General features: G+C 35.1%; 1 protein-coding gene and 1 non-coding gene across 3 annotated transcripts; one reads left to right on the forward strand and one right to left on the reverse strand.

Annotated features, from left to right (window-relative positions):
- The first annotated feature begins 20099 nt into the window (after nt 1-20099).
- CDH19 (cadherin 19) lies at nt 20100-115012 on the forward strand. Of its 2 annotated transcripts, XM_047698319.1 has the most exons (13): nt 20100-20244; nt 44282-44583; nt 47804-48098; nt 61930-62049; nt 63395-63559; nt 70051-70232; nt 70795-71048; nt 75422-75543; nt 82184-82219; nt 82437-82558; nt 106157-106274; nt 108253-108504; nt 111373-115012. In XM_047698319.1, exons 2-13 carry the CDS (start codon nt 44389-44391, stop codon nt 111861-111863), a joined length of 2352 nt encoding a protein of 783 aa, XP_047554275.1. In that variant the 5' UTR covers nt 20100-20244; nt 44282-44388; the 3' UTR covers nt 111864-115012. The 2 variants fall into 2 exon arrangements, with proteins under 2 accessions (XP_047554275.1, XP_047554276.1); XM_047698320.1 differs by lacking the exon at nt 82184-82219.
- Nucleotides 27167-27302, reverse strand: LOC125082725 (U4 spliceosomal RNA). Its single transcript, XR_007122054.1, has one exon. It is a non-coding gene; the product is annotated as a U4 spliceosomal RNA (small nuclear RNA).
- Nucleotides 115013-144179: the final 29167 nt, after the last annotated feature.

Below are 144179 nucleotides of genomic sequence, written 5' to 3' on the forward strand. Positions count from 1 at the left end.
ACTCTTTAAAAAAAATAGTTTTCTTTAACTGAGTTGAATGGTTTTTTATGCAGAAAAGTAACTGGAAGACAAGGGTAATATTTCCTGTTTCCTACTTCCTGTGTTCAGTGCACCAGAAGAGAATGAATAGAAGTTAGTAGTTAAAAGAGTTATTTTCCCCTACTATCCCTGGTGGGTGTTGTTTGCAGTGGTAAATAGAAATGGAAAAGCAAGGACACTTTTGTACTTTGAGAAATTCATACAACCCTCTAAAATACAATCTGGGGCGCCTGGGTGGCTCAGTGGGTTAAAGCCTCTGCCTTCAGCTCAGGTCATGATCCCAGGGTCCTGGGATCGAGCCCCACATGGGGCTCTCTGCTCAGCAGGGAGCCTGCTTCCTCCTCTCTCTGACTGCCTCTCTGCCTACTTGTAATCTCTGTCTGTCAAATAAATAAATAGAATCTTAAAAAAAAAAAAAAGAAAGAAATGAGAAGGTTTAGGAAAAAAAAAAAGACTTATTAAAAAAAATAAAAATAAAAATAAAATACAATCTGAAAAAAGGGAAGGCCCCATTGGGCCAATGCATGTTGTTTTCCATCAGTGCTAATTAGGGCATTATTAATACAGTCAACATAGTTAATTCAGGCAATGAGTGACAGGGCATCATGTCCTGGCTGGTTTCATATGAACTCTGACATCTGAGGCAGGGCACGCAAACTGAGACACTGAAGAGTGGCAGGAATCAGGCAGCTGCAGGGAAGAACAGTTTTTGCTCAAGAACAACATCTTATTTTTCAGAGTCCTGAAAATATTGAAGATGAGTAAAGTAATTTACATGGCTTCTCACTATTATGGACATTATGAACTTAAAAGAAGAGAAGAACAGAGGGTGGGTGTAGGCTAGACACAGGTGAACTGCACACATCATGGCCCTCGTAGGGAGAGATTTCACTTCCATAACGCTCTGCACGTGAATAGGGAACTTCCATGTGACTACACAAAACAGGAAGTTCATGAGTGCGAGAGTGATCTTATTAGAAGGAGAGACGTCAAGCTCCACGGGGCTGGTTTCCACCTACCTCTTAGCGATATAATTCAGACACTCTAAGTCAGAACTATGTTAAATGACAGTTTTGAAGAAGATACTGAACCTTGGTGGATATGTCTCTCTTCAACTCAGAAGCCACTTTCCTGGACGTAGAGCATATATTTAAAAGAAAGCCCTTTTTAAACTGCCAGTAAGTGGCACCCAGTGATTTAACATATAGTGAATCTCAGACATTTCCATTTTAAGTATATTTTACTGATGCCAAAAACTATGAGGAGTCCAGTCTATTCTGTTCTTTCACTCTTCTCAGTTAATTGACCCCCTTCCCATTCCCTTCAGGCTACCAACCCATTTCTTCACTCTGTAAGCAAAATTCCTCAAAAATGTATTTGTATTTACTCTTTTATTCAGTGTGGCTGGGCTGTCAGCCCCACTATTCCATGGAACTATCTCTCAACAGCATCAGGAATGCTTCTGATACACATAGTCTGTCAATAGCATGTGACACACTGTTTTGTTAGTCATTTTATACCCACGACCCCCCTCTTTTTTTAACTTCTTAAAAACCCAGTGAACACTTGCCTTCAGTATTCTTTGCTAGTTCTACGTATCATAAACTATATTGTCGAAGAGCCCCAAATCCCTTGGATCTCTTTTCTTCTCTACATTAATTTAAAAATATATCTAAAGCTAAAGAAACAGATCAAGTCAGAATAGGTTGAAAGTGGAGTAGAATGATCATGCTGTTTGAATCATGGTTTACAATATTCGTAAGTCATGTTCTTTTTCTCTCCCATGTCAGCTGTCTTCCTGGCAATGTAGTTATATGAATTGGATTTGAGGACCAAGCAAGGTGACTCAAATAATGGACAGTATCTGGGACTAATACACACTCTTTATATCAGGGAACTTCAGGAACATGCAAACCTGGCCTCAGTGGAAGGTGCCAATTAGCTTGTATTTTTGTGTGTTTCTTTAGTAGAAGACAGTTCTAGAAAAGAAAAAAAAAAAAAAAGATTCCCCTAATGGATGGCAGATTGAAAACATCAGGCATTTGGAGAGTCTCATATACCTCATATATAATGAGTACATCATGAATATTGAGGTCTCTAGTGTCTCCAGACACTTAGGATATTATTAATACCAGGCGTGTATTGGTCTTTACATCTCTTTATATCTATGGTCAGTACATACTCATCTTCGCATCACCTGCTAGATCTCAGAAGTTACTATTTTCTTATATTTTAAGTCCTCTATAAATTATTCCAGTGACTCATAAGCAACTTGCTGTATTTACTTTCATGCCTGCCCTTATTTTTTTGCCTTCTAAAGAAATGGGTATTTTCATATAAGGCAGTAATTATATATTAAATCTTTACTACAAAATTTTTCAGATACAAACAATATACAATTTTGAAATGATGTTCTCTCTTTTTGACTCTTCTATTAGATAAAGCTTTCTAAACTGGAGGCAATCATTCTTAAGAATAAATGTTTCAGACTATGGGTTTGGCTAAGTGAACATAAATGATAAGATTTTCAGGATTCTTCAGGGAATTTAGCCCTCTAAATTCATTGAATCATCCATTCAACAAATATTGACTTAAGTCTTACAATCCAAAGATGTGGCTGAGGTAATAAGAAATGGAAAGAAAGTGCATTGGATATATTCTCTACCTTCAAGTTTGGCAGAGGTTAATGTACTGTAAATCAATCACATTGTTTCCTCTTCCCAGGAGTACATGGAGGCTGTGCTTCCCAACCTCTCCAGTTATGCTGGGACCAAGAGACCAAGTACTTAATGACGAATCGTGAGTGAAAGTTGTATGACATTTCCAAGCCTTTACCTTAAAAATATTCTGTAAAACCTGTATTTTCTCTTCCTCTTCTGCTATACATTTAAGTTATTTAAAAATTTCCAGAAAGCAAAGATGCAAGATGGAAGCAACTTGGATTCTTGAGTCAGTGCTTGGAGAAGAGCTGCTTAGGAGAGCTGTGTGAGATCACAAAATAAGTCCCCCAATATTCAGAAGATCCTAGTATTAAATACAATTACCAATAGATATTCTAATGCAGTGAAGACATTGAAGTGCAACAATTCTGTGTAGAAACAATGTTGGCAAATGGAGAGCAGGGAGATTGCTCTTTAAGATAGGACTCAAATAAGAATAAATGGAGAAGATGCCATTTAGGAGTGTGTTTGACACACTTGGACAATAGAAATGGGGTAAAAAGCAATGCAGACAGGTAACAGTTTAAATAAAAACAGCACATTGGAAAACATGAAGCTTGTATTGAAGCTTCCAGGAGTCAGTTAGGCAATTTTAAGGAGATATGTGTAGAAGTTGCAAGTGTAGTATTGAGTCCCAGAGTATACTTTGCTTTGGATTTTCTTTTTTTTTTTTTTTAAGATTTTATTTATTTATTTGACAGATAGAGATCACAAGTAGTCAGAGAGGCAAGCAGAGAGAGAGGAGGAAGCAGGCTCCCTGCTGAGCAGAGAGCCAGATGCGGGGCTCAATCCCAGGACCCTGAGATCATGACCTGAGCCGAAGGCAGAGGCTTTAATCCACTGAGCCACCCAGGCGCCCCTGCTTTGGATTTTCTAAACATGATTAGGGTGGTATTAGGAATGCTTGAGCAAGAGAATGAAGTTATCAGAATTATGGTTGGTAAAAATAATCTAATACTCTCAGGATGAATGACACAATTTGTCAGACCCAGTGAAAAAGGAAAATACAGATCTCCTTGTTCAAAAGTTACTTGTAATTTAAAGATGGTTACAGCAGAACATTGCACCGAGTTTGGGGTCTTTCGAAGAAAAGGCCCTTATGGGAGTGCACAGGTCACACATGCCGTGTGTGCGTGCTTCCGTTACCAGCTGTGGCGGGAAGGAGAGTCTGATGTGCTCAGATGGAACTGCAGCCAACACAGAAGAACATACGTAGAAACTTTTTACAAGTCTCTAGGAAGTAACAGTATTTATTAATAAAAATTATTTGACAAGCCACTAGGCACGGAAGGCGCGTAAATAATTTGAAAGCCAATGTCTAAATATGAATGCTTATTACCAGTGCAAAAAACAAAACAAAACAAAACATTTTGATCCATACATATATGTTCTCCCTACAGTGGAAATAAAATCCATGGTTTTAATATGGAACTAACTGTCTGCCACAGATATAAAATAGAACCTCTAGTTTTGGTGTATTTGGATGTTTATATTGAATTACCTCGTTGATTAACTGACTACTGAAATCCATTTCACTCCTGTTTCCCATGATTGTCTCAACTGTGTTCTAGTAAATAGGAAATTCTGTAACATGTATAAGCTGGTCAGCACTGATGAGAGTTCCTTTGATCCTGTGGGATGTGCTAAAGACAACCTGCGGATGCCTGGAAGGAAAGCTTCTGTGCTTATCCCTTCTATTATTATTATCCCAGATTAAGCTTTGGGGCTAATCGTTCCAGCATATAAAATCTAGCTCCACTATGAAAAGAAAGGGTTGAGAGGTTAACTTACATATCCGTAAGAGTTTCCTTTGTGCTTTACTAGAGAAAATTTATTTTGTTGTTGTTGTTGTTGTTGTTTCTTTCTGTATCAGTCTTGCAAAATTGTATTAGGTGTGAATAATGCAAGAACTTAAAAATATAACTTGAGGTAAAATAAACATAATTTCTCCATATGTCCTCAATCCATCATAAAAACAAATATAAGGCTGATCATATACATTGTTAAAGGAACAAATCAATTCAGAGGAAGCATGCTTTGGGCAGAGAAAAACATTATAAATATTAATATTTTATATTGCCACATCAAAAAGTCTTACATTAGCATAAGGTCCCTTATTTTTACATTTTAACTCAAAATATACTTAGAATACTTCTGTTGTTGTCATGACATCTTTCATTCCTGTCTCAATCACTAATACACTATCATTCTTTGATAGTATTATAGCATATAAAAAATACAGAAGCCAAAGGGCCAAGTGATTTCCATTTTTCCCCCAATGCAAAACTTCGTGACATGTAAAAATAAAAGTTCCAGAAGCCTCTCATTTCCTTAGGATAGATCTAGTGGAACAATGATAGTGACATTTTTCTCAACATCTATCAACATTTCTGAATACGACTTGATGAAATTGCCGTAATAGGCACAATGGTAGCCTTTTTAGTCCTTTTATTCCAAAGTACAAGTCGTTTTACCTACAAAATTACTTCTGGTGACGTGTTTGTCTATTCTTCAACAGACTCTGACACCGCACATTTATTTCATCAAGATGGGCAGCATAGCGTTTTGGTTTGGTCAATGATATTGAGTATTTCTCTTTTTTCTTTAAATACTTTTTTAAGAGCAGTTTTAGTTTCACAGCAAAATTGGGAGGAAGGTACAGAGATTTCCTATATAACCTGTATTCTTGTACATGCACAGCTTCCTGTCTTATCAGCATCCCCCACCAGAATGGTAGTTTGTTACAATATGCACCTGCATGGATAACATCATGATTACCCAATATCCACGTTTTATGGTGGAGCTCACGTTGGTGTTGTATAGTCTACGAGTTTAGACAAATGTATAATGACATGTATCTATTGTTAGATTATCATACAGAGTTTTTTCACTGTCCTAAAATTTTGTTTGCTTTCTTAATGTGAGTTAGAAGAAATTCTGAAACAGAGGACTATTTTCTTCCTTATTTAGGGTTTTCTTCATTTCTATTTTCAAGAATACTGTCATTTTTACTTTCAGTGTTAATTAGGAAACAACATTGTTTTCTGTCCCTCCTCCACTCAGTTTTATTTAGTTAAATTTTTAGGATATTGGTTTTTGTTTCATTCTTTTTACCAATATTTAAAATTTGTGATGGTAGTATGTTATCCTTTGCAATATTTGGAATAACTGAGACTAGTTTCTTATAGTCAGCATATCCTCTCTGCTTATGGAGTCCTCCTTTTGTAGTAAATTTTAAAACCACAAATGCTCCAGGGAGGACTAATAAAAAAGTGAATGAGTTTATTAAAAAAAAAAAAGTTTTTTTAGATGATGGAGATTATATTAAAATCTAAGCAAAGTGTTGGAGAGGATGTGGAGAATGGGGAACCCTCTTACACTGTTGGTGGGAATGCAAGCTGGTGCAGCCACTTTGGAAAATAGTGTGGAGATTCCTTAAGAAATTAAAAATAGAGCTACCCTATGACCCTGCACTTGCACTACTGGGTATTTACCCCAGAGATACAGATGTAATGAAAAGAAGGGCCATCTGTACCCCAATGTTCATAGCAGCAATGGCCACATTCGCGAAACTGTGGAAAGAGCCAAGATACCCTTCAGCAGATGAAGGGATAAAGAAGATGTGGTCCATATATACAATGGAGTATTATGCCTCCATCACAAAGGATGAATACCCAACTTTTGTATCAACATGGATGGAACTAGAAGAGATTATGCTGAGTGAAATAAGTCAAGCAGAGAGAGTCAATTATCATATGGTTTCACTTACTTGTGGAGCATAAGGAATAACACAGAGGACATTGGGAGAAGGAAAGAAGAAGTGAGTTGGGGTAAATTGGAGAGAGATACAAACCATGAGAGACTGTGGACTCTGAGAAACAAACTGAGGATTTTGGAGGGGAGGGGAGTGGCGGGTTGGGTGAGCCTGGCGGGGGGCATTATGTAGGGCATGTATTGCATGGAGCACTAGGTGTGGTGCATAAACAATGAATTTTGGAACACACACAAAAAACTAAATTAAATTAAATTTTTAAAAAATCTAAGCAAATGCTCAAAAAGGAAGTTAGAAAGAGAACCAGTGGCATCTGATGATTACACAGGACTTGGACCAAACAGCACGTCCGCACTCTTGTGCCGGATAGATTAGAACTGGGATTTGTACTTTCAAATTAAAAAATAAATCCAGACTTGGATTCGGGGAGACTTTATTAAGAAGTAGGATTATGGTAGTAGAGAGCAGGCTCTGAGTTCAGAAATGTGCCAGTGTCTCAAAATCAAAAAGAAAAAGGCCAGGGCACCTGGGTGGCTCAGTGGGTTAAAGCCTCTGCCTTCGGCTCAGGTCATGGTCCCAGGGTCCTGGGATCAAGCCCCGCATCGGGCTCCATGCTCAGTGGGGAGCCTGCTTCCTCCTCTCTCTCTCTCTCTCTCTCTCTCTGCCTGCCTCTCTGCCTACTTGTAATCTGTCAAACAAATAAATAAAATTAAAAAAAAAAAGAAAGAAAGAAAAAGGCCTTTAAAAGAGAAAAAAAGAATAAGAAGGGGTAAGCAAAGATTAACAGGTATTTTTCTGGGGAAGTTTACCATCCAAGGGGTAATGACCTGTAGGGTGTGACATGAAAAGCATCTTGCTGTGGTCAGTGGATAGTAGAGAAAAACTGATAAAGTTGTATGATCCACATTTTAGGCTTAGGGGTGAAGAGAGTCAGGGACACTTAGGTAGGAGATAAGTCCAACTGAAGTTTGGTCAGGGCAAAGTAGAGGGCAATAAATGAGCAATTGTGAACATTTGGTCAATTTTTTTTTAATTATTTTAATAAAATTATTATATAATATATATTATATATTATAATATATATAATATACATAATATATATTATTATATAATTAATTATTTTAATAAAATCATTGTTTTTGAGGAAGGGAAATGGAAACTTTATGAGTTGAAGAGCTATTCCTGCCTGGACACTGTTCAGGTATCCACCCTGAACCATATATCCAGGCCTTTTAATCTGTAGGCCTAAAAAGGGGGACTGTGGTTTTGAGATTCCTTGGAAATTTTTTACATACTATACTGTGATGTCTTCATCTGTTCTTCTTTCTTTTCTGATTTTGGCTTAGTACATAACCCAGTCTTTCAAAATAAGCACATTCAATGTGTTTTTTAGAGGAAAGTGCTAAAAACACAATCCAAATCATGTTTTTTTTTTTAAGATTTTATTTATTTATTTGACAGACAGAGATCACAAGTAGACAGAGAGGCAGGCAGAGAGAGAGAGAGAGAGGGAAGCAGGCTCCCTGCTGAGCAGAGAGCCCGACGCGGGACTCGATCCCAGGACCCTGAGATCATGACCTGAGCCGAAGGCAGCGGCTTAACCCACTGAGCCACCCAGGCGCCCCCAAATCATGTTTTGATAGTTATAATAAGATATGGCTTTGGGATTTGACAGGACAATACTGTACAGAGTACTCACAATACACACCCCAAGAGATATTCAGAGAATGTTAGTGTGAGAGTGCCCCCAAAGTATTTATTACACAATCTGAAAATCTGTATGCAGTAGCCTAGCTCGAATCATAGATACATCAGAGGGAATCTGTGTTTAAAGCAACAAAATTAATTTTAGATGTATGTAAATGGTACTTAAAAGGTGTTTGATATCACTGTTATGAGTATTCTACAATTTACATGTTATTCGTCTCTATATCCAGATTTGTCTTCTATCTGATAATTTAGTTGAGTCATTTGAAAGCAAACCAGCTATGTCTGTCCTATTCACTCTTGCCTACACATGTGCATTTCTAACTCCTTAGTCACCCTTCACAGAATCTCCAAAGATTTTGATTACCAGTTCTAGTATCATGCTGCTTGAATTTTGATTCTGTCATTTATTCAGTGTTTAACTTCGAGGAAGTGATTTGACCTGCAGTCTACTCAACCCTAACATGGGAAAATTGTCTACCTAATGGGGATGTCATGATAATTAATTAAAATAATTACATGGAAGGAACACGTAAGAGCTGTTGAGGTAAAATAAATATTAATTTATATCCTCCCTGTCTATAGGCTCATAAAATTTAGTATATAAATACAGGCAAATTTCAAGTGCCAGGCTTCTAGTAATTCAATCCAAGATTAAATGGTTGGGCAAAATCTCCTGCAGATAACAACTATTAATTCTAAAATTAGAATAAGTATATAGAAAATCAAATAAGAGATGTGAATCCAAAAATGAATGACAATAGATTATAGATGGATAATACAGCAGTAAATGTTCATATTGAAAAAGAATGAAGAGGGCACCTGGGTGGCTCAGTCAGTTAAGCGTCTGCCTTTGGCTCAGGTCATGATCCCAGAGTTTTGGGATGGAGCCCCAAATCGGACCTTCTGCTCCCCAGGGAGTCTGCTTCTCTCTCTCCCTCTGCTTGCTGCTCTTCCTGCTTGTGCTCTCTCTTCAAATAAATAAAGCCTTAAAAAGAAAAAAAAGAAAGAGAAAAAGGAAAAGGAAAAGAAAAAGAAGGAAGGACTAAAATTAATGGTGTAAGTGACCTATTTTAAGAAACCTCTCCAGGGACTCCTGGGTGTTTGAGTCAGTTAAGCTTCCAAATCCTGATTTCAGCTCAGGTCTTTATCTCAAGGTTGTGAGATTGAGCCCTGCCTTGGGCTCACCACTGGGCATAGAGCCTGCTTAAGATTCTGTCTCTCCTTCCTCTCTCTCAGAAATAAATAAAAATTTAAAAAAATTTTAAAAAACCCTTTCAAAAAATGGCAAGCCAAGCCCAAAGTAAGTAGACAATGGAACAATAAAGATAAGAATGAAAATAGGGTGCTTGGGTGGCTCAGTTGGTTAAGTGTCTGACTCAGGTTATGATCTTAGGGTTGTGAGATGGAGCCCCACTCTGGGCTCCCTGCTGAGCATGGATCCTGCTTAAGATTCTCTCTCTCCCTCACCCCTCCACTCCATGTGTGTGTGCTCTCCCTGTCTATAAATATATAAATAAATAAATAAATAAATAAATAAAATGTTAAAAGAAAGATAAGCATTAAAATCAATGAAATAGAAGCAATAGGAAAAATCAAGAGAAACAAAAGGGTTTTTTTCATAATATTGGTAATATTGGTAAACTTCTATTCATGATGAGAGAAAGTAATAGAGAGCATAATTTATATTACACTGCAGAAGAAAAAGATGTGTCCTTAGAGATTCTATAAATAGTAAATAGATAATGAGTGTATTATGAAAAACAGAATGCCAATAAACTTGGCATCTTAAAGGGAAAACTTTAATGATCTCCTCACAATACACAAATTATCCAACCTGGGTTCAAAGGAAATAGAAAATGTTTATATCTTTATATCCACCCTTAAAACTTAAAACACCCACAGAATAATTTCACACTTACATGGTCACCAAATGATTGGTAATTTTTATCAGACATTTAGGAATAAATTGTATGGCGTATGGACAAGGTCTTTCATGAACTAGAGAAGGAATAGTCAATTGCCAACTCCTTTTCTTGAGATCAGAATTACAGCAAAACATGAAAAAAAAAATCACAAGAAAACTAAATAACATTATCATAGATAAAATCTTTAACAGAATGTTACCAAATCAAATCTCTCAGTATAAAAAAAAAAAAAACAACTCACCTTATAATGAACAAATGGAATTTGTCCTTGGTCTGCAGTTTGTTTTACATTGTAAAATTAATCAATGTAGCTGATCACATTGAAGGAATAAAGTAGGTCAAATATTTGATAAATTTCAATAGGTGCAGAAAAATCATGTGACAAATTACACCATCCATTATGGTAAAAAAAAATCTCAACACATTAGGAATTAAAGGGTGTATTTACAACTTAATCATGAAAAACTTAATATTTTTCCCTTAAACTACAAATTGGCAAGAGTGTCCACTCTCAGAATTTGTATTCTACAATATACTGGCTGTCCGACTCAGTGCAATAAGGCATGAAAAGAAATAAAGTAGTCAAAGATTTGAAAGGAAAAAGTACACATTTATTCACAAATCAATCATTTATGTAGGAAATTTTAAGACATCTACAAAAAAAGCTACCAGATCCAATGTCAGAACTACATAACCAGTATAGACAGATTTAACAAAATATATTCAAGACCGATTTACAAAACATTGCTGAGATAAATTAAAGAAATCCAAATAAATGGAAACTTGGACTGTGTTCTCAGGTGGGGATATTCATTGCTGTTATATTTTCAGTTATTCCCATATTGATTATAAATTCAATGACATCCCTTCCTTAAAACATCATTCTCTTCTCTTCCTGCCTCTTCTACATTAGTCTCTCCCCATCCCCAAAATGTATTACCCCCACCTGTCCTACTTCATTCCATGTTTTTTGTACTCTTCTCACGACTGGCCAAACTAGAAACCTGCAGGAAAACAGTCTACCTCTTTCTCTTACTTATCTGGGATTAGCAAATCCCCAGTGCATAAATGATAAATATCTTCACAAGTCATTTTCATCTCTTTTACTAGTGAATTAGCACTTATCTTTATGTTTTATCCATCTTATGTGAGACATACTACAAAGTCTCATAAATGGGTATCCTGCCCTCACTCTTGAACATCATTCCTTCTTACTGTTGTCTAAATCACTTTCCAAAAATTCAGATCTAGTCAAATTATCCTTTCCCAAAAAAATTTTAACATACTTAGAGCTAAATCAAACACCTCCATGTTCTTCCTCTGCTTGTATTTTCATGCTTAACTCATAACCTTTTCAACATCCACCTTAAAAATCCAAGTATGCCAGGTTTTTTTTTAGACATTCCATTAAGATGTTTTTCTTTGTTATGATATTTCATTTATGGTTACCTTTCTTTTTTTTTTTTTAAAGATTTTATTTATTTATTTGAGAGAGAGACAGTGAGAGAGAGCATGAGCGAGAAGGTCAGAGGGAGAAGCAGACTCCCCATGGAGCTGGGAGCCCGATGCGGGACTCTATCCTGGGACTCCGGGGTCATGACCTGAGCTGAAGGCAGTCGTCCAACCAACTGAGCCACCCAGGCGTCCCTATGGTTACCTTTCTTAATGTAAATAGACCTACTTGTTCATCAAGCTCAATATGATCATTATCACTTTTGGAAAGCTTTCCTGACTGCCTCCATAGTATATCTGAAAAAAATATATATATTAGTAGATTAATCCATATCTTTGTTGCTTTTGTAGTATTCTATGATAAACCTATCACAGCACTTATCAGAGTATAAGGAATGAAGGACCCTTAACTAATAGATGCCATGAATCTTTCTAAATTATTTTAACATATGATGTTTTATTAGTTTCAGCTGTACAGTATAGTTATTCAACCATTCCATATGCCTCCCAGTGCTTACCACAAGTGCACTCCTTAATCCCCATCACCTATTTAATCCATCTCCCAAGCCCCCTCCCCTCTAGTAACCCTCAGTTTGTTTTCTATAATTAAGAGTCTGATGTATGGAACCTTTAGATCACTGTATTGTACACCTGACACTAAGTAACAGTGTATGTTAGCTAACTGGAATTAGAATAAAAACTTACATAAAAAGAGTCTGTTTCTTGATTTGTTGCTCTCACTACCCTCCCCCCTTTGCTCTTCTATTGTGTTTCTTAAAGTCCACATACACATGGTGTCTCTTTTTCTTCTGACTTATTTCGTTTAGCATTATGCTTTCTAGCTCTACCCATGTCATTGCAAATAGCACGATTTCATTGTTTTTGTGGATGAAAAATATTTCTCTGTGTGTGTGTGTGTGTGTGTGTGTATCACATCTTTATCCATTCATCAACTGACGGACACTTAGGTTGCTTCCATAATTTGGCTGTTGTAAATGAAGGGTGCATGTATCCCTTTGAATTAGTGGTTTTGTATTCTTTGGTTATATTTAACCACTAGTGCAATTACTAGATCATGGGGTAGTTCTATTTTTAACTTTTTTTTTTTTTAAAGATTTTATTTATTTATTTGACAGACAGAGATCACAAGTAGGCAGAGAGGCAGGCAGAGAGAGAGGAAGGGAAGCAGGCTCCCTGCTGAGCAGAGAGCCCGATGCGGGACTCGATCCCAGGACCCTGAGATCATGACCTGAGCCGAAGGCAGCGGCTTAACCCACTGAGCCACCCAGGCGCCCCATCTATTTTTAACTTTTTGAGGAACTTCCATACTGCTTTCCAGAGTGGCTGTACAGTTTACATTCCCACCAACGGTGCATGAGTGTTCCTTTTTTATCCACATTTTCGCCAACACCTGTTGTTTCTTGTGTTGATTTTTGCCATTCTGACAGGTGTGAGGTGATATCTCATTGTAGTGTTGATTTGTGTTTTTCTGATGATCATTGATGTTGAGCACTTTTTCATATATCTGTTGATGAAATGATTCTTGTATGAATGGCCATACAAGAGTATTTTGGTTTGTTTGTTTGTATCTACTTATAGCACAATGCATCATACATAGTAACACTCAATAAACATTCTTTCGATGAATGAATACTGTCTATTCACTTTCACTCAGAAATATAAAACAGTGTATTAAAGTAGAAACTATATCATTTCTGGCATCAGATAGACAAAAGTTTGAAATCTGGCTGCAAATCATTCTAACTGCATGACATTCTCTGAGTTTTAATTTCCTCATGCCTTATATGAAGATAAAAAGAATAGCAACCAGCATATATCATGATGCCTGACAGTTCCATGTCACCTAAAAGTGTCATAGCATCCTTTAACCCACTGCTGCTGGAAGGGGATGTTCTGAGAATTACCATTCATTGCATACAAGACCTTCTACTCATATTACCACAGAAAATTGTATAAGATAAGTTGAGTCCAAAGATAAGTGACTGTAGGATCTTTGATGATGTACATAGAATACTTTGTTCCCATGGAAATTTTAGAATTCAAATATTTTAAGTTTTCTTCAGTAAAGGGGGATTATTGTATTATAATAAGTACGACATAGACCTTGTGACCTTTCAAGACCTGGCTCTGCTATTTGTCTCATGTTTTCTCAGATGTAAAGAAGGGCTTACAACTACCTGGAAGGAATGTTTTAAGAATGAAGTAAGATAATATGTGTATTTCTACCATAGTACAGCTATCCCATATGTACTAGAAAATGGAGTAACTGGAGCTTTCTGTTTCTTTTGCATGATGTAACACCCTGCACCTGACACAACACCTTCTACTTTGTGAGCATATTTTTGCTCTTAACCACACAAAGGGCCAGCCACATTTGTTTGCAAAACTGTTTATGCCGGGGTTTCTTATTATCAAAAATACAGACCTACAAAATATAACAAATGAAATATGTCTGAAAGGTACAAGCCCTTATTTTTTCTATTAAATCTAAGAAAATTTTGTGGAAATGTTTATTAAAAGCAAGGTGTTAAAATGCTATTGAGGGTATGAATGAAAACACTTTAAAATAGATACTTTAAAAAAATCATTAAAATCAAATAGGAAAAATGTATGTCCATACAAAAACCTGTACATGTATGTTTATAGCAGCTATATTCACAATTGCTAAAACTTGGAAGCAGCCCAGAGGTCCCTCAAAAGGCGAAAGGATAAATTGGGGTGCATCCAGACAATGGAATACTATTTAAGGATAAAATGAAATGAGCTGTCAAAACATGAGAAGACACAGAAGAATCTTAAATCCATATTGGTAAGTAAAGGAAGCCAATTGAAGAGGCTTCATACCATGATTCCAACTATAGGACATTCTAGAAAAGGGAAAAATATGGAGACTTTATAAAGAGATCAGTGGTTTCCAGGGGTTTAGGGTGAGGGAGGGGTTTTGTAAAAGGGCACCGTGGAGGATTTGGTGGGCAGTGAAACTACTCCATATGATACTGTAATGGTGGACATGTGTCATTGTGTATTTGTCCAAACCCACAGCATGTACAATACCAAGAGTGAACCCTAATGTAAACCATGGACTTTGGATGATGATGATGCGTCAATGTAGTTTCATTGATTATAATACGTGTACCACTCTGGCCGGTGTTGTTGATAATGGGAAAGACTGTGCATGTGTGGGGACCAGAAGAATATGGGAACTCTCTGTACTATAAGTTCAGTTTTGCTTTGAAACAAAAATGCCTCTTAAAAATAGTCTATTATAAAAAGGTTTTTGCACATATATGACTCCATATTTTCTTTTTTTAAATTCTCTCTTGGTTCTTAAGATACAAACTGGAAAATAGACACATGATGAATGTGTTTTATGGGAAAATATGCAGAGACCCATTCTGAGGATAACATCTCTAAAGAAAATGCCTTGACACTCTACATTGCAATAAAGTATATTTAAACTATTTTAAAAAACTTTCATTCCACCATATTGATTCATTAACTCAGTGACAGACAAGATAATATAGAATAAGATGATTTCTTCTATATAGATTTTTATATGTGTTTTTACATACATTTATTGATTGATCAAGTATAAAATTTAATTCTTAAGTAAACTACAGTATAAACGTTTGAAGTCACTGTATCACATGAATATAAAGCAGGAGTTGGTAAAGTTTTCCTGTAAATGACTATATAGTAAATGTTTTAGGTCTTGTAGGTCAAGAGCCTCTGTTACAAATGCTCAACTCTGCCATTATAGCATGAAAGCAACCACAGACAATCTGAACAATTTGTAAACAAATGGGAATGGCTCTGCTCCAATAAAATGTTTTTTGTTTTTGTTTTAATGAAAACAGAAGGCTGGGTAGACTTGGCACATGGGCTTCTTAATTTGCAGATTCTGATGTGAAGAAAGCTTGTTGTTTAATATTAAAACATTGTTAATTTCCAATGAGCATGTTACATTTAGTTAATTTTTTAAAAAATTTATTTATTTACCTTAGATATTGAGAAAGAGCACGGATGATCATGCATACACAAGCAGGGGGAGGGGCAGAGGGAGAGAGAATCCTCAAGCAGACTCCCTGCTGACCCTGCACTGGATCCCAGGACCCTGAGATCATGACCTGAGCCAAAATCAAGAGTTGACCGCTCAGCTGACTGAGCCACCCGTGCACCACTAATTTAAGTATATATCATTGAAGCAGGATTTTTATGTTCATAGATATATGCAAAATCTTTCATAATGCAGAAATGTCTTAGAGATACTATTATATTTCATGGAACTTAAGCAATACAAGGACATCTAGTTGTACAGTAAAACTCAGGCTGCAAACAAGCTGTTAAGTTATTAAATTCTCTATGATCAGCTCCTGATAAAGTGACACATATTTCACATTTCATCACATATTCAGTGAAGATTGACATTCCTCTTTTCCCATGTGATTCTATTGGGTTTTCATTTTGGTTTACTCCTGTTTGATACTTTAAAAATTATTTGTGCTTTTTGTTTTCAGGAAATGGTTTGTTCAGAGTGTTATTTGTCTTTGTATAGCAATAACTTTAACACAATGTTTTGCAAAAATAAAAATAATAGATGATTGACTAATAAATCTAGAGCTAGGGGTCAAGGGTGATGATTCTACATTTCTGGGGTTATACTTCTGATTTCCAGTATTTTAAGTTGTTTATGTATTGCCAATTAAATACATTTTATAGAATGGGAACTTTCATTTTTTATGTATCTATTAATTTGCCAATTTCCTCTATGATGCAGTTTATGTTATAGTTTAACCAAACAAAGGTATTCCTTGGATGCAGATCTCCAAAGCAAGGTCTGCTCCCAGAAGAAAACAATAACAAAACAAAACAAAAGAAAAGAAAAATAAAAGAAGGAAATATGGGTATATATAAATAGATAAATTTAATTATATCAAACTAAGGGCTGCTGCAACTATAACTTCAAGGATAAATCTTTTAAGACACTATAACATGTTACCATATTCAATAAAATGTTTCTTTACCAGGAGCCAAGTTTTACTGAGCTTGACAAAAAAGAATTTGTTATTGTTTGAAGTATATGGATTAGCTAGTGTTTTCTCTTATTGTTGTTTTAATCATTATTTTAGTTTCTCCCATTTATCATTGTGATATATGCACACTCTTCAAACAAGAGAGACACTACAACAAATTAGACTATTAGTAAAGAATAACATCTATAAATCATATATAGCAGAAATTATTATTTTTATTTTCAACTTTTTAAACACATGTCTATAGTGAATACTGTTGGTTGCCAACTACCCCACCCTGAATTGGAGAAATCAATCCATTTCTCTACTAGGTAGTTCTTACTGCCTAAGTGCAGGAATGGATTAATGGTTCTCAGCATTTCTCTTTGGCATACTTTGTTCCGATATGGGGACAGATAATTATTTTAGCCAATAAGACAAAAGTAGAGTGTCTTAAGGGCTCTTGGGAAAAGATTATTTACTCTTAAGTACAAGAAGAGAACAAATGAACCTAGATAAATAATGGTGTGAAGCTATCAGATCAACTACACTTACTCTACTTTGTCTTTCTATGTATGTGTCACATTTCCTTTCTATTTAAGCCTTTTTGGACATTTTTGAATTTTTCTATCTTCATTTATCATGAGTTTTTTTTTTTTTTTTCCAAAACCATTCATGAATAAAATTTATCGAGAAGTAGTGTGCTCCAAGATTATGGTGATGAAGACATAGACCTTATATGCTATAGTCCTGGCCATAGCTGATTGGACTAAGCCTATGTGTCTAATTAGAGGCACCTGAGTAGGTTATGTTGTGAAGGAAGTAGATATGAAGTTTCTGATTAAAGTTTGATCTTCTAGCGACAGGTCAGAACCTGAATAATATGTGGCTTTTGTCTTCTGTCCACTGTAAGGTCTGACCTTCATTAGCTGGTCCAGTCTTCAGTTTGTCAGTGGGTTTACATTCCTTAATTGTTTGGTTTAAAAAACATTAGGAAAATGGAAGGAAGGAAGGAAGGAAGGAAGGAAGGAAGGAAGGAAGGAATCAGTGGCTCTTTAGGACATTGATGAATTATAATATCTTAATTCAAATCTTGATTTAGATTAACTCAATACAATCCTACCTAACAGCATTCGGAACACCAGGCTCTGTTCCTCAGCCTTCTGGCAGAAGACATTTGTAGAATCTACCCAGGTTGCATGGGGAAGCTGACGATTGTTTACCAGAATGTTTCTGTATATTTCTCAGAATGTTTCTCTATATATGAAATAGCATGAGTGTCTCAGGAATTATCCACCCTCCCTCATGCTTATTCAGTGGTGTGGAGACCTCCAGTAATGCTCGTGTTACAGCATTGACACTCATTTGTGTAATGGTGTACTTAATTCTGAGACTCTCCATTCTTACACAGTCATGTGCCATTCACTATTCACAATTTCTTGCTCTTTCTGTGTATGGGAAAGAAAAGATTTACTTTTCTTTCTGATGTGAGGAAAATGTTCTAGTAATCCCTGCATTTATATGATGACTAGTGCCATCAGTCCAGGTCAGTCTACGTTTTTGGTTATGGCATAGATATAAAGACTGCTCGATTCCAGCCAGTCTGATGTTAATCCCTCTTACCCTCCAGGGAGGACAAACATTTCTTAAGTAATGAAGAACTTTGTGTCTAATCCTCTCTCCCTCTCCCTCTGCTGCTTCTGTCAGCTCATGCTCACTCTTTCTCTCTCAAAAAATAAATAAATAAAAAAGAAAAGGAAGTACGTTGTGTCTATATTAAAAGCAAATCTAGTTGGCCACTTTGCATAGGTGTTTTATAACATATCTTCCATTTAATGAAATCACACCTTTCTGTAAATGGTATTCTACTTGACATACATTAGTTCCGACCCTGGGTTCTTTAGAAAACGTTATCCTGTCTCAGTATAACTTCTGCAGTTGTGACTGTCCTTTTCCTGATGCAATAATCAGCATAGCGAATGCTCACCTGGGCCCTCATGCCATAGAGCACAAGCCCTGAACCTGGTGTTGAACATACACGTGCGGTTGCACAGTTGCAACCCAGAGTGGAGCTTCATGTGGTATCGAGACGGGGGACAATATCCCGTAAAAAGTTAGATTCCTACATACACACTAGAACATAGATGAAACTAGTGGACATCGTGCAAATGACGTGTCACTCACAGAAGGATAAATACCGCATGATCCCGCCCACATGAGGTATCTAAAGTCATCAGAGAGTAGAGTGGTGGTTAACAGGGCCCGGACAGGGAGGTATGGGGAGTTGCTCAATGGGTGTAAAGTCTCAGCGTGTGCAAGACAAATAATTCTAGAGATCGGCTGTACAACATCCTGCCTGGCATTTACAAACTGTGTTATGTACTTTAGAATCTAAGAGGGTAGGTCTCATGTGTTCCTGACAAAATTTTTAAAAAATACTTAATGAAAAACGCTTATTTTTGGTTTTGACTCAGGTTATAGAGGCATCTAACATTTATTTAACAAATGGTAACAAATAAAGCTTGTTCTTTGTGAATTTAAATATGAAGTAAGCCTAAACTAGACATCACGTAGTCGATTTACTTCTCACTGACATTACTTGTAATTTCTTTCCTACTACCCTTCCCTGTTACGATGAAAAGCAATGAACATGCATACGGTCCCAACTCTGTATCTTTCTGATATTTGTGGTTGCTTCCTCACAATAATTGCATATGTAAACCTTAAAATATTAGTTTTTTAGACATCAGTCATAATTTTGGCACCGTTTTACCTTACACGCTGTTCATTATTTCTGAACCTCTCTAATTTGGTACAAAAAAAATTTTTAACTAAAAACAGCCTTAGTAATCAACACATAACTTAGGATTATGTAGCTCATAATAAATAATAGCTATAACAGAATCTAATTATAAATTTAATGAAATAAGTGTATTTAGGTAATAGATAAACCAAGGAGAAGAAAAGTTTAATTTAAACATTGCCCTCTCTTTCTGTGTTTTACTAGATTCCTGAGCAGAAAGACTGAATTAAGAAGCAGCCAGAAGGCATAGACGCTGAGTGGAAAAGCTCTTCTCTTTTTAGTAACTTTTGTGCCTGTTTTAAATTGATCATTTGTTTCTTCAGCTAATCCCCAAGTAGAGGGCATGTCCTTTCCACTTGTAGGATTCTCTTACAGAAGTTGAATTCCCTCCTTATCACCTCAAACCAATAAGTACTTTATTTTTCCTTTTGCTTGTTGTTAGGAAGAAGGAAAAAAAAAATGGCTCATACCACTTGCTGGAGCTGTCTGCATTTTAATCCAAGCCTATGAACGGACATCAGAGTGCCCTTATGATATTTTGCACAAAAGGCTCAGTGTTCATGGCTGTACTCAGAGAACCCAAAATAGCATTCTGTAAGCAGTGACATTCTGGTGGTGTGGTCCTAAACGAGCAAGTATCTCCAGCTCAGAGCACTGCGACACATGTTCATGTTTGAGGAGAAGCCTGGGAAGCAAAATAAGAACCATCTCTCCTCCTCTTCCTCATGTGTTTACCATGAATTTTGAATGTCAATGTTTGCAGAATTCCTAGAACTTGAAGATAACACAGGTAAGGATGTGAGAATTAGGCATATTTGAATTATATAAATTGTCTTATCATGAATATAGGGCCAGAAAGGACTTTAAAAGTGCTTTGCTAATTGGTGCTTCCAAAGAGAAAAAAATTCTAAAAAATTTAAAATCACAATGTATATATTGAACTTTCTCTAAAATAAATATTTGTGAGACCAGTTGGCCATCTCTACAATTCAGATTGAGGAAAATAAAAGTTGCTCATTCCAGAACATTTAAAATGTTAAATTTCTTAGGAAGAACGTATCACTATTATTTTTTTCCTTCCTCTAGGATTTTGTTTTTAATTTATCATGTATTTATCTTTGTTCTATCAGATGCTATGGACAATAAGGTCACCTTAAAGATGCAAGGAAAATATAGAGTAAATATTTTTAATTCAATTAATAACTTACTTCTTAGGAAACGATATTCGGTATGGAGCTTTCCGCATATCTGAATAAAATTAAGTGTTTCTTTGAAGGTCAGTCAATTCTCAAATTTGACATACAAATACTTTATTTTCTTCCTTTTTGTCAGTTGTTTGGACTTTGAAACTTTTATGAACTTTAGAAAAGTCTTAAGGCAAAAAAGCTTAAGTAATTAAGAATATAATAATATTAATGAAAAGTGAACAATTGGGCAAATTATCAATACAGATACCACATATTCAAACGTGCACGTATTAATGTGCAATAAATTATATCCATCACATGTAATAAAAAAGCTGATTCGTCAGATATGAAAGACACAATAATATGAAAGACATGAAAGTGTAAATTACAAAAATGCAAATTGTGAGATATTTAATATTGCTTCAGTTTTAATTTATTGCAAGTAATTTTAATAGAGTTTCTAATTTTAATAAAATATTTTAGTGTAAGTTTGCCAAAGGGATTTAGTAAGTCTGTAACTAGCATATAAAAAACACATGAAGAGGTAACAACAAAAATATCTAAATAGAATGGCAAATGTTTTCTTTATGTTAATTTATATTGTCGCTCAAAAGAATTCATTTTTTGAACTAATGTATCTATACAGAAGACATTATTTATGTAAAATATTTGCATATTTAGCAATATAAATTTATATTTTGGGTACATTTGCAATATCAAGTATTGTAATAAAATAATATGCATTCATATAATATCCTTTATTCCAAATTCTATATATGTTATATATATATGTGTTGTCTAAGTACACACATGTGCAAATAGATATGTACTTATAATTTTTAGTTTGAAAATATTTAAATTTTTATATAATGTGGACATTTCTGTTTACCAAATTTTGTAACCAATAAAGCTATTCCCCAAAAGGAATAAACATTATAAAATTGAAAGTCTAAAATATTTAATTTTTACAAATAACCAGTGTACAAAATCTAGAAATCATCTCTAGATGACTTATTCTCTTATTTTTTACATGCATTTTCTGCTTTACCAAGGCTTTTTAACAATGACTGAAATGTCTCAGAACATTATGTAAATTATATCTTCATTTTCCATTCTCAATTTTAGTTATTCTTTACTTGTGTCCTAATAAAATATTGAAATATTTATACTTCTATGCTTAAACCCACTGTCTCTCTACCTCTCTCTCACACACACACACACAAACACACACATACACAGACTGGAAATCTTAAAGGTTATTTCATCTCTTCATATATTTTGTTTTGTTTTGTTTTTCCCTTAGAATCTTTCCAATGTATTATTCCTGGGAACTTTAAAAAAATAATTCAATTAAATTATCGTAAATGAAGATGCTTTAAAATGATTTGCATAAATGTTTCCCAAGCATTCTTAAAAAATCTGACCCATCTTTCAGGAATTTGTCGTAATAGAGATACATATAATTAGATAGATGATAATGTATAACTAAATATAAACTGATATTGAATTTTTTGACATTCATGCTCTTAACGTGTACCCTTTAAATATTGTTCTTTTTTTAATATTTTATTTATTTATTTGACAGAGAGAGATCGCAAGTAGGCAGAGCAGCAAGCAGAGAGAGAAGGGGAAGCAGGCTCCCTGCTGAGCAGAGAGCCCGATGTGGGGCTCGATCCCAGGATCTGAGGGATCATGACCTGAGCTGAAGGCAGAGGCTTTAACCCCCTGGGTCATTTAGGCACTCCCCCCTTAAATATTGTTATATTCAGAGTTTTACAGAGTAGTATTTAACATGTTACTGAGTAGTAATAGAATAGAATTAAATGTATCACGTGATTTAAAAGTCTATATTGGTCTTTTCATATACCTCTTTTTAGACTGGGATTTATTGCTACTAACCTAATGTTTGAGACCCATGATAATAAATATGAGAAAATGGAACTTTTGTATTTTGTTGTCATGACAATTTCCTCTATTATTTATGATCTTCCAATACCTGTATCTTTACTTTGGCATAACAGATTGAGGATGAAAAATAAACATGAAACTTAATAACCCAACATGAATCCTTTCCTTCTAGCATTGCTTTTGAATTCTCCTGGATTTGAGAGATGAGTTACTTTTGCCAAAGTGACCAGAAAGATATTTGACACTTTAAAAAACCCATACTGTTAGAGTTTTCAACTTCCATCACTACTCACTAGAAAGAATCCACCTAAAATGCTCTAAAACCTGCCTTTTTACAACTTACAACAAATCAGTTTCTTTTTGAAATGATGCCTGTCCTCTTGAAAATGCTGATGTGATCCAGTAAGAGCATTTGTGTCTCACTTTAAAAAAACACTTTAGGGGGCACCTGGGTGGCTTAGTGGGTTAAAGCCTCTGCTCAGGTCATGATCCCAGGGTCCTGGGATGTAGCCACACATCCGGCTCTCTGCTCCTCGGGGAGCCTGCTTCCTCTTCTCTCTCTCTCTGCCTGCCTCTCTGCCTACTTTTGATCTCTGTCTGTCAAATAAATAAATAAAATCTTAAAAAAAAAAACACTTTAGGGACGCCTGGGTGGCTCAGTTGGTTAAGCGGCTGCCTTCGGCTCAGGTCATGATCCCAGCGTCCTGGGATCGAGTCCCACATCGGGCTCCTTGCTGGGCAGGAAACCTGCTTCTTCCTTTGCCTCTCTGTCTGCCTGTGCTCGCTCGCTCTCACTCCCTCTGTCCCTGACAAATAAATAAATAAAATCTTTAAAAAAAAAAAAAAAAACTTTAGAATTAGTAAAACAAATGTTTATTCAGAAATTCATTGCACTAATTACTCAATAAAAGACATCCAGAATCATCAAGGAATGTTTTAAAATGAAAGCAAAAAAATAAATAAATAAATAAATAAAAAATAAAAAATAAATAAAATAAAATGAAAGCAAAGCATTTAATTGTCTGAGACTTTGCTTTGACATACCAAGTCAGGTTTGAAATATTAGTATTGGACAGTGACTTATCAACATACAGGATCAATACATCTACATTTTATAAGAACTCACATGATAAATGAACTTGTAAATTTGTAGGATAGTATATTAAAGTGGGAAATAATTTTGGTGCATCAATTATGGCTTAAAATAACCTAGATAATTTTCTCTAAGTGCAAAATTTAGAACTGTCATTTCTGTGGAAATGAGCAAATTATACATAAATCATAAAAAAGGAAAATGCCACTATATTTTCTGTCTTTAATTTGGATTATAACTAAATTATTTCCAGGAGTTTGCCACCTATTTTATTTTTTTTAATATCTAGTGGAGACTTTTTAAATCTCTAGTGAAGTTTCTATGACTTTTTTTGATAAAGAGATAATACTATGAAAATCAGAGAAAAACATAAAATGTAACTAGAACATTAAAAAGATTTAAAAAAAGGATATACATGCATCTTTCTATAACTTCTTAATGGTATTGTTGTTTGTCATTAAGGAAATACTTCATGACAATGCTTGAATTTGCTTTTGAAATAGTAAAACAAAATATAACCATTTCCCTATATTAGGCGAAAAAAAAAAGGGGGGCCATAACATCACTTTTCAGATGGATATAATTCTCTTCCTTCTAAATAAGGCTTTTGTCTTTGTGTCTGTATAAGACATTGGTTTTTCTTTGATTATTTTCTTTCTTTTATCCAATATTTGTAAAATATACCAATTCTATAGACATACCAGGATTTGACCCCAAATTATTAGTTAATAATAAATGGGCATATGTGACAATGTAATATTACTCAGTCCTCAAAAACAATGAAATCTTGCTATTTGAGATGACCTGAGTGGATCTAGAGTGTATTATGCTAAATGAAGTACTTACTTCAAATGAAGTACTGACTTCAGTCAGATAAAGACTAATATCATATGATTTCACTCACCTGTGGAATTTAAGAAACAAAAGAGATGACTGTAGAGGAAGAGGTGGGGGAGAGAAAGGGAGAGAGGCAAGCCATAAGAGACCCTTCACTAATAGGGAAAAAAATGAAAGTTATTGGAGGGTCATGGACAGGAGATGGGATAAATGGATGATAGGTATTAAGGAGGGCACTTGTGATGAGCACTGGGTGTAGTATGTAAGTGATGAATCACTAAATTCTCTTACTCCTGAAGCTAACAACCAACCAAAGTTGCAGCTGAATTTTTGACCCAGTAAGTCTCTTTCCTGGGACTTTATCATACTTAAATAATCTAAAAGTAGATAAAGAAGAATATCTACGACAACGGGATTATAAATGATGAATTGAGTAACATAATGTGCTCTCTATCACAATAAAATCATATATAGCCATTAAAAATGACTGTCATAAAGACTATAAAAATGCGTATGTGTATTTGCATGCACACACATATGCATGTGCCTGTTTTTGTCTATGGACAGATTTCAGATTATATATATATATTTTCACTTGATAATATCAAGACCACATAAATTATTTACTAAAGTTCTATGCCATTTTATAATTTCCCATCCCTCATATTTTTAAAATTTTTTAAAGTTTCATTTTAATCCCACTTAGTTAACACACATGTTATATTAGTTTCAGGTGTATAATACAGTAATTTAACACATCCATACATCATCCTGTGCTCATCAAACAAGTGCACTCCTTAATCCCCATCACCTGTTTAACCCATTTCCACACCCATCTCTCCTTTGGTAACCATTAGTTTGTTCTTTATAGTTGAGAATCTGTTCCTCGTTTTGCCTCTCTCTCTTTTTTTTCCCCCTTCGCTGGTTTGTTCCTTAACAAAGCCACATATGAGTGAAATCAAATGTTACGTGTCTTTCTCTAACTTATTTTGCTTAGCATAATATTCTCTCGCTCCATCCCCATTATTGCATTAAAACTCAGTAATCTTTCAGTGTGTATGACTCTTCTTTATCCATCCAATAAGTGGACGTGGGCTATTTCCATAGTTTGGTTATTGCAGATCATCTGCTACAAATATTGGGATGCATATATACCTTTGAATTAGTATTTTTGTATTCTTTGAGTAAATATCTATTAGGGCAATTGACGGATTGTAGTGTAGTTCTGTTTTTCATTTTCTGAGGAACCTCCATTCCATTCTCCAGAGTGGCTGCGCCAGTTTACATTCCCACAACAATGCAAGAGGGTTCCCCTCACTCCACATCCTTGCCAAAACCTGTTGTTTCTTGTGTTGTATGCCATTTTATATAGAGGATGACATACATAAAGTTACTTCTATGAAATTTAAATTTAAACTGTTTTAAAGATATGAAGCAATGTTGTCATTGTGTGTGTGTATTAAACAAATGTTTAAAACACACAGCTCTTAAATCGTAAGTATAATTTTTATGAGATTATGTGACACTGTATTATAATTGAATACTTGCATTGTAGGGAAACAGGAATAAGCAATACACTTTTAACACTGTATATATGTAAGTTAAGTATCCAAATTTTAGTAAATTGTTAATTAGCTGCTTTCTACATATTAAGAAACAGAATGCTGCAAGGCTTACTGGATTAAAGAAATAACATGATGGATTATTTTATATAAGAACATCATCTCTTCACAGAACATATTAACTCTTTCTACACATTGATAAATGGAGTGGCTCATAGTCCACATGATGTAAATTCTAAGAGGAAGAAAAAGACATCTTTTCAGTCAAACAATTCACTCATTCACCAAACTATACTGAATGCTTTTACATTTAAGCACTGAAAGGAACATCTTTATCTTCTCTGGCATCAATTACGAAGGAATCAAAACCTTAAAGAATCTATTTCATCTTGCTTTTTAAATCCATTTGTTCCTCAAATTAATTATATTCATGATGGTTTCCCTTCCTGAAATTTATATGTATGTTTAACCCATTCCCATCTCTTGGAGGTACACTTTTACTGTCTTATAGATTTACAAATGTATCTCTTTTAATTTTTCCTATATACATTTTATTTAGAATTAATGTGATGTGGAGCACCTGGGTGGCTCAGTGGGTTAAGCCTCTGCCTTCAGCTCAGGTCGTGATCTCAGGGTCCTGGGATCAAGCCCCGCATCGGGCTCTCTGCTCAGCATGGAGCCTGCTTTTCCCCCTCTCTCTCTGCCTGCTTCTCTGCCTACTTGTGATTTCTCTCTCTCTCTCTGTCAAATAAATAAAATTTTTAAAAAAGAGAAAAAAAAAAGAATTAATGTGATGTACCCAAATTGCTTATTTTGGGAATTTTGGAGTAGGAGTTTACTTACTCTGTAAGCATGCCATTCATGTTAAAGAGATTTTAAAAATCTTCCTTGTGAGATGTTTCCAATATTATGTTTACTAAAATACATTACTTAGTCATTCTTTGTACATAGCTAATAGCATACAATCATGAGATGATAACCCCAAAATGTAAAATAGTTGTATTAAATACTCTGCTAAGCTAGTCCATCTGGTTTCAAGTTTTGTCTTCAAAATATATTTTTCATGATCACATACTCTAAATAAATTCAACAAGATGTACTTTAAAAGTGTGGACTAGTCAAAAATAATGTGGGCTAGTCACAAGTTATTTTAACCTGCATTCAGAAAACAAAAACATAAATGATATGGAATTTTTTCAATTAGCAATAATCGCACCTCAGATAAACCTCATTGGCTATGATACTGCCACTGCGCAAAGCTGGAATTTTTTATTTATATGTTTTATATAAAGAAACTAAGAAAGCATTGAGTTTTTTTATTTTATACTTTGAAACTAAACTAATTCTTTTTTCACAGAGGTGTTTGTGCAAAAATATTTTGTACTGAAATAATTATATATTCTCATTTATTTTTAAAAACCTCTCCTTTGAGGTAGACATTCCATATTAGGATCCAAAATTTATTATCATTTTACTCTAAAATTTTTGTGAATGACTACTGAAATACTAAATTAAACTCCTTATCAATTCATTTTTTCAGTTTTGAAATTGATTTCAGTATCATTTTAACACAGAATAATTTGAGAGATTAAAATTTAGAATTTCTTGAATTTATTTTTTAACTCTCAAGTCATGGGGAAGTGTAAGGAAAATGATATTATTGCTGTTTACTTATATATTATTCATAATAAACAGAATTTGTAGAGTGGTTACTTTGGTGCTTGGTTTATTTTTTCCTTGTAACATCTTTGCTTGTTATTGCCCATTTAATTGTCCTATAAACAGAATCCCAAAACTGCATTTTTTATCTTAAAACATTCTTTCTTAAATCCATACTCCCCAGTGAAGAGATCTCTGCTTTTCCTCTATTAGCATCTACTTTGAATGACTCATCTCTTCTTAGAATTCATCAGTTCTAGACTCTGATCACTCTTCAGTCCATTCTTTTCTGCTTCAGTCATTCCTAAAACTTCTCTTTAGTTATTCACCAAGATGTATTTTTTTGTTTGTTTTTCTTTTAATTGACAAATGGTATGAGAAACCAAATCTGGGCACTAAGGGTGCATGTTAGTTTTGGTGATAGGTAAATTGCCAATGATGTTGGTGTGACCTCTTTTGGTGACAAGTTAAGAAAGATACCTATTTTCATGTTCATTTGTTAACATTGATTTTTCCAATTAAATACAATTCACTATGGAACTTTACTTACCTGATACCATGAGTGTTGTCAACTACTAAATCTTTCTATTATACAACTATAATTGTCATAATCCTGTCCAATCTCTTTAAACATTAGTCAAAAATTAACTGTCTTCAAAAATTAGTTTTAGGGGCTCCTAGGTGGCTCAGTGGGTTAAGCCACTGCCTTCGGCTCAGGTCATGATCCCAGGTCCTGGGTTCAAGCCCCGCATCGGGCTTTCTGCTCGGCAGGGAGCCTGCTTCCTCCTCTCTCTCTGCCTGCCTCTCTGCCTACTTGTGATTTCTCTCTGTCAAATAAATAAATAAAATCTTTAAAAAAAATTAGTTTTATATTTTTATGCAATAAATAGTACATTTATAAACAGTGTTTTACACCACATTTTCTAAATTCTGATTTATTTCTTTAGGAGATAGACTTTCAGACATGAGTTCAGTAGATAAAATGGTGTAAAATCTTTAACGCTTCTGAAATATATTTTCTAATTTAAACATATCATTTCAATTTATTTTGTTGGTATGAGAAACAGCTCATGACAAGAAGTCATAGTTTAAGAGCTTTGAGGTTATAAGAAGTAAGTGCCCCTGGGGGAAATAATATATATTAATTAAAAAAGGAAGAAGTAAGTGCATATAGTTGAGAGATTTAAGAGGTACACTTGACCATAAATGAAGTTTGAATATGTATGGAAGGTAAAGTAAACATTGAAGGGGGGTTCCTTATTCAAGTTACAGTTTTTGAGTGGGTCCTGGTTCCATTCAATGAGAGAAAGAACAGTGATGAAGAGGAATGAGCAATAAAAGATAAGGGTTTCTCTGTGGGCCATGAGACTTTGAAATGCATCTTGGAAAATAGATCTATAGATAACGAAAGAGATAAATATGGACCGCTGAGAATCTTTGCGGTGCTTCGGTATATAGACATTAAGTGAAGCCATAAAATCTGCAGATATTATTGCACATAGAGAACGAGCAAAGCATTTCTGAAGAATGGATCTTTAGTATTTAAGGAAGAGAACAATAAAATGAAATAGAGATTTTGAGGTGACAAAGAAGCTTAAAGTGTGTAGAGCTTTGCAAGCCAAAAGAGAGAGAATTCTTTTTTTTTTTTTTTTTTTTTTTTTTTAATTTGACAGAGAGATCACAAGCAGGCAGAGAGGCAGGCAGAGAGAGAGGAGGAAGCAGGCTCCCCGAGAGAGCAGAGAGCCTGATGCGGGGCTCGATCCCAGGACTCCGAGATCATGACCTGAGCGGAAGGCAGCGGCTTAACCCACTGAGCCACCCAGGCGCCCCGAGAGAGAATTCTTAAAAAGGGAATTGCAATTATGGTGAAAGCAACAATGTGCTATGCCACTATAAAGTTAATTTCAAAAAATAAAGAAAAAAATGTATTGAATTTTGTTAAAGAAATCCCCCTCTTGACCTGGATGGATTGGTTGCATTGTAGTATTGGGGGGACAAGCCAGATTGCATTTTTCTGTAGATTGGATGAGAAAAATATGGAGTGAATGAACATTTATTCCATTTCCCTGAGATTTATTTTTTTTATGTTGTGTCTTTTAAATTAATACCCTAATCATCTTTTTATCTTATTTTCTATACCCATGCTTTCTTTTTCTGCTTTGATAAAGATTTTTCTTCAAATTTACCTTTCAAAATTTCCTCCTATACATAACTTTAAAAAATAGCCAGGAATTACAGTTCCTGTTCTCTAAACACTCTTATTAAAAGCAAGCTATACTCCTTTCATTGAGGAAGTCCCTTATTTATCTAAGGAGCTTTTGGGTTTCTTCCTTTCTGTTGTTGTTGTTGTTCTCTACCACTCCTGGCATTTGTTTATGCTTCTTTTCAGTTATATTTTTATGTTTTCTATTTGTTTTGGACTTTTTCTTTCAACTGACATCTTTCCCCAAAAGGAACCTCATGTATATATAAGAATAAGGAACATAAAAATTGTTTGGGAAGTCTTTTTGTATGAGTGGCAAATGGAGACTGAATACTATCGGAATTCATTAGATATTTTTCTGACAATGACCAAGGTGATTGATTTAGAGATCCTCAGATATTATAGTTTTTCTCTTGAGGATATATATTTCTCTATTAAAGAAAATTGATAGGCAGACAGGTAGGTAGAGAGAGAGAGAGAAAGAAAGAGACTTCAACTTATAAGTTGATGGAAATCAACTTTTCTATATTAAGATGTGACAACAGACCTATATAGTAATGGTTTATTCTTCTGATATTCTAAAATGTCTTAGGTCCCGTGACTACTTATACACAATTCTACTCCTTTCTCCTACCAGATCCTGACATTTCATATAATAGAAACTGTACACATTAGCCTTCGGTGTATTAACCTGAAGTTATTTGTAATATTTAGGAAATATTTCCCATTCCCAATTGCCTTGAATTGGACAGAGCTCTTACCTGAATGATTTAAAGTGTGTGTATTTACAGTCACTTCTTTTATTTTTATTCTTGTAGCAATGGGGACTTAGTAGTGGTTCTCTTTTGCACTTTAGGAAGAGATTAATTAGAATTTTCCAAAGAAATCTGGGATTAGAAATATTTAAATAAATGCCATGTTTTTGTGGTATAATAATAACTACCTTTATTGAATATTTGATATGCTTCAGGTCCAGCTTGTTATTTTTATGTGACTTATCACAGCATACCTAGAAGTTACGTATGCTATCTCATTTTGCAGTTGGAGAAACTCAATCTGAGTGTTTAAGTACTTAGACTAGTGTCATGCAGCTGTATTATTATAGAGACACAAATCTTTACATTTTATACAGATTCTCCTGAGTGGTCAACACTAATTTAATATTAATATTAAATGAAGATTTAACTAAGTACTATAATTAAGAAAAAGAACCAGATAGAAATTATACAGTTCATTTGACTTAATTCCTATTTTCAGTTTGTATTACTTATAAGAACCATCTATTGTAGGTATAATTTGGCAACCAGAAAGTTACTATTGCATAATCAGAACATAGAGTAAAAGTCTGAGAACCCATGCAAATTGTTCTCTTAAAGAGAGAGAAAAGCAGGATAAGGTGGGAGATATGGACTTGAAATACTCAAAATGGCCATGTTGTGCTCCTCCACCGTGCAGAGCAATCTCCAGACAAGTGACTCCCTTGTAGTCTCCTGTAGGTAATGTAGAGTGTGCCCAAGACCATCAGCTGAGCTGTGGCAAAATATAAAAAAAATCTATTTATATTGATGTTTTTTTACCTCATACTCTTATATTTCAATTTTGAGTATGTTTTTATGAAATATCTTTATGGTGGTAAAAGTTGTAGAAGTAAATGATTAGTATAAAATACGTATTATAATTTTGGAGTTTACCCTAAGCATTTTTTTCATAGGAGAATAAATATGAAAATTTGGAAACCACTGTCCTAGAAATAAACCCTGGACATTATTTACCCATATATTTCTTTTTTTCTTTCCAAAATGGCATCCATATCCTGGAAAATGGTTTCCTGCAAGGTTAAGGGAACCAGCTCTGAAGGAAGTAATCTGCTTGGATTTAATTCCAGCCTGACAAATTATTACATAGCTAAGCAAATCTAGTTAACTTCTGTGTGCTCACTATCTGCATTTATGAAATATCAATAATAATGGAGCATATACCATAGAACTGTTGTAAGAGAAATCAGTTAAAGAATGGCATACTCTTTGTACAGTAATAATCATAAAGTAAGCCCCCAATATATGTTATACGTAATGGTTGTGGTGGTGGTGTTATCCTTGGACCATTTGCCTTATAATCATCTTGGAGCTTGTTAAAATCTCCTAAATGGTGAATCAGAATCTGTGGAATATGGAATCTACATTTTACTTAGCTTTGCGGTTAACTCTAATGTGAATAAGGTGAATAAGTCATTTCCTAGAAATCGAGGGACTGAATTTACCAAGTTATTGATTACTTGACACTTATGTAAAGAAAAAGGGATTCTCTTCATGAGTAATGAAAATTTTAAAGAGGAAAAATGTAACCATCTCCAAAATAATAGTTTTGTCATGTTTGTTCATGTTTTAAAAAAATAATTACTACAATTATCAAAGTGTTTTTGCATGGCAGCTAAAATGCTTTAATATTTTAACCAGTTCATATGAATCAGGTACTATGTGGTTATAAACATTTTAAGTCTTGCATTGATTCTACACACACACACACACACACACACACACACACATAGAGTGTATGACTTTTTTTTAATTTTTTTTTAAGATTTTTATTTATTTATTTGACAGAGAGAAATCACAAATAGTCAGAGAGGCAGGCAGAGAGAGAGGAGGAAGCAGGCTCCCCGCCGAGCAGAAAGCCCGATGTGGGGCTTGAACCCAGGACCTGGGATCATGACCTGAGCTGAAGGCAGTGGCTTAACCCACTGAGCCACCCAGGCGCCCCAGAGTGTATGACTTTAAATTTTTTTTCCATTCACTAAGATTTAGGTCTTTAAAAAGTCATGTTTATATTATGCCTTTTTCAATACAAAATTATATTTTCCACACCATTTGGCAGTGATGCTTACTAAGTATTACTTTTGATGGTAGAATACATTTATAGCTATTATAGTTATAAAGAATATGTACTGAAAGCAATTGATAATTGGAGAAGGGAACATTTAGATGATATATTTGACTAGGTATTATGTAGCTACTAATACAACATCAGCAAAAAAAAATGTCAAATAGAGTGCAACTGTGTCTTTATTTACTGTAGTAAGCAGTAGCTAAAAAGATTTTCAACGAGTGAAAAACAAAATAATATATGCATAATGGAAATTGAAAACCAAATAAATAATTCTGAAATAAGCTCTTGGGACAGTAGGATGCGTTGTTGTGAGGAAGAAAAATATTTTTTCTTTTCTTGTTTCTATGGTGATATATAAATTTAATTTGTCAGATACCACTTATGTGATGAGAATAATTAGCTGGTAGGCTTTCATATTTATCCAAATAATGTTTTTGGATTGTGGAATGTGGAAGCAAAAAATGCTTCACTTTGCTATGATTGTGGAAATTCTCACTCTTTACATAGATGGTAACTGGTAATTTTGTCAAACTGCCATGATTTATTTCCCAGATCAAGAAATCTCCAAAAGTGGGGTGCTTGGGTGAATCAGTCATTTAAGCATCTGATTCTTGATTTTTGGGTGAGCTCATGATCTCAGAATCATGGGATTGTGCTCCATGTCAGGCTCTGTGCTTAGTGGGGAGTCTGCTTGAGATACTCTCTCCCTTCCCCTCTTCCTTTGCCCCTTCCCTCACTCACACTCTCTCTACAATAAACAAACATTTTTAAAAATAAAGAAATCTCCAAAAGTGCACCTTACTAATCATTCTTTGAAGTTTTTACTTTCCTAAATTTATTATTATTTTTAGCATTGAAAGTCATTACTTACTGGTTCTATATTATCTGAAAGCTGTGTAAGATTAAACTGATGATAAAGGAAATTTGTGATATATATTATATATTCTAATTGGTGGATCAGTGGTATATCTAAGTGAATTATAATTAAGTCTTCAATACATATAGAATTCACACACACACACACACACACACACAGAGCATGACCCTTGACATAAATGAAGTTTTCCTTCTGCTTGTTTTTGTTTTTGTTTTTTAAATTTTATTTATTTGAGAGAAAGAGAGAAAGAGCACAAGCAGGGGTAGAGGGAGAAGCAGGCTCCCGCTGAGCAGGGAGCCTAACACAGGGCTCTATCATGACCTGAGCTGAAGGCAGACACCCAACAGACTGAGCCGCCCACGCTCCCCTTTCTATTTGTTTAGACAAAATTTTTGTTGGTGTGTGTAATGCAACTTTGATTCCTTCTAGTCATAAAAATTAAAAATGAATCAGATTCAACTAATTATAAAAATAAAATATACTTGGAATCAATTAAAGCTAAATCTACTCTCATAAAACACAATACAGTAATCCAAATTATGACAATTCCTCAACTCAATTTATATAGATATAATATCCTAATGCCAAAAAAGACAGTGTAGGAAAGAAATAGTAGAATAATTTTGCATATGATATTAGCTAGAAATCACCATATGCTATATAGTCTATATTGTATAACTTAGAATTTATATTCTGTATAACATTTATACTACCAACAACATATATCATAGATAATATATAATATAGATTACACTTTATGTATTGTTTTTGTTATGTATTTTATACATACAAAGTGGTGTGCATACATTAGGAATGCAAGCATGTCTCAGTATTATTGAATCTATTCTCTCTATTCTGTACCTTATCAGACCAAAGAAAAAGAAAGTAACCATATGGTAATCTCAATTCATAGTCTCAATTTTAAATAAGCACATATTTATAACAAAAACTTTTTTTTTTCAAGATTTATTTATTTGAGAGAAAGAAAGAGAGAGCATGTGAGTGGGAGAGGGGCAGAGGGAGAGAGAGAATCCTCAAACATACTCCCCCACTGAGCGTGGAGCTGGATCCCAGGGCCCTAAGATAATAACCTGAGCTGAAATTATAAGTCAGAAGCTTTAACTGACTGAGTCACCCAGACATCTTAACAAAAACTCCTTAAAGCTAGAAATATTCACCAAAATCCTCTCCATGTGAAAATTTGGAAAAAAAGTGGGAATTTTGGAATTTTATGTGTGTATATATGCCTGCATGTAATGAACTTTTAAGTTACTTGTTACTTGGTGTTGTGAGATAAGAGAGCCTTTGGCTGTCGCCCACTACATCCCATGTGCATTTGACTTTTCAAAGTTTCCTCTATGGTACTCAACTCAAACACGTGGTTATAGGCTCTGGATTTGAATTGGGAGTAGAAATCTACAGGACTGAACATACAAGTGTCCACGATAGTAATTCAACTCAGTTTTCCTGAACTAAATAAGTTGAATTGAATCCATCAGTCAGGAAATTATTAGGAGGTTAGGATTTAACAGTTGGGTTAGTGGGCAGGAGAAGGAAGAAATATAATTATTAGTACTATTGGAGATTTAGGTATATCTATGTTTTAAAGTTTAAAATGTAAACATTAAAATACAACAAAGGGTTATTATTTGAAAAAGGGTATTATTTGAAATCACAAGGAAAAATTAAACTCAGTATGAAAGATTTTAAGTATTTGCTTTAAAATTCATGAGGGGGTTGCCTAGGTGGCCCAGTCGGTTAAGCATCCAACTCTTGAGTTCAGCTCAGGTCATGATCTCAGGGTTGTGAGATGAAGCCCCGTGTGAGCTCTGTGCTCAAAAGGGAGTCTACTTTCTCTCCCTCTCCCTCTGCCCCTCCTCCTACTCTCTCTTTCTGAAATAAATAAATAAAATCTTTTAAAAAATAAAAATAAATAATTAGTGAGCAAATGGCCAAATAATTTATTCATTACCTAAAACTGTGGAGCAAATACCCTAGAAATATCAAGACTGGGTTGAATTATAGAAACCAAGCCTTGACATATACACAGGAAGGAATAGATGAATTATATAGGCTATGGAGATTTCTACCCTATTTAACTAACCTTAATATCTTAACTTGGAAATGGCTTATCTTGGACTGTTGTTTGGAATAATGTTTTTGTCCCTGGGCACATCATATTTCTCCCCAACTCTGACCTTGTTCAACTTGTATTCTTTCAGGTTAGGTATTTTTATCTCTTTTATTACTCTGACAAGACTTTATTCCAGTTATTATCTATAGCTGGCCTTTGTGACTTCTTTTTTCCCATTAGTTTATATAAGCTCACTTTGATCTTCTTTCTTCTCTTTTTAAATGGAGGTTAATAATTAGTATCTCACAGAATTATAAAGAAAATTAACAAGAGAAAACATGAAGTACATATTATGTTTCAGGAATATAGTTGGGGATTTTATTAGGGTGCTAGGCTATGAAGCCAAGCAGCTACCACTTCTTAGTAACCTCATACCACAAATATTTAATGAAAGTCATGAGGGTACAATATTGAGTTCCATACACTTACCAGTGCCCTAAGCTTGATTGAGGCTCTGCTGTCTCATAGCTAGAATATTTGAGTGCCAAAAGAAGGGAGGGATAAAAACAAAGCCTTTCACTGCTCTATTTCTGAGGTGAAAGCCATCGCCATCAATTACTTATAGATAGGAAACTAATCACATAACCCTGCCAAATTATAGGAATGATATTGATGAACAATAGTATGTCTGCTACAGTGATTAAAAGATATTAGTTATTTTTATTACTCTCTGATGTCTCCTCCCTGCCACTTCAGTGCACTAATCATCCAGAGGTTAGGGATGGATTATGAAATCCTAACGAATTAAAGGTAGCCTTTGCTTAGAGCAATGGGGTGAAAGGGAAGATATCATGATAACAATGACATATCTGAGTATAGAATCCCCAAGGGCTCACTTAGAATTTCTGCCTGTAAGTTTTGCAGGTAGCTACCTCAGTATTTCTAAACCTACTTTTGACACTCCCTACACCATCTCTCTTGAAATCCAGTTGGCCATCACGTGTAGTCAGTGCTGGTTCTGTGTTATTTATTGATTCTCTTACTCGTACTATTTCACATTAGTCTGAGTGCTGGGAGATACATTGGCACCTTGAACCTCCGATACCAAGATCTAAATATGTGAAGCAAGCAAATTTTATAAAACATCAGTGTGGAACAAATGGTAAAATACAGCTCTTGGGACTGTGAGTGGTTAAACTCTTACAGAGGAAGTATTTAGAAATTGTCTTCTGGGGCGCCTGGGTGGCTCAGAGGATTAATAAGTCTCTGCCTTCAGCTCAGGTCATGGCCCCAGGGTCCCAGGGTCGGGCTCTCTGCTCAACGGGAGTCCACTTCTTTCTCACCCTCTGCCTGTCACTTCCTCTGTTTGTGCTCTGTCAAGTAAATAAATAAAATCTTAAAAAAAAAAAAAAGAAGAAGAAATTTTTTTCTCTCTTAATTCAAGGAGTTATATATTTATAGAAAGAAAAAAAATGGAGGCTTTGAAATGTGTATTAACACTCCTCTTTTATCCCTTAAGTCCCTTTATAATGTCTGGTAGAGCAGTAGCATGGGTGGTTGGTGAGAGGTTATAGACTATAGCTCCAAGTCGAATTTTTTTAATATTACAGACACAGATTCAATATCCATTCCAAAAAATTGGACTGTATATTTGTGTAAACCTATTTAAAACCTTGTCTATTTGCTTAAACACAAAAGTAAGTGTATTAATGCTGGGAAATGTGAGGTTGTTGAACTGTTTCAGCTGAACTATCTTGAGAAATCGGTATTGTCTGTTATGTTAATTCCCACCTTCATGTCTGCCTTTATATTTAATTTTATAGATCTATATATTTTTTTGCTTTAATCAGTTTTATTTTAATCATTTAATATGATGTTAGCTTTTAATTAAATATTTTGAATCTTTATCAGCGCTTGAAAACATCTGCAATTCCAGACATTGAAATTTTGCTTCTCTGGATCTATTGCGTTGGGCCCCTGCCTGTTTATCACTCACTTCAAGGTGCCTATGTATTCATAAGTTAGATGTGCTTATTTAAGCCGAGAACAAACTGAGGGTTGCTGGAGGGGAGATGGGTGCGGCATGGACTAGATGGGGGATGGACATTAAGGAGGGCCCTCGTGATAAGCACTGGGTGTTACTATAAAGTGATGAATCTCTAAATTCTACTCCTGAAACCAGTACTCCACTATATGTTAACTAACTAGAATTTAAGCAAAGACCTAAAAAAATAAATTGATGAAGAGAAATGTTTTATATTATTTTTAAACAGTTTTAGAAACCATAATTTTGAGAGTTTTCCTTTTTCCCCTAAGCTTTAGAACTTCCTGACCATTGCAGATTATTAGTCTTTTGATACATCATTTTGACCAAGCCACTCACAGTTTGCTAAAGATGGAGACATTATATTAATTGCCATCTGTTTTTCTCTATGAGAAGCTGACTTAGTTGAGCCTTGTTTTAGCTTTCCACAAGCCTTCCAGAATACATTATATTTTTATAAGTTTTCACAGATGGAATAATTATCTTTATGTAACCAAGAAGAGGTCATAGAAAAGACAATTCATAATTAGATTCAGTTACAAACTGTATAAGTGCATAGATTATAATATTTTTCATCCCTTAAGTCATAATTAGTCCTCTTTGAAAACATAATTGTTCTGAATCACACTGAGATCATTTTTAGCCTATATATGTCCATGCAATATCCCATATTATTTCAGGCATCATGATATTTATTTGTCATAGTCACATAGCCATGCTTAGAATAAAAAATGACATTCAAATCATTTGAAAATATATATAGAACATACACATTAAGAGCCATATATCTTAACTTTTTGCAGTAGACATTCATAAAGTCTTTTTTAATATGTGTATATTGTTTGAAGAAATAACAGTAGTTGAATATTTCAAACTTTAGAAATAAATCATTAGCTCTTTCCCACGCACTTATAGGTAGCTATTTTTGTGTAGTTAAAAACTCTTATAAAAACATTTAATGTTTGTCAGACAGTATCTAGGCACATTAACTCATTTAATCAAGATAACTCCATGGGATAGGCACTAGTGTTAAACTAATTTTCCAAATGAGATGAGTAGGTACCCAGAGGTTAAACCTTTGTCAAGTATTATAGCAGTGGGTGGCAAGACTGTGTATTCAATTCTTCCTAGACCCCTCACTCCACGAAGCTGCCTAGGGAGCATTTCATCTCAACAAATCTGGGAGAACAACCCCAGGGGCAGTCAGTGGTGCTCTCTTGATCTTCATGATGGCACTAAATAGACTTTTCTTATGTAATCATGTATAGACATGTACTAAATACCATCACAGGTAATACACATGAGGAAAATTTTAAGTCATTTATAATTTCTCAATGCAGACACAATTTCTGTCTACATTTGAGGTCATAGTCTTTCTGGCCTTCTTTTCAGCACTTGTCAACATACTTTTTTCCCTAAATTAATGGGATAATTTTCTTTGTATGTATTCCTTTCACCTAACAAAGTGTTACAGCCATATTTCTACATCATTAAATCACTTTAGAGCACCACATTTAATGGCCGAATAACATTATGTTAACACGAATTTTGAAATTTGTTTTTATTCACTTGTTCCTTGTTAACCGTGAGACCAATTTTCTGTATCTCTCCAAATGAATAGATTTAAAGTACTCAGGGAATTCCTGGTGTTTTTAAATTATGGAGTGAAACCAGAAGCATGGATAAATATACGTGGGTTTACCTCCTGGAATAATGAAGTGATATTAGAATACTTCTTTAGAAAGTATTTAGAAACAAAGTATTGCTTTATTTTTCTTTTTTTGTTTTTTTTCCTTTTATTTTTCTATGTTATATATTTTCACAAGAACATTAAGAGAAAAGGAGATTTCGCTAAAGAAAATATTTTACAGGTTTGACTGCAATCACACAAGAAAACTAAGTGTAAGAAAGAGTGTGGACATGCAGTGGCCAAATTAAAATCATTACTAATATGGCAAGATATAATGAAGCCCCATACTGATTAATTGCGTGGCATCATACAATGAAGGATATGCGTTTTACGCAAATCTTCAGTACAGCGGTATGTAGTGATTTAGCTTAGAAATAATGAGAAATCACGTTTTGGTAACTTGTAGAAGGTGGAAAAAGGTGGGATACCAGATTTTTTAAAGTGATATTTTGCCAATGGGTATTTCATCAATTGGAATATGCCTCTTCACGTTGGGGAATATTTTCACATTCAGGCTCAATTTTGTCAGTGCTTAGCACTGAGCACAGTGCTCATTAATCCACAGTCCTCTGCACCGCCGAAAACAAAGTTCACAGTAGCCAGCCCAGGGATGAAATGGCCCTTGTTCCCCATCCTAGGACATCATGCAGATAGTGAATAGGGAAGGCTGTAAAGCCAATGCGGGCTCGAGAAGCTCCTACACAGACACTCTGACCTTATATTGCTTTAGCTGTAGCACAGTGCTTTTATTTGTGCCAGTAAATATGTAAAATACGTTTAACAAATGCATATAAATGGGAGAGAAAGATGTTTTACATTCCACATCTATGGAGAAAGAGTTGGCCCATGGTTTATTATAAATCTTGGTCCGGAGGTACCGCTTCTTCTCACTTATGTATACGAGCTATAGCCACGAGCATTTATTTCTGTATTTCCTATTAGTGTTCTGAAAAAGGCATTTAATAGCCTTTATGTATGGTGTCATTCTATGAGGCTGCCAAGTTTCACTTGATTTTTAAAAAGATTGCAAATAGGATTAAGTTTTTCTATTTAACCCATCCACATTTTCTGAGCTACTTTTATCTTCTTCCATAGAGACACCAAATCCATCGTTCTGACTCATTCTTGCTTTTTTTTTTTTTTTTACCTCAAGAATCTTTAAAACAAGGGGGGAAAAGGTGTTCTAAACAGAGATAATAGAAAACATTTTATTATGTCTAATTTCAAGACTGGTCCAGACGTTCAAAAGCAATTTCTATATATTTAGTCAATTTAAATAAGGCGAACTATCAATGGCAAGTGCCATGCACTGCATTAGACATCTACATGTTTTCCTTCTTCAGTAAGACACAGTGAACACACCATGGCCTTACGATTAGATTTCCAGTCTTATTTCTACTGGTAAATAACTATGTGCTACTGGGCAGGTCACTTAAAATGTCTTGATATAAATGTCTTCATATGTGAATGTAATACATTAGAGAAAGTACAGATTTTGATATTAAAATTATGTGATCCTATTTGAACATAATATGTTGATATATTTTATAATAGTGCTATTGAAATATTAATATTATTTTATTTTGTAATTTTGTGCTAATGGCAATGTCACTTAATTTGTATACATTGTATATTTTGAAATATGTATTTTCAAGATATGTAAGGAAATGTAGTTCACACTACATTTTATTTAATATTTATAAATATGCCTAGTTATGAGCAATGAGATTAAATTTAAACAAATCAACATGAGACACAGTATTAGTGTTTTTTCCATATTGAAATATTATGCAAGTTTTCATCCATACATTCATCTGACAGGATTGGAGATGGAGGGTGGAAGTGCCACTGCTTGTTTCTCTAGGGCCCATTTCAGACATACTCATTGATAGCATTTTTCCTTATTAGCCCAGACCCTCCCTAAATATTTCTCAGCCTGGCACTGCTGACAGCTGTCAACACTCTTCAATCAGAAGTGGACGATTATTTGAAACATTTTCCCTTACCCTGAAATGTATGACCATTATAGACAATTTGGGATCTAGAAAAGTATAAACAAAGCCATAATATTTCATAATTCAGGAATACCTACTGCTACCATTTCATTCTTGTATCTTTATATTAAGAGGTTCAAATAAAAGGGTCTCCTATCTGTTTTATCATGTAGGATTATAAAATAATGATAGTTTAACATTTATTTTTAAATTTAATTGCAAAATATTTTAATCATGTACTTTATCTGAAAAAAAATCTAACATATGGTAGAAAAATCACCCAGATTTAATGAGTGTTATTATTTGACATATTTACTTGAGATTGTTTAGAGGGAGAAAAATGAGACATATTTCTAAACTTCAATCTTTAAACCAATTTCTCTTCCTCCTAGCTTGGTAATTACCATAATAAATATTGTGTATCACTTTTCTTTTTCTAGACGTCCTTTACACAATTTATGTATGACAACAGTCTCATATGGCATCATCATGTAATTTTGAAACACTTTGTAATTGGTATCATATAGTACTGTGATTTAAACTTATTTTTCTATATATATATTTCTGATTAACCCAATTTATATTTGCTTCACAGTGGAAAATTTTGAGAATATCTCTAGATATAAAGCAATAAAAAATAGCTGTTAGTTTATATATTCAACTAATTTTTAAATACAGTAGATTTGGCCAAACTATTCCTCAAAATGGCTGTCCAGTTTTTCAGGTTCATCAGCATTGTATAGGGGTTTTGTTTGTGTGTGTGTGTGTGTGTGTGTGTGTGTGTGTGAGTTCTCATTAGTAGCATCAATAATTAAATTATTTATTGGTTTTTGTCCACCATATTGATTTTAAAAATACAGAATAAATTGTTATTTTTGTTGTTGTTTTAATTTATAAATTTTAAACACAAGTGAAGAATAAAATAATAGCTATGCAATTGTTCATGACCTAATTTCAAGAATTATCAAGCCTTTGCCTCCATGATTTTACCTGAGCTCCTACTATTTCTGAAATGTTTTTAAAAAAAATTCTAGACACCAAAATGTTTCAGTATACATGATCAAAAGTAGGTTTATTTTTAATTTTTTTTTTATTCTTAACCACAAAGAAACTTCTATACCTAACAAAATCCACAATGTTTTCTGTCATCTCAAGGTACTGAATTATCATATTGGATTGCCACAAATTCATAAAAAATGTAAACATAAAAATATGTTTGTACAAATTAAGTTCTAAACAATGTCTTTATTTTACACTTGTTCTTGTGTGTTTTAAATAACTTTTAATCTAAAACAGTATCTTCCCTAGAACCTCTCACTTTTCTCCTAGATGAATGAAAATATCATAATATAAAATTGACACAAATGCATTTTCCCAACATTATCATTACACTTCACACCACTGTTAGTGATAGTTTTTTATATTTATACAAAATAACTTCCTCATTAAGAAACTGAACTTATTCTGAATATTTTCATTATTTACTGGCTATCAAAAGGTATATTTTAGCAATTTCTAAACAACAAACATTATTTAAGTTTCAAATATTCAACATAAGAATGAAATTCATCTTTAATTTTCACCTCAGTTGAATTTCTTCATGGCCTTCATTAAGTAAATATATAACAAAGAAAACATCTGCTTGAAGGAACTCAGAGGCACCACAATATCCCCATTTATGACAACCTGTTCTTTCTTAATTAGGTGTTTTTTAACGACTTTTTCTAACAAGAGTCAGAGACCTAAAATATCTCTCGGTGGTTATTCAAAAATGTGTGGAGAAGATTCAAAGTGAGATCATATAGAAAACTCCTAACAGACACAGGGACTCTGGCTTTTCTGTTGATCATGTAGTATTAAACTACATACCTGACAAAATTATTTTTCTTCGTGAGTCTCAAACAAACAAATCCAATTTGGTTATATGGAGGTGCTATGTCAATGTGGTAAATGCAAAGCTATTCAGTTTTCTTTAAGGGTAAGAATTACCAATCATTTCAAAGGAGTTGGTATAATAAGTATCAGTTAAATGGAAAGTTTTACATGTAAAATTCAGTAGTTGAAGTTTCTTTTTTAGTATTTTGATAATAGAAGCTATCTTTTATCTCTGTCTTATATATTATAAACAGCCATATTTACCCCGGCACTATATTTTGTATTTATTTTCTAAAAATAACATAATCTCTTTGTTAAATGAAAAATGTTTCTTTTCGTATCTTTCATAATATAAAATGGCAAATATCTTGCGTGGGTTTTCTATTCATGCAATATTTCTATTCAGAGTGTTTTATAACATCAATATAACTGATTTTTAAATCCCCCAGATTTCAAACTGAATTGTCATTTTGTTTATCTAATACTAGATAAAATACTGTAACTTGGGAAATTGGATTAGGAAACTTACTGCTATTTAGAAAAAGGAGAAAGATCACAGTTTTTCCCCTGGCTTGACTGTTGAATTTTACCAAGATAGAATAGAAGATGTAAGCAGGTTAAATTAAACCAGAAAAATCTATCTCAGTGTCACCTATCAATCAATGAGATTGCCAGACCAACTTTTCAACCTTCAGGCAGATTTATGGCTATAGCTTAAAATGGACCATGCTTGAGCAGAAGTTTTTAATTATACCTTTCAAATTATTGCTGAGATATAACCAAATATATATAACAAATATATAACAAAATATAACCAGCTTAGAAGATAAAGTGTGTATTGTTGTTTTGATTTATGAATGCAAAAGTTGTACCCTTACTGTAGCAATTATGTGAGAAAGTGTTATTTTTTAATTTAAATTTTGTTTCTTGTTCCTTAGGAATATGAAAGAAACCTAAGACTTGAAAAGATTATAAAGGAACATATGGTTTTTGTTTGCAACTACTTTTTCTTCTGAAGGACACCAGTTAGAATCAAAAGAGCAGAATGAATTGTTGCTTCTTGCTACCTTTTATCTTGGGAATTCCTCTCATATGGCCTTGCTTTACAGCAACAGAAATCTCTACAACGGAGGAAGTTGAGCACCCCGTGGGTTCTCACTTCCGAGTGAAGCGTGGTTGGATGTGGAACCAGTTTTTTGTACCAGAGGAAAGGAACGAGACTAATTATCACATTGGCCAGGTACTGGTTTTATGAAAGTGTTACAGGAAATAACATTACAGAACTCTAAGTGGATGGGTTGAGGAAGTTTTAAGTCATTTGATAATTCTACATCTTTTCTGTGGAACCCTTAGGAAGCTTCAGACATCAGTCTAATTAATTGTTTCAGATTTTCAAGCACCTAAAATATTTGCAAAACTTGAGGAAGAAGAAAAGCTCTGACTTTCAAATTTTACTTTTGTCTCCCTTATGAAAATACTGCCCTCATTTATCAACATCTGGAAATTTGATGGTGTTATTTTTGGTAATGGATCAAAGCAACCACACTGAGAATAATATCGTTTACCAACAGCATTTAGTCTGATTTTCTATTATGCTCAGTAGGTGTTGATTTACCCATCATTAATTTTTCGTGAAGCAGATTAATACCAAACCCTTTTACAGCTAAGTAGCTTCAAGAGCCTACACACTTCATTTGATTATGAAGTATAAAGAATAATTATTTTTTCTTTTTTATAAGAATATATATATATTTAAAATTCCCCTAATGAGATAGAACATTCCCTATTTATGTTTTTGGTTTTTATTATTATTCAATTTTCTTTAAACAGAGGTAATTACAATACCGTGTCCTTTTCTGTAAGGATCTTTGTCTAGATGAATGAACTGAAATAAGTTTAACTGCTAATTAACTGGCACTAAAATTTAATTGGGCCCAAAGGGTGAAACACTCAAAATTCATTAACTCCCTTTTCCTAGCCCTTTCAGGAGAGCTGCAGTGTTAGCATGATGTCCAGATTCCAAAGGACTTCATCTATCCCATCCAGCAAATGTATATGTGTATATTCAACCGAAGGCTCAGGTTAGGATCTTAGGCAAACAGATTTCAAACATTTGTGTATGTGTGTGTGCCTGCTTTGAGGCAATTTCACATCTTTTTATTCTCGAAGATGACTGCAGGTAAATCAGAGGCAGGATGGCAAAGATGAGGTCCTTGGTTAAGCGTGTGCTAGTTAACTGAGTCTCTGTAGCCACATTTACAGTGAACTCCACAGAGCCCCATATGCTCTCCCATCAATGAGCCGGGTGACAGACTAACAGAGGCTGGTGACTTTTAGTGAATAAGGCTCTACAGGAAAGTGCATCAGTACAATCAGAGCAGAGACTAGCTCCCTGGCTGACTGTCACATTTTCTAGTTTTTGTTTTCGTGCTCCGGGCACATCTCCTGTTGCCTCCTTTCACATCATGATTGATTTTGCTATTTTTTTCATTCTGTAAAAATACTTACAAAAGTATCCTAACAGATGCTTTCGCCTAAAACAATGTCATTAGGTTTAAATAACATACAGATAACTGGTTTAAAAGACAGTAATAATGAATATTTAGGTGTTGTAGTTAAAGAGCTAGTAAAAATAAAATGTAGCTGATGTGTCCAGATGCCTTTCTTTTTGAACTATTTGTTAACAGGGATTAAGTTTGGAAAGCACAATTAAGTAAAAAATTAAAGGCATATTGATTTGCCAAACCAATAGTAACTGCCTAATTGAAAAAAATATTTTTGAATAGAAATACAGAAAATATCATAATACGGAATTCATGAAATTAAAATGTGTTTAACTTGTGTATTTTGTGACATTAAGAGGCTGATGTTTAAAAAAATAAGTAAATATATATCTCCTAAAAAGATCAGGCTTACTGATCCATGAAAATTATACTGTACATATATACTTGGAATACATTTATTCATTACCTAATTTGATTTATCATCTCATTCTAATACTTAATCAAACTTTTGAACTGTATCAAAATGATACTTGAAAAACATAGCCATCCTTTACTTTCATTTGATATACTTATTGGAAAGGATATTTGTTTCCCTAAGTTTCTTATTAGTAAGTCATGGAAACTTCTGTTTTATCTTATGAGTAATGAAGAGCTATCAGATGAAAAGAGCTATAACTTTATTATCTCTTTATTATTATTCCCAATCTGTTTCTTTCAATAAATAGTAGTGTTATTCAACACATGATTAAAGTTATTAAAATTCATTGTTTTAGATATCTTCAGATATTCTACCCAATCACAGAGGAATATATTAATTAGTCCATTGTACCTTGAGCTATCAGAAAATTATGAATTGGTTTAAGATTTTATTTCTTTGGTTAGCTTTGTAAATTTTCAGCGAAGCTCTTACTTTGAAGAAGGACATATTCATAAATGATGAATCAAAACTATGGATTCACAATAATTAAGGGATTATGGCATACTTCTTCTCTTTAGTAAAAATAATTTAGGTATGAGAACCCAACCAACCAATGTTACCTGTATCATAATAACCCTTGTTTTTATATATAAAATTCAAAATTCCATTAACACCATGAATGAACAAATTTACTTTGCCTTTAAAAAATAAAAAATAATGAGGGCACAAGAAGAAAAGATGCATTTGAGAACTGAGTTGAATTTGTTGGAAAGCAATAGATCTAATTTAGCAAAACTCAGAACAGTGGAAGCTCTGAGGTCAGACAGACCTGTTGTCTAAATCATAAACCTATATAAAAACCATGACTCTGCGAAAGTTTGAAAAATTTTCAGTCTCTCTTTCTCTGTATAAATAATTATATCAATAATATATATCTCACGATGTTATGAGGATTTATTGGGAAATCATACATAAAGCAACTTGTAGATTTTATGGCATGTTATAAATGCCAACACGGAAGGGTGAGGCTCTCATTATCTTCTCAACATGCTTTCTTATTTTCCTGGTAATATTTTCAGTGTTTCCTATGTGTTTTTAGCCTAGAGATAAAACATCACTGTTCAGATTTACCTAGATTATTATTTTCCTATATGTCTCTACATCCCAATCTAATACAAATATTTGAGAGTACAGTTTTAGTAACCAAGAATATAGTCATAGAGTAAACTTGAACCAGTTTTATTGTGCAGAATTTATGGAAGGTACTTTGTTTTCCAATTACTATAGTTTCTAATTAGAATAATCTATTTAGAATAATAAAATTTATGTAGTGATTTACATTGAAATTTCAGACTTCTCTGACTGATGATAGAATTTAATCTTAAAATTAATATTTCACCTGATTTAATATACTGTGGAAATTACATGGAGTTATTAACTTGGGGAAAAATTAACAGACATGAAAATAAAATCATTAAAATTGATTTGTCCGTTTAAACCTGTCTTGGAAACTAAATTATCCCTCTTTGCACTTGCAGCTAAGATCTGATTTAGACAATGGAAACAACTCTTTCCAGTACAAGCTTTTGGGAGCTGGAGCTGGAAGTATTTTTGTCATTGATGAGAGAACAGGTGACATATATGCCGTCCAGAAGCTTGATAGAGAGGAACGATCCCTCTACACTCTAAGAGCCCAGGTAATAGACAGCACTACTGGAAGGGCTGTGGAACCTGAGTCTGAGTTTGTCATCAGAGTTTCGGATATCAATGACAATGAACCAAAATTCCTAGATGAACCTTATGAGGCCATTGTACCCGAGATGTCTCCAGAAGGTATTGCATATTAATTTACATCAAAGATATATTAACAATGACAACAGATTTAAAATCTTGAGCTAATGTTTTTGGAAGTGAATTATTTAAAGTTCAACACTTGTACTTCCTTCTACAAACATATTAAGTAAAATATTTATTAAAAATTAGATGATCATTTAAATTTTGTAAACAATAGTACTATATATTAATACATTATTTGTCTTGTTAAAATATCTCATTCCTCAAGGCAATAGAAAAAAGGGTTAAACATGTACATTTTAGGGATGCCTGAGGGCCTCAGTTGGTTAAGTGTTTGCCTTCAGCTCAGGTCATGATCCCAGAGTGCTGGGATTGAGTCCCGCATTGGGCTCCCTGCTCAGTGGGGAGCCTGCTTCTCCCTCTCTCTCTCTGCCTGACACCACCCCCTGCTCATGCTGTCTCTCCTCTCCCTCTGTCCTCTCTCTCGGACAAATAAATCTTAAAAAAAAATGTATGTTTTAGTGATTTATAAAATTCTTTAGCTTATTCACTTATTAGTTTCTCCATTCTAAAAATGCATTTTCCAAAACAGGATATAATCTTGTATCTTAAAAACACATAAGATCATCCTGAAAAATATGCATGTTTAAGTAGTAGAAGACCAATTTTTAAGACACAAATACTCTATGCATTAAAATCATGGAACATAAAGACTAAAAACAAAGTGGTTGAACACCTCTGTGCAACTGTATTTACCTTCAAAGTTCCTTTCAATTCCAATGTTATTTTTATAAATATTTTAAATATATTGCATATAGAAGCAAGTGCTTTCCATAAGCTATAAGAACTGAAGGCATTGAAAATCAGAAATGTCTTTCTAATAGAGAGGAAATTATGGTGTGGCTATGCAAAATTTGTTCACTCACTGAGTCAGAAAATTTTGATAGCACAATATATATTAAAATTAAGTTCATAAAATTTACTTAAGTGTGATAAATTCTGTTCCATAATGGCCATTTTAAATTATGCTAACATACTTCAAAATTGCTTTACCTAAATATTTAATTTATTAGCCACCAAATCTAAGATGTATATTCTGTTGTATATTTTCCTGATGCTTGTTTTTTAACATTCCAGGAAGCAATTTATTATTTTTTAATTTTTTTTATTAACATACAGTGTATTATTTGTGCCAGAGGTTCCAGGGAGCAATTTAAAGACTTCTTTCTACATGTGTTCAGAACATAGGTCTTTATAGCATAAACAAATTCAACTGTGAATATGTATCAGGACCAATTATCATTAGATGTATATGAACATTTTTATTGTTCTATTTGGTAGCTAAGCAATGAAACATTTCTTCTTCCCACTCCATCCTCCTTTTCCTCATTCACTTCCTCCTCCTACTCCTCTTCTTTCTTAAATAGCATACATTATGGGACCTAACATTTACTAGAATATTTTTTGAAATGTAATTTTGGAGGTAATTGCTTATATGAAACTTATGTTTTAGTTATACCACACAAGCAGTAACTATTTTTAAATAAGGTGATATTTGATACTGTGTGTATGAAAGTGTTAATTTTGGGTAAGGTATGATGCTAATTGACTGGAGGAAGTGGGACATTTTAGGAGATGATATTTGAAGTTGATTACAAAGAGTCCAATCATGTCATGTTCTAGGAAAATATTCCCATACCGTATGAAGAGGATTGCATATATTAATTATTAATATGGGAGTTATTGTCAAATAGCAAGCATTTAGGCATGGCCATGGATGAGATGCCTTGGCAGAGAATGTATGTAGAAAAGAGAAAAGCATACAGGATGAGTTGACTGTTAAGCAAAAGGGGGTTGACTTGTAATTTAGAATGATGAGATTGACCAGTGATGTAGGAAAAATAGAAAGACATGAAAAGAGATGTTGCAAAGGAAGAGGTCCGCCAGCTATGTGGAATGCTGCTGTGAGGTTGAATTAAATGAAGAAAGTATAGTGATTTTGATTTGGCAAGTTGAAGGCTCCTAGTGATTTTGGTAAGAGAAATTCAGTTGAATTAATGGGACTGCAATATTTTGGAGATTATTCTATTGCATGAATGGATGGAGAAGAGGAGGTTGCAGTGAATTTAGCCAACTTTGAAAGATACTATACTACAGAGAGAAAATAGAGATGTGGACACTAGGTAGAGAGAGATAAAGGTAAATAGGATTTTTTTTATTATTATCATTATTTAAGCACTTATTGGGATGGGAATTTTAAAAGCACAGTTATATACTATAGGCAATGATCCAAAAGAAGGGTATTTTTGAAGAAAATCAGGGGGCTATAACTGATGGAAAACTATTCTTGACAAGAAAAAGACCCATGGAATCTAGAGCAATAGTAGAGGAGACAGATTCAGGTTAGGTTAACACTTTGGTTGATAATCAACCAGTTAATAAGTGCTTGTTTCTATCCATTAGATATGAGACAAAGGCACTAACTGAGAGCAAAGGGGTGGACTTTTTGATAGGAGGAGGAGGTACTCTATTAGGAGATACTCTATTATGTAAAGTTGGAGAGTGGATCCACAAGGAGATTGCAGTATGTGGAATACAGTATTTGCATCATGGCATCAGTGTAGCCACAAGACTGTGGTTGATTCAGCAGACATCACAAAACCTTGGTTTGTTCTGTATGGTATTTGGCTAGCACAGATCTCTTTGCTGTGCAATTCAAGGTTCATGCATATATAAACCTAGTTAATCTGTGTATTTCAGTACATCCTGTGGGAGTGCCAGTCTGGGTTCAGGCATTATATGGAATCATACTAAAATCAATAAGCACTTTGTATTCCTTTCTGTGCAAGTTAAGTGACCAATAGTCAGCTATTGTCAGAAATGTTATTTATATGGAGATAGAGGAATATCCCATTGTTCTGTCAACTGAGTGTAGATGGTTTCCCTCTGAAGCATTCCTTGAATTATTAACTTTGCTTTGAAGAAATCAATCAATATTATATGTGATTTTTCTGTTTTCCTCAATCTCAATATTTAAATAATGAATAATATGAATTATTTTACCTGAATATATACCTAATCCTTCATGTTCTTTCCATATTAATGCCATTTTATAGGTTCTTGAATGTTAATCTTGCTTCCAAACACCCTACCCACCATTCTTATCCTTTACAAAGCAACAAATGCAAACATTTTATTCTCTGTTGTCTTAAATATTGTGTGTTGTATTATAGTCAACTACCAGTTATTTTATTTGAATCTGTACGTTGCATGTAGAATTTGGTAGAGTTCTGAAAGGAATCTCCATTTGAGGATGTCATCAGAAGAGGAAACCAAGAAAACTACAAACTACTTGTTGCTTATTAAACATATTTATATATAGTGGGCTTTTACTGATCAGATTTATATTTAAAATACAATTACTTCTAATACTAGAACTACCAAATAGAATTGAGATAAAACATTGTCTTTCCACTTGTTAGTCTGGAATTACAAAATTATTATCTCTCCCACACAAAAATATAAGATCTAATAAGCTAGGAGTCACACAGGACCTGAAGTTTTTGATGACTGAGCAAAAAAAATGAGTGCGTGGATGGGTAAAAAACTACATAAGGTTTATGTGTAAACCTTATAAATATAAGATTTATTTTTAAATGAGGTTTGGGAGATGAACAAAGGATATTGGTGGATATAAAACCCAGGGCGGCTTTGAGGGTGTCAGTTGAGCACACAGTTGACCTAAAGTGCTGCAGATAGTCTCTGAATAGTGATTCCTCAATTGTAAAATTTCCCAGTGCAGAACTTCTAGAAACATTTAAATTTCCAGAAATATATAACCCACTGAGACTGAATCATGAAGAAACAGAAAATCAGGGCAGACAGATTACTAGTAAGAGTGACTCAGTAACTAAAAACATCCCAACGAATAAAAGTCCAGGACCGATTGGCTTCACTGGTAAGTTCTACCAAAGATTTAAAAGAAGGATTAATATCAATCCTTCTCAAACTCTTCGAAAAATTTGAAGAGGATGGAACACTCCCAAAGTTAATTTTACAAAGTTAACATTACCCTGATACCAAAACCAGATAAGGACACCACAAGAAAACTAGGGGTCAGTATCTCTAGTGAACACAGATGCAAAAATTTTCAACAAAATTTTAGCAAGCCCAATTCAGCAGCACATTAAAAAGATCATATACCTTGATCAGGTGGGATTCGGCTCCAGGATTCAAGGATGGTTCAACAGAAGCAAATCAAACATGATATACGACTTTAGTCAAATAAAGCATAAAGATCATATAATAATAACATTACTCTATTACATATTGGAAAGTTACTAAAATAGTAGATCTTAACTGTTCTCACCACAACAAGGTAAAATTGTAATTATATGAGGTGATGGGGATGTTAACTAACCTTATTGTGGTAATCATTTCTCAATATATTTGTATCAACCATCATGTTGTATACCTTGAACTTACACAATGTTGTATATCAATTGTATCTCAGTAAAGCTTGAAGAAAAAGAAATTCACTTTAATAGTATTTACCATAAAAATAATATGTCACCTGTTATAAAAGAAGAGATTGAATTTGATTTATGTAAAGTACATGCAAATTTAGATGTCACTTTTTGAATTCATAAATTTAATAAGCATCAACACTCAGCAGAAATTTATCTGAAATATAAAAATCCTTATTTCTTAAAATACATCATATTTGAAAATTATATTCTATGAAACTTCTGTCTTTGGAGATATGACTTGAATGTGACTGAGTTTGGGATGGATTACTCTTTGTATTTTCTCTGAACATATTCTTTGCTTTCTTAAACACAGTCCATCTGTCTGATATAGATTCTCTCACATTATGAAAAGTAGAGGTGTTAAAAATACAACACAAGAATAAGAATGACCTAATTTTCAGGTGATGGTAGACAGAAAAAACAAAAAAAAAAATTGAAAAATATTTTGCACGTTTAAGATAACAAGTGGGAAAATATCATCTGTTTCTTGAGTTTTGCTTGGAGGTTCTAGGTTGTAAAATAATTGAATCTCAAATATAAACACCGGAGAGATGTGCTAATCAGTCCCTATAAATAAATAATGATCCTCACTAATAAAATAAGTGCCTGGTGTGAAAGAATGAGCATATCCACAGATTAAAACCTTATTTCTGTCATGAATTTGATTGCATAAAATTATAATTTACTAAATTATCTAATATATATATATATATGTTTTTTAAGATTTTATTTATTTGACAGACAGAGATCACAAGCAGGCAGAGAGGCAGTGTGGGGGGAGGGTGGGAAGCAGGCTCCCTGCTGAGCAGAGAGCCCAATGCGGGGCTTGATCCCAGGACCCTGGGATCATGACCTGAGCTGAAGGCAGAGGCTTTAACCCACTGAGCCACCCAGGTGCCCCTAAATTATCTAATATTTTATATCTGTTTTAATGTTACAAAAATCACAGATACAGAGTGTAGGTCAAAATAATATTTAATTTGGGCTTCTTTAAACTTGACCATTACACAATTCAACATCCTCTCAATAAATTTGCTTCAGCGTAGTCAAAACATACTTGTACTAAAACTGCATGTAAAAATAGCTAGCCTATTCACAATTTATATCTTCATTCTAAGAAAAGCCTGTTTAATATTTTTACCACTGAACTTAACACACAAAAAGTTACACACTAAAATAAATGAGTCATTTTGAAATCTACAGTTCAGATCTTGGCATTCAAACATATATTAAACTAGGACACACTGTTTATTTAGTATTCTATAATGAGTGGAAACTTTACATACAAAATGTCCTTGTCACAGGTTGCTGACTTCTCTATTGCCTGCAGGATATCTAAATTAGTCTGCATATCAAAATTTATCACTGTTTTACATTTTTATGGATATCTCTCATAATCACTAGAAAGAAGATAAAGCATTCAGTGTGAAATATGAGATATCATTTAATAAAGTTTTGTTACTAATATTAAACTTAACATTTAAGTGAGAATCATTCAGTCTTCTGTAATACTTGTGGTTAATACTAAAATCCATTCATAAATCAATATTGATGGAATTACACTATTCTTACATTAGATTTTACTTTTGGTTGCAGAATATGTCTAATGTGTAGGGAAATCATATTCATGCTGTCAGTAATGCTTTTGAGCTTTAAAAATTTCATGTTGTTTTCTAAGTTTTAGCACTTATTAACAATGCCACAGAAAGCATAGTTTATATGTAATTTCTCATATCCAATAAATATTTTATCTATATTAATATACCATTATCTTATAATGATTTCATAGCTTGTGTCAAAACAAATAAAGTATATCGGGAAACTGCAGTTCCCAGTTCCCATAGTTGGGGCTACTAAACTATGATTTTCCTCTCAAGAATTTGGTACAAGTTTACATCGTGTGGAACCTACATAATAATAAGTTTTCACCATATAGTATTGCTGACAAAAATGGGTAAATTCAAATATTGTCTTAAACTTTTCATAAAGTCCTTTTACAAAAACTAGTTTTAAAAATTCAGAATCTAACTAAAAGACAAAACTGATTTGAAATTTCCGTTTATGTAAGTCTTAGCAGTAATATAGCAAACAATATCAACCATCAATGTAATAATAGAACCCAGAATTATTGTATTAAATACTACGTTTGTATGTTTAATATTGGAACGAGTAAACTGAGAAATTCCTCTTATTAAAACATGATTCTGAGAGGCTCCTGACTGGCTCAGTCAGGAGAGCTCGCAACTCTTGATCTTCATGTTGTGAGTTTGAGCCCCATCTTGGGGGTAGACATTACTTCAAATTAAAATCTTAAAAAAAAAAAAAGAAAGAAAAAAATGTGATTCTGAGAGAATAATTTTTTGTAGTTAAACTTTTGTTCATTGCTAGAATAGATACAAATTGACTTAAGATGATCTTTAGACTATAAGAGTCTAATCATATGGTCTGTTTTCATTTCCACGCAATACAGCTGTCTCTGATCCCCAAGCTATAATGACTCAACTCAGAGACACATGCTGACTTTTGAACCCTTCAGTCACCAAAAGGCGGTCTAGCAGTGGATGCCCTATTTTGGGTATTCTCCCTAGCAAGTGACTTTAATAGTAGATACAGCAGATAAAAAGAGTGTCCACTTCAGGTAGGATGGCTTATTGCTAAGGAAGCTAGATTGTCCTTGAAAGACAGTGACTTGGCTAATACAGTAACAGCATGTCATGTGTGTTCTAAACATTGCCCAGGGCAACTGCCAAAGGAGTCTGGGGCCACCCAGTGGAGTTTCCAGTTGTTGACAGGTTCGCAAATTGATTATATTGGTCCCCTCCCTCGGAGTGAGAATTTTAAACATGCCTGGTTTTGTGTGGAAACATGCTTTCCCTTGTCATTATGTGAACCAGGCTGTCACTACTAGGAAATTAGGGAAACTGAGCGCTGTGTATGGATAGATTGTGATTAAGGGTCTCATTTCAAAGGTCATAATATGCAAGACTGGAAAAACAACATGATTTTGAATGGAGGTTCTGCACAAAAAGCAGGGTTGGTAAAAAGAAAAAAAAACAACAAAGAAATATAAAGCAGCAGATTAAATTACTAACAAGTACAACCACCTTGGCCAAGTGGACTAAAGTACTGTCCCAGGCTTTCATAGATTTGAATGACCAACCAGTAGAGAGTGTTGCTCCATATGCCCATCTGGGGACCCCTGCTGAGACACCAATACCCTAAAGGTGTAGAAGCCAGGGGAAACCACCATTGCCCCAAATTCTGCACTTCGAATTAACATACTACGCTTCTGAGAACGTCTGGGAAATCACGCCTGGGCAAAGTTATTTACCGGAATTTGCAATGAGATGTCCCACCAGGATGAGTGAGTTACTTCGCACCCTCTGGGTAAATGAAAACTATTTACTTCTCACTGGGATCCCGTTGTCCTGCTGTAACTGGACCCTGGAATAGAACACTGTCCGTTAAAAGAAGAAGAAAAAGAAAAAGAGAGAGTGAGGAAGGAAGGAAGGAAGGAAGGGGAAGGAAGAAAGGAAGGAGGTTTGGGATCTGATCTGCAATATGCCACCCCCAGATCATCTCCCTACACCTGATAGTGCTTCCTTCCCCCAGCAAACATGTGGTATGCTCAGCCAGGTCAAGTTCCTGAAGCTGCCGACCCCCCTCTCCTCAAGGCCAGGTGGGCATATTGTTTCCTACTAGTTTAATCATTTGGCTGCCTTATTTGTTCCTCCCATTGGCCTTGACCCAGAAGCCCTTACATTCACCCAGCAAGACTTGAATGATAGCAACCGAAGTCTGCCCCTAATTGAACGCTGACATGTCTCTGATGATAAAAGCTGCTCTCTAAAGTAAAACAGCCTTGGGCACTTAGAGCCTCACAAGGGGGTGCCTGTGACATTATTCAAACAAATGTTATATGTTCATACCTCATGACTCTGTTAGTGTGTCATCTTTATTAAATCACATGAAGATACAAGTGATCTGACCCCCCGCTTAGGGTCTTAGCAAATGAGTGGTACAGATCACAGGATTCTTGGTGTAAACAGTTGTCTCTGTTTGGGGAATTATTCTTAATCTGTATTTTTCTTGTATATGTCAGTATTACCTGCTTTCGGGGCAGCCTGATAGCTGACAAATGAGCTACCTCCGTTTTAATGAAGTCCCTTGCTGATGGCTCAGGCCACATCATGGAAGAGAGGAAGCATGTAAGATTGTAAGAACAGGTCACGAGGTTGTGGACGTTGGGGGTGGTCATTGAGAGGATGTGACTGCCAGTTGACCTGTGTGCTGGGCCTCAGAAATTAGAGGCTCCTCAGCCCCTCCCCTGTCCTTGGAATGTGGGTTCCACTAGCCTGGTTCCTCTCAGAAGTTGCCCCACGCATCCAGATCTGAGATAGAGATGTAGTGTTGAGTCAGGAAGGTATAAATAACAGAAGCTACATGAGGCTCTGTAACTTTCAAGCCCTTGTGGGCAGATCCAGAAAACTGCTGGTCTTACAGCCACCCAAAACAAGCCTCATAATAAGTTCTCTTGCACAATACAACTACTACCTACCAACCTAGAATGGTCTGCCTCTTTCTTTCTTTGGTTTCCTCCTGCCCTCCTTGGGAGGGGCCGGTTTCAGATTACAGCCGAGAAAATTAGGAAGATTTTGTGACAAATAGTGATCAGATCTCCAGTTTCACCTAGCATAGCCCTGCTTAATCCTATTGGGGGGGGTATTTTGTCCAAAAAGCATTTGGTCCTGATTTTTTATTTTTAAAAATAGTATTAGTAGGTGCATTATAGTAAGCCAGAGTGAATTTGGGGGACATCTACTTCGTACTTGTGGCTCTTCCATGGGGTGTGAGAAGTAGTGTATGAGACATATGGGCATTGAATTAAACATCTCCTTTTAAGACATGATTAAATCTAAAAGAGAGCTAGTGATAATCTAGGACACTGTTCATAAAAACAAAATTAAACTAAGAAACTGATTAAATAATGAAACTACATGTGAAAAATATCTATCCGGTGATATATTTAATGTTAAATTAATTTATATAAAGCATTTTCATAAATGTACACATGTATCATTTGTCCTTTAGAAATAACTTTATTCCTAACATAATTTAAAGGAACTTTTTTTTTTTTTTTTAATATTTTTTATTTGTTTATTTTGAGAGACAGAGAGACAGAGTGAGAGAGAGCATGAGAGGGGAGGTCAGAGGGAGAAGCAGACTCCCCATGGAGCTGGGAGCCTGATGTGGGACTCGATCCCAGGGCTCTGGGATCATGACCTGAGCCGAAGGCAGTTGCTTAACCAACTGAGCCACCCAGGCGCCCAGGAACTTTCATTTTTGATCCACTAATGTGGCTAAACCAACTTTGTCAGTTTTAGTGAGAGCACAATAAAACGTTGATGAAATGAATGAAGAGGCTAAGCAGGTTGGTTCATATGTGAGTCATGTACCAGGTTTCATACACCAACTGAGTAAATGCACCAGTGAGCATAAGACTCTACTGAATGACATTTCAGTAGAGTAAGAGCCACCAATCCAGGATGGGAAAAAGGAACAAATTAGTATATCTAATAACAACAGGGATTTGGGCATTGAGACAAATATCAAGTTATCAATCACCCGACCCTGATTGAGAAGTTTGGCATTTGTCTTTTTTCCCTGATGTTATACAAAAAAATTCGTATTTCGTTATTCTGTTATATTTGTATTGTGTACCTTTCACATGTATATCTATAATTTATTTTATTTTTTATTTATTTTTTAAAAGATTATTTATTTATTTATTTGGCAAGCAGAGATCACAAGTAGGCAGAGAGGCAGTAGAAAGAAGAGGAAGCAGGCTCCCTGCCGAGCAAAAAGCCCGATGTGGTGCTTGATCCCAGGACCCTGAGATCGTGACCTGAGCCAAAGGCAGAGGCTTAGCCCACTGAGCCACCCAGGCGCCCCTCTATAATTTATTTTAAACCAATTTTTGCGAATGGTGTGAAGCACGTGCCAAATCCTAGGTCAAAAGAGATATAACCAACACACAGATGTGTAGATGCATGGAGATATCCAGTTCACCCCGCAACATTCACTGAAATGATTCTCCAGTGCTCAGCTGTGCCACCATTGCATAAATGAGTTCTCACCACATATGTATTCTCTGGGTTCTGAGTCTCTAGGCAGTTTTATCGTATTTTTTTGCTCCAGGGACTGACACTATATTGTCTTCATTGATGTGGTTGTGTTCTAAGCCTTGCTGTTTGTAGGTACAAGTCCTCCAGATGTCGTTCACCAAAATCGTCTTGGCCCTGCTTGCTCCTTTGCATTTCCAGGCATATTTCATAATCATCTTTTTAATATATTCAGTAATACAACTTGCTTTGGTTTTGATTAGGATAGCATTTACACTGTGGATCAATTTGTTGATATTTCTATGAAGTCATCAAATTCATAAACCCACTATTTTTGTTCATTTTTGATCATTAATATCTCTTTAGTTTTTTTGTAGAGATCTTTAATAATTTTTGCTTAGATGTTCCTGGATATTTTTATTTGTTATGTATGTTATGCATTTAATTGAAATATTTTATAAATATGTATTTCTGGTGTACATGAAAATGGAGTTTTGTGCAACCTTGCTAATTTTATTAATATTCGCCTGTAAACTTTTCTTAGGTATATTCTGCTTGATTTTCTAACAAAAATACTGTCACCTTTGAATAATTGTTGTAATTTAAAAAAAAATGTTTCTGATATCCGTCTATCTATCTATCCATCTATCCATCCATCTATCACATATGAATCATTGGTCTGTCATCATCATCATCTTTAATTATTCATTTCGGTATACATGGCATTGTCTCACATTGTCTAGGAGGTTCAATACAATGCTTTAAAACATAGCAGTGATAATAAACTTCTTGCTTTTTAACTACTCCAGAAGGAAAAGTTCTAAATCTCCATAATTAAATATGATTGCTGTCAGAGTTTAAAAAAATGTCCTTTATCAGATTTAGAAGGCTGCATTTTTTCCCTAATTTTCTGAGTTTTTACTGAAAATAAAAATAGAATATTTTCAGATCTATTTTATATATCTAATAAGAATTTTTGTTTTACATTTTTCTTTTTTAAGCCATTAATGCCACAAATTATGTTCAATTTCTGATGTTAAAACATCCTTTAATTTAGTAATCAAAAATTCAAAATGTCTTCTCCTGTGAAAATAAACATTTAAAAATAGTTTGACAAGTATGCTTGAGATGGGCCTGTATGAATTATGTTCTTATGTAGAATAATACCCACAATATTTTATATTAGGTTTTCCATTTAGTAGAGAACAAGGGAGTGACACATTAAAACAGTGAAGGGGTATGTTCTGCTTAGAAGTAAATGAAGCATCAATTTAAAATGTGCTTGAAAAAATTGGGGGGAAAACCCCCTAATTTTGTAACTTGTTTTTCTATAAACGAGCATGGGGTGATCTGTGAGTCAATGAATTTTCATGATCTTCCTGGTACTCATTTGTATAGTACTAGGTAAAGAGGTCTAAAGTCTTAATTGTAAGAATTTCTTTTGGTCAAAAACTAACCATATAATAATTTTGACTTTTGCTCCTGAAGCTAGAGTAGACAGGTAGTCTAGTTCTGGAATCTAGGGATGGAGCACTCCTATAGAAAGAAATGAAATGGAGACATGGAGAGGAAATGTAGAAAAAGTAAATGAATGTGTGCACAGAGGGTAGTTAAAAGAACAACTCTTGCCCAATACAAACTGATTGAATTGAGGGTCCCTAAGAATCCTTTTCTTGGAGTATCTGTTTACAGTTACTGCAGAAATGCCTTTTATTATTTGCTGATTATTTATTCATTTATTATTTTATTGAGATATATTCAACATATAATGTTGTATAAGTTTAAGATCTACTATATGTTGATTTGGTACATTTATATATTGCAATATATAGTTACCACCTCGTATTAGCTAGCATCTTCAACACATTATCTTTTGTGTGGGGTGTTGGGGGGGGAGACAAATTAAGATAGACTCTCTTAGTAACTTTGAAATATACAATATAATACTGTTGACTATAATTATCATGCTGTACATAAGCTCTCCAGAACTTATTTATTTTCTAACTAGTTTTCTAGGCTTTGATCAGTATTTACTCAATTGTCCCACCCCAACCCCCTGTTAACCTCTGTTTCTATGAGCTCAGCTCTTTTAGATTCCACATGTAAGTGGTATCTTTGTCTTTCTCTGCCTTATCAGGCTTAGCATACTGCCCTTAAGGTCCATCCATGTTATCACAAATGGAAGTAATGTATTGTAAGACACTTGAAACTATGGTGTTTACACTTTGTGTGGTTGTACAGTATACAAGTGTTAAGTAACTAACAAAATACTGAGACAAAAGAGCAAATATCACATACATTTGAGGGCCACGGTAAAAATTTCAACAATTCTGTTATAGAAGAATAGAAGGGCTTCCTCTTAGAGTGTCTCAGTTTATAATTAGCTTGTAATTAAAATATTAATGATGCTAGTTGTAAAGAAAAGCACATAGGCTATTTAATTCTGTGATGCTCATGTTGCCATTCTTACTGACACAGAACATAATGTTTCAATAAATGCAGATTTCCAACAAGACCCATAATGCTATTCCACGTTTACATAAAGATGATTAAAAAGCTTAATATCTTTAAATAAATATGTTTAATTTAAGAATGGAGTTTAAATGCACAAATACTTACATTGTGTTTTATTGATTGTTACTGAATTTTCATGAGAACACTTTACGTTATCAGTATCTGGTAGATTTTGCTTTGTACTTTTAAAAAAAGAATTCTTCAAAGTAAGAAAGAATTTTATAGATGGGTATTAAACAGGGTAGATAATTATGGCCTTCCTAAACTTGATATTAATTCAAGCACATTTCAATAATTTTTATTAACATTTTATCAACATTCTGTGACTTTTTTGAGTTACAGGTCACAATATGATTTTTAAATTAAACTGCTTCCAATTCCGTTTTGATTCTTCCATTAATAATACAACTTTGAAACCTCCTGAATGGATCTTGTAATGGATCATTTAATGGTTATATTTCATTATAGCATAGATTTACATGTTTAAAATCTACATTGCATATAGGATTTAGGGCTATTTTGCATGAGTTTATATTATCTTGTTTATACAGAATGATACTAGTTTTATAATTCTGAATAAGGAGGGCTCGTCTTTCATGTGTATCATCATCTTGCTTGCTAAGGAGAGAATGCTTTATAGAACTGAATGCATTGTTCCATAATACCACAGTCTTAATTTCTTGTTACTATTTATATTTTCTTCAGGAACATTAGTCATCCAAGTGACAGCAAATGATGCTGATGATCCTTCAAGTGGCAATAATGCTCGTCTCCTATACAGTTTACTACAAGGCCAACCGTATTTCTCCATTGAACCAACAACAGGTATTTATGAATGAAATAAAGTGTAATTCAACAGGATTCTAAGTAAGCAGATGTCAGAACAAAAATCATCTGCGTATTATAAACATGTTGTACAGTAAACCTGATGTTTCAATAAATAAATGCGTTGTACTTTTAAACATTTAATTCTTTTTAGGCTTTTAGCTGATTTTTCTAACTTTCAGAGATTGAATTTCCCACATCTATACCACAAATCGTTTGTGTATAAGGTATAAAACATATGTAAAGATTATAACAAATCAACTGGAAAAAGAAAAAACCCAATTTAAAAATATGCTAAAGGCACTTAAAACAATTGACTAAAATTTGATATAGGAAAAGCCTGCAAGCATATTAAAAATGATTAACCTCAGCAGTCATCATGGAAATGCAAATTAAAACCACATGAGAAACGCAACACCTTTACACCCAATTCTCTCCAGAGTCAAACGTAGGTAGATTCTAGCAGTGTCTGTTTAATACATTCACCGTTTCCTATAGTGATTCATATGAAAGATTATACTTGTAAAACACTTTAATCCACAATTAAAATGCCATCACAATATGGTCCAATTCATCCCTTTTTGTTTTTATAGGTCTCACAATTTTTTAATGAACATTTTTCCCCAGCCTTATTTGAGGACTGGCCATTTTCTGTCTTTGTGTTAGTGTTCCCAAAATCTTTAGGCCAGCATCCCCTTGTCCTTTGTACCACCTTGAATTTTTCCTAGTTTTTTTTTTTTCAGTGATAATTAATTACTTTTTCAGTAAATAATTTTATAGAAAGTTGATATTTATTACATTTATTATGGTCCATCTTGAGTTTGAAAATCTGTGTATATATTTATCTCTATTGGTAGATTATGAATAACTGTTGGTCAAAAACAAACCTTTCTTCACATACCACGACTTAAAATAGACTTTAACATCACAGGTGCACAATATTTTTTGCATAAATTTGGTGTTATAATTTACACATTTATTCATAATTAACTTCTTTCAAACTTAAGGGAAAAGTTAATTGTAGCACACTAATATTATGTTAGCGAAGACAGCAGAAAATAACTTGAGGTAGAAATAAGATATTCCTCTTCTCTACCTGCAGATTATATTAACATAGGTATTTTATTAAGGGTCTGCTAGTATTCTTAGTATCCGATGACTGATGGCAGAGTTGGTGTTTATTATTATCATTATTATTTTTTCTTCGGGGCAGTGTCTACCGCATTGTAGTACTTCAAAATGTGTCAAAAGAATGATTATATGATTGAATTCTTAGGAATTTAACTAGGAGGATACCATGGTTAATAATGAAATAATAATTGATGTTTTTATTACATTTTTAAAGGAGTCATAAGAATATCTACTAAAATGGATAGAGAACTCCAAGATGAGTATTGGGTAATTATTCAAGCCAAAGATATGATTGGTCTGCCTGGAGCACTATCTGGAACAACAAGTGTATTAATTAAACTTTCTGATGTGAATGACAATAAACCTATATTTAAGGATCGTAAGTAGAAAACGTCTTGAATTTTCATTATAACATAATTATGCATATGTTAAATATATGCAGATGTCATTGCCTATTAGCACTGGAACAGCACTAGAATTGTATAAAATAATTTGTTAATTATTCTGTGTGATTATTTTTATTAGTGTGAAAAGTCAAATACAAATGAAACAGTAATGTGTTTTCTTTCAACTGCTTCTATAACAATTTCCACAAGCTTTATGCCTTAAATTATTATCCTAATGAAATGTCACAGGTGTCACCATATTAAGTTCAAGGTGTCTGCAGGGCTGTGTTCCCTTCTCAAGGATCCAGGGGAGAATCCATTTCTTTGGATTTGGTTGTTGGCAAAATTCAGTTCTTTACATTTGTAGGATTAAGGTCACTGTTTCCTTGATGGCTGTCAGGTTAAGGACACTGTTAGCTCCCTAAGGCTTCTTTCTGATTCTTGTATATAACTCACACACCTGAAACATAGCAAAAGGTGTCAGATCCTACACACACAGTCACCTCTCTGACCCACACTTTTGCCTCTTCTTCACTTTTAAGGACTAATGTGATTAGATCAGGTCCACTTGGAGGAACCAATACAATCTCCACATCTCAAGATCAGCTAATTAGCAATATGAATTCCACCTGCAACCTTAATTCCCTTTTGTCAATACGTTCATAGTTTCTGGGGTATTAGAACACATATATTTTGGGGATTCATTTTTCTACCTACCACAGTAATGATTTGAAATGATAATATTTTAAAATTTTTATTTATATTCAATTTATCAAAACTAAAAACAGAAATAAACACAATTCACCTGTTTTTGTGTTCACCTATGATTTACATATATGAAAAAATCATATATAATATTTCACATATAAGAGAGATCATACCGTCTTTTTCTTTTTCTGACTTATTTCACTTAGCATAATGCCCTTGAGGTCCATCCATGTTGTTGCAAATAACAAGATTTCATTCTTTTTATGGCTAAGTAATATTTGTGTGTGTATGTATCATAATTTCTTCATCCATTCATCCACTAATGGACACTTAGTTGTTTCCGTATGTTGGCTGTTGTGAGTAATAATGCAATGAGCATGCGAGTGCGGATATGTTTTCTAATAGGTGTTTTTATTTTCTTTGGTTGAATACCCAGAAGTGGAATTGCTGGATCATAAGGTAGTTCTGTATTTAGTTTTTCAAAACACCACCACACTGCTCTCCATAGTGGCCGCACCAATTTATGTTCCCACTAAGAGTGCACAGGGTTCCCTTTTCTACATGTCCTCACCAACACTTGTTCTTTCTGGTCTTTTGAATAATAGCTGTTCTAACAGGTGTGAGGTAATATTTCATTGTGGTTTTGATTTGCATTTCCCTGATGATAAATGATATAGAGCATTTTCTCATGTACCTGTTAGCCATCTGTGTGCCTTTTTTGGAAAAATGTCTATTCAGATCTTAGGTCAATTATTAATATTATTATTAGATATTGAGTTCTATGAGTTCCTATATATTTTGGATATTAGTACATTATCAGATATATGATTTGCAAATATTTCTTCCCATTCAGTAAGTTGCCTTCTCATTCTTTTGATGGTTTCCTTTGCTGTGCAGAAGCTTTTTAGTTTGATAGAGTCCACTCATTTTTTCTTTTGTTGCTTTTATTTTTGGTGTCAGATTAAAAAGATCATCACCAAGATCTAGGTCAAGGAGCTTACTCCCTGTATTTTCTTCTAAGAGTTTTATGGCTTCAGGTGTTAGTTCAAGTCTTTAATCCATTTGAGTGAATTTTTGTGTATGATGTAAGATAATGGTTCTGTTGCATTATTTTGCATTTGGTTGTCCATTTTTTTCAACAGCACTTATTAAAGAAGCTGACATTTTCATATTGCATATTTTTGGCTCTTTTGTCATAAATTAATTGACCATATATGTGTGGGTATCTTTTACTTTTGTAGCATGAATAGCCCCCAACTGCTCTCATAATTTAAGATATAATACAAGTTAAATCACTTGGTGAGCTTCAGAAGGAATTTCTTGTAAAATTCTTAGGAGAAATTGTTTTTTTCTTAGGACTCCCTCCCCCACCAAAGGATTGTCTTAACTACAGAAATACATTTACAAGCAATTTTAGAAATCATGAGCAATTATCATGATAGGAGGAATATATAAGCATGTATCAAAGAGAAAAGTGGATCTCTCTCTCTCTGTTTCTCTCTCTCTCTCTCTCTCTCTCACACACACACACACACACACACACCTTTGATACAGACAAGATTCAGTTCAGCTTATTTGTGCCAGAACCAAAGTTATCAGATCTTTTGACTTTTCAAAAAATATTAGAAATCTGGATGTTTATTTCTGTGCTATTGTCAAATTTTAAAATTTTCAGTTTAATGTGGTCATTTTAAAAAAATAAAAATTGTAGGGCGCCTGGGTGGCTCAGTGGGTTGGGCCGCTGCCTTTGGCTCAGGTCATGATCTCAGGGTCCTGGGATCAAGTCCCACATCGGGCTCTCTGCTTAGCGGGGAGACTGCTTCCCTTCCTCTCTCTCTGCCTGCCTCTCTGCCTACTTGTGACCTCTCTCTGTCAAATAAATAAATAAAATCTTTAAAAAATAAAAAAATAAATTGTATATGTTTAAGGTATACAACATGATGTTTTGCTATCATATACATTGTGAAATCATTACTACAGTCAAACTAATTAACATATCCATCTCCTCACATTGTTACTTTGTGGGGGGGTGGTGAGAGCACCCGAGATGTTCTCTCAGAAAATTCCCTATACAATGTAGTATTATGAACTATAGTCACCAAGCTATACACTAGATTTCTAAATGTATTCATCCTACATCATTGCACCTTTGTACCATTTGAGCCATGTCTCCTCATTTCTTTATGAGTCAATGAAACAGCTCCTCTTTGGATGGAATTTAGGCAACAAAGCAGCAGTCTGTGACCTTCATCACCAGAGTATTAAATGCATTATATATGTGACAATCTCTACAAAGTGTGTGTCCTAGAGACAAGAAGATGATGTGTAATTAAGTCTGAAATACCCAGGATTTCATAAAATGACTGCTATATAATAAATGTAGAAAAATAGTAGGTGAATATATTGAATAACTCTAGTCTATGTTTTATTCAGATGGATGTGAAATAATAATTGAAGACTCTCAAAGGCAGTACCCCCAAGATATGTTTGTTGACACAAAAATGTCCTTGCAGCTTCTGCTGTCATCCTTATTTCTTTTAATTTTTTCCGACTTTAACATTGTTTTATATATATATAAACTTCGGTGTGCATATATAATTTATAACAATGTGTGAATATAATATATAACTATATATCTATGAACATTGATAAACAATCTATAATTATAAATAACAATGTATACATATGTATATATTGATATATATATCTGAATAAATTAGAATATTTAAAATACTTTCTAAAATTCTTATAGCTACCCAGACTCCACATGTAAGATGACAGCATTACTACTTTCAAATTTGAGTGTGGATGAACATGATTCTAGCACCATAAAGTTGCCTCACTCTAAAATAGTTCTATTTCTGTCCCACACCATAATCATGTGAAAATGTGTGTATTGACTGTTCTTCCAGAACAGAAGCATGCTGACCTCTTTACTCTTGTTCAAACTACTTTCCCTTTTATAATCCCATTGTCCTCCTCTCATGTTAAATATTTAATGCATATCTCCTCTGATATGCACACCCTCCCCTCACCTTACAGTCAAGGGTTATCCACTCTGCCTGCTAATTACTATTAACATTCAAACATTCAAACATCTTGTTTTCATCTTAAAAACAAAATAAAATACATTATTGACTCCACTTCCTCATCTAGCTAGTCATGCTTTTTTCTTTTTTTTTTTTAGAGAAAAGAATTTTTACAGTGTTGTCAAACTCATCAACCTGTTCACAGTCTTTTAAAATTTCTGGAGCCCACTCCAGTTTGGTTTGTGCATATTACTTGACCAAACTGATCTGGTCCGTTCTATCATGTGCGGCGAAATCCAGTCAATTCTCTGTCCTAATATAGTGTGATTTTTCAGCAGGATCTGACAGGATTACTCTATTCTTATGTACTTTATCTTCTATCTCACTGGTCACTTTTTAATAGTCTTCCTTGCTTTGTCTTCACCTCTGCATACTGTAAAGTCTGGTGTATTTCTGCTATCAGGCCTTAGGACGTCATTTTTCTTCCTTTTGCCTTCACTCTTTGATGTTCTCATCTGGCCACAAGACTTGAAATACCATCTCTATGCTGACAACTCCCAGATATATACCTCCAGGATGAACCTCTCTAATGAAGCCCACACGTGGCTATCCAGCTGTCTACTAGGTGTCTTCATTAAATGTCACATACATTTAAACTTGACATATATTTAAGTTCCTGATCATGCCTGACTCCTCCTCTAAACCTTTTTTTGTCTTTTTACAGCTTTTCCCATCTCAATGACTATCAGATCCAGGTTACACATTGCTGAGGGCAAAATCTCACCCATTCAATGCAAATTCAGTTCAACTCAAACAATCCGGTTTGGATTACTCTGGGTTAAATCTAGGTCAATTCTAATTCCCTAACTCGGACTGAAGTGATGATCAATTCTGCACAATTCCTGCTAGTCCCTGATTTTCAGTATTCTGTGCATACACACACACACACACACACACGCACACGTACACGCACACAATCTCTCCTGATAATAGAAACATACTTTGTTTAAAGATTTTGAAGTCAGCTTCCCCTCTGTTCTTTCTCTCATATCCAAAACTCAATCCTCTGTGGATCCTGTTGGCTCTACCTTTTAAAAATATCCATAATCTGAACATTTCTCACCAATGTTATTTGCAACCTTGGGTCATGCTACCCTCTTAATTTGTCTCCACTATTGCCATAGGCTCCCATCTAGTCTCTCTGCTTCCACCTTTGCTCTCTGGTCTACTTCCAACACTTTAATGATCTTACTGAAATGCAGATCAGATCAGATCACTTAAATGTCTACCATGTCACTCAGAGAAAAAAGTCACAGGCCTTAATATAACTTCCATTGTCCTAAATAATTTGCCATCATTCAGTCCTTTTCCATTACCTCTTGATGTTAATTACTAGCATTCTACCCCTTGTTCATGGACAAACCAACACCAGGCAATTGACCTACTCTCTGTCACTGGAAAACTTCAGCCCCTGGTTTTGTGGCCTTTTGACTTGCTCTTCCTGAAATCCTGTTTTCTCAAGTATACATTTTCCCACAATGAAAAAAAAATTAAACAACTTGAAACAGAGTTAAGCTGTTACTTCCTGAAAATAATAAAAATATTAATAACTTTTAAGTAACATTTCTCCCATGTTAAAAAGAAAGGACATCTCACAAGGCAGTCTGTGAGGTAACTTGCTATATTCTAAGAAAATAAATAATCTCGTTAAAGAAAAATTTTATTATGTGCTCCTTTTTAAAATTCTACGAAGTTTCTTTTTTTTTAAAGATTTTATTTATTTGAGAGAGAAAGTATGGGTGCGAGAGCATGAGTGGGGGGAGGGGCAGAGGCAGAGGAGGGAGCAGGCCCTGCCTGAGCAGGGAGCCCCACATGGGACTAGGTCAGGCTCCGTCCCAGGACCCTGAGATCAGGACCTGACCCACATTCAAACGCTGAAACTAAATGAGCCATCCAGGGCGCCAAATTTCATTCTTTAGAATATTGATATATATGATTATTCCCACATTTTAACATAAACCACAAATAATAATTTACAAATGTCTAACTCTTTATCAGTTTTAGGCAAGTTACTTCTGAAAAATAAAGGAAGCAGAGCTTGTTTATTTTTATTTACATCTATGTATTTCAAATATAACTTCCCTTGTTTTCACGTGACCAGAACAGTGGGGTCATCTGACTCCATCATGGTTTTCCTACTTTGTTCACTCATTGACTCCTGTGGATCCTTTCCCCTCCCCCTCATTTCCATTATGGCTCCTGCACTCAGCTCAGAAGCTAAAACTCAAACTGTTACACTTAAAACTCACTTATTTGCTTTATTCTCTCTCATCTCTAATCCACATTTACATTTACTAGTAACTTTAGATTTAAGAGATTGCTTAAGTGAAATTGAAAATTATTTTTATCAAATTTAATTGGGATGGTTGGAGTATGTAATAAAAAAAAATCCAAAAATATCAACAAAGTATACATATGAATAAAAATTTGGAAATTATATTTACTGGTGCTAAGACTCACTAAGTTATATTTGAGAGACATTAATGGATGCTCAGGTAGGATATTAGGGAAATACTAAATACAGATTATAATAAAAATAAAGAAGTAATAGATACTGATTTAGAAGAAGTAACTGGTAGAAGGTAAGAGTATGGGTTTTCCCATAGTCCACAAAAAAAAGGGTGCTAAAATTGGGAATTTCTTACGTTTATTATTTATGTGAAATATCTTGAATTTTGTTTTTAAAGGGTTATACCGCTTCACTGTTTCTGAATTGGCACCTGCTGGGACTTCAGTAGGAAAAATCATGGCATATGATAATGACATTGGAGAGAATGCAGAAATGGATTACAGCATTGAAGATGATTCACAAACATTTGACATAATTACTAATAATAAGACGCAAGAAGGAATAGTTATATTAAAAAGGGTAGATATATTTTCATATTTACTTTGCAGAAGAATACAAAATCAAATCAGAAATGCATATAATTATTTTGTTTAGCCAGTTAGTTATTGCTTCATTAAGTAATTGAATTGAGAATCTGTGATTTATGACTTAGGAAGCAGAGGAACTCAGAGATTAGACAGAATTATTACAGAGTCTCAAATTATTTGTAGAACAGTTTTTTTTTATTTTATTGTTTTTAAAGATTTTTAGAGGATGTTTTGGAAAGATCTTAAATAAAAGGAAATTAATTCTCAATTCCATAGGATATTAATGCCAAGAGAAGTATAATTTCAATCCTAAAAAAATGCAGTTACTATTCCAAAACATTTTATAACAGAAATAAGTAACAAAACACTTACAGGGATTCGCTCTGCAGCTGCTTAATGATAATATAAGAGGGATCCAACCCAAGTACATAAGAAGGGAAACCTGACTGAAAAGCGACTGAGACTTAATAACCCAAACTTTTTTTTTTTTTTTCTAAATAGTGCCTTGGGTTACTGAAGCCATTTCTTCTTCTGTACATTGTATTTCTTTGTAGAGGGTGGATTTTGAGCACCAGAACCAATATCGTTTTAGAGCAAATGTTAAAAACCGCCACGTGGATGAGAAGCTCATGGAATACCATGTTGAGGCTTCCACCACTTTCATTAGGGTCCAGGTGGAAGATGAAGATGAACCTCCTGTTTTCCTGGTCCCATATTACCTGTTTGAAATCTTCGAAGAAAGCCCACATGGATCATTTGTAGGCATGGTGTCTGCCATGGATCCAGATCAGAGGAAATCACCTGTCAGGTATGTTTGGAAGGCCAGCTTTGTATTATTAAATGAGTGAATACAAATTAGCCTGAAAATATAATTTCATAGAAATGTAATAGAGATAAATCTGTATTCCTGTATATGGTACTTACTACATTTGCAGCAACTTAAACCAGTTAAAACAGGAAACTAGTTGTAGTGAAATCAGCAATTGCTGTTGTAAGAGAAATAGGCAATCGCCCGCCAAAATTCAGTGAAATCAACTCTACTAATTTGGGGTAAGTAGTGAGGGAAAAGAAACCATCGATTACGCCAAGTCAGAAGCAAAGCTGACTGAAATGTGGTGAAGCTCACCAAAATTAAACACTACTTAATAGTCAAAAATTGAGAAAGCTTTCACACGATACCACTTAATAGAAATGAAGTAAGTTCAGTCAGCTAGAAATAAGTAAGCTTCTGTGTTGCAATTAAATAATACTTATCATTTATTAATCTAGTCTGTTATTTTCAGGTACTCTATTTTCTTCTTCTTCTTTTTTTTTTCAGTATTTGACTGTAGACCTGGTGAGACATAAAAACAAAACCTGCTACATGTTTCCTTCCACCTCCTTCCCTTACTCTCCTGTTCTCCACACTTCAGAGTTCCGAGAATTTTACTAACTTCCATGTATTTATTAAGATGATGGCTATTGCTTTGCACTTTGTACAGGCAATGATACAAAGAAGCTTCTTTACATTTTTGAGACAGAAGAATGATTCCACTTTTCCAATGTAATTCCTAATCATAAAACACTGCCTTTTCATATGTAGATGTAGTTATATTTAGTAATAGTACTTCTCATAATAAATGTAAGTACATGTGTGGTATTATATGTATATAATTATAACCCAGTAAATGAATTATTTAGATTTTTTAAACTAGTATATCTATTCACCTGTGTATTATTCTTTTGAGAATACTAAAGAATACATAATTCTAAAAAAAATGCTTTAAGGATTAAGATGTTTATTATATTATCATTTATAACAATTAAGTGTTAGAAACAATTTAAATACCTAGTCACAGTGGTATAATTAAGGTCATAGATGATTAGTGCTTGACAGTGATACCTATGAACATAGCTAAAAATATGGTGTGATTTAAAAATAATACAAAATTACTTGACTTATAAGTTTACTATAAGTAAAATACTTCCTCTCTATGAGCCAAATAAGTGAGCCACACCCAAATATTAACTGGGGTTATGTGTTTTATATTATCACTATTGGTGGTTACTTACTTTCTTTTCCTTCTTTATCTTTTAAAAAGATTTTACTTATTAGGGAGAGAGAGAGCACAAACTGGGGTAGGAGGAAGGGCAGAGGGAGAGGGAGTGGGAGAAGCAGGCTCCCCAGTGAGGAAGGAGCCTGATTTGGGGCCCAATCTCAGGACCCTGGGATCATGACCTGAGTAGAAGGCAGATGATTAACTGAGCCACCCAGGCGCCCCTACTTTATTTTCTACCAAGAATATTTTAGCTAACAATTTTTACATTTATACTGAAATTAATTATGTTGAAATGTTTTGTTAGTGCTTATCAAAACAATATTTTTTAATGTCTTTTATGGACATTGTTTCATTTAGAGTTGCCTTTTCATTAAGACTGCTTTTCATACGTTTGTTAGGATGAAAATAGCTTCTTGAACATATTCTAGTAGGTACACCCGCCCCAGGTTTTTTGTTTGTTTGTTTGTTTTTGTTTTTGTTTTTTTGTTTTGGAAGCAAAAGATCTAAAAAAATGTTTGAAAATCAAATGCTAAATGATTTCAATTTGAGTTGTTTTTTTTTTAAGAATTTATTTATTTGACACAGAGAGATCATAAGTAGGCAGAGAGGCAGGCAGAGAGAGAGAGGGAAGCAGGCTCCCCGCTGAGCAGAGAGCCCGATGTGGGGCTCAAGCCCAGAACCCTGAGATCATGACCCGAGCGGAAGGCAGAGGCTTAAACCACTTAGCCACCCAGGTGCCCCATCAATTTGAGTTTTAATGTGGTACATCTTCCTTAATACTCATTACATGGCAAAACATATGGAAACCAAAGGAAATTAAAGGGCATTTTACTTTGCCTTCAGGGATATTCCCTGTTTGGGGGAAATAAATTAGCACATAGTAAACAAATTACCTTATACATAATTCAGATAACTCACATTACTTAGTTTTTCCTTCCATGTAAGAACTATCTGGTATTTCTCTGAAGTGTGGAGATTCTCAGGCTTAGTTTCAGCGAGTCTTCGATGAGATAAACCAGCTTAACAAATTACTCTTGCCATTGATGTCACTGTTAAGTGCAGAAAAGCATGAGAAAATATGCTTTGGTATGAATCACAAACTTTGTGGTAAATGTTTAAGAAAAATGGGGTGCAGGTATGAAGAAAGAATGTAATAATTAGACCTGAAATTGATCAGTCTTTAGCAAAACAACCAAAGGGGGGAAAAAGAATGGACAAAAATTAACATTATCAGAAATGAAAGAAGGAACATAAATTTTAATCCCATACACATTAAACAATATTATAGGGAAATACTAAGAACGACTCCAAGCCAATGAATTCAGACCAATTCCTTGAAATTCTGTCAACATTCATATAAAAAGATAAATAACCAGAGTAGTCATGCGTGTGAGAAACGGAGAGCTTTGTGGGTGTTCAGGAATGTCAGGAGTGTTCTCCTGTGGAAGAGGCTGTCTTTAAACATCTTTCATCTGTGTTCTAATGGAAGCACGTAAACATCCTTGAAACACCCAGTGGATCTGCAGCCTGCTTGGAAAAATCCAGCTTTTGTAAATGGACTGGCTTTTATGCGTCTCAGTTGCTTTGTCTGTGAAGTGGGAACAGTCCTTGTGTAGAGACACACGAGGATTAAGAACAAGAGGCACAGGCGTCTGAAGAAGCATAGGCAGAACCTTTGTTTGTCATTCAGGCAAGGGCTGTTGGCAAAGGGAAACAGTGTCACAGTCACATGGTATTCATTCAGCATTCTGTAGGAATGAAGAGTTCCGTGAAAAAGAACTCGACAATGAACCAAACATCAAAACTTCACGTTTAAGCTCAAGTTCTTTCTAAAATGTGTTGCGCACATCTTTCCTAATAGGGTATATTGACTATTACTTAAAATGTTACTGATGATGAAGTCATGATTTTAAAAACTTTTATTTGAAAATTATGTCAAACATTTGATTGGCTTTATTTGAAATGGTTTATTATAGAAACAGGACATTCTAGATGTTCAATACAAAATATTAACTGTTAAACTATTACTGCTCTCTGTCAACAAATCTCTTAAGTAGGAAATGTGACCATTTGTGGATATGTCAGTAAATTGCTTATAAAGTTTTAAAATGGAGTAGAGGTAAAACCAAATTCCTTAAAGGTTAATTCTCTGCAATTTCTATTTTAATTCTCCCCTGAACACCAGTCTACAAATCAGTGTGATATTTTTAGAGACCTGTCAATTCAAGATTAAAATATTCTCATCTCTTGCCACATAATTATGGCAAAACTCATTGATGTCTCATCAAAGTCTTCAGGAATATACGTGCAATGGGAAGTCATCATTGAACCCAAGTTATTACTCTTCTTTAATTTTTATTATTAATCATTTGCGAGCAGATAAGACATGCTGAGTACTTCAAAGGCTCCTTTCATTGTGGAGTTTGAGATCGTTTTCCAGGCTTTTGCACGAGGGAATTCTATTATCTGGCTTCTTTCCATGAATGCTCTAGCAGTATATTCCATCTAGTATCATTACTTTCGGGGGATGCACACACACACACACACACATCTCATTTTTATCAAATATTATCAAAGCTTTTTCTTTAAACGAACAAAATCAAACATTTCTCATATATCAGCAATCAGGTAATTATAGTCTAACACACAGATTGAGCAGCATCGATATGCTCTGGGAAAGAGACTCAGCAGTTTAGGGTGAGGATATGCTTTGTGTTGCTTCAAAGGGGAAAAAAAAGTTAACAGGCAGTAATTTTTACCAGTAGTTATTTGTACTTCTCTTAATTTTGCAAATGACATTGTACCATTTCTTTTTAGCTAAATCATTCACTTACTCAAGTTTTGTTTTGGGATTGAGAGTGAATTACATGTGTTCAGATTTGGCACGCATCAGTTTAAATCTGAGACCATTTTCGTGTAGTTTTTTTTCCTTTTTCATCCTCACTGAGTTGAATCTTAAATATATGCATGTACCTAAATGTTCAGCATTACATTTGCTGTATGGAGCATGCATTTTAATTTGTCTAATTGCCTCTAAAAGGTTTTACATATCACAATTATACAAATAAAATAATAAAATTAAGTGAAACTTTTTTTTTCTGTCTCTGTGTGTGTGTGTGTGTGTGTGTGTGTGTGTGTGCAGGTATTCTATGACCAGAAGCAAAGTGTTCAGTATTGATGACAATGGCACAATCGTCACAACTAACCCTCTTGATCGAGAGATTAGTGCTTGGTACAACCTAAGTATTACAGCCACAGAAAAATGTAAGTACTCATTTAGGACCACACATTGGTTCAGCATATATTTAAACCATTCAATACGGGGGCGCCTGGGTGGCTCAGTGGGTTAAGCCGCTGCCTTCAGCTCAGGTCATGATCTCAGGGTCCTGGGATCGAGTCCCGCATCAGGCTCTCTGCTCAGCGGGGAGCCTGCTTCCCTCTCTCTCTGCCTGCCTCTCCGTCTACTTGTGATCTCTCTCTGTCAAATAAATAAATAAAATCTTTAAAAAAAACAAACAAAAAAAAAAAAACATTCAATAATCTCCAAACGTAGGGGAAGAAGCTAGCTTAAAATTTGTTGGAATTGGAGTTAAATGATATATATGTCAATTCATATATGTGTATTTTATTTTATTATTTTATAAACCAATGTCTGTTCCTTCCTATTATAGCTTATTTCTACACTTACCACTAAATATTTTAAGATTTTTTATTATGACAAATTAAACATAAATTTTGCAAGATATATTTAACTGAGATATGTTTAACAGATATTAATGGGTTCTCATTTAAGTTATGATTTTAATGAAAAAAGAAAGTCTTATATACATTACCCCCCCAAAAAATTGACCCTTAAAAAATACATATCAATGGAAAGAAATTATAATACTTATTTCATAGGAATCTGTCCCTTAGAGAAAATTTTTTTAATTTAGAGAAATGTTTAATTAATGTTATGCATTCTTTTACTGCCATCCAAGGAATAATAAACCTAATGGTGAGAATTAAAATTTTAAATTTAAAGTAATTTAAAATTGACTAGTAATCTCATACCATTTAAGTATAATCAGTTTAGACTGACTGTATTAGTTCACGAGAGGACTATTCTAGAAATAAAACACAGAATGCCTGTGCCTTGTTCCTTTTATGGAACAACATGTTAACTATAATCTTGGACATTAGGGACAGGATAACACTCCAGCACAGCCTTTTAAAACTTTAGGCACTTAAAAATAATCACATTTCAATGAAATTATGGGAAAGAATATGAAGGATTCAGACAACAAACATTCATTGGTAAATCACAGTCAGACATTTTCAAATTAAGCTAATAGTGGAAGCTGTGCTAATGATCACTTCTTCAGTAATCAGTGGGGACCAGTTGTTGTGTGTTTTTATTTTCGTTTTTATTTTTTGATTTTGGTTTTTGTTTCAGAGATAGGGAGGTGATTCCATTTTCAGGTTGTAAAAACTAGACAAAATCATCCTAATTTACTACTTGGATAGTGTCTCCAAAATTATCAATCAATTTGGTATTAAGTCAACCATGTTAATTAATTTGATCTCAAAAGAATAGGTATAACACAGTAAAAAAGCTTATTAGTGTGTAAGAAAGCAACTGATTTCTATATATTGATTTTGTATCCTGCCACATTACTGACTTGCTGTATGAGTTCTAGTAGTTTGAGGGTGGAGTATTTTGGGTTTTCCATATAAAGTATCATGTCATCTTCAGAAAAAGCATTTGACAAATACAGCATCTGTTCCTGATTAAAACGATTCAAAGTATAGGGATAGAGGGAACATTCTTCAACTTCATAAAATTTGTCTATGAAAAACCCACAGTGAATATCATCCTCAGTGGGGAAAAACTGACAGCCTTTCCTTTGAGATCAGGAACATGACAAGGATGTCCACTCTCGCCACTGTTGTTCAACATAGTACTAGAAGTCCTAGCAACAGCAATCAGACAACAAAAAGAAATAAAAGGTATTCAAATTGGCAAAGAAGAAGTCAAACTCTCTTCTATTTTTAGTCTTAAAAAATAAGGTTTAATTACAAAGTTATTTTATTTAGTGACTCTTAAGGTTTAAATCAGTTCATGTTGTATGACCTCCTCAGGGCCAAACAGGTGATAATCTAAGTATGTTAGCTAAATTCCCCTCTGATACATGTTCTGACTGTGCTCTGAGGTGAGCTCATGGCATTCGCTGCTGTTGCTTCATCCATATTCACTTGATGAAAGCATGTGTGGCAGGTGATGTTATAGTCACTGAAGAGGAGTTTGGGAGATGATTACTTTTTTTACTGGATTTTGAAGAACAGTGTCCTATTGTGCAAAATTATGTTAAAACTATGTTTTTGGGGGGTGCACCTGGGTGGCTCAGTCGGTTAAGCATCTGACCTGTGATTTTGGCTTAGGTCATGATCTCATAGGTCATGGAATCAAGCCCTGACTGGAACTCACACTCAGTGGGGAGTTTGTGCTCAAAATTCTGTCCCTCTGCATCTCCCCCCACACATATGTGCACGCCTGTGGATGTGCACATGCATGGTCTCTCTCTCTCTCTCTCTCTCTCTAATAAATAAAAATCTTTAAAAAAGACACGTTTTTTAAAATAAATTTTCTCTTGAAACATTAAAGTCAGAACATATTTTTATTATAATAATTGTTTTATATTGGAAGATAGCAAAATAAAACACATGTAAACATTTAGAAACAATAAGTTAGGGTCGCCTGGGTGGTATAGTCAGTTGAGTATCTGGCTCCAGGTTTTTGGCTCAGGTCATGATCTCAAGGTCCAGGAATCCAGCCCCCCATGGAGTTCCTCATTCAGCAGGGATTCTGCTGGAGATCTCTCTCTCTCACTCCCTCTGCCACACACCGCTGGCCCGTGCTCACATGTGCCACTCTCATTCTCTCTCAAATAAATAAGTCTGTAAAATAATAATAATAATTTATAAATAAAAGAAGATTAAAAATTCAGTCAAGGAAAACAAACTTATAAATGCCTATGAAAGGCACATGGAATATAAACTGAATACATTTATTTTACACAGAATTTAATACTTAGAGAAGTTAATCACTGTTTCAGAAATAAGTGATTAGAAATGTTATCAAGTACAAGAATTATACAGTTCATGCTGTTCTGCTCCTGGCATTTTAAATCAGTTTTCTTAGAATAAAAAATAATACTTTTAGATAAAAAAATGATATTCCCACTGTTATTTTTATTATAAAGCTGAAAAGTTACAGCACTGGGAATGAATTTCCAAAGTAAAATATAATTAGATAAACATTTTCAGAAAACTACAAAATTAGTGTATATTTAACTCATCTTTGAAGACTTTTTGAATTTTTTGTTTCATTTTAAGAAAAATTTGAAGAAACTTTTGTAACACCAAGTAACCAATTTTCATGTACTTTTCCTCTCTATGAAATTTTTTTCTTGTTCCACATCATTTGAACTTATTTTAGAACAGTTTTGGAGAAAATATTTGTATGTGCCAATTTCTTATTAATGGGGTATCAATATCAAAAATAATTGAGAAATGCCTGGGTGGCTCAGTTGGTTAAGCATCTGACTCTAGGTTTTGGGTCACATTATGATCCCAGGGTTGTGGGATCGAGCCCCAAGTTGGGCTTCGTGCTCAGCAGCAAGTCTGCTTGAGTGTCTCTCCTTTTGCCCCTCTCCTGGCTCACGCTCTCTCTTTCTCTCTCCCTAAAATAAATAAACAAATCTTTAAAAAAATAATTTTTTGACCATAGAAGTTTCAATAGTGATATGGACAAAACAACCTGAATGGTATAAAACTGGGAATCACAAAAATTATTACAAACATTTGCTGCACAAGGTGAATAACTTGAAACTTACGGTGGAACAGTTATGCTGATTATAGAAAAGAGATGTTCCATTTTAACATTTGTCTCCCCAGGAAATAAAGTTCATTGTACTCAGTCTCTTTCCTTGAAACCTTCCCAAATTAAACACCAACCTATTTATCAGCATGCCACCTAAGTGAATAAAGCTACTAACTACTTTTAAATGAAGCTGTGAAACATACGTATGTTTTATACAGCCATAACAATTTTAATTTAAACTTAAATTAAACAGAATTTCCAGGTAAAAAAATATAAAAACTTTAAATAAATTTCTTATTCTTTTTTTTTTAAATTATTTGTGTATGAAATACTTTTTCTGCTTTACTTACTTAAGCAAAAAGTTGTTCTTGGGTATATGCTTAAGCCATAAAATATATAAGCCTTAATTTCTGAATAATTCTATCTTGTAATCTCTGGAAATTGCTATATCTTAATTTTTTTTTATCTATTTTTATCCTGAGCGTAACACAATAGAGAAGAGTCTCAAGATGATAATTCTTATGATAAGTCTTAAGATGATAAAAACTAAAGGCTAGATTTTTTGGTATGTAATAAACCTTGCAAATTATAATTTTTAATTAATTGGAAATTATAATTTCTGTCATAATTGCAACTGTTATTTGTTGAAAAAATAGTTACAAACAAGATCATCCCATCCCAGAAAACAACTCCATAATAGTGGAATAGAGAGAAAACAGTTTTATAATTGAAAAGCACTCAAACAGAATTTGCTGGTGCATTACAGCAACTACTGAGATTTCCGAGTCAGAAAGAAATTTCACCCTATTGTAGAATCAAGCGTCATGTTCTCCACATAACCCACTACTGGCCTTCAAGTAGGAAGACTTCACACCGTGTGTCGCACATAGTTCACTCTATGTTTACTAGGTAGATGACATGACCATCTGTTTTTACTAACTGGCTTTATCCAAAGGAAAACTAAATTTCTCAGACCTTTATGACAAGAAGTGGTTTTGAGCGTCGGTCAAAGGCTTTGCTGAAATGAGGCTCCAACAGAAATTAGGAGAAAGGAGTGTTATTTTCCTTGATAATTATATTTCATAGAGTTGGCTTCCGTACTTGAGAAAGACAAGCCTGTGTTGTGAAGTTGGCAAGACATTTATTCAGCTTTTAAAGGGTTTACATACATTTAAAAGAGAGAGAGAGAGAGAAAGAGAACTTAAATTACAAGTTTTCTAAAGTAAATGCTTTAAGAAGAGGAAAGAGGGAAAATCTTTTTCTTGCTTTCAAAAGGGAGAATTAAGCCTTTTTTTTTTTAAATGTATTTTCCCATACAAATTACAATTGCAAATATAATGCTTTTGCAATAACATAAGAAGAGGATATTATAAATAAAGACATTAAAACAACAAAGAAACCTTCTTCTCACTCTTTAATTGTATGTACCTTCCCACAGCATTTTTTGAAATAAAAAAAAGCATTTAAAATAATGATATGCAAATACACAATAGCAGAAACTTGCTTTCTTTATCATTTCGCAAAATGCCATGTATTATCACTGCTGGTTAGTAGATATATAAAATAATAATATTTAACATTTATTGCTTATGTATATCCTAAGTAATCTTATAAATGCTTTATATGTTTTAATTAATTGAATCTTTATAACAGCTCTTATAAGGTTAGTTACTAGTATCTTTTCCAGTTTGCAGAGAGGCAGCTGAGACAGTGGTTAAGCATTTTTGTCAAATTGAGGATCAAGATTAAAATCTATTTTTAAAGCTCACTGTATTCATACGTTTATTACATTAGCTCATTCATTTTTAATAAGCGCACACAGTTTCATAGTGAGATTGTAATTTATTTCTCATTTCCCTTTTGATATGCATTTGGGTTATTTTCAGTTATTTGAGATGAAAAAAAATTCTGGAATAAATAAGTTGGATCACATACTCTTTGAATATACTAGTGCCTTGGACTGTAGCATAGATTTCCCAAAGGAATTCCGGGGTCAAAGATAAGTGTAGCTTATCTCTTACCATCTACTGCCAGATTAAGTTCCAGAAAAGATTTACATCCCTACTATTTCTCAGTGCTCCACAATCACTGTGCTCCACTGTATTTAACACGGAACCCACAAACTAAGTCATCATTACCTGCCCTTCTGTGAGCCAGAGTGTGTGTGAATATCATGAAAAACTATTATGAAAGAGCAGATGGGGACGGTTTTGCCTCCTGATACCTTTGACAATGTCTGAAGCCCATTTTGATGGTCACAAGCGTGGGGAGTGCTGTTGGCACTGAGTTCCTGGAAGTCAGGGTTGCTGCTAAGCACTGTACAGTGCAGAGGAGAGCCCCCTGAGACAAAGAATTATCAGTAGTGATGAAGTTGAAAAACTGGCGTGGATCATTTGATTTTCTCATCCATGAATTTCTAGTTTGTGATTATTTCCCCAAATTGCTTTTTTTTTTTTCATATCAACTGTCAGAATTTGTAAATTAGAGCTATTAAAATTGCATCTTCTGATGCAAACATTTTTCCAGTTCGCTGGTGTCTTGTTGTTTTTGTGGCTTTTTTTAATTTGTTTTTTTTTGGGGTGGGGGTTGGGGTGGGCCGAGGACAGCATTTTAAAATGTATTTAACCATATCTTCCCATTCCTTCATAGTTTCTTTATTTCTTGGCTCACAAGAAAATCCTCCCAACTAAATGTATACATAAAACTTTACCTGGATTTGTTTATTCTATTTTAAAATTTATTTAGATCCTTATTCTCTGTCTGTTTTTGTTTTTAAAAATTGTACCAAACAGTGCCATTGTTAAGAGCACTTGTTGCTGGCTTCTTAAACTACCCTTTCTACTTCAGCTATGACCTTAGACCAGCCATTTGTCTGTAATTTGTGGAACTAAATTTACAGTGGTTTTATCAGCAAAGTTAGGGAGCATGGTAATTCATTACTAAATGAATTAAATGCATTAATATACGTATATTCAACAGTTGCTGGATTTTAGGAGGGTGTCCCTAAACCTGACCATCTTTTTCATTATTTTTCCTCATCAGCTCTATCTATAGTCTCTGGCAAGGAAAAGGCACTTGGTAGGTATTGGCTGAGTTGAATGTGGCGAGAACATTTTTTCCTAGGCTGTATTCTTGATAAATATATGATTGATAAAGAGATTCTGTGCTCAGGTAGCCTTTATTCAAGGAAATTAGAAATATGCCACCCAGTGTCTACTGCAATTTTCATGACCTTCTTCCCCACTAAAGATAGCATTAACATTCTTTATTTTCATTCTGTTTATTCAATTTGCAGACAATGTGCAACAAACTTCTGCAGTTCCTGTGTATGTGCAAGTTCTTAATATTAATGATCATGCTCCTGAGTTCTCTGAATACTATGACACATATGTTTGTGAAAATGCAGGCTCTGGTCAGGTAAGGACGGGCAATAAATTGCTAATGTCTAAACATTGCCATATATTATATTTAATAACTTTTGCTACCATCCCTCCCATTTTGAAACGATAAAAATAATCTTATTTTACCTATATCAATTACTGCTTTTATGTTGTGAGCTCTGTATAATTTAAATGTCTTTTTAAAAAAATAAAATGTAAGCTTCAAGCTTTCTACTTTCAAATTCTTCAGATGTTTGAAAAATCTGCTAACATTGGGGATTCACAGTGAATCATTTATTCTTTGTCAATACAATAAAGAAAAGTCCTTTTTTGGGTAATTCTATAGAATAGGTAATCACATTTCAATTACTTTTTATATTTTTATTCATCATAGCATAAAGAAACATGATACATAAACATAAACATGAAGAGAGCGAGCTGGAATTCTTTGTGTAGCTAACTACTGTACCAGACACCTCGACACAAAAGAAACCTAATGTCACATGAGTTACTAGATATGTAAAGAATAGAGAGCAGACTTATTTTGAAACATACCAGCATTACTTCACTTAATTTTTTCCTTTCTTCCTTCATTCCTTCCCTCCCTTCCTTCTTCCTTCCTTCCTTCCTTTCTCTTTCCTTCTCGTTCTTTCTCTTTCTTTCTTTATTTTCACTTCACAATTTATTTCACACATTTTCTCTTGTGGAACTCACTTTTTTCATCTGCAAAATGTAAAGCTTAAAGTAGATGGTTCTTTGTTTTCAGTTCCAGTAAATGAAAATTTTTCTTAGGCATCATTTGAAATCATAGAAGCCTATTCAATGTCATAAAACATTTTTAAAGATGTATAGACAGGTTTCAGAATACTGAATGTGTGTATGTATGTGTGTATATGTGTGTATATATGTATATATAGAAATATATACTTACTATGAAATAAATTATTCTCAATAGATTTGAATTTTTCAATGAAGCTAGGTGAAAACAATTTGGATTTCACAAAAATGGAACTTTTAATTTTCTGCCAGTAAATAATAGTAGCCAACATTTTGCTTCATTTTCAAATATTTAATATGGTAAGAAATAGGCATTTTTTAATTTGCTTTTTTTAAATTTTTTAAAATGTTATTAACATATAATATATTATTTGCTTCAGCGGTCCAGGTCTGTGAATTATCGTACAGGTTTGTGAATTGTCTTACACACTTCACAGCACTCACCATAGCACATACTGTCCCCAGTGTCCATCACGCATCCACCCTCTCCCTACCCCCCACCCCCAGCAACCCTCAGTTTGTTTTGTGAGATTAATAGTCTCTTATGGTTTGTCTCCCTCTTGATCCCATCTTGTTTCATTTTTCCCTCCCTTCCCCCCACAACCCCCGACCTTGCCTCTCAAATTCCCCATATCAGAGAGATCATATGATAATTGTCTTCCTCTGATTGACTTAGGAAATAGACATATTTTAAGAATGAAGTATACATGAATTGCCATGGATTATTCAATTGAGACATAACAGGGATGATTAGTAGCTCTTAAAATGTCTTGTGAAATTGATTTGGCCATATGTATTTTAGAATACATTGTATTCCAGAAATAATTCTGAAATACTGCCTATAAGCATTTCCTAAGTTTAAAATAATAATAAAATTATAATAAATATGCAAATGAATTTAAACTTAAGCTACTTAATTTGAATTGGTAGGACCCAGGGTTTTTGATAAAGTAAAATGTCAATGTAAAACTTTCAGAGACTCTCACCGTGCAACACTTCCCCCAGATCCAAAATCGAACTAATTTTAGAAACCTGTGGACAGACTATATGGTGTAAAGGAAACCCTGAAACAGAATGCAGATGAACTGCTACCAACGACTCCTGTAGAAACTAGCTTTAAACATTTCTTTGAACTTGGAATTATAAATAGCTGACATACTTAGAAATTTAACATATCTGATGTTCTCAAACTTTTCAAACACATCTGTCTATCTGGACACATAATAAGCTTAAAATTAAAACAATTTTGGAAATAATTTAATCTCACAATTTTCTAAATCTCTACATACTACATTTACATATTTAAGATGACTTGTATTTTATAATTATTGTTAAGTACAATTACATTTTATAGTTATTAAAATTATATATGTCAAATTTAAATATTTTATATGCTTTATGTAAACATGGATGTATTCACAGTACCCCCCCCTAATTAGACAACCTATTCCCAAACTTAAAAAAAGTAGGCTTAATTTACTATACACTTATTTTTTTAAACGTCTTGGGTGGTAAATCCACTTACCCAATAAAGTTGTAAGTTTGATGGTCTTATCTGGGCTGAGTTGGACAGAAGATTTGGGAAGCAACACAGTTTATGTAAGAGACTTGAGACCAGCGCCCTCGCCCTATTTTGTAAACACTTCTCAGGATGAGGCTACCCAACCCTATTGATCACATTGGAGCTTTTATTCTAACTCCTCCAGTTATTTATAACAACTCTAACTAATCATGTTTATAATAATCTTTTTCAACTTGTGCATCATGTGAAAAGATGGAAATCGACATTTCTAATAGGAACGAGCTCCTTTCACTGGTGATTACATTAGAGTCCACTCATATCCTTACTGACTCAGTGGATCATTTATTCTTTTCACAGAATCTGGCTCATAGGCCAGAACTCAGAGTGTCAGTGCATTTGTAATATTGTGGAATACTCCCTTTTTTGAGAATGAGAATTTTTTTTTTCTACTTCTGCTCACTGACAGTGACACCGTGATCACAGGAGGCTTCAGGCATTAGGCAGAGATGAATTCACAGCAAAGGGCAGAGCAGACAAAACTTCCTACAGCACAGTTTTCTGACTTCAGTACTCAAAACTTCAATAGATTTTCCAATACCAGCACATAAAAGTACAAAACTCACTGGCCTGGTATTTATCACTCTCTTTGATTTGATCACAATTGTATATGTGTATATATATATATATACACACACATTTCCTGTTCACACTCTGAATTGCTTGTCTTTCAAAATATAAATTACATTCTCTAGAGTTTGTTCATATCGACCCTTCTTCCTGAAATGCCCTTGTCAGTTCCTATTGGAATTTTAACTATACTGCAAAACTGAACTCACATGCCACATAATCAAACTATTTTAAACAAATATATATTTACAACATCCCAGGCATGATTCTAGCATCATTATAAACATTAGACCAATTCTCAAAAATTCTCAAAAAAAAATGTGAGGGAAATATATAATGTGTCTCATTTTCCAGGTGAAGAAACTGAGGCCCAGGGAAGTTGCTACTTCCTATGTAAAGAGAAAGATATTTTATCCCGAGTGCTAGCATCGGAATACATGCATGTTACCATTATATTTTGTTGCCTCTCTATCCATAATTTGAATATATCTTACGTGTTTGCAAAATGAGTCATTTCTAGTTTCATGTGTTTTCTAGATTCCAAGATCCTTGTGAACAATGAATGGATTTATTTTTATATTCTTGTCAACTGGCAGTGTGATTCCCAATAATAACTAGTTGGATAAATGAACAGAGCATGAAGACAGTAGTTCCTGAAATAAAGAGCATTTTTTCTGTAATTCTCTGGAGTACACATTTGAAATTACTAGCCTTGTAGGTGATATTTAAAACTTTGCAGTGTGATGAGATGCTTTAAAGAAAGAGTATGGACGGAGACAAGAATCAGTCTAAAGACTGAGACACAGATATTTTAGTATTAGTGTTTGGGAGTCGGAACACTAGAAAATAAAATTTGCAAGGAGAGTATAGTAACATAGAAACTAAACAAGTATTCCAAGGAGAGAGGTTAGTACCTGTTTTATTTGCTGCTTACAGGTCAGGTAAAAGCAGAAAAGAAAAGATACTATTGAATTTAACAATAGAGATTTTAGACTTACTAGAATATTTGTAGGTAGTATTTGTAGTATATGGAATATCACCCAGGAAGAAAATAAAAAGCGAGACTATGAACGAACTTGAGCAGAACCTTTGGGATTGGCAATATTTAAGGATTCAGTAGAGAAAGAGAATCTTGCAAAGTAGACTGAGTAGGTGGGACCAGTAATGTAGGAGAGAAACAAGAGTTTTGATGTGGACATGCATGAGTGCAACAGTTTTTGAGGAGGAAGTGTCAACAGACTTAAATCCCACTATTCCAGGGGGGGAAAAATCATCCTCACAGTTTACCATATGGTCAAATTTACTCTTTAAAAATATATAATTTTGTTAAAAATTAAAATTAAAAAAATATATATATATAATTTTGTAAGTCATTCACAGCTATATAAATAAAATGACAGTGCAAAACAACTTGACTAAAATGTGGCAAAGAGAAATTGCACTGGGCACTTGTTAGCAATGGCAAGGAAGATGTAATTCAAATTATTGCAATAAAGGTCAAGACCATTGCATTAAGGGAGACAAATGAACTTAACTGTGTTGAAACAAAATCTAGGAGAGTTTTTAAACGCTGGGCTGAGCTAGTGAAAAAGTGCTAGAGGACGCGTGTGGGGAGGGGGAGGATGGCCAGTGTGATTAGAACAGCTGTGTGACTGGTTCCTAGAGAAGTTAGGCTTCTACCCTCCCATAGAGGCTGAGAGATGGGGTCCTATCTCGGTTGATGTCTATATTTGAAAAGGATGGTTTTCAGGCTTTTGTGAAAGACCATCCTGCATCCCCAAATTGAAAGAGTTTGGGAGATTTATCTACATTACAAAGGGTCAGAGAAAGAATTTGCTATGAGAAATTATCTCTTGTAATTGGTCAGAAAAAATGGAGGTCAGGAGATTGTAGTCAGGAAGAATCCTGTCTAAAATTGAGTCAGGCCAAGGGGAATGCTATGGTCCTCTTGGTCAAATGTTAACAGAATGTGAACATGCCAGATACGTACTTCTCAGTATGTAATACTCCGAGAAGTTTAAAATACCCTTATAGCTCATATTTTTGTTGAAGAAGGAATGGCTATCTTCTTTGCTCTGTGATTGCAAAGCATTTAATCTTTAAATTTATAAACCGAAAATATAATAATCTAGTTAAAAAGAAAAATCCTATTGCATTCCCTTCCTTCCGGTGACATTTAGATACATTCTGCCTTCAGCAGTTTTCCATTTGTAAGATAAATCAAGTAGATTTTGGTGCAAAACATTTATAAAAGATGAAAAAATACTGTCACATTTATTTTTAGCCAAACAGAACAGCCCAGATTCTTATCGCAAAATATCGTGTGATGAAGGCCTTCCTGTTGAGTGACTAAAAGGATGATTGCTATATTTTTCCTTTATCCTTAAAATCATATTGTTCATTTGCTGATTCTTGATTTTGAGAATATTCATCTGTTTTATCTTCATCTGAGGACTCTGTCTCAAACCTTTTTTTACATGATCAGTTTCACCATCATCTTGTGTCTGTAGTGCTGGTTTCTGCTTTTGGTTTTCATCTTCTATTCACACACTACTGTGAAATTACTTCCTCTGTCAATTTCTTTCCCTCTAGCATTATGAATGTAAAATGAAAAATCTTGAATTTTCAACTGTTTTTAAAGAAAAAATAAAATCAAACTAAAAAGATAGTGTATCAGTTTTTTTATCTTTTTGAACAATGATGTAATACTTTAAGCAACACATTTAAAAAGAGGAAGAAGAGAATGATGCAATGGGGAAGATTTATTTCATTATTTTATCATCCTTCTAGGCCATTCATCTTACAAGTTTCATATAAGTCTTTTAAAAGCACATTAAGAGAAATTTATGAGTAATGATGAAGTGATTTGTAAGATGATGAAATAGCACGATGCTGAAGGCATAAAAAGGATCATGTCACTAGGTTCCCAGAATGTAGCCTAGATTTAATGAATGTGCCTCTCTAGTTACTGAAGGAAAGATTACTTACTAATACTAAGTTAATATTTCCTTATTATCATCAATACTTCTAAGAATCAAAAAATGAAATAATAGTCTTTAAAAATGAGTAGAACTGCTCAAAAAGAAACTCAAATGCTAATTTTGAAGCAACAGACTTTAAAGCCATATTGAGAGTTGAACTTTGCTGAAGAAGAGCGGTATCTGTTGGATATAGTGGTGTTAAGTTCTTGTGTGACTTAGAGTTTACAAACAAAGCTCTGTGGGAAATCTATGACATGCCATATTTTTATAATTTTACTGATGTGTATATTATGCCTCGAAAAGTTTAGGTAACTTTTTCAACATCATATAGCTTATGAGTGAGCAAGGATTATAGTTTCTTTCTCCAAGAATGATGCTTATCTTAACTATATCCTGATAATTACAAAGACTAGCTGTCCTTAGATTATTTGCACAATACAAAAGCAAATAGAAAAAAAGTTTTCTTTCTAATTTTTAAAAGATTTTATTTATTCATTTTATAGAAGACACTGGAAGAGAGGGAACACAAGCACAGGGAGTGGGAGAGGGAGAAGCAGGCTTCCCCTTGAGCAAGGAGTTCGATGCTGGGGTCAATCCCAGGACCCTGGGACCATGACCTAAGCCAAAGACAGAAGTTTAAAAACTGAGCCACCCAGGTGCCCCTCTTTCTAATTTTTGTACCAATAAATTAATTACACCTGCGATTGTGAGGGCAAAAACAAAAATGAAATCAATACAACTGAATCTCACCTCCTTTCTGGGAGATGCAAAACTCAAACTCAGAATAAGTCACATGGGTTAGTGCTATTTCATAATCCGTGTCCTTTAAGGAGGAATGCCACAAATCATCAGATAAGTCAGAGGACTCATAGATGTCACTATCACATTTAGAAGTTTGTCCAAGGTCTGTAAGTATCTGAAAAAAACGATACGCAGCATGCCTCCCTATAACGGTCCTCCACTCCAATCCAAGGGGAGTCCAAAAATCCCCACTCACATGGCTACATATGCTGTGGTTTCTGAATTGACATCAGTGTAAAGGCTGAGTACTGCCAAGATACCCAACATTACCAGAGATATTTTCTTCCGGACACATAGTTGATGATGCCTTATTTAGTGGGTGGGTGTTAGGGCTATCGTGGCTCCTGGATCATCACTGTTTGTACCAAGTTTCCTCAGATGTTACATGTGAAATCAGATTGAGTTGGTCTCTGATTTCTGGTTTGAAATTTACTGGATAGGCTTCCTTCAAGTACAGTCGAAACCAAGCCCCTAATATAAATATGTACCTCCCAGAGTGACATTAAAAACGTTCAAAAGTACTCTTAATCTCTTACTCATTCCTAAAACTTAGATAGTAATGTGTGAACATTACAACTTAATGGAATAAGCTGTCAAAAAATATGTGCTTTGAAAGATAATAAAGCATATCTTGTGTAACTGAAATGGTTTTTATGCAGACAACATAATTATTTTTAATTTAATGGCGCCTATAAGCAAAATATTAAGAGCATTCTGTTTAAACATTCAGAGGAAATGCATTTTACTCTATTTAAAAATAAGGAATAAGTAGTCTATTAACAAAATAAGAAAGCAGCGACACCATCAAAACACAAACTGGGAAATATATATGTCACATAATATGAATTCTTGACTGAGCCAAGGAAGGATGCAGAAATAGCATATACTACTCCAGATAGCAAACAGGAAATTTGGGTGTGTAAGCGAAGAGGAAATCTCCTCTAGACTGAAGAGTCAGAAATGAAGGCAGTGTGGAGAAAGGAGGAACCTTCAATAATGCCCCTCCTGGCCTGAGGCTTACCCCCCAAGTAAATTGAAATATAATTTAGAAAATGTTGGGGTAGGGAATATAAAATTTCATAAAAGCAAAACCTGAGGGAGTCTTTGTACCAAGGAGGATGGAATTTGGTGTGAATTTGTTTATATTAAGCATCCCAAAGTGAGGTCCCTCTTTCTTCTCCTACGTTCTCTCCTTCCTCACAACACTCTTCATAAAAAACAGCAGGCCTCTCTGATACTCAGAAAACATGGCACCATATAGTTTAAAGCATGCTTACACGTGCTTACCCATACATAAATACACATACACAAGTAGAAACGAAAGAAAAAAATGTAAGCAATCTACATTTCAAAGAGAATTATAAATGGATAAAGAGTGGTGAAGAATAGATCTTCAGACATTCGTATCAGTTTCTGTGTACTTTAGACATGACCTATTAGTCTTTGATTGCTTTCATCTTTTCTGGTACAGCAATATGTTCTAGGCTTTGCCTCTTACTAATTTACTGCTTTCTGGCTTCACATTCATGCTTCAGTACTGCCTTAAAAAGTACCTGTTCTGTGATACCATGATAATGGATTGGTTCCTTTAGAGCATTATTCTTATTGGGAATGCGATGTTGAGCCTTGTCAAAGGAGGGCATGGAATGAACGTTGAAGAGGGAAAAGGTCTTCTTTTTCTGGTTCTCTGTGTAGAATGTTTATTTTTGCCTTTCTCAACCTGCAGAGTTGGTCAGTGTGAAGATATATGTGGTACTTTATCCAGCCACAAGTATAGCCCCAAAGGTCCTAAAGGTACATTCCCTCAGCAACCATACCACTCCATCCAAGGCCTGTTGAGGTCTTGCAGCCCTCCCAGTATGGACGCTGTGAGCTTCAGGCCTTGTACCTGCAGTGGCCTCCCAACTCCATCTGCATTTCTGTCCACCCACACACTTGCACCCTGGGGGATTGTTCTGCTTGCCTGGAGAATGTGGGCTAGCTCTGACCCAGGCAACCCAGTGATGAGCTCCTTTGTTCTGAAAACAAGATGCTGCAACCACATGTTCTCCAAGGAGGTCTAAAACTTGTCTTGGGGAGAGGGCCTATCTTCCACACTTGTGTCTTTGGATAATTTCACTGAACTTCCAAGTACTCTTTGGAGTTCTTATTGCATCTTTATAGTTACTCTCCTAGTATAGCTTAATAATTCTTAATATTCCTCCTTTTAAATTACTGTGTGCTTCCTTTCCCTCAGTTGGACCCAGACTAATACATAAACTCATCTTTTATATTCTCTGCCTCAGATTTGGAAGCATTCACTTTCCTAACATTTTGTGATATTTTAGTGGGATATTGCAGAAAATACAGATGGAATGATTAGTAAACAAAATTGGGATACCAATCCCAGAAAACCAAGAAAAATACTGCTTTCTCTTTCTCTCTTGCTCTCATTTTATAGCTCTCCTCTTCTCTTTTATTTTCAATAACGTGGAAGACCACTCTAAGGGAAACTCCAACAAAGTCTGTTATTTCTTGTTTATTTTCTTCAGTTATTTGTAATTAATGTACCTTAGAGAAATATGGATATGATCATTTTTCAGAAGGTTTTCATTAATTAGAAATATAAGGATTCAGAGGCAAAGAATTTTCCCTCAAGTTGCAAATGATAACCCCACTCATCATTCACTAGTTGGGCTAGTTTTGTCATATGTGTGTACATGTGTGCATCAGTACACATACATTTGTGTACAGCTATCCAAAGTTATGGCAAATGCTTTTTTAAACCAAATACTTTAAATTTCTAATAGAGACATAAAATCCTAGGAGTGGTACAGAACGCTCTAGCCTTAAATAAGATTGAATGAATATGGACAATATATAAAGGTAACAATACCAAAAAGTGAAAAAACTTAAACATTAGAAGCTATCATAGAAGACAAAAAATGCAAAAGCAAATTGTACAAAAAATGCAACGCTTGTAAGCAGTGTCAAATTTAGCAAATCTTTTCAGTTGCATACAACTCGAAACTACAATGAGATACCACCTCACACCTGTCAGAACTTCTAAAACTAACAACACAGGAAAAAATAGGTGTTGGTGAGGTTGCGGAGAAAGGGGAACCCTCTTACAGTATTGGTAAGAATGCAAACTACTGCAGCCGCTGTGGAAAATAGTATGGAGGTTCGTCAGAAAAGTTAAAAATAGAGTTACACTACAGCCCAGCAATTGCACTGCTAGGTACTTACCCAAAGGATACAAAAATACTGATTCAGGGCGCCTGGGTGGCTCAGTGGGTTAAGCCGCTGCCTTCGGCTCAGGTCATGATCTCAGGGTCCTGGGATCGAGTCCCGCATTGGGCTCTCTGCTCAGCAGGGAGCCTGCTTCCTCCTCTCTCTCTCTGCTTGCCTCTCTGTCTACTTGTGATCTCTCTCTGTCAAATAAATAAATAAAATCTTTAAAAAAAAAATACTGATTCAAAGGGGCACATGCACCCTGATGTTTACAGCAGCATTATTAACAATAGCCAAACTATAGGAAGAACCCAAATGTTCATCAACGGATGAATGGATAAAGAAGATGTGGTAGGGGTGCCTGGGTGCTTCAGTCAGTTAAGCTTCCAACTCTTGATTTCAGTTCAGGTCATGATCTCAGTGTCATGAGATCCAATCCTGTATTGGGCTCCATGCTGGATGTGAAGCCTGCTTGAGATTCTCTCTCCCTCTGCCCCTTCTCCCTCCCTCTCAGAAAAAGAATGCTGTAGTATATATATATATATATATATATATATATATATATATATATATATATATATGATAGAATATTAGCCATCAAAAAGAATGACATCTTGCAATGTCATGTTTGCAATGATATGGATGGAGCCAGAATGTATTATGCTAAGAAAAACAAGTCAGAGAAAGACAAGCACCATATGATTTCACTTGTGTGGAATTTAAGAAGTAAAACAGATGAACATAGGGGAAGGGGGAAAAAGAGAGGGAAGGAAACCGTAAGACTCTAAACTAAGAGAACAAACAGGGTAGAAGGAGGGAGGTGGGCAGAGGATGAGCTAAAAGAGTAATAAGTAGTAAGGAGGGCGCTTGTTGGGATGGGCACTGGGTGTTAAATGTAAGTCATGAATCAATCACCAAATTCTACTCCTGGAACCAATATTACACTATATGTTAACTGACTAGAATTTAAATTAAAACTTGGAACAAAAACAACAAAAAAAAACCTTTTCAATTACAAATAGCTATATTCATATACTCTATACCTTTTTGGCTTTATCAGTATATGTTAGTTAAAAATAAAGACAAAAGATAAATGGGGAAATAGCTACTGCAAAAACCTGAAAACGTCATTCTGGTATTAACATACAGTAGTAGTTCTTGTTTGATGAGAAATCATCTTGTTTAACAGCGGGTTCTTGGTATTGATGTAGTAAGTGATCTTTCAGAAATAGTATGAGAGAGCTTGTCAATGAAGAAGTATTCAAGCGCTCTGAATCCATTACAGATGACATCTTAATTATTTCTTAATGTGAATGTTTTCTGTAGTATATGTTGATCCTATTGAACTTACCTGAATCATTTTCTATAATATGCTTTTGTACAAATCAGCATAATTTTTATATTTTATCAAGAAACCACATTCTATTACATAGTCTTTTAAAATGGAATATTTACTGCTTATATTCTTATGGAGTAAGCATTTATAATAAATTGATTTATAGAAAACATCTTTAATAACTTATTTATGGGTATAGAAATACTAACAAAGTAAGCATGTCAAAATGAGTATAAGTAAAATGTAAGCATGTAGAGATCTTAATTTAAGAATAACAACCAAAGTGAAAGGTGTTTGGGGATGCCAATTACCTAAGAAAGCACCCTAAACCCAATAAAAAGGAAAGCAGTCTTTGAAATTGGCTCCTAGATTATTAGAACAACCAAATTAATGAGTCTTGAAGTCACACAATTTGATGCAATTAGATTCAGAACAACCAATGTTATTCTCTAAAATCAGTATTCTCCCTCATTACCTTAATTTTGGCATCAAGATTATCAGATTTTTAAAATATATATTTGCAAATAATTAGGGCAAGACACTTTGAATTATGAAACTCATTTTTTAAAGCCCATGATGTGACTGTGTGTGTGAGATTTTATAAGATTATCCATGAGCTATACTGGTTCACTTTTTATAATATAAATCTATGAATAAATGGAGAGTCCAAAAGTGTAGCATTTTAAAACAATTTAAAATTTTCCAAATGCATTTAAAGATCTGTATGTCTTAAAACAATGTCTTATTATATACAATATTTTTTATTATTTTAGATAGAATTTTGCTTGTTTCTTCCCAAAATGAGAATTTCTTTCTTTCTTTTTTTTTTTTTTTTCCAAAATGGTGATTTCTTAATGACAACTTTATTGGGGATATTGGACACTGCTTGAATGCATTACAATGTTAGAAATCTATGGGGTGCCAGGGTGGCTCAGTTAGTTAATTAAGTGTTTGCCTTTGGCTTAGGTCATGATCTGTGGCTTTCTGCTTAGTGGGAAGCCTGCTTCTCCCTCTCTCTCTGCCTGCCTCTATACCTGGTTGTGCTTGCTCTCACTCTCTCTCTGTCAAATAAATAAATAAAATCTAAAAAAAAAAAAAACAACCCTCCCAGTAGTTTCCTGCTAAGACACCTGGGTGTCTCAGGTCATTATCCTAGGGCCATGGGATTGAGTCCCACATCGGGCTCTTCCCCCTGGGGGAAACCTCCTTCTCCCTTTGCTTGTGCTCCCTCTCTCTCTCTGACAAATAAATAAAACCTTAAAAAAATAGAATATTAGCTAAACAATAAGTCATTATTTTCCAGCTAATTATCTTTCTTGGCCCCAAAGTGACCAGAGTCAAGGACAAGATAGGTATTTATTAACTCAGTATACTCTCTCTCTCTCTTTCTTTTTGAGTGGTATTATCTACTAAACTTCTAATTTAGTCTTAAACAATACAAAGCTTAAGTTTTCCAGTGATAACTGAATGTATTTGTGTGAATGTGATGAATTTACCTCTTTACCATTTGAGAAAAGTTGACAGAATAGGAAAGTAATTTTTGTTTCCTTTATTATTCTTTAAATGTTCCCCTTGTTTTTATGTGTTTATTTTGTCCCCGTTTTTATAGACACAAAGAGTCCTTTAGAGTGGACTGCAACAAACATTTGTTTTCTACTATTAATTTGGGGGCGTTGTATGGGCTAATTAATATTCTTCATTATTATCTAAAAATCGCATATGTAGAAAACCATGGGTTTTAATTCAAATACGTTTCCCCTCATTTAGGAATGAAACATCAAAAACAACAGTAAATAGCAGTAACAGAAAAATTGACTGGTATAGTTACAAGAGGATTTTACTATCACCCATACTTCCCAAATAAGATGATGATCTAACCACACTGAATACCAGTCTCCTCATTTGAAAAAGAAAGACACTTTTGCCCTATCTTATAGGGATTTAGTAAAGATAAAATTCTATTAAGTAAGACAACGGGTAGAATTGGCCTTTGTTAAAAGTTAATTTTGTTACTGTTAAAATTAACGGTTAAGAGTAGTCTTACGAGTTCTTGACACAGGGCTCATTCCCTTGTAAAGGAATTCTAAATGAACTAAAAAAGGTGTGTATGTACACATGACATTGCGCAAAAACAAAACTCTCAACGCAGATAAGGGTGGGAACAGATTAATATTTTTTATCCTGTGCTTAAAGGAATCCATTGCTTATAAAATAAAAATTAAAAGTTACAAACTGGGGCGCCTGGGTGGCTCAGTGGGTTAAGCCGCTGCCTTCGGCTCAGGTCATGATCCCAGGTCCTGGGTTTGAGTCCCACATCGGGCTTTCTGCTCAGCAGGGAGCCTGCTTCCTCCTCTCTCTCTGCCTGCCTCTCTGCCTACTTGTGATTTCTCTCTGTCAAATAAATAAATAAAATAAAATAAAATAAAAGTTACAAACTTCAGTATAAACATTAATTGAGGTTGGTTTTGTTTTCTTTTTGGAAGTTTTGATTTTGTCAGATTATTGATTTTTGATTGGTTTGAAGGAGATTAAGTTGTTGCTTGTTAAATTTCTGGAGCAATAACAATGAATTGCATTTGCCACTTTTTTTTCTTAAAGTAATTAAATACTGCTTTCTTTATTGACCAGTTTATTTAATTTCAAAACTGGTATTTGTAATACAAGAAAAATTTACCTTTGAGTATGCAAATTAAAGGAAATAACAATTAGATCAATATATGTAAAAAACCCCGTATTTTATAATAAAATATTTGCATGTCCTAATAAATTTGAAAATCTGGATGACATGAAAAGTACTGCAGAACAAATGCAAAGATACATATAAATTCTCTAGTCTTTTCAGCAAATTTTGCTGGAGCAATTGGATATACATAGTGAAGAAATAGGAAACTCCACCTAAACCTCGTACCTTATATAAAAGTTATTTCAAAATGTATCATAGATTTATACATACACTTGAAACTGTAAAACTTTTAGAAGTAAACGCAGGAAAAAAACCTATTCTCTGTGACTAAACAGAGTTCTTAGATATATCACGAAAGGCCCCAATTCATAACAAAAAGAAGGTATTAATTTGACTTTATAAAAACTTAAAAATGTGTAAATCCCTGTTAAAAGGATTAAAGAAACGACCTACAGGTTGGAAGAAAGTATTTGAAAACCAAAGACTACTCAAAGGATTTGCACCTGGAATATACAAGGAACTCTTAAAACTCAGCAGTAAAAAAAAATAATCCAATTATAACGTGGGCAAAAGACATGACAGGACATTTCACTGAGAGGTTATACAGAAAGCAAGAAAGCACACAAAAAGATGTTGCACATCATTAGGTATTTGGACAATGCAGTTTAAAATTACAATGAACTATTATTACACACCTACCAGAATGGTTAGAATAACGCCACCCATAAACATCATCAAATGCTGGGAGGAGAGGAAGTGGAAATAAAAAATGGATCATAATTTGACAGGTTATTATAAAGCTAAGTATATACTTACTGTAAAACCTAATAATCATCACTGGGCAGAGTGCCGCACACATGTCAGAGAAATACTTATGTTCATATAAAAATATTCATAGCAACTTTATTCATAATAGCCAAAACCAAAATAATCCACATGTCAGTCCCCAGAGGAATGATTAAACAAAGTGTGATACATCCGTAAAAAGGAGTACCACCTGGCCATAAAAGGAACAGATTATTTGTACACGCATAGCGCAATGAATCTCAAAGGCATTACGTTTCATGAAAACAGCAACATCCTAAAGCTTACATGCTCTATGATTCCATTTATAGTACATCCTCCAAAAATCAAAACCGTCAGAGACAGAGAAGGAATTAGTCGTTGCCAAGGAACAAGGGAAGGAGTGGGGATGTAAATGTGACCAAAAAAGAGTAGTATGAAGGAGTTCACACATGTGGTGATAAAAGTCTTCTGAATCCTGATTGGGTGTGGTGACACCGGTCATTACATGAGATCAAACTTTTGAATTATACACGCACATGCCAACACATACACACACACACACACACACACGGAAGTAAATGCCAGTGAAAACTGAATATATTATCCATTTAATAATATTCTACCCATTTTGATTTCTACAATTATGTAAGATGTGACCATTGGGTCAGCTGAAAGAAGTATTCAAAATGTGTTTTGCACTGTTTTTGAGATTTTTTGAGAAGCTACAGTTATTTCAAAATGAAAGTTTAAAATCATTTGCTGGAATAAAAGGTGATAAAATGCAAAAATAATGGTGTAAGAAAAATAAGAATAGAGATTCAAAGAAAAATCATTAACATTATTAAGAATATTTTAGGCCAAGAAATCAAAATTATTAGTGATTACTAGTCCCCATGCTATATAAACTTTCCCAAAACATTCAAAACAAAGGGGGAGAGGGGCGCTCCTCAAATTACTCTGAGTAGCTTTACTGAAAGAAAAGTGACAAAATTAAACACCTGCAAATATAAACACAAAATGGTTGTTAAGAATATGGCTGTAACCATTATATGTAAATTATAATTAAAAACAATTTATGAAGGTACTAAATGGTGATAAGGAGAATAGAAAAACGTCTTTAAGGAGAAAAACAGTATTTTAAAATCTGTTAATATTTTCCATTATTTCAGTATCTCAAAGGAACAAAAAAAAGATGCAGATAAACTTCATTTGATGATGATAAGAAGACCTTCCACGAAATTAAAACTTAAATTCAGGGTAACAAATAAACCAAGACAAGATGCAGCCATAATAAATAGAGTAAGAATAAAATGATGATACTTGCACTCAAATCAACAGTCACGATCTCACTTAATACCGAAACATGTTGGTAGCAGACTTTAAAACAATGATGAGGAAGAAATCTCTGCTTTCACACTACCACTTCATGGTCTTCTGCAGCTCAGGTCCATACAATGATATGTAAAATATATATACAAAAAAGTTACTAAAAAGAATGACCTTTAGTCGAGAAAATGAGATCTAGTGCTGTACTGCCAAATAAATATGATGAAATTTTAAATTTTCTTGAAGTCACATTTAAAAATATAAAAAATGGAGAGTTGGTGTTCATCAGGTACAAAGGTCCAGTTATACCACGTGACTGAGTTCTAGCAATCTGCTGCCCCACACAGTGCCTAGAACTAACAGCACAGTGTGTGCACTTAAAAACTTAAGAGGGTAGATCTCATGTTAAATGTTCTTACCAAATTAAAATTTAATGATTTTTAAAAAGAAATAGAATCAATTTAATGTATATCTACATAATATATACAAAATGCTATGATTTTCACATGTAATAAATTAAAAATCAGTAAGGAAGTATTTTATGTCTTCTCATACTGTGAAGATCATTCTTTTTTAAAAAACAGATGTATCGGGACGCCTGGGTGGCTCAGTTGGTTGGACGACTGCCTTCGGCTCAGGTCATGATCCTGGAGTCCCGGGATCGAGTCCCGCATCGGGCTCCCAGCTCCATGGGGAGTCTGCTTCTCCCTCTGACCTTCTCCTCGCTCATGCTCTCTCTCACTGTCTCTCTCTCAAATAAATAAATAAAATATTTAAAAAAAAAAAACACAGATGTATCTATCTGTCTATCTATCTATTTATTTATTTATTTATTTAAGAGAGCGTACACACAAGTGGGGGAGGGCCGGAGGGGAAGAATCTTCAAGCCGACCTCCTGCTGAGCTCGGAGCCCTGCAATGGGGATTAGTCTCTTGACCTTGAGATCATGACCTCAGCTGAAACCAAGAGTCAGAGACTTAACCAACTGAATCACCCAGACACCCCACTGTGAAAATCATTCTTGATCTTACTTCCACAGGCTTAATTGCTGGACAGGATGGCAAATTAAAAGCTATCTATCTGCTTTGGATAGATAATACCTTCATCGTAGAACATCAAAATGCAACAATAGTTGCTCTCCATTCTGGAGAAAATCAGGCACTTTCCTTAATGATCTATATGGAGAAACAGAATTTTTGTATTTGTTCTTAGTGTGTAAGTGCCCAGGGTAGGGAGGAGAAGAGAGAGCGAGGGCTCAGTGGTTTTGCAGGATGAGTATAATAAATGAGCTGACACTAGGGCAATTTGCCTTTCCTGTTTGGGGGAAATAGTTCTAATTTTTCAAATTAATGATTCCCATTATCTTGACTGATACCAAATATCTTTTCCAGAAATAGAGTATAATATCAGGGATTTTTAGATTCTCTCATAACAATATTCTAATGTAAAGACATTTACATTGTCTCCATGTAAAAATTTTCTATTGCCTAAATTTCCATGATCCTGCATTATAGTCTGGTTTTCTTCTCACCTCCTTTCTCTCTTGTGTCCTGTTCTTTTATTTATTTATTTATTTTTTCAAAATCACTCTCTTTGCTTTCAGTCATACCTATGTCTTCATTAAAGTTCATACACAAATGACTTCTAGATCTTCATGCCAGTTTTTTCTCCTATATTTCAAGCTGTATGTCCCGTTAACTCGAGATTTCTACGTATATGCCCTAAGGTTACGCCGAATTATCTTCCAAGCCTGCTGCATTTGTTTGTTGTTGTTTTAACATCTCTTGCAAAATTACCATAACTCACCAAGTTGTGCAGGAATGATGTGTGGACATCATCTTTGATTCGTTCTACTCTTGGATTCTTCATATCCAGTCAATCACTGATTCTCTGAGTTCCATCCCCTAAATGCCCCTGTAATCTGTCAATTTTGCTCTATCCTCACTCTTGGGACACTACCAGGGGCCCAAGACATCTTCTGGAGTGAACCATGAACAGTTATGCTGAAGGACGCTCCTATAAAATCAGACTGCTCATTATCCCGTTTCACGGCTCCCGTGCAGGGATATACCCAGAGTTCTTGCTCATTAGTTATCTTTATCAGTGAAGTCTGAAGGCATGTAGAAAATTTCCAAGGCAGTCAGTTCTTAGTGGCGGGGTAGTAGTCCGAAGAATACATTGTGTACCCTCTTTGACAATAACAACTTTCCCTGAGGGAAATCTGGAGCCTGGGAAACCATATCGTCACCTGAGAGCATGTTGTTACCAGCTTCAGTTTATATAAACACTTCAGCAATTTCCATATGATTTCTCATTAAAAAGAGCTCATGTTCTGTAACTGTGATTGTTGTTGTCTTTATAGATCACATCAGGAGGTCTTGAGTACAAACTATTTGCTCCCCTGGATCGAGGCAACAGCTTGTCACTGGGTTCCCTATTTCCAGATTTACAATAAGGCTGTCTTCAGAGTGAACATTCTAAAATGCAGATTTTTCCCAATCACTTGGATCAGGAGATCCTAAATAAACATAAAATCCTGTTTTTTCCAATTGAGAACTTGGGAGGGGACCTCAAAATGAAGTACAAGCCCTTTTAGAATATTCATGATGTCACCACTGCTCACTTCTGAAGTTTAATCTAATTTTTGTTTAGATTCCAGATCCTCTGACCCCGAAATAGTGGGTGTTTTAGTCTGCACTTTTCTTTTTTGCTTTAGGTATTATGTCTCTCTACTCCATTAAATTGTAAGCAGTGGTGACAGACGCTTGGTGCTGGCCACTGTCTCACCCCCAGGGCCTGAGATGGCGTGGGGTGCTCCAAATACCAATGAAATATTGGCCGAATGGATACCTTTGGTATAGTAGTTAGATAATTTCATAATTTAATCTTTTTTATTTATATATGATGATTTTATATTAACTTTATAAGGTTTGTTTTTAAAATTAACAAAAGAAATGAAATATATACTGAAATAAAAATTTAAGAAAGTAAAATTTTTAACTGAGTATAAGTAGATATCTGCAAAACATTACATATCTGTGACACTTAAGTACCTATAATTTGGTAAAAAAGTCCTTTTTAGAAACAGAGTATCTCTGCTTCTGTCCAGACCATAATATTAAAATACCATGAGTTTCTCAACATTTTTTCTCCTAATAACATGCTAAACAAAGAGAGAAAATAGAGAATATAGACTAAATTTTCTTGTTAGCTCTAATTCTATTATTGTGTTAATTAATACTTTGACCTTTTGAGTGGATATTCAACAGCCTTTTCGAATCCTTTATTTTATCTAAACAAGTCACATTTTGTATCATTTCCTCAGTGGAGTGGTACAGAAAGTGACAGTCTTCTTCAAATTTGTTGACAATATTTCTTGACAATGCGAAGAATAATTCACATCTCTAGCTTGATGCAGGGTAGAAATACCTAGAATAATTATGTAAGTAAGCAATTGAGATGAAATTTTAAAAATCCTCCCATGTATTCATTTATTGAGGTTCTCACTTTTTGTTTAACATGTTTCTATTGGAAGAAATTGTTTATTAAACACATTCTGAGAAATTGATAACTTATATAATACTCAATACCTATATATTGATTTATAGTTCATTTTTCAATTTATAGTTTGTAATCTTATTCAAAAATGTATTCCTCGACTAATACCGGAGGTAGATTTCATTGATATCTGCTGTTCAGGTAAAGAAACAGACTCAAATGTATTACCTGTTTGCTCCAAATCCAGGTAGGATACTTGCTTCTTTGCCTAGCTATCAAAAACATTGCATGTTTAATAAAGGTCATACTCATAGTTTGTGGAAAATGAATGTTGTAGTGATTTTTTAATCAACATAATAGTAATCTAAGGATGGCATTTTAGTAAGCTGGCCCAAGTATGCCTCTTTTTTTAGGAAAAGAAATCATAGTGTGAAGTAATTGATAGACACAAATGATTATCTTTTTTCCCATGATTATCTTTAAAGTCAAATACTGTTTGTAGTTCCATAAAATGATTAAGTTGAAACTTAGAAAATTGCCAGTGTTTATTTCACTTTGACCATGAAATGCAAATTTCATGTAATCCTACCTAATAATATGTGCTCTCTGGATTCCTGGTATTTGCATGGTGTCCTTTTATCTGGATCACACTTTCCCCATTAATTCATTTTTTTTTTTTTACTCAAGTATTAGTTCATTTGCTCAATTCCACCTGGAAAATCATTTCTTTTTCCTAAATTAATACTCAGATTCTTTTTTCTTTTTTTTTTCAATCATTTTGGTCTATATCTCTTCTACGGCAATTATATTACCTATTTCTCTGTATGTCTCTGTCTTTTATGAGACTTGGTTTTGTTTGCTTCTTGAACACCACACGCGTTACAGTATTTTTTTTATGCCAACTTCATGAACAAGAACAGGTCTAGGGCTTGAACAGGGGGCCTGGGAGGAATAGAAAGTGGTTGCCAGGAGCTTGAGGGTGGGTGAAATGGGGAAAGGTTGGTCAAAGAGTATAACTTTCAGTTATAAAATAAATAAAGTCTAGGGATCTGATGTACAACATGACTATAGCTGATAAAATTCTTTGTATAAATTTGCTAAGTAGAACTTTTAAAAATGATAAATATGTAAGGGGATGGATATGGTAATTAATCACATGGAGAGAATCTTTTCACTGTGGATATGCATTTCAAACCATTATGATGTACATTTTAAACATTTATCAATTTTATTTTTCTCAATACATCTGAAGAAAATATGCTCTGGGGGGCCACACATGCTACTCATTTCACACTCGCGGTGACGTCCGCTTGCATTCAGATTCTGACCAGCATTTTACTCACTGAGATACTTAGGTGACTTGAAGCTTAATCTAAGGAAATATAAAATGGGGACTCTTTTTAGACTTTCTAGACTATCACAATGTATTTCCATTATAGATTTTAAAGTGTTATAAATGGAAAATCACATGTATTGTTTCAGAAAAAAATTGGGCAAAACTCTACCCAGGACAAAGGGGAATTTAAAAATTTGAGCTCCCAGAATTTGTCATAATATAGCCATCCATGTTTGTCTACTTTGTCTACTCTTTGCTTTTGATTTGTCTTTGCTCCTCTCATCAGTGTGTACAATAGTGGTAAGCCCCAAGCAAGTAGATGTAGGGAATAGTTTAGAAATCTAATCAATGCAACAAGATTTTTTTCTTAGAATTTTGTTTGAAAATTAAAACAAAAACCTTTCCATTGTCATATGAAAGGGAAAAAAATGAGCATTCCTAGTCAAGACTCTTGTGCTCATTAATGTTGGCTCTTTTCTAGAAATCTGTGTTCTCAAGAATAGTGTACACATTCAGGGTTAGTTCAAAAGAATTAATGGTACCTGCTGATGGTAACTGATTCTATTACATCAGTGGCTTCCTATTTTGTAAAGTGATAAAACCCCTAAAGCATGTGGAAGTTTTTATAAAGCAAGTGCAAGTTGAGGAATGTACATTAAAGAAGGACCAGGATATTGAAACCTATGCATATTCAGTTTACCTGTACATATGTAGGGAGTAATTTAATTAATTAAAATCATTTAAAAATATATACAAAGTTAGAATTTCACCAGTGTTCTTAAACCTACATACCCAAAAGGGAAACATTTTCAGTGTTTGGTCAGATTTGTGTATTTGTTTATTTATTTATTTATTTATATTTATTTTTTTAAAGATTTTATTTATTTATTTGACAGAGAGAGACACAGCAAGGGAGAGAACACTAGCCGGGGGAGTAGAAGAGGGAGAAGCAGGCTCCCTACTGAGCAGGGAGCCCGATGCAGGGATCCATCCCAAGACCCCAGGATCATAACCTGAGCCAAAGACAGACACTTAACCACCCAGGCATCCCAGATGCATGTATTTAATACAGAAAGGCAGGTAGTGAGATAAATTATTCCTTGTCTAAAAACCAAGACTGCATGTATCAACAAGGTAAACATGAGTTTTTACAGTTTGCTATCAATCTTAGTTAAGCAAATAAACATATGATGAGATTACACACAGTATTCAGGATACCATTCTGTCTATGCAAATCCCAACACTAACATGTTTTCATGAAGAAAACACCTTATAAACATGTACGGACAGTATGACAAGCACTTTGACAAGCTATGACATAAAATTCTAAAAATCATTCCTAAAACTTAAGTATTAGTATCTCAATTTTTTTAAGAGTAAAAAAATTCGTGGGATGTCTGGGTGGCTCAGTGGGTTAAATGTCTGCCTTCAGCTCAGTCATGATCCCAGTGTTCTGGGATCGAGTCTCACATTGGGCTCTCTGCTCAGCAGGGAGCCTGCTTCTCCCTCTTTACTCCCCCTGCTTGTGCTCGCACTCTTTAGCTCTGTCAAATAAATAAATAAGATATATATTTAAAAAAAAAAAAAAAAAAAACCTAGTAAGTGGCAACGCCAGGACTCAAAATATGCCCCTACCCTTCAGCCTGGCTATTATGGTAATCCAAAATAAGACCATTACCCTAATATAATGCAAATTTATTATTGTAGGCATGGGTTGAATGAAAATGTTTTATTAGATTATTCAGTTAACACCATATGAATATGATTTAACTAGGAATGTTTTATAAGGAAAAAGATAAATCGATGTAGAGCAATAACGTACAAATTGCATTGGTTTTATAAGACTGCATGTGGAGAGAGTCTATTCTTTGAAGTATAACATTATAAAATTTGGGTCTGTCATCTTGCAACTAAAGATATTTTTGTTTGACACATTGTTAAAAGCACTTTAATTCTAGAAAATTCAAAACAATAACTTCTATAATCAATTTACTTTAATTTCCAGAATTAATCACAATCTCACTATGTGATCTTGACAGCGTATCTCTTTTTTGACAATAACGAACCACTTGACTGACACATTCATGTCTTGAAATAAAAGAATTAAATGTGATCTGATGTGTTCATAACTGCGTTACTTCACTTTTTTATGTTCTGAAATAGGAATTTATTTGACGTGGAACACTTTTGCTGTAGTCTTTATGGGTCAAAGGAAATCATATACATTGCCCCTAAGCTCTAAATGTATTATTTGCTCAAATCAATTTGAAAACTCATTAGTTTAGCTAATACTTTAGTAAGACAATAAGTTTACCACAGCTATGCTCTCAAATGAGCAGGGAATATATAATTTCAACAAATCATAATGGCTGCTATTCAGATAAGGAAGGAAGAAGGAAAAAAAGAAGAAAAGGGGAAATCAGGCCTCGAGGATGGGAGGAAATGTTGATTTATAGCAGCAGTATTTTCAGAATTTCTAACAAACTTAACTGCTAGAAATCATTTCAGCCCCCGACAAGAATTTATTATGTATTATCAAAACACTCTTTTGAAAGGGGCAAGTAAACTTATTTTTAACCTGAGAAAATATTTTAACGTTCTCCCCAAATTAACTTATCCTCTGCAACAGACACAAAAATTTTGATAAGACAATTTTGATCAAAGCTAATACTAATACTGATAATAATCTCTGTAATAGTAATTATATTCCTGAATCAAAAACCAAGCAACCTGTTTCTGCTTTTCCTAGGTAATTCAGACCATCAGTGCAGTGGATAGAGATGAATCCATAGAAGATCACCATTTTTACTTTAATCTCTCTAGGGAAGACACAAAGAACTCAAGTTTCATAATCATAGATAATGAAGGTAATGCCATTCCCTCATAATGGCTTCTGATCCTTTCTTTGGGAAATGTGCTTGATTTTAAGGGGATTTATAATGTTGTTTTTTTGTAAGGTTCTTGCAGTATGATAATGTTGAGAAGTAGAGCAGTGAGAAGCAGTGGAAACAGCAAACAAAACCTGACATCACGTTTTGAAAACACTAGCCCCATTTCTCACTGGATTTCTTTAAATTAGAAGCACATTTTCAAGTCATCGGTGGCTAGAAGACCTCGCAAAACTGAATGAACCTGCAGATATAATGGCAGTACTAACCCAGTACTTCCTTTCGTGTCTCGTAAAATCAAACTTCAATCTAAGGGGAAGAAAATGATACATACTTACAGTCATGTTAGCTTGATTGATTCAGAGATATTTGGAGTCATTAATTTGAAGCTATAAATATATAAAATTGGTTTAAGATTATTCTCTTTCCTTCAAAATGAAATGATCCTATCAATCTAAAGACACAGTGTGCCATAGGGTTTCATGTGGAGAGACAAGAGTATCTTCTCCTTCCGTGCAGAGGTGGCTTGACTTTGCATGAAGCCACTTTTCTTGTTATAATATGGGCCTACTTTAATTTTACTTTATATCTTGAAGATAAGAAACACCGTAGGATTTATTACTGAAGTATCCATAGCCAAACACCTGCTGATACCCTTCTTTACACCTGATTCTGGGTTTCGATCTACGGGAGCTCTTTTGTGGACAATAAATGCAGGCATGTTCTCTCCCTTTTCTCCTTGCCAGATTTCTCAGTGAAGGAAACTCAACTAAATTTAGGATTAAAAAATGCAAATATCACTAGAAGAAATAAGTTACAACTTAGATTTATTTATATCAACATAAGTCACTGGGGCAAAATAAGTATATTAAAACAAAGAAAATAATTAATTGGGTTTAATGTTTGTGATTAAAAAATAATCTGGTAAAATATGAATTGAAAAATGTAAACTCTCTTATCTTTTCAGTCTGCCTGGTCAATAAAATCCCCAGTTTTATAGGTTCCAAAGCATGATGAAGAATCATTTTAAAAAGATGATTTGGAAAAAAAATAAAAATAAAAAATATAAAAATAAAAAGATGATTTGGGAAAAGTGGTTGGCAAGCACACACATTTTGAAACACTGCATTTATTTGCATTTTTACTGTTTGTGTAACCTAAGTTTTGATTACTACAGAAAATATTTGGGGGGGGGTGGCAATACAAAAAGGAGAGGGAAATATAGGACTCAGATATAAGAAATTGCACCAAAAAAGCTTAGAATATTTTGGGATTTGGGGAGAAACAACTTCAAAAGGGTCAAAGTATATATATTGTTCATCTGTGCTAATTTCTTAAATGTTCTGACTAGAAGAGCGATCAGTGCTGCTGAGGCTAAACTGTTACCTGAATTTTAAATAGAAAATGGGTTAATAATGTCAAAGTAAAATGAAACATCCCAATAGAATTTTCCTACCAAATAAAACTAATCCTTCTGTCTCATTAGTAAATACATGATTTGAGACCACTTGTTGTGATATTGGTAGATGACTTTGAAAGTCTTACGTATTTATAGTATTTGTGAAAAGAATGAGTTTCTATTAGACAAAGCACTGTGTAGTGAGTAAATAACCCAAATGAAACTCATACTGTGATCATAAATTCAATATCAGTAACCTCTATAAAATATTGACATATGATTAAAAAGCTGTTTTCTGTGTTCCACATTTACATTTTCTATCTTTATCAAAAACATTTTGGAACTGATTCATGTAATTCATCTAAGATTGTAATTATGGTTTAGGCAATGCCAAGTCAATAATGACTTTTTGAGTGGATCTTTTGACTTTTTATCAGACATTTCTTTTTTATTATTTAAACCTACTTGATATATCTATATTATTGCCTCTAGTACAGATGACTGGTATGAATTTCTTCTATATTGTTGAAAAATTACACACATGGGTTTTTGTTTTAGATAACACAGCTGTAATTTTGACTAATAGAACTGGTTTTAGCCTTCAAGAAGAGCCTGTCTTCTATATATCTGTCCTAATTGCTGACAATGGAATCCCATCACTTACAAGTACAAACACCCTTACCATACACATCTGTGACTGCGATGACCATGGCAGTACACAGACCTGCAGAAATAAGGACCTTATGCTTGCCATGGGATTCAGAACAGAAGTCATACTTGCTATCTTGATAAGCGTCATGATAATATTTGGTAAGTAGTGCTGAACTGAACTATCTTCATTTATTAAAAATAATTAAAAAGTAGTTAATTCCATCATCAAAATATGGGGTGTGTGTGTGTGTGTGTGTGTAATTGCTCTTCTGAATATGTTGCAATTCTTAAACCATGGAGTAAATGAAAAATAGAGTGACCATGCATTTCAAGATGAAAATGAATGATCCCCGAATTCTGAGTATGTCAGCATGTGTGTGCACATCTGTGTAGGAATGTTTTTGACACTAAGCATTGGCAGTGGACAGCATATACAGTTATATAACAATTAGCAATAATAGTAGTGACCTTCTGTTGAGTGCTTATTATACCACAGGATACTGTCTTGAGTGTTCACATGCAGTATGTAATTTGATTCTCACGATAACCTTATGAAGTAATAACTATTAATCACCTGTGTTGTATGAATGAAGAAAGTAAAACTCAAAGTGCTAAGTACTTTACAAAGGGTCATGGAGATGTGCTAAATTCCCATAACTGTACACAGTCTATTTAACCCTGTCCTGCAACTCACTAGAGCCCTAGGACCACAATGAAAGAAAGTAAATAGGTTGGGAGAATGCAAAAGGAGGACTTTACTTGATCAGAGCGCTAAACACAAAAGAAATTTCAATTAAATAGCTCCTTTTTTTAATAGATTTTACTTATTTATTTATTTATTTATTTTAGAGAGAGAGAGCACGCAAGAGGGGCGAGAGGGAGAGAGAGAGTGTGCACTAGAGGGGCAAGGGGCAGAGGGAGAAGGAGATAATCTTCTGTAGACTCAGGGCTGAGCGCCATGAGAGTGGGGCCAAACCTCACAAGTCTGAGATCATGACCTGAGCTGAACTGGAGTTGGCCACTTAACAGACTGGGCCACCCAGGCGCCCCAAGCTCTGTTTTATTTGTTTGTTTGTTGTTTTCAGGTGTAGATGTCATATCCATTTTACAGATGAGGCAGATGAACCGCAAAATGTTTTATCGGGCTTCCACAACTACAAATAATTCATTTAGCATCACCGTCTCTCTTTCTTCAGCAAACCAGTCAGTATATGTAACCTAAACCCTCTCTTACTTCCCTTATAACTCTATGTCAAGGTCAACACCACTTTACTGAGTCCTGTGAACAGTTGTATCAGCCACCGGTTCTGTAATCCCAAACTCACTGCTCAAAATGGCATCTGTGTTTCAGGGATTGCTTTGCCCTCACTCTTCTCATCTTTCTCAAAGCTCAAAAATCATGCATTCCTCCTTACCGTCCAAATTGCCATTCTTTCCTATTCAGCCTCAGTTTTTATGATAATTTTTAATCGTCTTTGATCCTAAAACTGAATATAGAGCTACATAGCTGGGAATCAGAACCAAGTGTAGTAAAAACAGTGTAGGGTTTGAAGGGTGATAAGTACTGCTTTACTCATAGGGACAGACCTAACCCAAGACCAAAAGCCCTATGAGTAAAAAAGGACAGTCTCACAGTCAAGGTCATGACTAAGATTTAGAGGGTGGGAAGTATGGGTCAACCAACAGACAGTAGTTTTCTTTGAAAGTGTCATGAATACTCTCTCCCATTCATAGCTTGAAAAAATTATTTATTAGCTCCTTCTCTATACCAACCATATATCTGAACCGAGTTTCACAGTATCTGGATTCAAACTCAATGACCTTATTTCAAGAACACTATTTCAGTGTTTTAAAAGGTAAGATTTACATAAAGTATGGCCTAATATATTTCTCTTTATGATACTGTTAATAACATCATTTCATGTTTATTTCAGTTCCTATAGGTGAAGTTCTGAATAGTTCCAAGGCTATGAAGGGGTTGGCTATTCTCGATACATACATACGCATGCACACACAATTTTCTCTAAATAGACAAAAGGTGCTTTGAAATTTTTCTATTTCTACATCATGTTAAAATTATCTTAATAAATATTGATTGTGGGGCGCCTGGGTGGTTCAGTGGGTTAAGCCGCTGCCTTCGGCTCAGGTCATGATCCCAGAGTCCTGGGATCGAGTCCCGCATCGGGCTCACTGCTCAGCAGGAAGCTTGCTTCTGTTCCTCTCTCTCTGCCTGCCTCTCTGCCTACTTGTGATCTCTTTCTGTCAAATAAATAAATAAAATCTTTAAAAAAATAAGTAAATAATATTGATTGTGGGCATACCGGTGTTATGATTTAAAAAAAATGATAGTTTGGGCTTTCTGAAATTAATGTGAAATCACTGAGCACAGGTTCTAAACCAGCTTTTTGGTGGCGTATACTTTGTAGTCAATGGGTGTTAACTTAGAAAATAATTATGCCACAGAATTTGTCTCACTGGGGAATTTCAGATGGCTCTGTTGTGCTTAACTTCTCTTAACATGGATTATTGGTTACTAAAATTGACAAATACATATAGATTGGAAAATGTTCCCATATGCTCCTTTCCTTTTCTGTTTTCAATATATAAAAAATACAGTTTTAAATGGATTATCATCACGAAACAGTTCACTCTTATTTTTATGATGTAAAAATAATTTGAAATATAGTTATACTGCCTTCTGTCATTCTGCATGCCCCTTTTGTAAATTTTCAACAGCAAATACTGTAGTTGAGTTTTGGGGAATCAAACGTTATTCGGGGATATTCCACTGTACAGGGGATGACGTCACCAACCCCGGCATGGCTCCAGGCTCCACTCTATGTTTTCTTTTCTTATAATCCTGAAATCTAACTCATGTCCTGAGCTTTTAACAAAAGCAAGGATTGCAAGGCTTATTATAAATAACATATAATATTGATGAATATGAACTTATTACATTAATATATATTCACATGTTATACTTATTACAGTATGTTGCTTAATGTTCTCATACGCTTTCTTTGTCAGGGTTTATTTTTTTGATCCTGGGTCTGAAACAGCGAAGAAAGCAGCCTCTGTTTCCGGAGAAAGGTGAAGATTTCCGCGAGAATATATTCAGATACGACGATGAAGGGGGAGGCGAGGAAGACACGGAGGCTTTTGACATCGCGGAGCTGAGGAGTAGCACCGTCATGCGGGAGCGCAAGCCGCGGAGAACCGCCACCGCGGAGATCAGGAGCCTGTACCGGCAGTCTTTGCAGGTTGGCCCGGATAGTGCCATTTTCCGGAAATTCATTCTAGAAAAGCTCGAAGAAGCTAACACGGATCCTTGTGCCCCTCCTTTTGACTCCCTCCAGACCTACGCTTTTGAGGGAACGGGGTCGTTAGCTGGGTCCCTGAGCTCCTTAGGCTCCGCAGCCTCTGATCAGGATGAAAATTACGACTACCTTAACGAGTTGGGACCTCGCTTTAAAAGATTAGCATGCATGTTTGGGTCTGCTATGCAGTCAAATAATTAGGGCTTTGTTATTATTTAAAATTTTAAAAAGGCTAGTATGTGTTTGGGCACACTGCTAGTCTCTTAGTAAAGAGTTGTGTACTGCAGTTCTCGGGGTGAGGGAGAAAAGTTATAGCATCTTCTGATTTCCTTGGAGTAAATGCCCTTGGTTTTTCAAGCTACCCACATGTTGTCCCCGAATGCAGATGTGGAGTGATGCTAGCAGTCAGCTCTCATGTGCCAATGCAGGCCAACTGTGGCATGTAACTGAAGTACTCCTCTGGCATTTTTTTCACTATTTTCACTACCATCCAATACAAAGTTTTGAATGTTTAATGTGAGAAAGGCCCTGAACTAGATCAACTTAATATTATTTCAGTTATCCTTTTTTGTTTTAATCTTACAGAGTGAGAGTGTATTGTTTATGTGTTTTAAGTTCCTGATGCTATACAAAGAGAAACAAATACCTAGTAGAATCTGGGTGATGATATAAAACTTTTAAAAAGTGTTTATTTTTTATGAATAAACAAGTTTCTGAGATTCTATGACTCACAGTAGTTTGATATTTTAAAATCATTGTCAAGGCCATACTTGAAAACTGATTTCAAATTTAGACAGATTCTTAGGTATATTGATTAATCAAAGATACAGTATAGATTGGTATTATCTTTGATATTACAGATTTATATAACAAAGGGAGTATGAAGATATATCTGGGACATTTAATGTTTTTTTTTGTATGTAGCCAAAATACATCTTTACCATGGCACAATGCAATAACAAAATACATGTCAAAATTTACTCAACATTAAATTTTAACTTTATGATAATTGTGGAAAGCATGAAAATTTTTAAGTAAATTTTTATTGCCACTAAAAATGGTAGCAGTAAATGAAAGAAGTATTTGACTCAAAGTTGAATTAATATTCATGCAAAATATTATGATCACCTGTACTGATTCTCACCACGCATAGAATGAAACATGATAAAATTCTTAGCATTTCCTTTTTATTAAGAGCTTAGACCAGAACTGATTCTTCAGTGTCATCTTTTTTATTATGGGATATAAAATTAGGTGCAATAGTTACTTTTATTATAACATTATGAAGGAAGTATGCTAAGCTGCCGGACACGATAAAATCCACGGAAACATCCAGATATCAAGCTTTATGATAACGTCAGATAATCAGATAATAAAACCCTTTAATTTTACCCAGCATTTTCAGAACCATCCTTATTATTCTATATAAATCAAGATGGAATTCAGAATTCATAGGTGGAACAGAAAGAAAATGGTGAATAATACAGTGTCCTCAAAATTGTTTTATATGTTCATTTCTTATTAGCAGCATGTGGAAATGAGCTGAACCAAACTGACCATTTATGTTTAGAGAAAATAGTTTGAATAATGTTTAGCTAAAGATAGTGGGTTTGAATAGCTACAGTATTATTTTCCTCTGTACTTGGAAACATAAACACCACACCGTGTAATAGAAGGGAGGTTTTCCACCGATGTCCATTCAAGTACCGTCATGTCAGTAACATAGGTATGAACACTTTACAAAAGCCCAAGACTGGAAATACGACAATTTAGGAAAATATTAAAAGTGGATGAGAAGTGATAAGTCATAGAAAATCCTTAGGCATTCATATGCTCATTTACTTAGGAAAGAGTGTGAATACTAAACAAAATGTTCAGAGAGAAAACTTGCAAGTAAAACAGAAATGTGTGAGTTGAGAGAACATTTCTATTTCTATCATATTAACATAAAAATTGAAAGAGTGTAATTGGGGATATTTTCAGGGATGATTCCGTAAAGGATTATTCCCTGTATTTAAAAGATTGTGCTATATCTAATCTTGGTTGAAGAATTGGAAAGTACAAAAAGCAGCAGATAAATCAATCCATGGAAAATAGATGAGAAAAACAGAAATAGGGTTTTCTGAGGCTCAAGTAGGTTCTATCATGGGTGAAAGCCTTACGAACAGCTTATCAATTTGGACGAACACTTTAAAAAAATGCACACGTTTGAGTCCAGTGGCACTAAGCAGGTGTGTTAAACTCGGCTTCGTTGACGATGAGATTGTTAACTCTAAGTACATAGGAAAAGAACATGCATGGTTGCATATCGATTTGCTAGTCTTAAATAATATCAGAAAATACTATCTGATTCTTGTACAGAAGTTGCAGTTAACCTAGAAATTGTGTTCGGTCACATTTCAATCACACTTGACCTTTTTACGGTCACCTGGGTGTTGCAAGAACACAGCTGTATTCTGACCTAAAGTCGTGGCGTTCAGATCTCACTTTTGTAAGTTTTCATAAAGGCTAAATCAGTGCAGATATTTATGAAAATAGTACAGCTTCGCACTAACACTTGCAGTGCTTAAATACCTCCCTCCGTTAACTCACAGGTTTATGTGTAAGTCCGGGATTACTCATGGTTGAAACAAGAAAATATTTAAAGGCCTTTCAGTGATCATAGGCGTTCACACCCCATCCGTGCTTGAGCCTGCAGATCCGAGGATGACTTGGTGCGCTTTTGTTTAAGTAACGGTGTGAACTCCGTCGAACTGTCTGCTCTTGGCCCGGCTGAGTTGGTCATCTGTAAAATAAGGCCCAGTTCAGCTATTGCACATGGCTGTTGGGGCCGACGAGCAGTCCCTGACCCACGGAAGAACCGCGTCGTTGTGGGAGCTGATGCCATGCGGCTGACCTCGCAGACCCCTTTCCCTTCCAGGGCTGAGGGCTCTGCGCGGCTTCACAGCGTGTTTGTGATCTGAGTCCACTTTCTCACCCCGCCTGGAAGCCGGGTGTTCCTCTGTCCCTGCTCATGTCTTCCAGTCTCGTGTTCTAGGCCCGCAACACTCTGCTCCTCGGACATTTCGCTTTTGCATTTCCTCGCTTCATTCAGGTCTGTGATGGACTGTGATTTCCTTAGAAAGGCCTACTGGCCATCGTCTTCCACGGTGGCCCTCACTCCTCCTTGCTTTTATTCAAATCACTTAGCCACCTGGTATTACAATATATACATACTTTTTTTTTTTTTAACTTGTTATGTCTTTATCTCTTCTTAGAATGTAAGCCGTAATGGGCAAGGAATTCTCTGTCTTGTTCATTTGTTCTTGTCTAAAATTGTTTGTAGCCCATAGTAAGTGGACCAATAAATATTCCTGAATACAACAGTGAATCCCAATCTATTTTACTTGGTCATGCATAGAACCACATTGAGTTTTGTTAAATAATAATATAGAATTAATATATTTTTCAGAATAGGTCACCACTGGGCAGTACTCGGGTACACTAAGATTTTTCAAAAGGTTTCTAGTATATGAGTTTGGCGTTTTAACTTGTTTGGACCTATTGGTATCATCCCCAGGGATGACAAAAGGTAATGTCTATAAACTGTTCAGTCAAAACAGGTCCTATGATAAATGCCGTAGAAATTCTCATATGAATAAGTTACCATGAAGTGTGATGAATACGAAAACATGTGCAATGTGTGAGAATTCTGCTTTCTGGTTGTAATACAATACTTGGCAACAAATATATTGTTAGACTTGCAAGGCTACTGGAAACCTACAAGGTAGCTTCACGATCTTTCGATCTTTCGAATGACATGAGAGGACGTTAGATATCAAATACACTAAAGGCTGGGAGACAAATTCGAGAAATAAATGGAGGAAAGGAATATGTGGTTTTTTATATTTCCAATTATGTCTACCTGTCTATCTATACATCTATGTATCTATCTATCATCTATCTAATGAGATAAATTGTGATTTCCTGGAGGAGGGGAGAATAGCACCTCTATCACAAAGCAGATCCTTAGGACGTGTTAGAATGTGTCGCTGCCGTCTTTTCCTACAGAGCTCTGAGGATGGAAGGCCGACCAACTGGTCTGAGATGGCAGACAGTCCAGGAGCGGGACAAAATGCAGCTCCTAGCTGTTGACAAGGCAAAGCTGCATGAATTTCCCATAGGTTAAGGAGATGGCAGCTCTAGAAATTTTGCACAGAGGGAAGGTGCTGAGAGGAAGCTTAAACCAGTCATCCACAGCATATGTCATACGGGCTAAAGAAAAATACAGACCTCAAGTCCTTAAAATGTCTCCACATACCCTAAGCAATAGCCCAGGACAGAGTGCCAGCATTCTATGCATGACATTGCAGAGGAATCCAGCTGTGGGATTATGGAAGCACCGGCCATGTTTATCGTGCCCCTTACTTCTATCTCTGGAATCAGAAGTCCAGAAGCAGCAGTTGGTGGGAGACAGTGAGAGAGAGAAACTTACATTGGATGTAAGGAAAAACATAATTTAAAAAGTGTTTTTGACACTGACCAGAAGCTGTGCAAACTGTCTGGGATTTGGCCAAGATGGGCATCAGGAAGATCAATGCAAATGTGTGTCAAAACTGAGTAGTATCAAACATTTTCGTGATGTTTCTTTCAAGTTCAAACTAATCAATAACCTGGATACATTAAGATATCAAATCGACTTGGAATTTCATATATTTTAAATAATTCAAAAATCGATTCTTATCTAAATCAGAAGCAAACTACAAAAAAGTAAACCTAATTTATAGTGTCCTTAAAACATTTGTGAGCATACGAAAATAGTTTTCACTCTATTTCATGTCATTCTTTTGTGCTTATTCATTTTAATATTTAAAATGTGGTATGTTCTGTTGAGTTCTGCAGTGCTAAGTGATTTATCTCAGCTACAAATAAGGTGGACATGGAAAATAACTCATATGCATGATTACATACAGGCACAAATCTGTAGAACGTTTTGTCTAGGAAAGGGAGTGCCGCTGATGTAAGTATTCACATGTTTCCATAATATTATCTCATTTTCATGCTAGTGAGAAAAAGTGGTCTATGAAGTATATTTTTAATTATTTTCCGGTTGCTAACATTTCTTTGTTGTGTAAACTTTGATGCATTATTTAAATGTTTTCTCTGGGCACCTTAATTTGTACAATAGGGATACTAAAAATACATACTCAGACTTTTGTAGGAATCAGCAAAAATAACACATATAAAGAATGAATTATGCCTAACAGAGAATTTATGATATTTTATCTGTTATTGTTAACATAATTATGTGACATTATCAAGTTTATCTTTAGAAATGCTCATAGACCAAGCTTATTACTCTACAATTAATGTGGACATGAAGAAAATGAATTAATGCAGGACAATAATTAGCTGGCTGTTACTTTTTGCCTCCTCACCTGGACCCTTCCTGGATAATGTTCCATTATTATCAAGGAAAAACTTAATTGCTCAAATTATGCATTATGTATGAGATGTTCTGATTGAAAATCACTCCCTTATACACTTATTTGGGGGGGAACTCCGCTAAGTAATAAACACAGATCATGGCAACTTTCTTTAGGTATGAATATTTTAGGGAAAAAAACTATCAAAAAGAAAGGGGTTTCCTCAATCACTAATGCACAAATGAAATTGTTTCTGTTTTATTAGATTTATATGGAAGAAATTCAAGAAACTGCTAACCGCTTCAAAGACCTCTTTCAAACCTGTTGTTAACAAACATCTGATGCCCAAAGTTCTAATTTTATATTAGGAATTTAAATCAAATTACAAAACAGATTGTTCTAATCACCTCTGACAATTCAAATGAAATTCTGCACCCTTGACTTCTCCCTACCTTGCCCTATCCTCTCTCTTTTTAGAAAGAAAAATAAGAACACATTAACATATGTTCTCTGCTGAGTAAATTTTTATCATCTTTCCTTTTCTTATCCAGTCTGGGGCTCAAGCAAGTTCTAGGCGATTGTCCAACTCATACCAACACCTCAGTTTTCAGATACTTCTTTCTTATTCCAGATGACCTCTGTGTTATTCTGGTAGCTTTTCTACAGTGCTAATTACCTAATTTTAACCTCATTAAAACTTAACACATACTTGCACTTGGACATATTCAGTTACATAGAATTTCACCTGATTTGAAAACGTTGTTTTACTAAATGCATAAATTAAATTACAAGTGGATAAATCACATAGTATACTTATCTATAGCAACTTATCATTATCACACATTGTTTAATCATAAGAGCAAAAATTTCTTCTTTATAAAATAGGGTCTGCGTAGTACTTTATTTTTGTGTAAATACCTGAAAATGAAATCTGTACCAAGGCACAGGCTAAGAAAAATTGAGAACTGTAAAAATTCGAAGTATGTCTCACATCAGGTTCACTCATTCTCAATACATAAACTAACAAACATCAAAGATTTTATCCATTGGTGATATCTAGGGAGCATCTCTAAGTGGAGTGCTATGTAATAAGCCAGGACTAGAATCTCAGCAAAGGAAATGTCAGGGTCCTTGCCTGAAAAGTATCAGCTAGGAACACTTGGAACTGAAGGGACGGATGGTACCAGAATACACAGAATTACAGCCAGCATGAGATTTGGTGAGGAGTCCAGCTCCCCTCTGTGCTTTGCAAGGAATACTGCTTCTTAGTGGTGTTCCACTGAGGCTACTGGGCAAAAAGAGGAAAATATTAATGATGGGAGGACTTGTATTTTTCAAATGTTTCTGAATAGAGCAAACAAAGCTTTTCCCCTAAATCTCTCTCATTCTTTTTGTTTTAAGCACATGTATTTCTAAGTCATATTCTTAGTGGTTTTCTTTTTTTCTTTCTTTTTTCTTCTTTTTTCTTTCTTTTATTTTTTAATGTGTTATCTCATTTAATCATCTGTTATGTGAGGGAGGCCCCCTTGTTATTCCCAGAATACTAACAAGGAAATTGAATCAAAGAGACACTGAGTATTTTGCCTGAAGTCATATATGTAATAAGTAGCAATAATGCACACCTAGGCAAGCTAGTTCTAGATTCCAGGCTTTTATCCATCACACCGTGCTGTCTGTCCATTTATTTCAGCTCCTTAGGTTATTAACCTCGAGGCTTTTTAATATGACTTATATTATTCTGTCTCAATAGTAACAATCCTCCCATAAAGGATATTCGAATCAATAATTGTGTACAATTTTTATATCATCATAATTAGCAAATAAATGATGAGCAGAAGAAAGAAAGAAGGTTAAGGAAAGACAATATATATTTTTTAAAAACCCCGCTAAGTTCGCATTGGAGAATTCACAGCAACTGCCATGCGTTTGTGTTGCTTTCATTACTTCTCCCACTTCTTCCTTGGATCTTCCTTCGATTTGGCATTTTCTGTATCACATGCCCCTGACACTAAAATGTGCTTGATTTTTTTGTCTTCTTTTCTATCATTTAATCATCAGCTAGAGACAGGGATTAGCTGTTTTTAAGCAATGCTTTTGAGGTTCGTGGAGACAGAACGGAGCCCTGAGACTCACAGGGCTGGTGAGTGATTCGCACGTGGGGGTAACCCAAGGTAAGCTTACATTAACATCAGACCTGGTTCCTGATTTATCTGTCAGCAGTGATCTGTGCTCTAGGATCGAAAGCAAGATAATAAGCCCGACACGTTCCTTTAACTTTTCCCTTCTGATATCAGACTGCACGGTCTGTATCCTATCAAGGGATGTAGTATTCCTTGATTAAAGGAGACAGCACTGGCCAACAGACGACCCCAAATACCAAGATAATAGGCACGATCAGTCGCGCACCTCAGGTCAAGCCTATTGATTCTTCTAGCGCCCGTCCACTTGACTCGGGATAAAAACACAGAGGAGGTTCCCTTTGGTTCCCAGCGATTCATAGTATCAAGTGAACACATTGGGAAGCACATGCATCACCCAATTTTTTGCACATCTGAACTGTAACTGATTTATTTCTGAACTTTTGACAAATATATTTGAATGTGGTATTGATTTTTAAGGTGGCCGACAGAACAATGTAAGTCGATTTAATAATATGCATTTTTAACTTGAAATTCCTGATTTAAGAATGTCTTCTGGTCAAATTAGGGTCAAATCAGGAAAATCTTGAAAATCACAACCCCAGTGAGGGTGAAAACCAGATACAGAAAATAAATCAGGAGCTGTGGATCCAGACCCATTTTAAAAAGGAGAAGGGAGTTGAGGGAAATTGGAAGGGGAGGTGAACCATGAGAGACTATGGACACTGAAAAACAACCTGAGGGTTTTGAAGGGGCGGGGGGTGAGAGGTTGGGGGAGCCAGGTGGTGGGTATTGGGGAGGGCACGGATTGCATGGAGCACTGGGTGTGGTGCAAAAACAATGAATACTGTTAACGCTGAAAAGAAAAAAAAAAGGCAACTGTGCTTACGAGACTGCTTTCCATGCTCTCTTTCTACTTTTCCTGGTGGAAAGCAGGTACTCTAAAATCCTTTCTCTGTTATATTTTTAGAGAACAATATTAGAACAGGGGGCCAGTCTGTAACATGGAATCACTAATGTATTCCTTACTAAGTAATTAATATCCTTGTTCCTACTACTAAACTGAGGTTCGGCTCCTATCTGGCAAAGGCAAGGTTGACAAGTCATAGGCAAGATGGGCTCCAGCAATAGGGACATTCTACCCATTTGACTTAGATGGAAGACTGCCCTTCTGTATCTTGCGCCAAGGCAAGCATTACCGTTATCAACTCAGAGGGAGGGAATATAATTGAATATGTATAAGGAAGTCGCACCAACCCACACAGAATTGTATAACTTTATATTCCATTAAAATCCCAAGTTTCCTGTAGGTTCTAATTTTGTTTTCCCATTGTTCTGTAACATTAACAATTATTGATAGATTTACGGAAATATGTAGAGATAACTAGAACTGAAAGTCATATCTTAGACTTTTATGAGTGAATCATCCTAGAGTATTTAACATTGCAGACTGCAGAAGGGTTTCTGCCCTTGTAAATCATTTGCTACTTTATAATGTGTTCTCTTTTCTAATTAAATTGGTTGCACAAAGCTGGTGGAACCTTGGGATTTGAACTCCAAGAGCATTATGGAGGCAGAGCTATTCATTTCCAAGTTGGTTCTTGTTTAGTCACATGCCAAACAATTCTAAAAGCCAGATGCTACTTTCTATAGCATGTCTCCTACTCCCTAAGGTAGATTTAAGCCCCCAATTCTCCCTTCCCTAATCACTTCCATTTATTTTATACTGTATATAACATTAAGTAAATCAGAGTATTCCTCTAATTGCTTTTCTGAAAGGTAGGCTTCTTAAATGTATTAAATATGTTAAACATGGCAAACAGTCCCACTGAGAGACATGGGGATCTGAACAACATCATCACCTTTATAAAGCAATTGAAGATGCTTCTCTTTTCCAGGCAGTTCCTTAATTCAAGTAGAAGTGATCTGAGATGTGGCTTTTATAATTAGCCTTTGCCTTAAGACATTGCCCCCGATGAGAAAAGATCAGAATAATAGTGAAATTTTAAATAATATACCTACACTTCTTTGCATTAATAATAGAAGAGTCCAGGGATATTGGTTTGGAATACTCAAGTATTTAGTAGGTATCCTTGAGGGAACTACAGCGTATGGTTAGCATTGTTAATCTTTTCAAAAGTTAAATCTCAGACAGTTAAGCCACTGTTAAACTACTTGTAAGTCAATATGTCCCTTAAGTGTCCTTCCACTGTGAAAAATATCAAGAGGTGAAAATGCAAATTTTAGTAGATATTTTACTTCCTAAGCAATTACTTTCATCAAATGATCCACTTCAAAAATAACATTAAATATATTTAGGATGTGATCTCAATATGATTGATCCTATATCGTTTCATTTTTAGGATGATTTGGTTCTAATATACTAAGTAATACACACACGCACGCGGGCGCACACACACACACACACACAAACTTACCCTAAGTACTACACCAAGCTATGCAATGTAATATACTGTTACAAATATATAATGGGCTGCAGAAGTCACACCATAAGATAGTGAGAATCTGTTCTGCTATATTCTCATCCTAGGGTCTTCCTAATGACATGAAGCCATCTCACTTACTCAACTTCCATTTTTAATCCCAAAAAGCAAATATTTATTGAGGACCCACTACATGGCAAGCATTTTAGCAGATGCTGAGACAATCAGGAAGAATAACACAAGGTCTCTTGACACCAAAACACATTCTAAACAAGAGGCAGGTGCACAGCAGTACATTTATCATAATCCATATGCTATTGGAGGTAAATATAAAGTGGACTTGGAACATGGTGGAGAGAACCACTCACTGGCTCATGGCGGTAGGGGAGATGGCAGAGAAAAGTAGTGAGGATACACTTTGCTTCACAAGAAGGTGATGTTTGAGCCTTGGTTTGAAGAAGATTGATAACGATATGGTCATTCACATGAACTTTGCAGATCCCACACCATACCCCTAACACCTGTACCTCCACACAGTGGAATTTCTTTGGATATTAGAGCTTGCTTGTGACACCTTGCTCTGTTGGTAGGTACACGAGAACTACTTCAAAGCTAGGCTTGCTCCAAAGTCACAAGAGTGAATACCAGTCGTGTTGCGAAGGCAAACACCTAGGTAGGGAGCTTAATCCGGCTGTGGAAAGAGAGCACTGTATTGCATGACTCATTTGTCAGTCGGTATTGTACAGAGTTTAATTTACAAAATAACCCTGGCCACAGATGTCTTCCTCCCAAGAAAATTCTGAATATACTTTATTTTTAAAAACAATGTTAGATTTACTGAAAAGTTATGATGAAAGTGTAGCCTTCCCATTAAACACATGTCCAGGGGAACCTGGGTGGCTCAAGTTGGTTAAGCAACTACCTTGGGCTCAGGTCATAATCCTGGAGTCCCAGGATCAAGTCCCGCATTGGGCTCACTACTCAGCAGGGAGTCTGCTTCTCCCTCTGACTCTCCCCCTTCTCATGCTTTCTCAGTCTCTCTCTCTCTCTCAAATAAATAAATAAAATCTTAAAAAAAAACAAAAACACATGTCCAGTTCCCCCTAGTATTAACATTTTTCCATTAGTGCAACACATTTATTATAATTAATGAACCAATAATGATACATCATTACTAAAACTCACAATTTATTCAAAATTTCCTTAGATTTTACCTGACGTCTCTCATGTTTCAGTGTCCTCTCCGGGGTATCTACTCCATTACATTGTTTTCACTCTCCTTAGGCTTCTCTTAGCTGTGACCGTTTCTCAGGATTTCATTGTTTTTGATGACCTTGACTATTTAGAGTAGCTCTGGTTGGGTATTTTGTAGAATGTTCCTCTGTTGGATTTTGACTAGTGCCTTCCTAATGATCGGACTGGGGTTATGGGTTTGGGGGAGGAATATCACTGAGGTAAATTGCCATGTTCATTACATGGTAACTCAAGTGTTCCTACTATCAGCATGGATTATTCCTGCTGAAGTCGGCCCTGATTACCCGCTTGAGATATGGTTTGCCAGTTTTCTCCACTCTGAAGTTACTCTTTTTTCTTCCTTTCCATACCATACTTTTTGGAAGGAAGTACCTATGTGTAACCCACACCTAGGGCATGGAAATTTAGGCTTCCCCTCACTGAGGACAGAGTAAGTACATGATTTTTAGGATTATTTTGTATGGAATATGTGTCTATTCTCCCGACTTATTTCCTTATTTATTCATTCATTTATATCAGTATGTACTTACAGATGTTTCTGTTCTATTTGGGGTTATAAGACAATATTACTTTGTTTTGTTGCTCAAATTGTTCCATCTTTGGTCACTGGGAGTACTTATATTTGGCTTTTGTGTCCTTATGACATACGCCTGTGTGTGTGTGTGTGTGTGTTTGTGTGCGTGTCTGTGTGTGTGCATGTGTGTTGCATTTCCTCACTTCTCAGCACTATAACATGCTCTAGGCTTGTCTTGTATATTCCCTGCTCCACTCCCGGAAGCAGCCATTTCTCCAAAGAGTCATGGTAAATGTTATTGGAGAATGATGTTAGAAACCAAGTTTGGGCAATAGGTGTTGTTATTGCTACAGGGATATTATTTATTTCCTATTAGGCAGCTGACAGAGCAAGGGAATATATGTGTGTGTTTACTGTTACTTGCATGTACACATATCTTTTTTTTTTTTTTTTAGATTTTATTTATTTATTGACAGACAGATCACAGGTAGGCAGAGAGGCAGGCAGAGAGAGAGGAGGAAGCAGGCTCCCTGCTGAGCAGAGAGCCCGATGTGGGGCTCGATCTCAGGACCCTGGGATCATGACCTGAGCGGAAGGCAGAGGCTTAACCCACTGAGCCACCCAGGCGCCCCGCATGTACACATATCTTAATCATATCATAAATATTTCCACACATTACCACCTGCATCTGCCTTAAGCAAAATATGAGTTTATGCTCATGTTTCCAACACTAATCCACTAGCCCAAGGATCATCCTGGCCTTCTACACTCGATTATTATATTTAACTCGGCTCCCAAAATAGGCAAACTATCTTCTCATATCTGACATTTATTTAATTATTCAATTCTATATACATCTGCAGCAGTGTCAAGCTGTGAGCCAGTCTCCCCTTTGAGACAAAACTTTATCCCCTAGATTACAGGGCTTAAGTACAATGTCTTTTACCTTAGTTTGTACAGACTCTAGTTATTTCAAAGTTACTTAAGTCAGCACCTCCCCCCCATCTTTCAGTGAGATTGTTTTATGGATTTATGTGGTTATATTGGACAGTTATACTGTTTGGTCACATTCTGCATTCAATTCTGAGATTCCCTCAACCTCCTAAATATTTCTATTTGCATATACTCAAGTTCATTCTTTGCTATAAGTTCAACAGATTTTGAAAAAAAAAAAAAAAAAGCATAGTGTTATATAACCTCAATCACATTATCATACAGAATGGTTTCTTTGTCCTAAAAATGTCCCTGTGCTTTTCCTATTTAACTCTTCTTCCCTTCCCCTCCCCCCAAATCTGGGAGCTATTGGTCATTTATTTTCTTTATAGTTTTGCCTTCTCTAGAATATCTTATAATTTGAATTATACAACAGGCAAGCCTTTAGATTGGCTCCTTTCACACAGCAGAGTGCTTTTAAGACACCCTTAGATATTTTTGTGGTTTGATAACTCATTTATTTTATTGCTGCGGAGTATTGCATTATATGGATGTACCATTTATGGTACTAATTGTTTATCCATTCACCATTCACCACTGTCCACAGCAGGACATCTTGGTTGCCCTCCTTTTTGGCAATCATGAATAAAGCGCATGCAGACATTCCTGTACAGGTTTTTGTGTGGACATAAGTGTTCAAATCACTTGTGTAAAAACCTAGGAGAGTGATTGCTTGATCATATGGTAAGACTGTGTTTAGCTCAATGAAAAGATACCAAACTGTGCTCCCAAATATCTGTACCACTGAATCCCCATCAACGGTGAATGAAAGTCCCGATTGCTCCACACCTTCACAAGCACTTGGTGTTGGGAACTTCTTGGATTTTAGCCATTCAAAGAGGTTTGCAGTTGTATCTCATTTTAATTTGCATTTCCCTAATTACAAATGATCATGAGCATCTTTTCATATTCTTATTTGCCAGCTGTATATCTTTGATGAGGTTGACTGCTCAGATCAGTTGGCCATATTTTAATTAGGTTGTGTGTTTTGTTGAGTTTTAAGTCTTTCTGCTATATTTCGGATAAAATACAGAAAAAAAAAAAAAAGAACAGCTCTTTCTGCATTTTGGATAAAATATTTTTTCCAGATATGTTTTTCAAGTATTTTATTTCTGTCTGTGGCTTGTCTTTTATTTTCTTAACAGTGTTTTTTTGCAGAGTAGAAGATTTTATTTTAGTAAAGTATATTTTATCAATCTTTTTCATGGATCATGCTTTTGATGTTGTATTGAGAAAACTCATTAAATGATTCAAGGTCACACGGATTTTCTGCAAAGTTTTCCTCTAAGATAGTTTTTTGTTCCATATTTATATCTATGATCCATTTTGGAGTGAATTTTGGAAAGTCATGATGTCTTTGTCTAGGTTTATTTTTTCTCATGCGTACATCCAGTTGTTCTAACACCATTTGCTAAGAAGACTATCCTTTCTGCATTGAATTCCCTTTGCTCCTTTTTCAAACATAAGTTGAGGATATCTGTATTTCTTTCTCCTGGGCTCTCTATTTGGTTCCATTGATCTATGACAATACCATGCTGTCTTAATTACAACAGCTTTTTTTTTTTTTTTTTTTTTTTTACAGCTTTATAAACATATATTTTTATCCCCAGGGGTACAGGTCTGCGAATCGCCAGGTTTACACACTTCACAACACTCACCATAGCACATACCCTCCCCAATATCCATAACCCCACCCCCTCTCCCAACCCCCTCCCCCCATCAACCCTCAGTTTGTTTTGTGAGATTAAGAGTCACTTATGGTTTGTCTCCCTCCCAATCCCATCTTGTTTCATTTACTCTTCTCCTACCCCCTCGACCACCCATGTTGCATCTCCTCTCCCTCATATCAGGGAGATCATATGATACTTGTCTTCTCCGATTGACTTATTTCGCTAAGCATGATACCCTCTAGTTCCATCCACGTCGTCGCAAATGGCAAGATTTCATTTCTTTTGATGGCTGCATAGTATTCCATTGTGTATATATACCATATCTACTTTATCCATTCGTCTGTAGATGGACATCTAGGTTCTTTCCATAGTTTGGCTATTGTAGACATTGCTGCTATAAACATTCGGGTGCACGTGCCCCTTCGGATCACTACGTTTGTATCTTTAGGGTAAATACCCAGCAGTGCAATTGCAGGGTCATAGGGTAGTTCTATTTTCAACATTTTGAGGAACCTCCATGCTGTTTTCCGGAGTGGTTGCACCAGCTTGCATTCCCACCAACAGTGTAGGAGGGTTCCCCTTTCTCCGCATCCTCGCCAGCATCTGTCATTTCCTGACTTGTTCATTTTAGCCATTCTGACTGGTGTGAGGTGATATCTCATGGTGGTTTTGATTTGTATTTCCCTGATGCCGAGTGATATGGAGCACTTTTTCATGTGTCTGTTGGCCATCTGGATGTCTTCTTTGCAGAAATGTCTGTTCATGTCCTCTGCCCATTTCTTGATTGGATTATTTGTTCTTTGGGTGTTGAGTTTGCTAAGTTCTTTATAGATTTTGGACACTAGCCCTTTATCTGATATGTCATTTGCAAATATCTTCTCCCATTCTGTCAGTTGTCTTTTGGTTTTGTTCACTGTTTCCTTTGCTGTGCAAAAGCTTTTGATCTTGATAAAATCCCAAAAGTTCATTTTTGCCCTTGCTTCCCTTGCCTTTGGTGATGTTCCTAGGAAGATGTTGCTGCGGCTGAGGTCGAAGAGGTTGCTGCCTGTGTTCTCCTCGAGGATTTTGATGGATTCCTTTCTCACATTGAGATCCTTCGTCCATTTTGAGTCTATTTTCGTGTGTGGTGTAAGGAAATGATCCAATTTCATTTTTCTGCATATGGCTGTCCAATTTTCCCAACACCATTTATTGAAGAGGCTGTCTTTTTTCCATTGGACATTCTTTCCTGCTTTGTCGAAGATGAGTTGACCATAGAGTTGAGGGTCCATTTCTGGGCTCTCTATTCTGTTCCATTGATCTATGTGTCTGTTTTTGTGCCAGTACCATGCTGTCTTGATGATGACAGCTTTGTAATAGAGCTTGAAGTCCGGAATTGTGATGCCACCAACTTTGGCTTTCTTTTTCAATATTCCTTTGGCTATTCGAGGTCTTTTCTGGTTCCATATAAATTTTAGGATTATTTGTTCCATTTCTTTGAAAAAAATGGATGGTACTTTGATAGGAATTGCATTAAATGTGTAGATTGCTTTAGGTAGCATAGACATTTTCACAATATTTATTCTTCCAATCCAGGAGCATGGAACATTTTTCCATTTCTTTGTGTCTTCCTCAATTTCTTTCATGAGTACTTTATAGTTTTCTGAGTATAGATTCTTAGTCTCTTTGGTTAGGTTTATTCCTAGGTATCTTATAGTTTTGGGTGCAATTGTAAATGGGATGGACTCCTTAATTTCTCTTTCTTCTGTCTTGTTGTTGGTGTAGAGAAATGCAACTGATTTCTGTGCATTGATTTTATATCCTGACACTTGACTGAATTCCTGTACAAGTTCTAGCAGTTTTGGAGTGGAGTCTTTTGGGTTTTCCACATATAGTATCATATCATCTGCAAAGAGTGATAGTTTGACTTCTTCTTTGCCGATTTGGATGCCTTTAATTTCCTTTTGTTGTCTGATTGCTGAGGCTAGGACTTCTAGTACTATGTTGAATAGCAGTGGTGATAACGGACATCCCTGCCGTGTTCCTGACCTTAGCGGAAAAGCTTTCAGTTTTTCTCCATTGAGAATGATATTTGCGGTGGGTTTTTCATAGATGGCTTTGATAATATTGAGGTATGTGCCGTCTATCCCTACACTTTAAAGAGTTTTGATCAGGAAGGGATGCTGTACTTTGTCAAATGCTTTTTCAGCATCTATGGAGAGTATCATATGGTTCTTGTTCTTTCTTTTATTAATGTGTTGTATCACATTGATTGATTTGCGGATGTTGAACCAACCTTGCAGCCCTGGAATAAATCCCACTTGGTCGTGGTGAATAATCCTTTTAATGTACTGTTGAATCCTATTGGCTAGTATTTTGGTGAGAATTTTTGCATCTGTGTTCATCAAGGATATTGGTCTGTAGTTCTCTTTTTTGATGGGATCCTTGTCTGGTTTTGGGATCAAGGTGATGCTGGCCTCATAAAATGAGTTTGGAAGTTTTCCTTCTATTTCTATTTTTTGGAACAGTTTCAGGAGAATAGGAATTAGTTCTTCTTTAAATGTTTGGTAGAATTCCCCCGGGAAGCCATCTGGCCCTGGGCTTTTGTTTGTTTGGAGATTTTTGATGACTGTTTCAATCTCCTTACTGGTTATGGGTCTGTTCAGGCTTTCTATTTCTTCCTGGTTCAGTTGTGGTAGTTTATATGTCTCTAGGAATGCATCCATTTCTTCCAGATTGTCAAATTTGTTGGCGTAGAGGTGTTCATAGTATGTTGTTATAATTGTCTGTATTTCTTTGGTGTTCGTTGTGATCTCTCCTCTTTCATTCATGATTTTATTTATTTGGGTCCTTTCTCTTTTCTTTTTGATAAGTCTGGCCAGGGGTTTATCAATCTTATTAATTCTTTCAAAGAACCAGCTCCTAGTTTCGTTGATTTGTTCTATTGTTTTTTTGGTTTCTATTTCATTGATTTCTGCTCTGGTCTTTATGATTTCTCTTCTCCTGCTGGGTTTAGGGTTTCTTTCTTGTTCTTTCTCCAGCTCCTTTAGGTGTAGGGTTAGGTTGTGCACCTGAGACCTTTCTTGTTTCTTGAGAAAGGCTTGTACCACTATATATTTTACTCTCTGGACTGCCTTTGTTGTGTCCCAGAGATTCTGAACCGTTGTGTTTTCATTATCATTTGTTTCCATAAATTTTTTCAATTCTTCTTTTATTTCCTGGTTGACCCATTCATTCTTTAGAAGGATGCTTTTTAGTCTCCATGTATTTGGGTTCTTTCCCAATTTCCTCTTGTTATTGAGTTCTAGCTTTAGAGCATTGTGGTCTGAAAATATGCAGGGAATGATCCCAATCTTTTGATACCGGTTGAGACTTGATTTAGGACCAAGAATGTGATCTATTCTGGAGAATGTTCCATGTGCACTAGAGAAGAATGTGTATTCTGTTGCTTTGGGATGAAATGTTCTGAATATATCTGTGATGTCCATCTGGTCCAGTGTGTCATTTAAGGCCTTGATTTCCTTGTTGATCTTTTGCTTGGATGATCTGTCCATTTCAGTGAGGGGAGTGTTAAAATCCCCTACTATGATTGTATTCTTGTCGATGTGTTTCTTTGATTTTGTTATTAATTGGTTTATATAGTTGGCTGCTCCCACGTTAGGGGCATAGATATTTAAAATTGTTAGATCTTCTTGTTGGACAGTTCCTTTGAGTATGATATAGTGTCCTTCCTCATCTCTTATTATAGTCTTTGGCTTAAAATCTAATTGATCTAAGGATTGCCACTCCTGCTTTCTTCTGATGTCCATTAGCATGGTAAATTCTTTTCCACCCCCTCACTTTAAACCTGGAGGTGTCTTCGGGTTTAAGATGAGTTTCTTGTAGGCAACATATAGATGGGTTTTGTTTTTTTATCCATTCTGATACCCTGTGTCTTTTGATTGGGGCGTTTAGCCCATTAACATTCAGGGTAAGTATTGAGAGATATGAATTTAGTGCCATTGTATTGCCTGTAAGGTGACTGTTATTGTATATTGTCTCTGTTTCTTTCTGATCTACTACTTTGAGGGTCTCTCTTTGCTTAGAGGACCCCTTTCAATATTTCCTGTAGAGCTGGTTTGGTATTTGCAAATTCTTTCAGTTTTTGTTTGTCCTGGAAGCTTTTAATCTCTCCGTCTATTTTCAATGATAGCCTAGCTGGATATAGTATTCTTGGCTGCATGTTTTTCTCATTTAGTACTCTGAATATATCATGCCAGCTCTTTCTGGCCTGCCAGGTCTCTGTGGATAAGTCTGCTGCCAATCTAATATTTTTACCATTGTACGTTACAGACTTCTTTTCCCGGGTTGCTTTCAGGATCTTTTCTTTGTCACTAAGACTTGTCAATTTTACTATTAGGTGACGGGGTGTGGACCTATTCTTATTGATCTTGAGGGGGGTTCTCTGAACCTCCTGGATTTTGATGCTTGTTCCCTTTGCCATATTGGGGAAATTCTCTCCAATAATTCTCTCCAATATACCTTTTGCTCCCCTCTCTGTTTCCTCTTCTTCTGGAATCCCAATTATTCTAATGTTGTTTCGTCTTATGGTGTCACTTATCTCTCGAATTCTCCCCTCGTGGTCCAGTAGCTGTTTGTCCCTCTTTTGCTCAGCTTCTTTATTCTCGGTCATTTGGTCTTCTATATCGCTAATTCTTTCTTCTGCCTCATTTATCCTAGCAGTGAGAGCCTCCATTTTTGATTGCACCTCATTAATAGCTTTTTTGATTTCAACTTGGTTAGATTTTAGTTCTTTTATTTCTCCAGAAAGGGCTTTTATATCTCCTGAGAGGGTTGCTTTAATATCTTCCATGCCTTTTTCAAGCCCGGCTAGAACCTTGAGAATCATCATTCTGAACTCTATATCTGACATATTACCAATGTCTGTATTGATTAGGTCCCTAGCCTTTGGTACTGCCTCTTGTTCTTTTTTTTGTTGTGAATTTTTCCGCCTTGTCATTTTGTCCAGATAAGAGTTTATGAAGGAGCAAGTAAAATACTAAAAGGGTGGCAACAACCCCAGGAAAATATGCTTTAGCCAAATCAGAAGAGATCCCGAATTGTGAGGGGGGAGAAAGAGGATAAAAAGGAGTTCAGAAAGAAAGAAAAAAAAAAAAAAAAGAAACTATTAAAAAAAAGAAAGCCGATAAAGAAAAAATATAAAAAGAGGAAAAAAATATATATATTAGATAAACTATTTAAGAAACGTTAAAAAAAGAAAACGGTAAGAGTTAAAACAAATTCAGCAGAAGAAGAGAAAAAGAAAAAAAATTGAAAAAGAAAAAAAAATTAAATTAACTGCAAGGCTAAAAAATCATGGGGAGAAAGCCATGAGTTCCGTGCTTTGCTTTCTTCTCCTCTGGAATTCCGCCGTTCTCCTTGGTAGGTGAACTTGGTCCTGGCTGGGTTTCCCGTTGATCTTCTGGGGGAGGGGCCCGTTGTAGTGATTCTCAAGCGTCTTTGCCCCAGGCGGAGTTGCACCGCCCTTACCCGGGGCCGCGCTGAGTCATCCACTCGGGTTCGCTTTCGGGAGCTTTTGTTCCCTGAGCGCTTTCCGTAGAGTCCGGAGGACGGGAATGAAGATGGCGGCCTCCCGGTCTCCGGCCCGGAGGAGCCGAGAGCCCGGGGCCCCACTCCTCAGTGCGCCCTCAGAGAACAGCGCCAAATGACTCCCGTCACCCTGGCCTCCGGCTGCGCTCCAAGCTGACCGAGCCTGCGACCGGTTCCAGGCAACCCCGAGCTGAGAGTCACTCCTCGGCTCTGTCTCTGCAGCCGGCTTCCCCGTTCTAATACCGGTAAGCTCTGCGACACTCAGACACCCCCGATCCTTCTGCGATCCTGCGGGACCTGAGGCCGCGCTTACCCCGCCTGGGCCTCACCCCAGTTAAGCCTCTGGAGCGATGTCCCTCAGCGGAACAGACTTTTAAAAGTCCTGATTTTGCTCCGTTGCTCTGCCGCTCGCCGGGAGCCGGCCCCTCCCCCCGCGGTCTATCTTCCCGTCGCTTTGGATTCACTTCTCCGCCAGTCCTACCTTGGAGAAAGTGGTTGATTTTCTGTTTCTGGAATTGCTGTTCTTCTTCTCTTCAATCTCCCGTTGGATTTGTAGGTGTTTGCAATCTTTAGATAAGCTATTTAGCTGACCTCCCGCTACCCGAAGTAGTCTCAGCTGCTACTTCTCCGCCATCTTGACTCCTCCAATTACAACAGCTTTAAAGCAAGGCTTGAAATTGGGAGTGTGAATTCCCCAACTTAGTTATTTTTCTGCAGTGTGTATTGACTATCCTAGATCTCTTTCTTTTCATGTAAAGCTTAGAATTAGTTTGTCTACATCTACAAAATAGCTTACTTGGGTTGTACTGGGATGGCACTGAATCTATAAATCAAGTTGGAAAGAATTGCCTTTTTAACATTACGCCTTCTATTCCATGAGCAAGGAATATCCATTTATTTAGATCTTTGATTTCTTTCATCAGATTTTGTGGATTTCCACAATTTTTTTTTAAGATTTACATGTAAGGATATTTTTGTGCTAATATAAATTGTAATGCACTCCAGTTTCAATTTCAAATTCTAATTGTTTTGTACAGGTATATAGGATAGCAATTGACTTTTCTTGTCTTGTCTTTTTTTTTCTTTTCTTTCTTTCTTTCTTTCTTTCTTTTTTTTTTTTTTTTTTTGTTAACTATGTATCCTGCAACTTTGCTATGCTCACTCATTAGTTCCAGATTTGTTTGTTTTTTAACTGCTTGGGATTTTCCACACAGGCAATCATGTCATCAGCAATCAAACCTATTTTTACTTCTTCCTTTCCAAACTATAGTTTTGGTTTTTTCTTTCTTTCTTTCTTTCTCTTTCTTTCTTTCTTTGGTCAAATTGCAGTAGATAAGAATTCCAATATGATGTTGAATGGGAGTGGTGAGAAGGAACATCCTTCCCTTTCCCCATCTTGAGTAAAAGAGTCTAGTTGCTAACATTAAATATGATGTTAGCTATAAGGTTTTTGTAGATGTAATGGATTTCTGCTCTATTCTTAGTTTGCTGAGTGTTTTTAAAAGATTTTATTTATTTATTGTTGCGTTTTTCTTTTTTAAAAATCATGAATAGGTGTTGGATTTTGCTATTTTTTAAGCAATAACTTGTATGATCATTTGATTTTTCTTCTTTAACTTTGTTGATGTTGTGCATTGCATTTACTGATTTTCAAGTATTCGGCCAGATTTGCATTTTTAGCAGAGTAAACCTGCATGGTCATGGTGTATAATTCTTTTTTATACGTTGTTTTTGCTAATGCTTGCTTTGCACATTGGTTTGCTGATGTTATGTTTAAGGAATTTTGTTTTCACAATCATAATGGTTGGTAGCTTTCCTTTCTTTCAATGTTTTAATTTGATTTGGGTGTTAGGGTAATATTGGCCTCAGAGAATGAGCATATGTGTTAAGAAAAGCTCCTCTAAGGGTGTCTAGGTAGCCCAGTTAATAGAACGTGTGACCCTTGATCTTGAGGCTATGAGAGAGGAAGAAGCAGGCTCTCCACTGAGCAGGGAGTCTGACATGGGGCACAATCCCAGGACCCTGGGATCATCATCTGAGACAAAGACAGACATTGACCAACGGAGCCACACAGATGCCCCCAAAAGACTTCCTTTTGCTTCTACTTTTTTTTAGAAGAGATAGTAGAGAATTGTTATCATTTTTTTTCTTGAATATTTGATAAAATTCATATATGAAATAATCTGGTCTTGGTGTTTTCCTTTTTGTAAGATTTCTTGGGCGAGTTGGCAGTTTGTGTCACAATGAATCAGCCTGTTTTATCTAATTTATCCGATTTGTGGTCAGAGTTGTTCATGGTGTTCACTTATCACCCTCTTAATGTTCATGAATTAATATTGATAACCCCCCTTTATTTCTAATAGTTATAATTTGTGTTTCCACTGTTTTTCCCCTCTTGGTTGTCCTGCTTAAACTTGTATTAATTGTATTGATCCTTTTAAGAAATCACCTTTTGGTCTTATTGAGTTTGCCAATTGTTTTTATGGTTTTTTTCAATTCCATTGATTTTTTTTTTTTAACCTGATTTTATGATTTGTTCTCCTTTGCTTGCTTTTGTCATAAATTGTCCTTTCTCTAGTTTTCTAAAATGGAAACTTAGATTATTGTTTTTAGATCATGTTTTTTATAACACTTTAACTTAAATTTAAATTTAATTAAAATCGTGATTTTATTTCACTTGCTTTAATTTTTTAAAAATTTTTGAGATTTATTCTCAAAATAAATCTTGTCCCATATATTACTTAGAAGTGTGTTCTATGGCCTCGAAATATTTGAGGATTTTTCAGGTATCTTTCATTTACACTTCTCCTTTAATTCCATTTTGGTAAGAAAGTATACTTTGTGGGATTTCTATTCCTTAAAACTTGTCAAGGCATTCTGATCACTGGGACAATTGTCTGTCTTAATGAGTGTTCCACGGGAGTTTGAGAAGAATATGTATTCCACTGTTGTTGGATGGAATATTCTATAAATGTCAATTTGATTGAAAGATAGTGCTGGTCAGGCCAACTATATCATTTCTGATTTACTGCCTGCTTGAACTGTCAATTACTGAAAGAGGGTGTTGAAACCTCAAACTAAATAATGGACTTCTCAATTTATTCTCTAAGTTCTATAAGCTTTTTTCCCCCTCATATGTTTATGCTTTTTTGTTAGATGCACACACATTTAAAAATTATGTTTTCATGGGGAATTCATTACTTTATCAATCTATCCTTAGATGTAAAGATTTTGTATAGATTTATAGATTTGATAGATAAAAATATAGATATAAAGATTTATTATTATCTATATACAGACATGCAAATAAATGTACAGATGCATATATAGGTATATATCACTATCTATGGATATAGAAATATTTATCTGTATCTCCCTCTGTACACCTGATGCTTTCCCCTGTTCTAAAATCTACTTCTTCTGAAATTTATATACTGATTAAAGTTTTTTTATTATTAATATTAACATAGTACATCTTTCCCATGCCTTTACTTTTAGTTTATTTGAGTCTTTACACTTAACTATATAGTGAGTTATTTTTATATCCACTCTTACAATGTTTTTAATGATTATATTTATACCATTCACATTTAAAGTGATTATGCATATATGTGAATAATAGCTATCATGTTGGTCGTTGGTTTCTATTTATTGCTTCAAATTCCTCTACTGTCTTTTTGTCACCTTGCTTAGAGCCCATGCTTTGTGATTATTTCATCTATAATGCACTTTCATTTACTGGAGCTTTGATGATGTGGTGATAAGGTGTGAAGGAGGGTAAGCGTTCTATAATGCTATGATTAAATTCCAGTGTATGATTAATCTCTTTTCATGACACTGTGTCCCTATTCTTTGACCTTCACAAGTACTTCTTAGATCCTCTCTCCCCTCAGGTGAGAGAGAAACCTGGTGGGAGCTAGAGTGACAGAAATGCCCTTGTCTCCAAGTGGGTATGTCTCTGGTAAGGTCGCTCCCCTAGAGAGTAAGCATGGAGCTAGGCCGTTCTATGGGCCCACAGAGAACTTTCTGAGTATATGTTCACATTTCCTACTGCCAGAAATACAAGAAAACTTTTTTTTCTTTCCTACCCTCTTCCTTTCCTCTTCCGGTGCTTTGGCCCTTTACCATGAGAACCTGCTGGAATTCCAAAGAGCAAATCCACAAAAGAATGCAGCTCCCAGGGCCTTGTCTCTGTTCAGCAATTCTTCCACTTACCTAGTCAGTCCTCCAGGCGAGCAGATCAAGCTGTGCCCGACTGGATTCACCTGTCTGCGGGTTCTCAGCGTCACAGTCTGTCCTGCAATATTCTCGGCAATATGGTCAGTTCTCTGTGTTGAAGAGAACTCAGTGATTTCTAATTTGTTCCGCTTTTGTTGCTATTATTGTGAGAATAGGAGTGATATCTTTCAAACTCTTTATACTTTGCTGCTTGTGCCAGAATTCCCCCTTCCCCCAATTTTTAGCAAGGCAGAGGGGGAGCATAAAATTGGCACCAGCTGGAAAGAAGAAGAAAGAAAAAATGGTGGTGCCCACCAGCCTCCCTCTTCGGAGCATATCCACAGGCCCTGACCCTCAAGCCAACGCTTTAAGGTTAGCAAATGGGTTTCTTTCATGTAAATTCTGGGTGCTTTTCAAAGGGCTGTCTGGCTGGGCCCTGGGGCGTCTCGGCCCTTTAAGAGAGGTTTCTCAGTTCACTGCTATTTTGTGGGTCTTACGGTGGTTTTCAAAGCTAGATGTTTGGGGGGCTTATCTCTCAGGTGCAGATCGTAAGTGTTGAGATGCTCAATATGCGGTTTAAGCCATTCACTGTTCAGGGAGAAGCTCTGGGTTTTGAACTCCTTCCTAATTATGAGTTTCTGCTTTTCACTACAGTTGTGTTGTAATTTGAAATTGTCTGTGGCTCCTATAGTCCTAGGCACTGGTCAGCAAATCTTTCCTTAAAAGACCAAAGAGTAAACACAGCAGGCTTGCTGTCAATATGGTTTCTATCGCTACTTTCAACATTCGCTTTCGTAGAGTAAAATAGTCATAGACAATACATAAATTAGTGGGTGTTGCTATGTTCTAAAAAACCCTATTTAGGTTCGCCTGGGTGGCTCAGTGGGTTAAGCCGCTGCCTTCGGCTCAGGTCATGATCTCAGGGTCCTGGGATGGAGTCCTGCATCGGGCTCTCTGCTCATCAGGGAGCCTGCTTCCCTCTCTCTCTCTCTGCCTGCCTCTCTGTCTACTTGTGATCTCTCTCTGTCAAATAAATAAATAAAATCTTTAAAAAAAAACCCTATTTAGGGGTGCCTGGGTGGCTCAATCGCTAAGCGTCTGCCTTCAGCTCAGGTCATGATCCCAGGGTTCTGGGATTGCATCATTGCATCAGGCTCCACGCTCAGCGGGAGCCTGCTTCTCCCTCTCCCACTCCCCCTGCTTGTGTTCCCTCTCTCATTGTGTTTCTCTCTGTCAAATAAACAAATAAAATATTGGGGAAAAAAACAGAAAAAAGAAAACGTTATTTGTAAAATCAGTTAGCTGGCCCACAGGCCAAAGTTTTCCAACTTTTGTTTTTAGGTAGTCTTTTGAAACCCACCAGGGTTTCAGCTATTATTAATACTTGACTGCTTTATGTAGTGATTTCTTTTCAATGTCCTAAGAGTTAAACAATATGTGGAATTTGCCTGGATTATGATGGGAAAACAGGGTTTGTATGGGTTCTATCATGTAAGAACAAGTAATTTAAATTCTCTACTTCAGTTTATTCGTGTGCAAAATCTAATATAGTCCTATCTATCTGAGAGAGGAGGACAGGATGGAGAAAAACAAATTAGATCTTCATAACTTTTCTGTGCCAATTCCAGTTCTTTGTAGGAATTCATTAAACACCTCTGCTTTCCATAGTTGGTTATTTTAAGATCAAATCAGAAAATGTATCTGAAAATATACTGTAATTATAAGATACTGGATGCTTGAGATTTATTATAATTATAACTAGCAAACAGATTCTGTCCTTTATATCCAGGTGAGTATTATCTAAGCTTGGAATTGGACATATTCGGGGGCGCCTGGGTGGCTCAGTGGGTTAAAGCCTCTGCCTTCGGCTCAGGTCATGATCTCAGAGTCCTGGGATCGAGCCCCACATCGGACTCTCTGCTCAGCAGGGAGCCTGCTTCCTCCTCTCTCTCTGCCTGCCTCTCTGCCTACTTGTAATCTCTGTCTGTCAAATAAATAAATAAAATCTTTAAAAAAAAAAAGGAATTGGACATATTCAAAGGGATTGATGCACTACTTGGTCCATTTATTGATCAGCAATTACTTTTTATTGTTGGTTCTCTGGTATTTTCATCCCTTAATGGAATGCTCTTATAGCACTGGCTTCATTGGTCAGCTTTGCTTTAACTTGGCTTGGTTCAAAGAAGATCGTATGACTTTGAAATAACCTACATTTTCACATAGAACTCCACATTTCATTGGTAATTTCTCCCAATATAGCCATTCTTTTGAATGGACACTTTTGGTAGAGTGATTATCATATACAGTACTTCCCATAAGAAAGTGATCTTCTTTAAGTAGTGGCCATCCCTGTCATTTCTTTAAAGCAAAAGCCTGTAGATCATTTTGTTCTTTTATAATTTAACAGTGAAGTGAGTTTAATGCTTTACTAAAGAATTATGGAAACTTTTCTAAAACATGAATTTGTCAGGATAGAGCTACAGTATATTTATGGGCAATTTTATTTTGAAGCATAGTCCGGGGTGAATCAGCCTTCTTGATCTCAGAATTAACACCAGTGGAGCGTATTCCGAAACGATTTTAAAACCCTGTTTCCATCCACATTCACTTTTTGAGAAACTTGTAAATGCGTAGAGAGTACATTTAGAAAAGGGATTAAATGCAAGTCACTTCATTTGCAAAGTCCCATAGCAACACTTCACAGGACATAGGAAGATACAGTGGTTACTTATCTTTTTATTTCTAGTTCACTTAGATTTTTTTATTCATATCTGTTACTCCTTCCTGAATTGATCCTAATTTATCACACCAAAAAGTTATCTCTTTAATAATCACGGGGCAGAGTACAGAGTTGAGTGCTTAATAGGTCATCAATGAAATCATAAATTAGGTTCTTAGGATAGGTATAAATTATCCTTACAAAATTCACTTATTCGATAGGAAGAATGGTTAAAGCTGGGCTGAGAGAGATGATTGCTCTTTTTGGGTCATAGATGCCTCCTATTTCAAGTTAATAAGAATTAAATGAACTGCTGCAGCCCGGATGCTCTCATGCATTTATATTACATGGATTTACACCAATATTATTTTTATATAGTCTTATGTCAGACATAAGAAAAGTGCCAAGCAGGTGAAAGATCTCCTGTGACTTCTTGTAAATTAAAGTTTTGCATTTGACAAGTGTCAAAATAAATGTAAGTAGTAAACTGGCTAAAATCACAAGGCAAAGACAATTTTTAACGATATACAATTTATTCCTTCAGACTCTCAGTTTTATGGCATCTGATGATATTAAAAAAAAAAAATCTACCTTTTAATCAAAGTCCTGGGCAAACATTGTAAAAGTTTCGGGTTCAATGGTCATCTATGAAAAATCACTACTATCACACCGTAAGGTCTCAACTTGTGAACTCTATTTAGATACTCTCATTAACAGGTAAACGAACATCTAAAAACAAAGACACAACATCCATATCATTCAGAGGAAACCATAAGACTATCAAAAGAAACACCGTCGAGTTTGTGGTTGTTTTTGTGGTTAATATCCAGATGATTATTTACTGACTCTATGTCCCAATCTTGTAATTGTTAAATACAATTTATAGGACTAGGTGATGAGTCTGTGGAGGTTTCATTTGTATCACTCTAAGTAAGTCAAAGAGAGAGAAAAAAGAAAAGAAATCATTCTTTTCTACAGATGAGTATTTAGAACAGAGAATGTCATTCTTAAAATTCCTTTGGAGTGCCAGAGAGGACAAGGCCTGGAAAAGCATTCCTGACTCTCAATTTCCATCTAACTTTTTAGAAAAATCAGTAACTTGCAGAAATGCAAGGAAACTTGTGACAATAATAGCAATTGCCGATAGCAGCATGCAGGGGAATTTTTAGGGGAACACCAGAAGAGCTTTGCAAATTATGCTTGCCAAAGCCCTGGCTTATGCCTGAGACCACTAGGGGAGAAATATGGATTTTAATCGTCTTTTGCCTTCCAAATTGGCTTTGCTTTTCTGCCTTTCAAAAGTTTCTCATTGGCAAAACCTCAAACCAGAATTGCGCTGTCAGTGATTTCAGTCCTAATTCGGGGAGCGACGGAAGATGATGAGGGTTATTGTTAGTTGTAATATATCATCTTCCCCATTTCTTACTCATCCACAATGGGCCATCATCAAGTTCTGTTGATTCTACTTCTTAAACAGATCTCAAATGTATTCACTTATCTCCACATTTATCATTATCATCCTGTTACCAGCCATTGTTCTTACCTGGACTGTTACAACTATTCTTAGCTAGTCTCTAAACACTTCTAATACAGACTCTGTCTCCTTCAAATTTGCTCAGCTGGCAGAGTCCTTGTCTTCACGTGCTTATTACATCATGTCCCTACCACTACTGACGATATTTCATGTCTGCCTTTGCATTTCAAATATAAAATCAAACTCGTTAAAAAAGTGCCAGTAATAAGAACATTTGTTAAATATTTATTAGGTGCAATATTTGATATATGTATTTTTATAACCATATGTACCTTCTAGAGCCATCATTTCAGCTGTAGAGAGTGTGCTGTGTTTTTGTAGGGGACAGATCTAGAGATTAGTTAGTTTGAGAATCTCTTAGGAAATAGGTGTCCGTATTCACCGCAAGGAGGCTTTATGGTGGTGTTTGGAAAATGAGATATCTAAATTTCCTTTTTTTTTTTACAGAGGAAATAATTACTTATTAGTGACAGGCCTCAGGGTATGATCCCGAGAGTGGGTAGGTAAAGTGGAGAGGATGAATCATCTGTATTAAGATTTTAGACATCGGGGCGCCTGGGTGGCTCAGTGGGTTAAAGCCGCTGCCTTCGGCTCAGGTCATGATCTCGGAGTCCTGGGATCGGGCCCCGCATCGGGCTCTCTGCTCTCTCGGGGAGCCTGCTTCCTCCTCTCTCTCTGCCTGCCTCTCTGCCTGCTTGTGATCTCTCTGTCAAATAAATAAATAAAATCTTAAAAAAAAAAAAAGATTTTAGACATCTATAATGAAGGTAAGATTTGGGTAGAAAGAGAGAGACATGCAATGAAAAATGGGGGGAAATGATCATGGGGGGAAATGATCACACTTGGTAGAAAACAGTGAAAAAAAGGTGTGAGAGGTAAATAAGTCAAATCTCCACTCCAGAGAAGAACCTGGTATAAGAGCAGGAGGAGAAAAAAATAAATGGCAGGAGAAGAGATAACGTGACATACAGCCATTGTAGGGACTCCCACAGAAGAACCATCCTTAGGCGGAAGTCAGATCTCAGTGACTTTCAGGAAGAGAGACAAAAGTATTTCTGAGCAGCTTGGTAGCAGAGTTGATGTTTCTATGACACATAGACTAAAAGGAGACTGTGGACTCTCCCTGGATGATTTAGATATACCACAAATGGTCCGTCATCATGGATAACATGGATGTGAGCTTTAAAATAGGTGTGAAATAGGGGCGCCTGGGTGGCTCAGTGGGTTAAGCCGCTGCCTTCGGCTCAGGTCATGATCCTAGGGGTCCTGGGATCGAGCCCCTCACCGGGCGGGCTCTCTGCTCAGCAGGGAGCCTGCTTTCTCCTCTCTCTCTGCCTGCCTCTCTGCCTGCTTGTGATCTCTCTGTCAAATAAATAAATAAAAATCTTTAAAAAAAAAATAAAATAAAATAGGTGTGAAATAAATGCTGGATAAATAATGAATCAATAAACTTACACTGAGCAAGGTTTTCCCCTTTAACCTAATAATTTAGATTTATTCCTTTTCTTCTCAAAATTGTATGAGGTTATCTCCATGATAGTTGAACTTTTATTAAGTATTGCCATTGCACACATGACTGAAAGCGTTGGGAAGTGGCCTGATTTGGAAAGCTTCTGAAAGTGCTACCTGGTTTGTACAGTAGTAATGTTGATGATTCATATTTAAATTGGGATTTCAATTTGAAGTTTGAAGTTTATCAAAAGTATGATATGTAAATTAATGAAAATTTTGTGACTTATTTAGCAGGATGAGCACATTCCTTATACCATAATATGTTATGGATGTTGAAATGATTTACATTAGTGAATAGTTTTTCATATTTGCAGTGAAATGGAAAAACAGTTGAAACTTGGAGTCGATCTTTATAAATTTTTCACATTCAAAACTTTAATGCACATGAGTCACTACTTTAATCATATAAAAGGTATTGCATAAAATGCAAAGTCAACAGACATATTTCTTAATTTCAACAAGAAGCATTCCACAAGATGCAAATTGGAAATACTTTCTAGGGCATCTGTGAAAACTCATAGCCTGAGTGTGAACCCAGCTCAACTATTTCTGGCTCGAGCGATTCTGAGCTTCTCTGTGTCCCGGTTTTCTCTACGTAGGAGGGAACTAATAATAAATCTGCAATCATTTAGTGACTTAATGTATGTAAAACAAATAGTTCCTGGAGCTAAAACAATGTTTTATGAGTCTTGGTTGTTTGATGTAGTCTTGAAAATGATTTATGTTTAAATTCACCTATATTATTATTTTATTTGTGTACATTGTTTGAATATTGTACATAAGGGACTATACTCTAAATTTATTCAGTAATGGAGCATATTTCATAAACATGATTGGACTATGTTGATTTAGACTAAATATTCATAGAGACTAACAGCTTGAAAGAACACTCAGTTTTAATTATCTGTGATACTTACCAAAATATGTAAGCCCACATGAAAATTAATCAGAACCACTTTTCTAGTGAAAATAATACTAAAAGTGAGAGATGTACACATAAGTAGGGAAAGAGGGAACTAGAAAAACATGGGGATGGAATCTGAGTATTTTTTGGATCTTACAGCTATTTCTTTCAGTGATATAGAATATTTAATATAAAAGTTTCTTAGGTTTGTAGAAAAAATTATAATAAAGACAAAAAAACTTTTTAAAGTTGTATTATTTATTTCACATAAAAATTTAATTGGGGTCTGTTCTGAAAATACTGTCTAAATAGGCACACATTCCCTTCCTCTGAATGTGATAAATTTTGGTAGTGTTATTCAAGTATTCCTAATAAAAACTAGTAAATAATTCATGGTATAAACCCTGCCAACTTCCAGTAATTGTCCTTTATCTTGAATTTATTTGCCAAGACACTGAAAAGTTTGAAAAATTCTACCTCTGCCAAATACAGATTCAAGAAACAACAACATTAATGATTATCTTTCTTCTAATTATGAAGAATAGAGCCAAAATATTGTCACATGTACCAACACATGAAGTTTGGATTTGGGACTTTCAGGAGCAAGGCAGTAATCAGACAAAGGTCACCATGTTAAAACTTTGAAGTCCAGCTGACTTAATAAAACCCAGTACCACCTGATTTACTTAAACATTAAGGCAAGTAGGTGGGCTGCGGTAGATTTTTTTGTATGTGATTGCCCTTCAGATATGTAGGTGCCGCTGTCAGCTATCATATGCAATTTTCTCTTCAGATCAAGTTTTCTTTCCTGCTAATTAAGTGAGTCTCATTCTGCAATCATTTCTCACAGATGAGTGTTTTGATATCCCTCGGACTCTTGTAAATGAACTGTGGTCCTCTTTCTCTACAGTGTGTTGTAAAAAATGAAACGCAGCACAGGTATAATCTCATGTGTGGAAGGAGAAATGGAAGTAGCTTCATTCTAATACAAAGATGAAGGCAGACAAAAATCATTTTACTTTTTAGAGTCAGACTTATTGTCAATTATTTTGTTGTGCATTACAAGGAAAAGCACTATCTATTATTTCTGGTAGCACACCTAAAACACATGTCACATTTAGTTGTAGGAAGGTAATTGAAGGGAGTTAGAGTCATTTCTATTAATATTCTTGATTTCCTTAAATATAATCCTTTTCTTATTATTTTATTCAATATATTTTTAAATCCCTTCAGACACCTTGTCCTCTGGAAATTTTCAGTTTCTTCCTTTTTAGATGATACAGGAAAATGAAAATGAAGGCGGTCATCATAAAACTGTTTATATTTGCAAATGGTGTGGCATTTTAGGTGGAAAAACCCATGAAATCTACAAAAAAAAGCTACTGAAACTGAGTTAGGTAAAGCTGTAGAATACAAGATTAATATACACAATCAGCTATATTCTATATATCGCCATGAAGAAACAGAAATTATTACTAAATCAAAATAATTTATGATATCAAAAATCAAATTTGTAGGAAAAGTCTGACAAGAGTGAACACTAATGCTGAGAAATACTAAAGGTGATCTGTGTAATTTAAGCAGATGTGTCCTATTAATGGATCAAAAGATCAGTACTATTAAGGTGTCAAATATGTAACAATT

Source organism: Lutra lutra, chromosome 12, assembly GCF_902655055.1.
Source record: "Lutra lutra chromosome 12, mLutLut1.2, whole genome shotgun sequence".
NCBI classification, from domain to species: Eukaryota; Metazoa; Chordata; class Mammalia; order Carnivora; family Mustelidae; genus Lutra; species Lutra lutra.

Coding starts and splice junctions, on each gene's coding strand:
- CDH19 (XM_047698319.1), top strand. CDS start 44,389: ATGAATTGTTGCTTCTTGCTACCTTTTATCTTGGGAATTCCTCTCATA. Junction 44,584..47,803: donor CTAATTATCACATTGGCCAG/GTACTGGTTTTA, acceptor TTGCACTTGCAG/CTAAGATCTGATTTAGACAA. Junction 62,050..63,394: donor CTCCATTGAACCAACAACAG/GTATTTATGAAT, acceptor ACATTTTTAAAG/GAGTCATAAGAATATCTACT.